The sequence below is a fragment of the Leucoraja erinacea genome, chromosome 7, assembly GCF_028641065.1.
Source record: "Leucoraja erinacea ecotype New England chromosome 7, Leri_hhj_1, whole genome shotgun sequence".
Classification (NCBI taxonomy): domain Eukaryota; kingdom Metazoa; phylum Chordata; class Chondrichthyes; order Rajiformes; family Rajidae; genus Leucoraja; species Leucoraja erinaceus.
Genome location: NC_073383.1, coordinates 21012720 through 21156898, shown reverse-complemented (window position 1 = coordinate 21156898; position 144179 = coordinate 21012720). Strand labels below are relative to the sequence as shown.

The 144179-nt window shown below is 43.4% G+C and overlaps 1 protein-coding gene, 3 non-coding genes and 1 pseudogene across 6 annotated transcripts; 2 read left to right on the top strand and 3 right to left on the bottom strand.

Moving 5' to 3' along the window:
• The first annotated feature begins 55404 nt into the window (after nucleotides 1-55404).
• On the top strand, nucleotides 55405-136893 carry hnrnpa3 (heterogeneous nuclear ribonucleoprotein A3). Of its 3 annotated transcripts, XM_055637908.1 has the most exons (12): nucleotides 55405-55409; nucleotides 128624-128707; nucleotides 130108-130230; nucleotides 131195-131341; nucleotides 131420-131630; nucleotides 132690-132782; nucleotides 132860-132973; nucleotides 134079-134150; nucleotides 135596-135760; nucleotides 135837-135956; nucleotides 136375-136419; nucleotides 136538-136893. In XM_055637908.1, exons 2-12 carry the CDS (start codon nucleotides 128702-128704, stop codon nucleotides 136549-136551), a joined length of 1110 nt encoding a protein of 369 aa, XP_055493883.1. In that variant the 5' UTR covers nucleotides 55405-55409; nucleotides 128624-128701; the 3' UTR covers nucleotides 136552-136893. The 3 variants fall into 3 exon arrangements, with proteins under 3 accessions (XP_055493883.1, XP_055493882.1, XP_055493884.1); XM_055637907.1 differs by lacking the exon at nucleotides 55405-55409 and having other exon boundaries at nucleotides 136375-136450; XM_055637909.1 differs by lacking the exons at nucleotides 55405-55409; nucleotides 135596-135760 and having other exon boundaries at nucleotides 136375-136450.
• trnaa-cgc (transfer RNA alanine (anticodon CGC)) lies at nucleotides 67151-67222 on the bottom strand. Its single transcript has one exon. It is a non-coding gene; the product is annotated as a tRNA-Ala (tRNA).
• On the top strand, nucleotides 70945-71016 carry trnaa-cgc (transfer RNA alanine (anticodon CGC)). Its single transcript has one exon. It is a non-coding gene; the product is annotated as a tRNA-Ala (tRNA).
• Nucleotides 84827-90599, bottom strand: LOC129699133 (uncharacterized; annotated as a pseudogene).
• On the bottom strand, nucleotides 97712-97783 carry trnaa-cgc (transfer RNA alanine (anticodon CGC)). Its single transcript has one exon. It is a non-coding gene; the product is annotated as a tRNA-Ala (tRNA).
• Nucleotides 136894-144179: the final 7286 nt, after the last annotated feature.

The following is a 144179-nucleotide window of genomic DNA, read 5'->3' as shown; positions in this document are numbered from 1 at the left end:
ATGCCTGACCAAGTACGATTCCGCCCATCGTGTTTCAGGGCAGCACGTCAATCAAATGACTGTTGACAGACACAAATTGCTGGAGTAACTCAGCAGGTCAGTCAATATCTCTGGAGAAAAGGAATAGGCGATATTTCGGGTCGGAACCCTTCTTCAGACTGAAAGAAAGGGAAGGCAAGAACAAAACAGGGCCGGCAATCGATGACCTGAGGAAGGGTGGCGTCCATAATGGGCCATTGTTGGCTAGAGAATATGTGCTAACAAGAGGGATATAAGGATGCAAACAGTCAAATTAGTAGGATGACTATGGGGGGGGGGGGGGGGGGGGGGGGGGGGGGGGGGGGGGGGGGGGGGAGGGGGAAGGTAGGGGGGGGGGTGGAAAGGAATGCAGGAGTTATGTGAAATTAGCAAAATCAACATTCATACCGTTAGGTTATAAGCTGCCCAAGCACAATATAAGGTGCTGTTTCTCCAATGTGCATGTGGCCTTACTCTGAAGCCAATACCATGGTCTACACTCTACAGGACCCTGGATCAATTGTGCCTCCCTCTGGTTGGTCACTGAAGGGTAGGGTTATAAACTTCAACAACTTTCATCTTTTCCTGCAAGTTAAGCAAAACATCGTAAAAAGAGAAGATAACTCTCAGACAACCACTACTACATTTATTTGGAGCCAAGTGCATTTAAGTTCCAGAGATGCAAAAAATGACGGCACGTTGGAAAGTTTCCATACTTGTTCTTTGAAGCTGTTTGCACTTGGGAGGCCGCTGCAGAGTTCAGTATAGAATAATCACTTGAGATTTTACTAATAATGCTGTTTTTAATTGGTTCCAGCATCCAATTTAGACTGCACCTTTGCAAAATTTTCAGAAAGTGATTATGGCTGACTTCATCAAATGATGGCTGGCCCCAATTTACCTCTATCATTTGTATTACCGGACAATGTGTACTAATTTACTACCATATCCCATAAGACCATCCTAAAGTGCAATCCAAAATAACTGAACAAATGGCAGGGATCTGCAATTTTTTTTTAATGAGGCTTTAAGGAATTTGCTTGTAGGACAATTTCAAAACTAAACCAACTTTTGGGGGGGGGCAGGGATAGATTAATAGAAATCTTTTGTTTAACAGGTGTGGGTTGTGCAGTTAGAAACAAGTCAAGTTAAATCCCATGCAGTGTTTTTATAGGAAATAAGAGTAACTGCAATTACTAGCTCACACTTGGGATCTGACTATCGACAATGCCTATGTAAATTGCTAGTCATACGGATTTACACAAATAGCTCAAAAATTAGTGTTGTACTTCAAGTCCTGTAGAAACGCTGCTTTTAAATATAATTAAACATAATTAAGCATGGTCCTGTAATGTTAGTCATTGACCCTGACTGCGAAATATATATTTTAATGTAGGCGCGAGGAACTGCAGGTGCTTGTTTACAAAAAGAGACACAAAGTGCTGGAGTAACTGCTGGGCAGCAGTGCTGTAAATAGTGGAGCTGCTGCCAGAGACTCTGGTTTGATACTGACCTCAGGTGCTGGCTGTGTGGACCCTGTGACTGCATGGGTTTCCTCTGGATGCACCAGGTTTCCTCCCACGTCCCAAAACCCATGTGCGGGTTTGTAGGTTAATTGGCCTCTGGAAACTTGCCCCTGTGTTTCGGTGAATGGTTCAGATAGTGGGATAACATAGAACTAGTTTGAGATGGTGATCAATGGATGGCGTGGACTCGGTGGGTAGAAGTGGCTGTGTTCTTGCTGTTACTTTGTCCACTCCTGTCTCCACTGCTGCCTCCTCCACCTCAATCTCCCCCGCAGTCAGTAACATCCTCTAAGATGGAGTATGTCGGCAACTGCAGGGGAGAAGGAGAAAGAGGAGGCGAGGGTATAGGGGGGGGAGAAGCCGAGTGGACACAGTGACGGGAGTAGGAGGAGATGGTGGAGGTGGAGATGGGAATGGACAAAGCAAAGACAACAGGGAGAAGCGGCAGCTGGTGAGAGGGGAGGGAGCCCCACAGTGACCGAGCGTGCCCTGTCACTGGTGACGGCCTGAAGAAAGCGTTGTCCCCAGGGGCCACAACATGAGCCACAACAACAACCAGGTCACCGGACCGTGCGGTGGGTGAAGAACGGCTCGCTGGTGCACCTTGCAAGTTGTAGTTGGTGCGGGAAACCGGGGCTGTAAGTGGCCAAGGAGGCGATGCGAGCCGGGGGTAGTGTGGACAAGTCTGTCCGCCATAACCAAAATACGTTATAAAGAAGTCACTTAAAACGAGCGGTTACTCTATTTTAATATCTCCTGTCAATCATCCTGCTACAAAAATAAAACCCTAAGAATGCTTTTGCCTTCATCAATAACGTTTGTACAAGTGAATGTGAGCGTGCGTTCGCAGGGCTGGGTTGTACACTTGCCTTTAATCCTTGCCATTTTTAGCACTTAATCCAGTCACATCCTGCATGCCTTGTTCTAGAATTAGAACAAGATCAATCCAAATGGTAATTAGTACTGTGCCGTAATTTATTATTTGCTGAGTAATCACACTACCTCAATTCAAATAGTAGAAATCAATTTTTATTGCAAGATTCATTAACTGTATGTTGTAGAATTTCTTAAAGTTAACGATAAATTTCTTACATTTCTTTTACATGCAATGTTTCCATCATTTTAACATTCATTTTATTTTGGACCTTCTTCAAAACTGAACGCACATGTATTATTTTGCAAATTTCCTATCAAACTGTACATTCCAAATTAAAAAACATTGAATATCTGGAACAAGTCTTAAAATGATTGAATTCTGGCAGCACAGTGGGACAGAGGTGGCCCAGTGGCACAGTGGCACAGCTGGTAGAGTTGCTGCCTCGCAGCAAGTACCTTTAGTCTACAAACCTGTATGTCTTTGGAGTGTGGGAGGAATCCAGAGCACCCGGGGAAAACCCATGCTGTCACGGGGAGAACGTATATACTCCGTACAGACAGCACCCGTAGTCAGGATCGAACACGGGTCTCTGGCGCAGCAACTGGACCACTGCGCCATCATGCCGACACCCCATGTTTTCAATATTTTCTTCCACACCTCTTTGCAAAACACTTTGATTCCTGTTGGATTTCAGCACAGTTGACCAGTCACCATGAGACCTAATCGAATTACAAAATGGGTGATTGGACAAGGTGGAAGTGGATTGGGAAGTAAGCAAGTTTGGCATAGATATGAATTCAGATATCTGTGGGACTTATATCTCATCGTCCGATAAAACTCAACATCTTTCACAGGATTGGATACATTTATTTCTCAGCAGGTTCTATTATATTATATAATCTCCAATCAAAACTAATTTTGTGGTTGCTTTGTGAATCTCTGGAATTCTTTCCCCGCAGAGTTTGTGGAGGTTAGCTAGGCTAACGGTCTCGGGATTGTTATTGAACAGCAGGATCTTGGGGTACAAGTACATGAAAAGGACACAAAGTGTTGGAGTAACTCAGAGCCAATTTGCTGCCTGATCCGTTGAGTTCCTCCAGCACTTTATGTACTTATGTGATTTTTGTTTCCAGCATCTGCAGTTTCTTATGTCCCTATTTTCTTTTGATGGTTGATGGTGTGTATGTGTGTGTGTGTGTGTGTGTGTGTGTGTGTGTGTGTGTGTGTGTGTGTGTGTGTGTGTGTGTGTGTGTGTGTGTGTGTGTGTGTGTGTGTGTGTGTGTGTGTGTGTGTGTGTGTGTGTGTGCACATGTGTGCCAGTATGCATATGTGCACATATGTGTCTGTTTGTGTGTGTGTGTGTGAGCGCTTGTGTTTGTGCAGCCCATGTGTGTGCGTGTATGCGTGTTCGTGTATGTGCATGTGTGTGTGCGTGTGTGCGTGTGTGTGTGCGTGTGTGTGTGTGTGTGTGTGTGTGTGCGTGTGTGCGTGTGCGTGTGTGTGTGTGCGTGTGCTTGTGTGTGCGTGCTTGTGTGTGTGTGTGTGTGCTTGTGTGTGCGTGTGTGTGTGCGTGTGTGTGTGTGTGTGTGTGTGCGGGTGCGTTTGTGTGTGCGTGTGCGTGTGCGTGTGCGTGTGCGTGTGCGTCTGCGTGTGCTTGCATGTGTCTATGTGTCTTTCCTCCATTGATTCCTTTTCCACTGGTTTGGGTTCTGGGGCTCTGTCCTCACTTAACTCTATTCTTCCATTCAATGAGTGGTTTTAATTTATTGTCAACCCTGTTCTGCAAGTGATTCCATTTCCATCAACACCGCCACGCACTCCAATCGTTTTGCATAGTTTAATTAAAATCTTGGCTGCTGGCAAAGGACTAACCTTCAGTGGAGGCTGTATTAGTTTCCTACTGTAGCCCGAGCAGCAACAGCTGGGAAAACTATACAAACAAGTAAAACTTCTCTCAGCCCATCACCTGTTCCAGCAGGAAATTGATAGATCCCTCATGGAATTTCAGGACCACAGTTAGTTTTGTCAAATATAACCAACACCTGTTACCTTTGACTGCACTCTTACCTCTTCTTTATTTCACATTTGTAGCCTTATTACCTTGTTTAATGTCAGATGGGCCTCTTCCATATCATATTCACTAACAAAATTCAATTTCCTTTTCCGCGTTCAACATTCCTACTCTCCACAAGCCCTTTCAAAGCTTTTAAAGCTGAGTTTAAAAACTACTTCATTTATTAGCAGTTGGTAAATTTCCTTCTCTCCCACAGGTTGGAGTTGTGGCAAAGGGCCATGTGTTATTACCGAACCACTGATGTTTCACATGTTGCTCCTGACGAGGCCAGGTAGGGTTGGATCCATGAGCTGGTCCTGAGCCGAGAGCCTGCTCCGTGACTCTGATCATCCCCTCTCCACAAGGGGAATGGCTACACATACTCTCCAATCTGGCAACAAGGGCTTAAAGACACCAAAACAAACAGATTATAACGGTCAAGGCAAATTCCTTCAGCACCTACCATCCCAATCCCTGCAGTCTTCAGTAACCTAAAACACTGTGCTTGTGAGGGAGCTCCCTGCTACTCAAAGCTCAATGCACTGAAACAAATGGCTGTGACTGTAGCTGATGCCAAATCAGTCTTGCCTGCTGCTCAATGTCATGACCTGTTTGCTTGACCAGTTAGTCTAACGTCGGTAGTGGGGAAACTGATAGAATCAGTTATTAAAGATGGGATAGCAGCACATTTGGAAAGTGGTGAAATCATTGGACAAAGTCAGCATGGATTTATGAAGGGTAAATCATGTCTGACGAATCTTATAGAATTTTTCGAGGATGTAACTTGTAGAATGGATAAGGGAGAACCAGTGGATGTGTTATATCTGGACTTTCAAAAGGCTTTCGACAAGGTCCCACATAAGAGATTAGTATACAAACGTAAAGCACACGGTATTGGGGGTTCAGTATTGATGTGGATAAAGAACTGGCTGGCAGACAGGAAGCAAAGAGTAGGAGTGAACGGGTCCTTTTCACAATGGCAGGCAGTGACTAGTGGGGTACCGCAAGGCTTAGTGCTGGGACCCCAGCTATTTACAATATATATTAATGATTTGGACGAGGGAATTGAATGCAACATCTCCAAGTTTGCGGATGACACGAAGCTGGGGGGCAGTGTTAGCTGTGAGGAGGATGCTAGGAGGCTGCAAGGTGACTTGGATATGCTGGGTGAGTGGGCAAATGCATGGCAGATGCAGTATAATGTAGATAAATGTGAGGTTATCCACTTTGGTGGCAAAAACAGGAAAGTAGATTATGATCTGAATGGTGGCCGATTAGGAAAGGGGGAGATGCAACGAGACCTGGGTGTTATGGTACACCAGTCATTAAAAGTAGGCATGCAGGTGCAGCAGGCAGTGAAGAAGGCGAATGGTATGTTAGCATTCATAGCAAAAGGATTTGAGTATAGGAGCAGGGAGGTTCTACTGCAGTTGTACAGGGTCTTGGTGAGACCACACCTGGAGTATTGCGTACAGTTTTGGACTCCTAATCTGAGGAAAGACATTCTTGCCATAGAGGGAGTACAGAGAAGGTTCACCAGACTGATTCCTGGGATGTCAGGACTTTCATATGAAGAAAGACTGGATAGACTCGGTTTGTACTCGCTAGAATTTAGAAGATTAAGGGGGGGGATCTTATAGAAACTTACAAAATTCTTAAGGGGTTGGACAGGCTAGATGCAGGAAGATGGTTCCCGATGTTGGGGAAGTCCAGAACAAGGTGTCACAGTTTAAGGATAAGGGGGAAATCCTTTAGGACCAAGATGAGGAAAACCTTTTTCACACAGAGAGTGGTGAATCTCTGGAATTCTCTCCCGCAGAAGGTAGTTGAGGCCAGTTCATTGGCTATATTTAAGAGGGAGTTAGATGTGGCCCTTGTGGCTAAAGGGATCGGGGGTATGGAGAGAAGGCAGGTACAGGATACTGAGTTGGTTGATCAGCCATGATCATATTGAATGGCGGTGCAGGCTCGAAGGGCCGAATGGCCTACTCCTGCACCTATTTTCTATGTTTCTATGTTTCTATGTTTCCAGCATGCAGTAACACATCTATCCATCCATCCCAATATGGTGCCTGGTGTGCCTGGTGTGCCTCAGTACAAATGGAACCAAGTGCATTGGTCGCCATAATGGAACCAATTCACCAAGGAGACATTGGTCAACAAAGACTTCATAACTGAGTGTTGTGGCTTCTGCCTCCCCTTTGCTCCCTCCTTCTTTAGAACCATTCCTGAAACCAAGCTCCCTGACCAAGCATTAAGTAATCTATCTACGTATTTGCTTTTCAAGCCTTGCTTTCGTTTAGGTCTGATTATGCAGTCATGAGATGGCATGGGATATTTTATGTTTAGAATTAATATGTAAAGGTAGTTTATTGTTGTTGCATTTTGTTTTTTAAGTTACAAAGTTGTCTGCAAATCCTCCTTTTATTTGCTTGTTTTCCCCTGAGTTTCAAATGCACAACCTCATACTATGTTTTCCTGATTTTGGCATTGCTATTTTTCTTAGATATTACTCTAATTCAGTCTTCCCCAGATCCTTCATGCTGCTGAACTCATTTCTTTCCTCAATCTTCCTTTCTTCTTGTAATGGTCAGCTTTGGTGTTGGTATTGGTATTGCATTGGTTTATTATTGTTATAAGTAACAAGATGAAGTGAAAAGCTTTTGTTTGCGTGCTTTCCAACTAAATCAGGTAATATTTAAGAAGACATACACATATACAACAGGGAGACCAAAGAGAAAAATACTAGCGTGCAGAATATAGTTTTTCAAGATTGTAGTGTACAAGTTCCAGAGAATCAGTACATTGCCTACCATGAGGTAGGCTGGATGTTTGGGACTATACCTTAGCTTGTGGAAGGACATTTGAGAAGACTGCTAACAGAGAGGAAGATGCTGTTCTTGAGTCTAGTGGCACGTGCTTTTGTGTCTTTTGCCTATGGGAGTGGGGAGAAGAGGGAATGACCAAAGTGAAATAAGGCCTTGATTATGTTGGCTGCTTTCCCAAGGCAGTGTGAAGTGTAGATGGAGTTGTTGGTGGGCAGCGTGGTCTGTGTGATGAACCAGGTAATATCCACAACTCTCAGAAATGTATTGCAATCTTTTTAAGCAGAGCAATTCCCAAACCAAGGTGTGATGCGACACGATAATTTGCTTTCTACGTTGCATCTGTGGAAGTTGCTAAACGTCTCACCTCGGTTATTCCCTCTTCTCCCCTCTTCCATCCAGCAAGAGGAACAGAAGTGTGAAAACGCCCACCTCCAGATTCAGGGACAGTTTCTTCCCAGCTGTTATCAGGCAACTGAACCATCCTATCACCAACTAGAGAGAGCAGTCCTGACCTCCCTTCATTGGAGACTTTTAGACTACCTTTAACCAGACTTAATCAGGACTCTATCTTGCACTAAACATTATTCCCTTTATCCTTGTATGTCCACCATGGATGGCTCGATTGTAATCATGTATAGACTTTTCGCTGACTGAATAACCACACAACAAAAACATTTTTTACTTTACCTTGGTACATGAGATAATGATAAACTAATTTTTTTTTTAAAAGAGTCGTTGGAGACATGCCAAATTTGTTTAGTCTCCTGAGGAAGTAGAGATATTGTGGTGCTTTGGTGTGGCATTAATCATTGTGTATTATGAGGCTATCTTACCTTCTCTTCCTCTGAGCTAGTGAGCCACTGCCTTTTGCCTTGCTACAGTGCCCTCCATAATGTTTGGGACAAAGACCCATAATTTGTCTCTGTACTCCACAATTTGAGATTTGTAATAGAAAAAAAAAAATCACACGTGGTTTAAGTGCACTTTTACAGATTTTAATAAAGGCCATTTTTATACATTTTGGTTTAATCATATAGATATTACAGCAGTGTTTATACATTCTCCCCCATTTCAGGGCACCATAATGTTTGAGACACAGCAATGTCATGTAAATAAAAGTAGTCATGTTCAAGTTCAAGTGAGTTTATTGTCATGTGTCCCTGTATAGGACAATGAAATTCTTGCTTTGCTTGAGCACACAGAAAATAGTAGGCATTTACTACAAAACAGATAAATATGTCCATATACCATGATATAAATATATACACACATGAATAAATAAACTGGTGTTTACTATTTTGTTGCATATCCTTTGCATACAATGACTGTTTGAAGTCTGTGATTCATGGACATCACCAGTTGCTGGGTGTCTTCTCTGGTGATGCTCTGCCAGACCTGTATTGCAGCCATCTTTAGCTTATGCTTGTTTTGGGGGCTAGTCCCTTTCAGTTTTCTCTTCAGCATATAAAAGGCATGCTCAATTGGGTTCAGATAGGGTATTGCAGCCATCTTTTACCAGCTAACTTTGAAAAAACTCCTTTGGTGCTTTAGCAGTATGTTTGGGATCATTGTATTGCTGTAGAATGAACCGCCAGCCATTGAGTTTTGAGGCATTTGTTTGAACTTGAGCAGATGTGTCCATGCATATAAAAGGCATTATGCTACTACCATCAGCATTGGTATCAACAGATAGGGGACCCGTGGGTCCCAGCATTGGGAGGGCTTGGCCACCTCTCCACCATAATATTACCATGTTCTAGTATGGGTTTGAAAAAGGTACTGGTTTCCAGAGGGCTAGTATAGACATTGTGGGCCGAATGAATTCTTGGGCTGGCAGCCAACTGTTGCAACGATTTTAAAAGCCAAGCCACGGCAAACAATTGGGCAGCAGCCACCCGACAACTAAAATTCATTTTGTGAACACAAACCTGTTAAAAAGGTGAGGCAATCAATTGGGCAGCAACCACCCTACAGCCGCATCGAGGGGACTCACCGTGGAGTAGACTGCGTTCAGTGTTATTCACAGCTCAGATAGCCGTGACCATCTTGCTTCCTCGGTTTGGCTGAGATTGAGTGAGGGACTACACTTCTGGGTTTTATAGTCCCGCCCCCCTGCCGCCAGTGGGGGCAGCAGAGAGAATGGGGAATTTTTTTTAAACATTAATATCTCTCTAATTTTTCATCAATGGGGAAAAATCGTCTGGTCCCGGAAGGCGGAGGGAGGCTCTGAGCGAGGTGGCCAAAAATGACAGCCGTAGGTGGCGGCGTTCTCTCGGAAATCACACCACAGCGAGCCAAAAGCGGTCAAGATCAGACTTTTAGTAATATAGATGAAGATAAGTGAGCCAATATCTTCAGCAGCCATACATGCCCAGGCCATAACACCCCCACCACCGTGTTTCACAGACTGTGATTGCTCTGTTATGTACTTTTTGGCAAACTATAACCCAGCCATCCTATTTTTGCGGCTAACCAATGGTTTGCATCTTGCAGTTTAGCCTCTGTATTTCTGTTCATGAAGTCTTCTGTGGACAGTGGTCATTGACAAATCCACACCTGAAGAGTGTTTCTGATCTGTCAGACAGGTGTTTGGGGATTTTTCTTTATTATAGAGACAATTCTTCTGTCATCAGCTGTGGAGGTCTTCCTTGGCCTGCCAGTCCCTTTGCAATTCGTTCACCAGTGCTCTCTTTCTTCTTAATGATGTTCCAAACAGTTGATTTTGGTAATCCTAAGGTTTGGCTGATGTTTTATTCGTGTTTCTCAGTCTCATAATGGCTTATTTGCCTTTCATTGGCACAACTTTGGTCCACATGTTGATGAACAGTAATAAAAGTTCCCAAAGGTGATGGAAAGACTGGAGGAAAGACTAGGTGCTGAGAGCTCTCTTATACCTGCATTCAGGAGGCAATTAAACACACCTGAGCAATTACAAACACCTGTGAAGCTATTTGTCCCAAACATTATGGTGCCCTGAAATGGGGAGGACTATGTATAAACACAGCTGTAATCTCTACATGGTGAAACCAAAATGTATAAAAATACCCTTTAATAAAATCTGACAATGTGCACTTTAACCACATGTGATTTTTTTTTTTCTATTACAAATCTCAAATTGTGAATGTACAGAGGCAAATAAATAAATTATGGGACTTTGTCCCAAACATTATTGAGGGCACTCTGAGACAGCTGCCCTGCCAGCAGCGTGTTTGTTATTTCTACTTTTATGGGGTTTTTTTTCCTGTGTCTATTGTCAGTTTGGGTGTCTTTTGGTATGTCTTATGTAGGGGGTGGGGGGAGAGGAAAGGGGAAACCTCTTTCGACCGCCTCCTCCACAGAGAGGCAACTTTTTTCCATGTCGCCTCCCTCGCGGCCTAACATCATGGATTGGAGCGGCCTTTCCTGGAGTCGGGCCTGGAGCATCAGCAGCAGGCGGACCGTGGACTTTCCAATGCGGAGCGGGCGAACCATTGCGAGGAGTCTCAGGAGAGGAGTGCTCCGAATGCTGACCTTCTGTCATTGACATCGTGGGGCTGTGGTCTGCGGAGCTCCTAGCAGTGGGCGTGGGCTTAAAATCCGGAGCCTGGGATCCCTCGCTGGGGATCGCCGAAGAAGAGCTCCAAACGCCGACCCGCGGCCGATAACATCCTGAAGCCGCGGTCTGCGGAGCTTCTAGCCCCAGGCAGGGTGTGGACTTACCATCCGGAGCCTGGGATCCCTAGCCAGGGATCGCTGGAGAAGAGCTCCGACCACCGGCCTGCGCCTATAACATCTTGAAGTCACAGACTCCGGTGGGAAAGTGAAGATTCGGGACCACCAAGCTGCGGAGTGTGTTTCACCGTTCCGACATTGGGGTTTAGATCATCCCGACGAGAGGGCCTGTACATCGAGGGCCGTCTGTAGTGGCGACTATGGAGGGTTTTATGGCCCTGACCACGGGCTGAACTTTGTTGCCCTCCACCACAGTGAAGAATGCTGTGGTGGATGTTTGTGTTATATTTTATTGTTTATTCTTTTTAAGTGTATCACTGCTGGCAAATTAATGTGCATGTGATGGACTTTGTCTTTGACTGTATATAACTCTCAATTCCCAAATATTTATAATTTATAAAGGTGGTTAGCATGAAACAGGATGATTAAGCACAGGAAACAGTTATTGATACCAAAAATAGTTTACTTATTTATTTCCCTCTTGTTATAAAATCTGTGCTATTACTGAGATTGTACTGAATATATTTACAGAGATTGCAAATAATAAGAAAATACTAAGATGTGTGTTTTACAGTCATTTTTTCCACTTCTTGCTGTGTGATCTTTTGTACTACCAGTTTGCTTTCACTGATCTTTTGGTCATACTGATGAATGAATGTAAGTTTATCAGCCAAGTATTCACATACAAGGAATTTGCCTTGGTGCTCCGCCCACAAGTGGCAACATGACATACAGTGACAATTAGGAATGGCATATAAAACATTAAACATTAATAATAAAACATTTATGCATTACATGTTATCAATACACATCTAGCAATTATTTGGGCAGGTGGGTCACATGATCACTTTTTGCACCAATGACTTGTGTATCACTTGTGTACCAATAGCCAAGTGTTTTATTGTCATATGTCCCAAACAGAAATGAAATTCTTACTTGCACCAGCACAACAGAAAATGTAAACATAGTATGTAAACAATATCATAAATGAGAAATAATGTTCAATATATATGTGTGTGTGTGTGTGCGTGTGTGTGTATGTGTGTGTGTGTTAATATATATATATATATTAAACATGTACATACATACACATAAAAACAAACAAAGTATAATCATGCAAAAAGATGAACCAATGCCCCCAAATCTATGTGGTCCAGAGCTTATTTGGAGAGTGTAGTGCTTAATAGCCTGATGGCTGTAGGATGTGGTAGGATTTTTAAAAAATTACAGGATACTTGGCTGAGATACACGAATCATTGTTAGACATGCCAGAGGTGTCGGAAAACCGGAGGGTAGCTAATGTCGTACTTCTATTTAAGAAGCCTGCAAAGAAATACCTGGGAACTTTAGACTATCTGTGATATGAAAGTTATTGGAGATGATTCTGAGGTATAATATATATACACACTTGGAAAGACTTTGGTTGATCAGCGATATTCAATATGGTTTTGTGCATGGGAGACAGTGTCCCGTAAATTTGATTTGTTTGAAGAAGTAACCAAGAAGGTTGATAACAGCAGGGCCATAGAGGTTGTCCATATGGTTTTCAACAAAGGCCTTTGATAAGGTTCCACATAGTCGGCTGTTCTGGAGAGTTAGATCTCCTGGGATCCACGGAGAGATCCTAATTGGATACAAAAATTGATAGGGTAAATTAACATTATTTTTTCCCAGATAAGGGAAGACAGGAACTAGAGGGCATAGATTTAAGGTGAGAGGGGAAAGGTTTAATAAGAACCTGGGGGTCAACTTTCTTGCACATTGGGTAGTGAGTATATGGAACGGCTGCCAGATAAAGTAGTTGAGACAGGTAAAATAACAACAGTTAAAAGACAGGTACATGGATAGAAGTTTAGAGGGGTATGGGCCAAGCACACATAACTGGGCATGGCAACCGTGTCGAGTTGGGTTTAAGGACCTGTTTCCGAGTGGTATACCTCAGAGAATGTATATTTTCTGTGCACAGAAATACTCATTGACACTTAGTAAACCCTTCTCTTTGCTCTTGAAAGTATTCAGGTATGCCTGGGATAAGTTCCAATGATGGGATAAGTTCCGTTCAGCACCTGTAGCTCACAAAGGTGATGAAATGGTAGAAATAAGATTGTAACTTGGGATAGAGATATGGTTCTTGATCAAGGATATCACTTTGTCAGCAGGAAGGATTGGAATGCATTTAATGATTTGCTGTTAGTGTTAAAACGTTAGAACATCTCAGATAGAATGGAGCAGCTGGTAGTCTCAAATTATTACCATCCTCATTCGCTGGTTTACATTAGCAGCGCAACTAGAATGGAAATGTTTTTTTCGTATCATTGAAGTGATTTTTGTTTGACATCCAGCGTATGTTTGGAAAATTATGCCCTAATTGTGATAGCTGTGCACTCAGCAATTACCAGAAGCGCAACATTATTAGGGTCGGTACAGTGACTGGTTTACAGCACCAGAGACCCAGGTTTGATCCTGCCCACCCACGGTCGGTGCTGTCTATACAGAGCGCGTATGTTCTCCCTGTGACCAGGTGGGGTGACCGAGAAGCTTGGTAAATGAAGGGTGGAGGATGTATGGAACGAATTGCTGGAGGAGATTGCGACAGGGACTATCGCGGCGTTTAAGAAGCAGATATGTACATGGATAGTGTTCAAGAAGGAACTGCAGATGCTGGAAGGTCGAAGGTACACAAAATTGCTGGATAAACTCAGCGGGTGCAGCAGCATCTATGGAGCAAAGAAAATAGGCGACGTTTCGGGCCGAAATGTCTGAAGAAGGGTTTCGGCCCGAAACATCACCTATTTTCTTCGCTCCATAGATGCTGCTGCACCCGCTAAGTTTCTCCAGCAATTTTGTGTACCTACGTACATGGATAGGACAGGTTTGGAGCAATATGGGACAAATGCAGGCAAGTGGGACTAGTGTAACCAGTCCTGAGTCTAAAATATTGGTTGCCAGGAGACAAAGGGGGCCCACTTCATCAGGGGCCCACTTGATATAGGGGACCCACTTCATCAGGGGCCCACTTGCCATCGGGCAAGCTGACACCCTGGTCAGTCCGCCACTGGGTGTAACTGGGACATGTTGGTCGGTGTGGGCCAGTTGGGACGAAGAGCCTGTTTCCACACTGTATGACCATGAGGGTCAGCATGAGGGTCGGCGGCCGAATGTTTCCATGCTGTGACTTTCAAATATCACTGCCTTCGACAGCCGTTCAAGTCATGCATTTTGCTAAAATAAAACCCTCAGCGTCTCTGGGTTGTGACTAGATGTCTGTATCTAGCACGTTATAGCAGTTCTACAGTGTCTCGAGAAACTAGCTCGCTGGGCAAGGAGGGCTGGGCAATAATTGCACATGTCTCCCACGCCTTTTGGCCAGAACCCTTCGCGTTTGACTTGTGCAGAGCCCCTGATCAGCAAGGCCACCAGTGGGCGGCTGTGCGGCGGCCACTCACTTGCAGCCACCGCTGAAATGGTGAGAGATCCCCTCCTAGTGGTGCTTTACGAGACTTCTCATCCAAGAAATGATACAGCCCACAGTGGGCTGGGGGAAGCTTGGAAAATGCAGGGGTGGTAGGGGAGAGGATTTGCTTTGATTTTAATCTTAACATTTAATATGTAAGTCCTAATTTTAAGTAACAAACAAGGAGGCATGCACTCCACAGCAAGGGAAATAATTAATAACATGAGAATTGACTGGATACAACCGCGAAATGCCAATTCCAAAATGTAAATGCGATTGAATTTTGCACGAATCCATTTTATTCCCACAAAAGATGCCGCAATAATTGCTGCTCCTTTGCCAAAGGCTATTTACATATGTAACAGAAGCAATTAATCTGGCGTGTCACGTTGCGAAACAAAATAAAAGAAATGAGAAGAATGTTGATTCGGGACGAGCGAGAGCGAGAACGAGAGCGATGCTGTTGGACGGTTTCCAAACAGTTGCATAAAATGGTGCGGAACATTGGCCGGCCGGCCGGCACTATCTGATCATGGAACAAGCCGTCACAACGTCGCCTCCGGGGGCTACAAAGGACGCAAACAAAACCACCAAAGTTTACCTGCCCAGAATAGATGCTCCGGTGGGAAGTCTCCGGCCACTTTGTGATGCTCCTCGGCTCACATGTTACCTGGCACTTTGATCTCCCTCCGAATAGAAGGCAAAGCGAGTGAATGCAGATTATCAATGGGATTTTAAGTGAAGCTCCTCTACTCTCTCCCTACACAAGACTTCATCAACACACAACACACACCATCGCCACATAATCCCAAATCAAACCCAGTCCGTCTCGTTAGACTTTCAATTTAGGCGCTGAAACAAGCCCTGAGCCTGTGCCGACCAGCGATCACCCAGTACATCCTACATACAAGGGGCCATTTACAATTTTTATCGAAGCCAATTAACCTACAAACCTGTACTTCTTTGGAGTGTGGGTGGAAACCGGAGCACCCGGAGAAACCCCACGCGGTCACGGGGACAACATACAAACTCCGTATAGACAGAATAGAGCTCTAGTCTCTGGCGCTGTAAGGCAGCAACTCTACCGCTGTACCACCGTGCAAGCACAAAAGGAAGATACATGGTTCTGGAGTGATGATCGGTTTGAAGAACGGTACAGACCCGAAACATCGCCTATCCGTGTTCTTCGGAGATGCTGTCTGACCCGCTGCGTTACCCCAGCACATTGTGGGGAGGTTTTATTTGTAAACCTGCATCTGCATTTCCTTAATGCTGGGGTAACTCAGCGGGACAGGCAGTATATCTGTTCATCCATTCCTTCTCTCCAGAGATGCTGCCAGTCCCGCTGAGTTACTCCAGCATGTTCTGTCTATCTTCGGTTTAAGGCAGCATCTGCAGCATCTCTGCATTTCCTTGTTGTCGCCAGTCTCAAGAGCAATTGCCACACTGGCCCCGCCAGGAAAACGCCGGTGATGTGGCTTTTAGAAGATCACACCAGTATTTCTGGCTCATGCCTTACATTGTGCAGGGGGGAACTGCAGATGCTGGTTTACACTGAAGGTAGACAGAAAATGCTGGAATAGCTCAGCGGGACCGGCAGCATCTCTAGAGAGCCGTCATCCATTTCTTCTCTCCAGAGATGCTGCCTGTCCCGTTGATGTTACTCCAGCTTTTTTGTGTGACATTCCCTGCTGACGAGAAATAAGAAAGCAAGCATCACAAATAAATATATTGAGATAGGTTCCCTACATTTGTGGGCTTGGGTTGTAGAAAGGCCTGTGTGTTTTAGTTCAGGGATCTGTCGTCTATTGAACAATATAGGAGATATGGCTGTAAGCAGGAAATAAATATGTTTTAATTCATGAAGAGGAAACAGATGCTGGGGATTTGTGCAAATCTTGGAGAGAAGGAGAAAGTCAATATTTGACTTTAGAGAGACATATACACAATCGCCAAGCACTGTGTGTAGTGTGTATTACAGTAGAGAGTGACACAAGTTTACCCAACGACAGGCAAACTCCAGAATCGGCCCGAATTAGTGAGTCTAAATCGGGCAGAGCAGTAAACTGCCGGCTGCTTCCGATGTGTTACATTTACTGTTAATCTTGCCTGTTTCGAAATAATAAAATGTAATTGACGAGGGTATTGGAATGAAAACCTATCATTTTACACTAACCAAAGTAACGCCTTAGTATTATTGGTATAAGCCCCTATATCCGACAGATAATAAATTCTGCAAATGCCTTCACATTTCGTGGCTGTAAACGTGCCTCCTAATCCGGGATGATTCATCGATCGTGAGGTTATCACTTAGAGGCACGTGATACACATCGGATCCTCGCGTACATAGCTGGGAACAGCCATGGATTCACATAAATGTGGCTTTGCCTTGTGTGTTAAATAAACCCTCGCCTTAAATGCAAACCAATGTAGCACTTCGTCCGCTGGAAGTGAACTTGAATTAAGATCACCCCCCCTCACCAAAGCATACACAGTTTTAACTATTCAAAGCCATCCCAGGAAAATTGACAAATGACATGTCCATGACTACTCCCAGATGCAGTGTTTTAAAATCTAAAATATACTTTATTTAGATCAAAAAATATATACAAAACTGGTAGACATAAAATGTTTGGTTGCGTTTGGTGGTATTGACAGAAATATACTTATACCCGGCACCTTGACTACTCAGGGTGATGACCCTTCCCTCTACTATCCCCTGCCCCCCAGTGTCCAGCGGCGGATAGACCCCCAACTGTGGTCCTCCCCGAGTTATTAGCGAGACGGCGTGCTCATGGCTCCCCGCTTGTGCCAGCCGGGTACCTTTGTGAATAGTGACAAAAAAACACAAAGGAGAGTGAAGTGTTTGTTAAACAAAAGGTAGACAAACAATGCTGTAGAGACTCAGCGGGTGCGGCAGCATCTATGGAGAGAAGGAATAGGCGATGTTTCGGGTCGAGACCCTTCTTCAAACAATGCCAGGCTGTTGTCACATGCAGTGCGGTTGCACCAGGAGATTGTCCCTACCACCCTCCCTGGCTGGCTTTTGAGAGGGCGCGCACGGTATCTCTCTGCTATTCTGCAGATATTAGGTCTAAGCATTGAACATCAGCCGGGGGTGTAAGAACACCGGGTAAAAGAGCGTGCGCCCAACAGTGTCTGGTAGGAGCCTGTGCTTGCTGAGTCGGTCCTCTCTGCCCCCATCCATCATGCGGCGAGCGGCGGCAGTGGCGGGCAGGTGCTGAGTTCTACTCCAGAGAGCGGCGCTCCCTCCCTCTGGACTCCCCCCCTCCGCAAGCAATGAACAGCTGGCCTCTGGCCCAGCGGCATTTAACATCTCATTCTGGGTCCAACGCCAAACCCCCACCTCCACCATTGACTTTACCGCTTACACTCCCTGCTGGATCAAATATGAACGTAACACATATCTAGAGATATGTCCCCAACAGTGTGGCTTTGCGTGGTTTAGTTTAGGGATCTGTCATTTGTTGGGCAGTGTGGGAGACACCACTGCGTCTAGGAAATCGTTTTTATTAAATTAATTTAGAGGGAGGGGGGGTGGGGGAAATGTAGGATTGTAGGTAAAAATGAACTCCCCAGCATGGAAGGAATTTACCGGAGTCGCTGCCTCAAAAAGGCATCCAGCATCATCAGAGACCCACACCACCCTAACCTCACACTCATTTCATCCCTGCCAGGTTCAGGAACAGCTACTTCCCTACAGCCACCAGGCTATTAAACACTACAACCTCCAATAAGATCTGAACTACATAGACTTGGGGACATTGGTTTTCTCTTTTTGCACTTTTATTTTTTTAATGTGTACGTATATGTGTGTGTGTGTGTGTGTGTGTGTGTGTGTGTGTGTGTGTGTGTGTGTGTGTGTGTGTGTGTGTGTGTGTGTGTGTGTGTGTGTGTGTGTGTGTGTGTGTGTGTGTGTGTGTGTGTGTGTGTGTGTGTGTGTGTGTGTGTGTATGTACATGTGTGTGTGTGTGTGTGTGTCTATATGTGTGTGCACGTGTTTGTGTGTGTATATACATGCATGTGTGTGTGTGTGTGTGTGTGTTTAGATGTGTGTATGTGTGTGTGTGTGTGTGTGTGTGTGTGTACATGTGTGTGTGTGTGTGTGTGTGTGTGTGTGTGTGTGTGTGTGTGTGTGTGTGTGTGTGTGTGTGTGTGTGTGTGTGTGTGTGTGTGTGTGTGTGTGTGTGTGTGTGTGTGTGTGTGTGTGTGTGTGTGTGTGTGTGTGTGTGTGTGTGTGTGTGTGTGTGTGTGTGGGTGTGTGGATGTGTACACACACTGGACGTTTTTCTCGTGTATTACATTGTTTACAGTGTATTATGTTTAAACAATGCCATTGTTCTTTCTGCGACATATGACATCTTGACTTGAGGTATGGTGGAAGATTTTTCAAAATGGGAATGGTGGGGATTAATGAAAACCCTGGAGAGAGAGGGATACGCTTTTGGCTTTAGAGAGACACATGCACACACCCACCAAACACTAAGTGTAACATGGATTAAATTGGTATCGTCCGGGTCAACACACGATAAAGATCCCAGAGTACATCCCGTGAAAAATAGTCTGAACAAAAGAAAGCGCTGCAACACAAAGTACTGGAATAACTCAGCGGGTCAAGGCAGCATCTCTGGAGGACATGGATAGGTGAAATTTCGGATTGAAACACCAGTCCTGTCCATAAAATAGACACGACATGCTGTGGGAACTCAGTTAACCCGCTGAGTTTTACTCCAGCATTTTCCAGTCTATCTTGGGTGTGAACCAGCATCTGCAACCCCTTCCTACACATTCCTCCCATGTCCACGTTCTCCAGAGATATTGCCTGACCCGCTGAGTCACTCCAGCACTTTGTGGGGTTTTTGCTCAAGATTCCAGCATCTGCAGTTGCTTATGTCTATTTTTTTCAGCGTTATCATCCCCCCGTGAGTTTCTGACGTGACAGAAGTTTTGCACGGTTTGCACAGTGCGCCGGAACACAGAGCCTACGAAGATTCGCCAATAAACATCTAAACCTGGACGCTCAGGCTGCCACAGAAATCGAGCGGACAAGACGGTGCAAACAACACAACAAAGAGACGGAACGTTCCATAGAGGCATTTAAGCAAACTGTATTCAGCTTCGGGCATTAAAGTCAGTCAAATTTGCATTAAATGTCAGAAGCAAGATTATATTATTTCGAACGATGACTCTTAATTTACAGACTTGAAAAACAACTTAGATTCGTGTTTTGTACGGGCAAAAAGGAATGGGACTTGCACTGCAGATAGCAATTCATATTCCGCCCCCATTTCTTCACACAAATTCGCTTTACCGTTCTATTTTCTAAAATGTGTCGTTCAAACGTGGCAGCTGCTACATTAAGGGGGATGATTTTATATTTTCAGAAGAAATCCTATTTGATTTCTAGCAACAGCATTCGTTTCAAACTTTGTTTTTGCAGTTGCCGTGGAGAGTGAGCAGGAGCCGTTTTTCCATCAGAAGTATCCCAAAGACACAGCGGAAATAGACCCTTCGGCCCAACTTGCCCATGCTGGTCAACATGCCCCGTTTACGCTCGTCCGGTCTGCCCGCGTTTGGCTCACATCTCTCAAAACCTTTTTACTCCAGCATTTTGTGTTTACCAGCGGTGTAAGTGTTGGTGTAAACCAGCATCTGCAGTTCCTTCCTACACTTTTTCCTAAGCATGTCTAGCGTGCCGAGTCTTTGTATTGCTGCTGTAATGTAGCCATGGTATCCTTGGTTTCGGAGCAGAGGAAACAGATGCTGAAATCCTCGCCTCCTGTATGCCTGAGATTGGGAATATGTGTCACGCCTTTCTGCAACCAAACCATCCCAAAAGAGGAAGCGCTGTATAGTCATATTTTAAGATTCATATTTCTTTCTTAATAATCTCTATGTACACGGTCTCTTGTGGTTGCTTTGAGGATTTTCTTTCGCGTTGTTTTGCCCCTACGCTTGTAGGTAAAATGGCCTTGTAATGGCCTTTTATAGTTTCGGCCATTATATTCGATCAAAGATCATATTAATTGGGAATCGAGTATTGTGATATTGCAGAGACAAGGCACTGTAGATGCTGGAATATTTAGCAAAACACAGCATTCTGGAGCAACTCCGAGGGTCAGGCAGTATCTGCGGGGGAATGGATAGGAGACTGTTTGGGTATTCGATTGACAAAGGCGAAAGGTGAAAAATTGCCAAAAAGATTGCAGGTTAAGGAGTAAAATGCAAAGCCAGAGGGAAATATGGGTGGAAGGAGAAGGGATGGATTAGCGGGAGAAATAGGTGCACACTGTGGTGGGTGGAAAGGGAGAGGGGTGTGGGGGATTGTTATTTACTACAAATCGGAGAATTCAACGTTCATGGCATTGCAATTGAATTGGTACAAGATTATATATTTATATATCATCAAGTTTTTAATTCAATGATTCTATGATACTTTATTGTCACATGTACCAGGATACAGTGAGATTCTTTGTTCTTGCATACAAATGCACAAAGTACACAACAGAGTCCCCACGTTTCTGGCGGCACAGAGTTACCAATGTACTGATTGGGGTCATGTTGGTCCCTCTTCATTCTCGGCGTCCTCACAAAAGCAACATTTGTGAAGGGAAATAGACAAGGTGAGGTTTCGGATCAACACCTTTCAGATGAGTCCCGACTCGAAAGGTCATCTGCCCATTCCCTCCACCTATGCTGCCCGGCCCCCTTGAGTTCCTCCAGCACTTATATGGAACTAACTGCCAGAAGAGGCAGTTGAGGCAGACACTATCACCATGGTTAAAAAACATTTGGACAGGTAGATTGAAAGAATGGGTTTAGAGGGATATGGGCCAACCGCAGGCAGGTGGGGCTAGTGTAGAAGGGGCATGTTGATCAGTGTGGACAGGTTGAGCCTGCTTCAACACTCTATGACTTTGCATTTTTGCTCAAGATTCCAGCATCTTCAGTCTCATGTGTCTCCTTTCGACAGTTCTGCCTGGGGGGAGAGGCTGAGGTTGAGTTGAGGCTCCCAAAGGATATAATGTAGATATGTTCTGCTGTTGGATTAAGTCGTGTGCTACTGGGCGCCCTGACTAACCTTGTTAACGTTAGATAGCACTGTTGGCACACAATGTTTACCTGACTAAACAGTACAGGACTAGCAATTGGAAGTACGATACAATACGATACAATAGAACTTTATTCATCCCGGAGGGAAATTGGTCTGCCAACAGTCATAACACACAATAAGGTGCACAAAAACATGAAATTAAATTTAATTTAAAAGTGAATTTTTATTATTGAATTCAGTCCTTATACTGAAAACACTTTGTTACGGTATTAACGTAAGTGTATACTTTCCTATATCAATGTCATAAAAAATGAACACAGACCTCAGAACAACAAGTTGTGTTAAAATTAACAAACTTAAGACAGAATTGTAAGAGTATACAGCGGCACTGTGGCGCAGCGGTAGAGTGGCTGCTTTGCAACACTTGCAGCACCAGAGACCCGGGTTCGATCCCGACTACGGGTGCTGTCTGTACGGAGTTTGTATGTTCTCCCTGTGGGTTGTCTCCGAGATCTTCGGTTTCCTCCCATACTCCAAAGCAAAGATACCTACAAGTTTGTAGGTTCATTGGCTTGGTGTAACTATCAATTGTCCCCCAGTGTGTGTATGATAGTGATCACTGGTTGGTGCAGCCAAAAAGACCTACAAACCTTGTTTTTTTTGGTCAAATCTATACTTAAATGTATAATGAATCTCTATTGAGATGCAGAATCTTAACGGGCATTAAAATTATTAAGAATATCCAGAGAATTTTGTTGTTTGCGTTTTGCTGGCTGTAGGAGCCATTCATGCTTAGTCTAGTCTTCTTCTTTTCGTGTCCATCTTGTTACAAATGTCATCTTCCATCCTGAAAAGGACGCAAGCTTCCGGCGACAATCAGTGGAAGCCATCACTTGTAGCAATAGATGATGGTGGTAGCAGAATTAGCTCAGGATCCTTCCAGTTTCCAGCCCCGCGACATGGACGCTTCTGCTATGGGGCCTTAGTCTAGTTACTGTTGGCATAATTTATTATTTTGTCTGCATACTTCTAGCCGTATTGTTTTGTATGCTTAAGGGTGGGATTTTGATACATAGATGGGCATAACTTACATTGAACTAAGTGAAACGACAGGGAGTGGTCACATCAGATGGGAGCTGGCACGGGAAGAGAAAACACTGTTTTTACCAGTTCAGATAGTAAGAACGGAAAGCTACAATTTGTATAAAACACTTCTTTGTATTTACAACAACTTCAATTAAAATCAATGAAACTGGAAATAATGACTGGAAGATTCGTTTTTATTGTCGAATGCGTAAACTCCACTCGTCCCATCCAATGTAGAAAAGGCAGTTTCAAGTTGGACTTTGGAAAGAAAATAAATTGCCATTACACTGGCAGGTCTGTGGATTTACTGCCTCAGAGGGTGGTGGAGCTCAGTTCTCTGGATACTTTCAAGAGAGAGCTAGATTGGGCTCTTAAAGATAATGGAGTCAGGGAATATGGGGAGAAGCAGGAACGGGGTACTGATTGGGGATGTTCAGCCATGATCACATTGAATGGCGGTGCTGGCTCGAAGGACCGAATGACCTACTCCTGCACCTATCTAAAAGCCTCTTAAATACCATTATCATAGTTAACTCCACCATTGCCTCTGGGAGTACATTCCAGGCACCCAACACTCTCTGTGTAAAATACTAGCCCCGCACATCCCCCTTAAACTTTGCCATTCTAACCTTAAAACTATGCCCTCTAGACTTTGATATTTCCACCTTAGGGAAAAAAAAAAAGTTCTGAATGTCTATACGATCTATGCCAGATGTGCATTACTCTATCAGTATGTTCAGTGTGGACTAGAGAGATAGTCATACGGAAAGGAAACAAGCCCTTTGGTCCAACTTGGCCACACTGACCAACATGTCCGATTTACACTAGTCCCACCTGCCTGCGTTTGGCCAATATCTCCCTAAACTTGTCTTATCCATGTACCAGTCCAAATATTTCTTAAACGTTGCAATAGTACCTGTCCCAACTACCTCCTCCGGCAGCTCGTTCAATACACCCACCACCTTTTCCGTGAAAAAGTTTCCCCTCGGGTTCCTTTTAAATCTTTCCCCCTCATCTCAAACCTGTGTCCTCTCACTAAACTTGTTCATTTTCAGAAGCTGGACGCATCTGCCACATTTGTTATGCATAATGTCAGTAAAACCTAATAATAGATTTTGAAGACAAGTAGTATGTCATCTGTATGCAGGTCAGGTGACTTTCTACAGATTAAGCAATACAATCAATTACTGCCCTTTGGGTGGAAGTAATTGCTTCCCTGCTCTTTAGGTTTCTGGTAATTACTGTGTAAAATGTCTTTTTTTTTAAAGTTATATTTTCTGCTGGATGTTAATCAGTACTTCTCATGGGCAGTGGGTGGGTTTAATAGCTCTATAACCATTCAGAAAGATCATTTTAATTTTTCTGCCAAATGTAAGCAGCACTAACGCTGCTTTCAATCGCAGGCACAACATGCTTAGATGTGTGACTAGTCAAGTGCAGGTCACTTGTCATAATTAAAAGGCAGCCGAGAGCTAGACTGGTATTTAATGAGATCCAAGTATAAGAGAAGGTATTCCTTTAGCTCCCTAATGACCAAGTTCTGGAATTCACTCCAAAATCTCGCTGCCTCCATTGTACTCCAGAAAACCTGGCTCTGTCGAGCTGTTTCTCACTTTCCCCATTATCTCTTCCAATCCATGCTTAGGCAACAGTCAGAAAGTAGTGTGTTCATGTCTAACACTGGACATGAATGTAAAAATCTACGCTGAAGGTAGACACAAAAAGGTGGAGTAACTCAGCGGACAGGTAGCCTCTCTGGAGAGAAAAAATCTAGGTTCACAACCTTGGATTACACACGCAGTCTCTTTATTGCAGCGTTAACTGAGGCCTCTTGAACATTTTCAGATGGGCATACAATTCCTGCTGTCCTAACGTAGGATAGATATCCTCGATGGTCCTATCCTTACAATAGTGAAAAACCTGGACAGAGTGGATGTGGAGAAGACATTTGCACTAGTGGGAGTGTCTAGGACCAGAGGCCGTAGCCTCAGAATAAAAGGATGGACCTTTAGAAAGGAGATGAGGAGGAATTTATTTAGTCAGAGGGTGGTGAATCTGAGGAATTTATTGCCAGAGGAGTCTGCGGAGGTCGTCAATGGATATGTTTAAGGCCGAGATCGATAAATAATGTTTAAGGCCGAGATCGATAAATTCTAGATTAGTACAAGTATCAGGGGTTATGGAGAGAAGGCAGCAGAATGGGGTTGAGAGGGAAAGATAGATCAGTCATGATTGAATGGCAGAGTAGAATGGCCTAATTCTGCTCCTAAAACTTATGAACTTACGAATGTTCCACATTTAACACGGGATCGATATTGTATGCAAATCTAGTCGCCCTATTACAGGAAGGATGTGACTTTGGCAAGGATGCAGAAGAGGTTTACCAGGCTACTGGTAAGATTAGAAGATATTAGCTATAAGGAGAGGTTGGACAAAGTTGGATTGTTTTCTCCAGAGCATCAGAGGCTGAGGGAAAACCTGTTAGAAGTTTTTTTTAATTATGAGAGGCATTGATAGGATCGACAGTCAGAATGTCTTCCCCAGGGTTGAAATGTCAGGCACAAAGTGGCACAGTGGTGCAGCAGTAGAGTTGCTGCATAAGTTCACGAGGTTAATTCCCGGATTGGCAGGACTGTCATATGATGAAAGAATGGAGCGACTGGGCTTGTATTCACTGGAATTTAGAAGGATGAGAGGGCATTTTATAGAAAAGTATAAAATTATTAAGGATTTGGACATGCTAGATGCTGGAAACATGTTCCCGATGTTGGGGGAAGTCCAGAACCAGGGGCCACAGTTTAAGAATAAGGGATAAGCCATTTAGAACTGAGATAAGGAAAAATCTTTTCACACAGAGAGCTGCGAATTTGTGGAATTCAGATTCAGATTCAATTTTAATTGTCATTGTCAGTGTACAGTACAGAGACAACAAAATGCATTCACAGAGACAACGAAATGCATTAATGCAGAATTCTCTGCCTCATTGGAGACCGATTCACTGGATGCATTCAAAAGAGAGTTAGATAGAGCTTTTAGGGGTAGCGGAATCAAGTGGTATGGGGAGAAGGCAGGAACGGGGTACTGATTGTGGATGATCAGCCATGATCACATTGAATGGCTGTGCTGGCCTGAAGGGCCGAATGGCCTACTCCTGCACCTATTGTCTATGTATCTATGTACCTTACAGAGCCAGAGACCCGGGTTCGATCCTGACCGAGAGTTTGGTACAGAGTTTGTCATTGTGACCGCGTGGATTTTCCCCAGGTCTTCAGGTTTTCTCCCAGGTTTGTAGATTAATTAGCATTAGTAAAAATTGTAACTTGCCCCTAGTGTGTGGGATAGTACTCGTGTACGGAGTGATCGCTGGTCGGCATGGACTTGGTAGGCCGATGGGCCTGTTTCCATACTGTATCTCTAAACTAAACTAAACTGAAGTACGTAGCTTTAAGGTGAGAGAGACAACGTTTAAAGGAGATGTTCAAAGGAAAATAGAAAAAGCCTTGGATAGAGTGGATGTGGAGAGGATTTCACCAGTGGGAGAGTCTAAGACTAGAGGCTACAGCCTCAGAATTAAAGGACATTCTTTTAGGAAGGAGATGAGGAGATATTTTTTTAGTCAGAGGGTGGTGAATCTGTTGCCATAGAAGGCTGTGGAGGCCAAGTCAGTGGATATTCATAAGACAGAGCTAGATAGATTCTTGATCAGTACAGGTTAAGGGGTCAAGACAGAAGAATAGGGTTAGGAGGGAGAGATAGATCAGCCATGGTTGAATGGTGGAGTAGACCTGAATGGTCAAATGGCCTAATTCTTCTCCGATCACTTAAGACCTTATGACCTTAGGCAGGGCAAGGTTTTTAACCAGTGATGGGTGCCTGAAATGAGCTGCCAGGGGTAGAGGTGGAGGCAGATATGGTGGTGGCATTTAAGAGACTTTTGGATAGGAACATGCAAATGCAGAGAATATAGGGATATGGATCATGTGCAGGCAGAGGAGATTAGTTTAACATAGCATCGTGTTCGGCACAGATATTGTAGCCAAAAAGCCTGTTCAAAGTAAAAGTCAATGTCAATTTTATTCATCACATGCACCCGAAGGTGCAGTGAAATGAATTTGCCAGCAGCGATACACTTAAAAAGAACACACAATACACAATAAGATTTTACACAAACATCCACCACAGCGTTCTTCACTGTGGTGGAAGGCAACAAAGTTCAGCCAGTCCTCCTGCTTTGTTCACTCGTGGTCGGGGCCATAAACCCTCCGTAGTCGCCGCTACAGACAGCCCGATATATAGACCCTCTCGTCAGGATGATCAAAACTCTGACGTCGGGACGGTCGAACACACTCCGCGGCTTGGAGGTCCCGAATCGGCACATTCCGACTGGAGACCGCGGCTTCAGCATGTTATAGGCCACAGGTCGGTGGTCGGAGTTCTTCTCTGGTGATCCCGTGGCTAGAAGCTCTGCAGACCACAGCCCCATGATGCCAAAGTCACCAGGCCAGCAATCGGAGCACTCCTCTCTGGCGACCCCAGGCAAGGGTTCGCCCGCTCCGCGTTGGAAAAGTCCACGCTGCGCCTGCTGCTGATGCTCTGGGCCCGACTCCGGGAAAGGCCTCTCCAATCCAAGCTGTTAGGCCACAAAGGAGGCGACATGGAAAAAGTCGCCTCTCCGTCGAAGGGGCGTCCGAAAGCGGTTCCCCCTTTTCCCCCCCACCACCCCCCACACAAGACATACCAAGAGACACCTAAACTAACATTAGACACACCAAAAAAACCCCCCAAAAAGTCGAAATAAGAACACGCTGTTGGCAGGGCAGCCGACTCGCAGCGCCCCCACCGACCTTGTACTGTAAGTACTGTTCTTCGTTCTAATGTCAGTTAAACACACTTACTGTTCACAGGTTGCCTGAGATAATGCCAACTTTACAATGCTGATTATATTTCAAAAGTAAAATTGCTATAATGTGTTTAACGATGTTCTGAGGTTGAGCAAGATGTTGCCTAAACACAAGATTTTCTTTGTCTTATCTTAAATGGTTCATAGGCATTTTTTATAAACATCACTTGTGAAGCAGTGATTTTACCATGTGTAAGATATTATTACTCATAAGGTTTTTTTATAAAGCTGCCTCTTTTGCATTTCATACAGCCATTAAATAGTCTTAGAGAAAGGGATTGTGCCGCTCACAGTAAGACAGGACTTCATCAATATTTCTTGTAATAGAATTGTTTGATTATGAAAATCTAAGGTTGCAAACAATCAAGAGCCAAGAGAGTCAAGAATGTTTTATTGTCATATTTCCAGAAACGGGACAATGAAATTCTTACTTGCAGCAGCACAACAGATATGTAAACATAATAAATACTCTGTAAGCACCATAATAAACAAAAAAGAAGTTTAGTATACTAAAAAAAATGAATAATGAAAGTGTAAAGACTAACCAATGCCCCTAAGTCTATGCTGTTCGGAGCTTAGTTGGTGTTTGGCATGTTTAATAACCTGATGGTTGTTGGGAAGAAGCTGCTCCTGAACCTGGACGTTACAGTTTTCAGGCTCCTATACCTTCTTCCCGATAGCAGGAGAAGTGAGAGTGTGGCCAGGCTGGTGTTGGTGTATGATAATGCTGGCTGCCTTTTTGATGCAGCGACTACTGTAGATCCCTTCGACAGTGGGGAGGTGAGTACTCATGATGGGATCAGAAACATCCAAATTTCACTGAAGATGGACACAAAGTGCTGGAGTAACTCAACGGGTCAGGCAGCATTTCTGGGGGAAAGGAATGGGTGCTGTTTCAGGTTGGGATCCTTCTTCAGACTGAAAGTAGAGGGGAGGGAACTGGAGGTAAGAAATCCTACAAATGTTCGCATTGACTGTGGTCATTTCAAAGTTTCAAGGTTTCAAGCTTTAAAGGTCACATTGTCACACGTACCAATTAAGGTAGTGAAATTCAGATTACCATACAGCCATACTAAAAAAAGCAACAAGACACACAACTACATAACAGTTAACATAAACATCCACCACAGTGGATCTCCCACGTTCCTCACTGTGATAGAAGGCAATAAAGTCCAATCTCCTTCCTCTTTATTCTCCCGCGGTCGGGGCAGACGATCCATCTGCAGCTGGCGGTCGAAGCCCCCGTTGGGGCAGTCAAAACACCTGCGGCGATGTCGGTCCCTACCAGATGCTAAAGCCTCACAGGCTCCCACTGTTGGAGCTCCAGAGCCAACCCTCCGACAGGGATCGCAAGCTCCGTGATGTTAAGTCCGCAGGCTCCCGCGATGGAGCTCCCGGTCGGTCTCCATCAAAGGCCGGCAACTCCACGATGTTAGGCCGCAGTGCTGACGGAGATACGATACGGAAAAAATCGCATTTCAGTCAAGGTAAGAGATTAGAATAAGTTTCCACCAACTCCCCCCCACCCCCACCACACAAAACAAGCTAAAGAACACAGAAGGAAGGGACAGACAGACTGTGGGCGTGGCAGCCATTGCTGGTAATTGTGTACAACCATGCACCAAGAATGGACGACTTTAATATATTTTGATCGGTTGTGGTTTAACTGCACCATTATCCATTAACACGTACAAACTCAGTTACTCAATAACGAATGTTTTTTGCATGAAATGCCAGCAAACGAACATAAAGCCTACAATTGAAGAGCATTTCTATATTTGTGAATGCAACGAGAGGAGATATGAAATCTGTAAAAAGAGTTTCATTTATTTGAGGGGAGAAAGGGCACCAGCTTGCAGTACTCAGTTGGAAATATAATTAGTGATATGCCCAGTATATTAGTCATTGCAAATAGTTTTTCTTCTCAGACCAAGCATTGTGTATATTGAGCACCTGGAATGGATCCATGATTAGTTTCTTAGGTATTACTTCTATAGGGTTATTCATAACACTATCATTAGTTGGGGGGGTTTGTATGAAGCAGAACAGACCAGGGTTACTTGTTGAATAGTCGACTTTAAGCTTTTCCAGCAAACCTTGAAGCTGATTTCTCCTAGTCTGGCACCTTGCTGAGAACAGAATGCTCTCATCGGGTTACATTTAAACTGTTTGCTTTGTTTCTTAAGTAATTAAGGGCTGGTTTGTAGACTTTAAGTTCTCTACTGTTTAGTGACCACATCTTCAAAATGTTTAGTGATCCAGAGCCTATCGGTACTATACACTTGAATGAATCTCAGCAGAATAAAGACACCAAGACTCAAGTTTATTTGAGAAATCAGATCATTTTCCAGGCTTGCAAATTAAGTGTAAATGAACAGTAAGGTCAATACACATAAGTGTTTCAGAAGCTAAGGGAGGGATTGGCTTTCTGATTCTGTAAACCTTAGCCAGGTTTGTTAAAGATTAACAGTTGGAAAATTGGAAGACATATTTATTGAAAGGTACCGCATGGAAACAGACCCTTCAGCCCACCGACTCCATGCTGACCATTGATCACCCGTTCACACTAGGTCTATGTTATCCCACTTTCATATCCACTCCCTACCCACTCAGGGTGATTTACAGGAGCAAATTAACCTGCAAACCTGCACATCTTCGGGATGTGGGAGAAAACCAGAGCACATGGAAGAAACCTATGTAGTCACAGGGAGAATGTGCAAATTCTTTAGTATGACTTTTGAACAAATGTATCTGTCAATTCTTGATTTAACCCTCATCCCTCTTTGCATAAACTCACTTGGTTCTGCATTGGTTCATCAGCGTGTTGGCCCATAGATTGTTATGAATGAAGGAGAGAATTAAAAGGTTAAATTCTGTAGTCAAGTCAAGTCACATTTATTTATATAGCACATTTAAAAAACAACTCTTGTTGGCCAAAGTGCTTTACATTTGTTATAAGAGTAGCACAACAAAACAAACTACATACATGAGAAATACATGTAGCCCTCACTCAGAGGACGTCAGGAAAGGCTTGGGAGTATAGATAAGTCTTTAGTCTTGACTTAAAAGAGTCGATGGAGGAGGCAGTTCTGATGGGAAAGGGGATGCTGTTCCGCAGTCTAGGGGCTGCAACCGCAAAGGCACGGTCGCCCCTGAGCTTATGCCTAGACCGCGGGATATTCAGCAAACCCAAGTCGGCCGACCTGAAGGACCTGGAGGTGGAGTGGTGGGTGAGAAGACGTTTTATGTAGGTGGGGGCAAGCCCATTGAGGGCTTTGTAGACATGGAGGAGGATCTTGAAGTTTATACGGAACCGCACAGGGAGCCACCTCTTTGATTCCATTCATTACTGACAGAAGCTCCAGGGAAATTCCTAATCTACACTGCAAAGGAGCATTTTGGTACAGAGGATCCCAAAGATGGCATGGAAATAATTTTAAAATAGTTGCTGAAATAAAAGCATTTTAACAGATTTAATTTAAAGTCATTCTCTAAAAGTAAAATGAATGCAGGGACAATGTACACATGGAGCATTATTATAACATGCATTGACCGAAAAACAGAAAGAATTATATATACTCAGCAAGTCGAGTAAAATGAGGGAATAGAAACAAAGTTAATGATCTTATCTACAGGAGGAAAGGTGCAAAAGCAGGCACGTTCAAGAGAATTGGGAGTGGTGGGGAAAGTGGTGCAACGCTAGAGTTGCTGCCTTACAGCGCCAGAGACCCAGGTTCGATCCTGACTACAGTTGCTGTCTGTATGGAGTTTGTAGTCTTCCCCCTGTGACCGCATGGGTTTTCTACAGGTGCTCCGGTTTCCTCTCACACTCTAAAGACATACAGGTTTGTAGGTTAATTGGCTTTGGCAAAATTGTAAATTGTCCCTAGTGTGTAGGATAGTGCCAGTGTACAAGGTGGTTGCTGGTCAGCACGGACTCTGTGGGTCAAAGGGCCTATTTCCGTGCTGTATCTCTGAAGTCTAAAGTCTGAAATGAAGGAAGATCTGTGATGAAAGACCTTCTGCTATACTTATAGAATCATAGATTTGTACAGCATGGAAACAGGTAATTCAGTCCAATTTGTCCATGTTGACCGAGTAGCCTATCTGTTAGCATTTGCCAATGTTTGGTCCATTACCCACCAACTCTTACATATGCATTGAACTGTCCAAATGTCTTTTAAATGTTGTCAATGTACCCACCTCAACCGCTTCCTCTACAGCTTGTTCCATGTACCCATCTCCGTGTGAAGAACTTGCCCCACAGGTCCCCTTTAAATCTTTCCCGTCTCACCTTACACCTAGGCTTCTGTGGATGTAGCGCAGTCTGACAAGGAACATCTTTCTGATCATGGACTCATCTACCATCACCCTGCTTCAGGACATCAAAGACCTTTATCATCTTGGTCATTCCATCTGCTTCCCTCTCCCTTCAGGCAAAAGCTTGAAAGCATGTACCACCAGATTCAGTAACCTCTGCCCCGCTGTTGTGAGTACTGAATGCTGCTTCTCCCTCCATATGCTCGGGTGTAGTCCTGATCTTCCAACTTACTTCATTGCACACCTTGGGCTTTTTCTCTGTAAAGGGCCTGTCCCACGAGCATGCGACTCCATGCGGCAAGCGCGACCTAACGTGGTCGCTTGAGCCGTACAGCCTCGAGGTGCCGGTCCCACTTCGTATGGAGTTGTGCGGAGCTGTATGGAGTTGTGCGGAGCTGGTCCCGACATCGCGCGGGGCTCCGAAAAACTGACCGTGTTCAAAAATTCTACGCGGCAACGGCCTGCCGACCCGCAGCCGCCTCGACACCATACACACCGCCTCGATGGGCATACGCAGCGTCTCGATGCCGTACGCACGTCTTGACGCCGTACATCACGCATGAACTTCCCGCGGACTTCGCTCAAACTTCACGTCACTCACACGACCTCCGCGCGGCCCCCGCTTCTGGTTTGGTCACGCTCGCCACATGCAGGCGCATGCTGGTGGGACCAGCCCTGTACAGCGATCACTCGACCTCCGTGCAGCCCCCGCTTCCGGTTTGGTCGCGCTTGCCGCATGCAGATTAGCATGCTCATGGGACAGGCCCTTAACCAATAGTGTTATAATACTGTAAGACTGTAGTGAAGAGTAAGAGAACTTTGCAATACTTCTGCTGTCAAAGGGGGAGGAAAAAAACAATAGCAGAAGGGAAGAAGCTGTTGTTACGTTTGAACATCTGAGCTGCCACGTTCTTGTATCTTCTCCCTGAAGGTAGAAGAGAGAAAAAGAAATGGCCACTGTGGCAGGCATCCTTGCCAAGACTGAGGCAATGCACCATGAATATGGACTGGATGAAAGGAAATGAGGAACCTCTTTGAACAGGGTTGTGTTCACAGCTCTCTGCAGATTCAGGGCTAAGCAGTTGCTATACCAAGCTGAGATGCATCCCGTTAGAACACTTTATACCGTGCCACCGCAGGTGGGGGGGGGGGGGGGGGGGGGGTAGATAGACAGGTGGTTGGCCTAAGGCCAGGGATGAAAAGACAGAAGGATTAAAGAGTTACAGATTGTGGTCAGAGGAAGGGATGTCAGTGGAAGGGAAGGAAATAGGTTTGAGTTTACGTAGGGTACAAATGAGAGAGGAAGGATGAGGGGCGGGGGGGGGGGGGGGGGTTGTTGGGGGAGGGTTTATGGGGGCAGACTCTGATTATCATTGGCCTTTTGCTGTCTTGAGGGTGGTCAGTTGCCAGTTAAATATTAATTAATAGATGGTGGGTCACCAACCAGGAACGTTTGGGCTGGCAGGGCAGCTGAAACTAGTAAGTATCTGCAAACGAGGGCAAGGCAAGATGAGGTGAAGGAGGTGAAGGAGATCCAGAGAGAGACTTTGATGAGAGTGGCAACAGGGTGCAGAGTGGGGTTGACCAGTTGTTTGCCCTGATATAGCGTAGGCATAGTATTGTGTTGGAGCTACAAATCATCAAGCGAAATGTAGTAAACATGACAACATCCTTGCCATTTAGGGATGGCACAGTGGCGCAGCGGTAGAATTACTGCCTTACAGCGCTGGAGACCTGGGTTCAATACTAACAATGGGTACTGTCCATACAGGGTTTGCACATTCTCCCTGTGACTGCATGGGTTTTCTCTGGGTGCTCCAGTTTCCTCCCACACTCCAACGACATGTAGGTTTGTAGCTTAATTGGCTTCAGTAAAATTACCCTAGTTTGTCGGACAGAACTAGTGTGCGGATGATCATTGATCAGTACAGACTCGGTGGGCCAGAGGGCCTGTTTCCACACTGTATCTCTAAACTAAGTTTCGAGCATTGGAGTTGGACCTAGGAGATACCTCTGCCTAATGGGCGTCCCACTTAGCCGACTTTTTAGGCGACTACAGGAGACTATGCAGTCGCCACATGGTCACCACATGTTCGTGTGGGAGTCGCCTTCATGGTCGTGAGTAGTTCCCGCATTCTCGGAACTATCGCGGCTTTATTCTGGTCGCCGTTGTAAAAATTAAGCGGTGACCAGAATGAAGCCGCCATGGAGAGTAGCGAGAATTCTCATGCCATGGGTGCAGTGGTAGTGGGTCGCCAGGAGGTCGTAGGTTGTCGTAGGTTCTCGTAGGTTGTCGCCAGTGCTGACCCATGAATTTCATTGGTTCATTGGGGGAAAAAAACGTAAAGAGTAGTTATCAGAACCAAGGATAACCGACCGGTAATGTTAATGTTCGCCGAGCTTCACAGCCGTGTATCTCTGGCTTCTTAAAATTTGTCTCCACTCCTTCTCCCCCCTTCTCCCTGTTCTCCCCCCTTCTCCCCCCTCTCCCTTCCTCTCTTTTAAAGGACTTAAGTGACCCTTCCTGTACACTGTGCTTTCACCGTCTTAATTACAGCGCCAATCTTCCTGTTCATCGTGGGCTGTGCCTGTATCACATTGGCTTTGCATCGTGTGAATTTCACTCTCCCCGCTTGCCCTGTCCCCCGCCTGCATAACTGGCTGGTGAAGGAAGGATGTGTGTGTGTGTTCCACTCTGACAGTCGACGTTCCAGTTGCCGGTTTTTCAGCGACCTGCTACGAATTGACAGTCGCCGGCAGTCGCCTGAAAAATTGCCTAAGTGGGACAGGCTCATAAAGTGTCACCTAGTCTGCAGTACACAAGCTTTGTTACAAGATTAGCACTGGCTTCCATAGGATAGATCGAAGAAAGCAATTTCTGTTAGTGAATTGGGGTACAATGGGAATGGATTAAAATGCTTGGGGAAGAAATTCAAGAAGAATCTGAGAAACGTTTTTTTTTACTCAGGGTGTGGTTAAAATGTGGAGTTCACTGCACCAAGGTACAGTGAAAAGCTTTTGTTCACCTGCTTTCCAATCAAATCATGTACTGTAATACTTTACATGAAAATGATCAAGCCAAACACAAGTACAAAAAGTAGAGCAAAGAGAGAGGTACCATAGAAACATAGAAACATAGAAACTAGGTGCAGGAGTAGAGGCCATTCGTCCCTTCGAGCTAGCACCGCCATTCAAATATGATCATGGCTGATCATCCGACTCAGTATCCCGTACCTGCCTTCTCTCCATACCCTCTGATCCCCTTAGCCACAAGGGCCACATCTAACTCCCTCTTAAATATAGCATTTTGAAGGAAGTCCAGAACAAGGGGTCACAGTTTAAGGATAAGGGGGGAAGTCTTTTAGGACCGAGATGAGAAAAACATTTTTCACACAGAGAGTGGTGAATCTCTGGAACTCTCTGCCACAGAAGGTAGTTGAGGCCAGTTCATTGGCTATATTTAAGATGGAGTTAGATGTGGCCCTTGTGGCTAAAGGGATCAGGGGGTATAGAGAGAAGGCAGGTACAGGATACTGAGTTGGATGATCAGCCATGATCATATTGAATGGCGATGCAGGCTCGAAGGGCCAAATGGCCTACTCCTGCACCTATTTTCTATGTTTCTATGTTTCTATGAATACAAAAGTTAGTCCTTGGCCTGAAACGTTAACTCTACATCTCTTTCAAAGTCAGGGCCTGAACGGGCCCTACATGAAATGTTGCCCATCCATGTGCTCCAGAGATGCTGCCTGACTCGCTGAGACAGTCCAGCTGCTCCTTGTGTCCGCATTCGCCTTCCCTGCTAAGTCATTCAAGTATTTGTTTTGTTTATTTCAGATTTCCAGCGTTTGCAATATTTTGATTTTCAAAATTGTTATGCAGATCGAAAAAGGGAAATATATTTCAGAGAACCTACTGCAAATTTCAGATTAATTTAAATCATCGTACTGGTTCCACTGTTCGCATCCTTGTATATCCTGTCGTTAGCACAGCTTCCCCATCTTTAAGAGCTCTATCTAACTCTCTCTTGAAAGCATCCAGAGAATCGGCCTCCACTGTCTTCTGAGGCAGAGAATTCCACAGATTCACAACTCTCTGGGTGAAAAAGGTTTCCCTCATCTCCGTCTAAATGCCCTACTACTTATTCTTAAACCGTGGCCCCTGGTTCTGCACTCCCCCACATCGGGAACATGTTTCCTGCCTCTTGAGTGTCCAATCCCTTAATAATCTTATATGTTTCAATAAGATTCCCTCTCTTCCTTCCAAATTCCAGTGTATACAAGCCCAGTTGCTCCATTCTATCAACATATGACAGTCCAACCATCCCGGGAATTAACCTTGTGAACCTACGTTGCACTTCCTCAATAGGAAGAATGTACTTCCTCAACTTTGGAGACCAAAACTGCACACAATACTCCAGGTGTGGTCTCACCAGGGCCCTGTACAATTGCAGAAGGATTTCTTTGCTCCAATACTCAACTCCTCTTGTTATGAAGGCCAATATTCCATTAACTTTCTTCACTGTGCAAAGTGATCCGGGTGCAGTGCTTTCCTTGCTCACTCCAAAGACGTGCAGGTACATAGGTTAATTGGCTATGGTAAAGATTGTAAATTGTCCCTCGTGAATAGGATGCACGGGGTGATCGGCATGGACTCAGTGGGCTGAAGGGCCTGTTGCTGGGCCAATGAACTAAATTGGAAGGTGGAATTTAGTGTCAGTAAATGCAAGGTGAGGCATTTTGATAATATGAAGAACAACTTTAATTATGCTCACACTCAATGTTGTTTCAAGAAGGGAGATTTGAAGGAACGCTTTATAGAATATTAATAACAATTCTCTTGGTTGATAATGCTACAAATAAGCTCATGGAATTCAACATATTATCATAACTTGTGTGAAATGTAAAAACACATGTTGCTGTGAACTGTTTCATGTCTTTCCATGCTGTCAGTAAGAGTACTCGGCAATAGGAATCTGAGGGGTAACTTTTTCCACACAAAGGGTATGGAACAAGCTACCAGAGGTGGTAGTTGAGGCAGGAAATGTTGGCAGGGACCAACATTTAAGAAATGTTTAGACAGGTACATGGATAGGACAGGTTTGGAGGGATATGGACCAAAAAGTGGGGCCAGTGTAGCTGGGAAGTGTTGGCCAGTGTGGGTAAGTTGAGCCGAAGGGCCTATTTCCACACTCTATCACTATGACACTATGACTCGACGATATACAGCATTAGACTAAAGGAGGATTTGGAGGTAATGCATTGGATATTTCCCTGCACGCTACCTGTTTCTGAAGAAAGATGAGAAAGACTGGATTTCATTAGCACATTGCAGATTTGGGGGCATTATGGGAGGTGTTTAAATTGTTTAAAAGAAATAATATGTTAGATAGTAGCAGATTACTTTCAATAGTTAAGGAAATCTAGAACAAGGAGACATTAATAACAGAGCCTACTACATGGCCAGCATCACAACTTTGCCCAGCCTGCCCTCACCTTGTATGCAAACATGTCCATTTCCTCCAGGGATCATTTCATAGTAGTTAGAAGCACAAATCTTTCTGCTACCTTTTCAATCATGAAATTTTATTTTAGTTTTTGATTTACAGATGCAGTGTGGAAATAGACCCTTTGCCCACCGAGCCACATCGATAAACGATCACCCCATACACTAGCACTATCCTACACTCTAGTGACAATTTGCAGAAGCCAATTAACCTACAAATCTGCACGTCTTTGAAGAGTGGGAAGAAGTCGGGGCACCCAGAGTAAGCCCACACGGTCACAGGGAGAACGTACAAACTCCTCACAGACAGCACCTGTAGCTAGGATCGAACCCTGGTCTCTGGCGCTGTGAGGCAGCAACTCTACCGCTGTGCCACTGTGCCATCCTTGTGCCAGGCAGATGCAAAGTTGGGAGAAAGATGAGCTATGTGAGCCCAGGTCAGTTGCAATGAGATCTGCATAAGTTTGTAGTACGAACATCCCTGTACATCAACAATATAATAATGAAAAATGATGGAGGACCGACCTTGGGTGTTGCACTGTGAGGCAGCAGCTCTATCACTGCGCCATTGTGCTGCTGACCCCTCAGTCAGGGATATGTTGGCGAACTATAGCACACTGTTGTTTCAAAGGCTCTTAAATATTCAATATTTAATATTCTGAACTGCTAATATGTGGCCTAATTGCTGCAACCAGAATGTATTTATTTTATTCCCCATTTGTGGAAAACTTGGCAAAATGTGAAGGTATAGGAGTCTAAAAAACATGAGGTCCAGGTTCAAGAACAGCTTCTTCCCAACACCCATCAGGCCTTGGAACACGACTAAACACTAATTAAACGATAAAATGATGGACTGTCTTGTTTGGGCTTTTTTGCAGTGGTATTAGGGGTTATTAATTTATTGAATCCCTGCCTATTAAATGTTATCTAATGAATATTATGTTTACAGCCCTTTTATGCTGCGGTAAGTAAGCATTTCATTGTTCTGCTGTCAGTACGAAGGACAATTAAACACTCTTGACCCTTGGATGTTGACTCCCTTGATCCTTCTGCAGATCGTATGCCCTCTGGCCGATTGGACGATTGGACAGATGAAGCTCCCAGAATAACATGAGGTAAAAAAATTCTGGACCTTCAACCCAGTGAAGAGGATGAAATAGTGTCCACATCGGGTTGATGTTTATTCTTGAGGGATTTTCGCAACTCTCCTCGTCCTGCTTGCCAGTTTTTATTTCAAAATATATTTTATTCATAGATATTTCAAATATATAGGATAGTAAGTTTATGCAGTATGTCACTATATGCAATACGAGGCAAATTATATTCATTCTGTACAGTATATGATTAACTTACAAGATTAACTTTATATCACATGGCATGATAAACATTTCTTTATAAACTTGTTATGCCTAGCATTCGGATGATTTTTTTTCCCATAGGTTTCAGTCCTCAAACTGTGACCTTATTTGATGGAGCCTTTGCAACAACTGAACAAATTGTTTTACAAGTCCCCAGGTAAGTATCATATGCATGTTGTCCTAATCCAACCACACTGCTGTTCCAGCTAAGAAAACGCCTCTACTTCTTCAGAAGGCTAAGGAAATCCAGCAGGTATCCAACGCCTCCATTACATGGATTGGAAAAGTTGAGAAGGATAAGAGCCAAACGCAGGGAGATGGGGAAACGTAGAAACAAAGAACTGCAGATGCTGGTATATACCAAAGATTGACACAAAGTGCTGGAGTAAGTCAGCGGGTCAGGCAGATCTCTGGAGAAAAAGGATAGGTGACATTTCGGGTCGAGACCCTTCTTCAGACTGTGTGTCTAAAGAAGGATTCAGACCCAAAACGTCGCCCATTCTTTTCCCCAGAGATGCTGTTTGACCTGCGGAGTTACTCCAGCACTTTGTGTCGATCTTGCAGGTAAATGGGACTAGCTTAGATAGGGCATCTTTGTTGGCATGGATGAGTTGGGCTGAAGAGCTTGCTTCTGTGCTATAAGACTCTATGACTCTTCCCAATATTTACAAGTGCACTATACAACATTATCCTACCTGAGTGCTGATGTTACTCTGCTCATGAGAACAATAAATTACAAAGAGTTCTGAACATAGCCCACCATGGACAGTAGAGATACAGCGTGGAAAAGGGGCCCTTCAGCCCATCGAATCTGCGCCGACCAATGATCACCTGTACACTAGTTCTATCTGGAGTGTGGTGGCAGCAGCTCGCCTGCAGTCTGTCTGTCTTTTTTTAATTTTTGCCCCGTTAGATGTATGTATTTGGTTTTAATTGTTATTATTTTTTAGCTGTGTATATGTGGGGGGGTGGGGTGGGGGAAACCGTTTAATCTCTTCCCTGTACGGGGACCCGACATTTTCCCTGTCGATCTCCGATGTCGTTGGGCCTAACATCGTGGAGCCGGCGGCGACCTCCAACCGGGACCAACCTGAGGGCTCCAGTCGCGGAGACTGCGGACTCGCCACCACGGAGCTGGCCGACTTTGGAACGGGGAGAGCTGTGGTGGCGCACGGCTGCAAACCGACTTCGGAGCTTCGGAGGCTCCGGCCGCAGGCCCGGTGGACAGGAACATCGGGAGCTCGCAGGTCACTGGTGGGAGACCGCTTTTCGGAGCTCCCGCAATAGCAGCTTCTCCCGCCAGAATCGCGGCCTAACATTGCCCGGCTCAGCTTCAACTGCCGCGGGACTTACCATCACCCGCCAGGGGCTTTAACATCGCGAGCCCCTGCTGCCTCGACGCTGCAGTTAGACTGCTGGACCGCGGGAGGAGAACAAAGGGAAGAGATAAGACTTTTCCTTCCATCACAGTGAGGAGGTGTTGGAGATTCACGGTGATGGATGTTTGCGTAAATTGTGTTAAGTGTGTGTCTTGGTTTTTTTGTAATGTCATGTCTGCAGGAATGCAATTTCGTTCAAACCTTCTGTTTGAATGACAATAAAAGGCATTATATTCTATTCTATTTTATTCTTACACACTAGGGACAGTTTACAGATGCCAATCAACCTACAAACCTGCGCATCTTTGGAATATGGGAGGAAACCGGAGCATCCAGAGGAAACCCACATGGTCATAGGGAGAACATGCAAACTCCAGACAGACAGCACCCATAGTCAGGATCGAACCTGGGTCTCTGGCGCTGAATGGCAGCAAGTCCACCTTTGCACCACTAAGCCACCTGTGCTATCGGACTCTAGTGCAGACTTCTTATGTGCTGAAAACATATTTGCTGATCTCCCAGTCTACCTTGTTGTGGCCATTGCATTGGTTTTATATCTGCGCTTGCTGTTGCTTTGACACTTTACATTCTGCATTCTCTTTATTTTCTCCTTTGCACTACCTGATGTACTCGGGTATGGTGGATTTGCATGGACAGCATGCAAAACAATATTTTAAAAATATCTCGATACAGGTAACAATAATAAAGATATACATACTCATACTAATACCAAGCTTCAGTGGTTCCCGCAGCACACACTCTTGGACCTTGGGAATGCGTCAATCTGCAATATTCATGCTGGAAAGACCTCTGCACTGGAAGACCTGCAAGTTTGGCAGACCAAAGGGCATCTTTTACTAGGTTAATAGTTAATGTTTATCTTGGCATCTGTCCCTGAGAACAACCATTGCCGCACAGAGTCCTATGTTATGCAGCAGTTCACAGTGAGCCTTGACAGGGATCACTGCATCTCTTTCCAGACTTTTTTTGGTGGAGATTCCCAAAGGGATGGAGAATGGCCTCACTCCATTGCAAGTTCCTGGAGAATGGGGTGCGGTGGCGCTGAGAGTCTGTCCGCTTGTGGGGGTTATGATGGGAAGGACATGGCACTGTGGTGGTACTTGTTTGGGAGTGCTGGTGAAGCAAGGTGCCAATCACATGGATTAGTCCTTCCTCTCGACTATCATTACAACTGTTCCCATCCAAACAATTGTTGGGTAGACCATCGGATTATCAACTTGAATCTAACTGATGGTGCAGAGACATTGTGGGATCAGGGCTGAGAAGAATTCGGTCTAGCTTTGTTAGGTGTTTCACTGTGAGAGTTTGATTCCATTTTATGCTGATGATTCCACCACAATATACTGATGTTGGAGGAACTGGCAAATGCAAATGTCAAGATCAAAGAAAAGCTTTGTCATTGCATGATACCTATTTGTCCTGGACATTATCTATTACTTAAGATAGACACAAAATGCTGGAGTAACTCTGCAGGTCAGGCCACATCTCTGGAGAAAAGGAATAGGTGATGTTTTGGGTCGGAACCCGTCCACAGACCCAAAATGTCACCTGTGTTGGATGGAACTGTAGATACCGTTTAAACTGAAGATAGACACAAAATGCTAGAGTAACTATAACTCCCTGTCCCATTCCTATCCTGACCTTTCTGTCCTGGGCCTCCTCCACTGTAAGATTGATGCCGTGCAAATTGGAGGAACAGCACCTCATATTTTGCTTGGGTGGTGTACAACACAGCGGTATGAACATTGACTTCCCTAACTTCAAGTAACCTTAGCTTTCCATCTCTCTCCGTCCCTCCCCCACCCTAGTTCTCTGACTAGTTTCACTCTCCTCCTGATTAATTTTAGTTTGTATGCCTCGTTGTCAACTTCCCCAAAGCCATCAATGAACCTGTACATTTCCTTGATCATCTTTTGCTTTGATCTGTCTTTTTCACACCTCACATTCTGTTTGTACCCTTCTGTATCTCCAGGTTCTCTCTCCCCTGACTTATCTAAAGAAGGGTCTCGGCCCAAAATGTCACCCATTCCTCTCCAGAGATGCAGCATTTTGTGTCTATCTTCGAAATCTCACCTATTGCTCTTCTCCAGACATGCTGCCTGACCCGCTGAGTTCCTCCAGCATTTTGTGTCTTTCTTCAGTATAAACCAGCATCTGCAGTTCCTTCCTACACAAATTGCCTACTGCTTATCAGTTGTAGGCTGGGTGTTGACTCAGTTTCGAGTTGAGGTACAGCGTAGAAACAGCCTCTTTTCCCTCACTGAGTCCATTCTAACCATCGATCCCTCGTACGCTATTTCAATGTTATCCCAATTACACACAAGGGGCAATTTACAGAGGCCAATTAACCTCCAAACCTGCATGTCTTTGGAATGTGGGAGAAAACGCACACGGTCACAGGGAGAACGTACAAACTCCTCACAGACAGCATCTGAGGTCAGGATGGTTATGGGCCGGCAGAGGCTGTTTTATTCCTACAAGAATGGTGAATGAGACTGTAGTAACAAGGAACTGCAGATGCTGGTTTATCAAAGGAAGACACAACGTGCTGGAGTAACTCAGCAGATAAGGCAGTATCCCAAGAGCAAAGGGATAGGTAACGTTTCGGGTCGGGAACCTTCTTCAGACTGACACGGACAGGTGACATTCAGGGTCAGGATCCTGCTTCAGACCTTCTAAAGACTGAAGAAGGGTTCCATTCTGAAACGTTGCCAATCCATGTTCTCCAGGGACGTAGCCTGACCCGCTGGGTTACACCAGTCTAACTGCGTAAGAATGTGAATGAGACGGCACAGTACCACACGGTTAGCAAGCAGCCACACATTTGACCATACAACCGAACTTGGAAGAAGTATTTAAACATAATCGAAATGAAGTCTTAATAATTTAGCATTTTTCACACCACGAGCCCAGCATGACCTCTCGGAGCCACCGCAGAGGAATGCCAAGGGTACCACAAGCACCGTGGAACACCTGGCTCCATTACTAAATGATATAGTTAGATAAGTGTTGTCTCATGCTGATACAATGGGTGTTGCAAATCACCTTGTGTACCACCGTGCGGTTCTGCACATTTTGTTTTCACTGTACACCATGTTCTATTGTGTATCGCCATGTGAAATCAGAGCCTCATACTTTTGTTTGTTGGGCTGTGAACATAGCTGACACGCCAAGTCGAGTGGCAGCAAAGGGTTCATTTACAATTTGAACCTGAGGCAATGTGATTAGTGTTAGCAGCTGAATGGCAATGTTAAAATGCTATGGGAAATGAAAACATTTGGTCCTACTGTTTGACTTGAGAAAGAATTGACTATCGGCAGCTTTATTCTTTGTACCTGTAGTGTATTATTATTTATCACTCTAATTGCCTGCTGACTGCAGATAGTTGGTGTCTGAAGGCATAAGGTCAACTAAAGGCAAATACCAATACCAATACTGCAGCATAGAAACAGGCCCTTCGGCCCACTCCAGCCATGCTGACCACTATGCCTGCCTATACTAAACCCCCTTACTGTGCCTTACTCATTCAAGCACCTCTTCACATTACTCTTAAATGCTATTACTTTTCCCGAGTTGCCGAGGGTTTGTCGTCTTTATCAATAAGCGAGTTCGAAAAATGCAAGGGATCATGGAATTTGTCAAAGGTCACTCGCTATAAAGAAAAAGCGAACAAAATGCTGGCAGTATAAACTGTGTACAAATTCTTATCCTTATTCATGATTTATGTGTCAAAATATATATAGAGGAACGGGGGTGCCAAGTAGCGGGTGAGCGGGGTGTAACAGTGAGAGAGATGGGGCAGATGCGAGTGGGAAACAGGGGGGTGGAGACTGGATCGGTGGAGAGACATTCTCGGCAGCTGCGCGCACACAGACCCGCGCCTCATCCGCAGCCAGGATCGAATCCAGGTCCCCGACGCCGCAAGCGCTGCAGAACCGCCACTAAACCATCCCCGTCCTGTCATCCCCGGACTGACGGGACAGCGGCCTGGAGCAGCGGCCCACAGGCCCACAGCCAGCACGGAGATGAAGCGCCAATCACAGCTCACCTCTGCCTGGACAAGGAGAGAGGCGCAGCCGACGGCCCCCGGCTGCCCCCAGACAGGGACGGGACGCCAGGTAGGGGATAGGGACGGCCCAGCAGCAACTAAACAGCGCCCGCAGAGTGGAGACCTGGGCTCGACCCCAACCACGACCATGGACCCCAACCTCGCTCACGCACCAAAGAATAAAGCAATAAAATGACAAAATGATCTTAGGGTTTAACAAAGGAACAATGAATACAACTAATTCATAGATTCAAAGCTGGAAAAAACGGGTGAAATATGTACGCAGCTCCACTGCTTCCAGCAATGTTTAGCCAGAGTGACCTTTGACCTGGGCATGCATAGTCGGAACACCAAAATTGTTTATTGATTGATTAATTGATTGATTGGTTGATCGATTGAAAGATACAGCAGGCCCATTGGCCCAAGACCAATTGATTGACCATTGATCTGCCTTTCACACTAGATCTATGTTCCTCTTTCACATCCACTCCCTACACACACGGGGGGCAATTTACAGAGGCTACTTTACCTACAAACCCACGTCTTTGGGATGTGGAAGGAACCGGAGCCCTGGGCCCTCCAGGACAAGGGGTCACAGTTTAAGGATAAAGGGGAAATCCTTTAGGACCGAGATGAGAAAAACATTTTTCACACAGAGAGTGGTGAATCTGTGGAATTCTCTGCCACAGAAGGTAGTTGAGGCCAGTTCATTGGCTATATTTAAGAGGGAGTTAGATGTGGCCCTTGTGGCTAAAGGGATCAGTGGGTATGGAGAGAAGGCAGGTACAGGATACTGAGTTGGATGATCAGCCATGATCATATTGAATGGCGGTGCAGGCTCGAAGGGCCGAATGGCCTACTCCTGCACCTATTTTCTATGTATCTATGTTTCTATGTAAACCCATGTGGTCACAGGGAGAACGTGTAAACTCCACACAGACAGCACCCGAGATCAGATCGAACCTCGGTTTATCTACTAACTAGCTGCGCCACTGTGGGGCATATACATTCTACATGCATGTGATGAGGAGAGAGTATATAAGAGGAGGTAAAGTTAATTAAGATCCAAAAAGGAAACTAATATTTTATTGTGGAGGACTTGGCTGAGGTGCCAAATGAATACTTTACAGAACTCTTTATCAAGAAAGAAAATGATGCTGGGTTCTCATCAAACAATGATGCAGCTGAGATTCTGGATGGGCTAAATATTAATGATATGGAGGTTCCTTTAGACTTTAGACTGTAGAGATACAGCATGGAAACAGGCCTTTCAGCCTACCAAGTCTGCGCTGATCAGTGATCACCACACAATAACACTATCCTACATACTTGGAACAATTTACAATTCTACTGAAGCCAATTACCCGACAAACTTGTACATCTTTGGAGTGTGGGAGGAAACCGGAGGACCCGGAGAAATCCCATGCGGTCACAGGAGAACGTCCAAACTGAACCAACAACACCCATTTTCAGGATCGAACCTTGGTCTCTGGTGCTGTAAGGCAGCAACTCTACCGAAAGCTGCAGAAATAATAACCAGCGAAGGAATAGCAGTCAGTGGGGCAAATGTGGATTGGTTAGAGAAAACCTGCACAGGTTTGCTGAAGGCTAATTATTTTCAACTAAATTGACAGGATTTTTTAATGAAATAATAGAGAGGGAAACGTGACCCAATGTTGTTCATGTGGATTTTCAAAGCACGTTTGATAAGGTGCCGCATAATAGACTTGTCATCGTGGATTAAAGGTGCTACTTCTGCATGGACTGAAAATTGGCCAAGTTACAGGAAACGGAGTAATAGCGCCGAGATTGAATTAGATTAATTTATTGACATATACACCAGGGTGCAATGAAAATCCTTGTTCACATGAAGCCAGCAGATTAAACAGTATATCTACAGCAAAGTTAAATTCAACAATAAATACGTGCAAACTAGCAGTACAGCGTGAAGTTCTAGTATAAATTACCTAGAACTAGTGTGAACAGGTGATTGATGGTTAGCATGGAGTTGGTGGGCCAAAGGGCCTGTTTCCATGCTGTATTTCCACAGCAATATATTAATATATTAGAAACACATAAAATTATAAAAGGACTGGACAAGCTAGATGCAGGAAAAATGTTTCCAATGTTGGGCGAGTCCAGAACCAGGGGCCACAGTCTTAGATTAAAGGGGAGGTCATTTAAGACTGAGGTGAGAAAAAACATTTTCACCCAGAGAGTTGTGAATTTATGGAATTCCCTGCCACAGAGGGCAGTGGAGGCCAAGTCACTGGATGGATTTAAAAGAGAGTTAGATAGAGCTCTAGGGGCTAGTGGAGTCAAGGGATATGGGGAGAAGGCAGGCATGGGTTATTGATAGGGGACAATCAGCCATGATCACAATGAATGGGGTTGCTGGCTCGAAGGGCCGAATGGCCTCCTCCTGCATCTATGTTTCTATGTTTCTATGTAAACTGATAGTAATAATCTTCAAGCAGATTTGGACAGCCGGTGGAATGCACGGATGGATTGCACGGTATATTTAATACTGAGAAACACAAAGAGCTATGGTTTGGCTGGAAAATTGACAAGCGGCCACTGTTGTAAAGGGGAAACACAAGATCTAGGATACATGGGCAAGGTTCATTGAAAGTAACAGGACGGGTTGAGAATGTGATTAAGGAAGCATTTCAGCCCTGGACTTCATAAATAAAAGGGGCATAAAATTGAAGAAGGAAAAAATAATCAAAATAAATCCTTATGAAATTGGCACAGCAGCCACCAGAGTTTTGTGTCCAGTTAGGCTTAGTTCAGTTTAGTTTAGTTTCGAGATACAGCCCCTTCGGCCCACCGAGTCCAAAGTAACCAGCGATCCCGGCAAACTAACATTATCCTACACACTAAGGTCAATTTACAATTTTTACCAAAGCCAATTAACCTACAAACCTGCATGTCTTTGCAGTGTGGGAGGAAACCGGAGCACCTGGGAAAAACCCACATGGTCATGGGTAGAACGTACAAAATTCATGCAGACAGTACCCGTAGTCAGGATCAAACCCAGGTCTCTGGAGCTATAAGGCAGCAAGTCTACTGCTGTGCCACCATGCCGCCATTTTAGGTTCTGAGCCTACACATTACAAAAGGTGCAAGGATTTTGGAAGGAAAGAATTATCTAGGTGATAGACACAAAGTGCTGGAGTAACTCAACAGGTCAGGCAACATCTCCGGAGAAAAAGGATGGGTGACATTTCGGGTCAGGATCTTCTTCAGACCCTGGTGATTTATCAAAGTGATTCCGGGGTTGATGTATTAGTTGTGGATTATGTTATTGGAAAACCTGGGCTTGTTTCCTTGGAATGGGTGAGATTGTGAGGAAATCTGGTTGAGATGTTTAAAACAGGAACATTTTGACTGAACATGTAATAGACAATAGACAATAGACAATAGTGCAGGAGTAGGCCATTCAGCCCTTCAAGCCAGCACCGCCATTCAATGTGATCATGGTTGATCATCCCCAATCAGTACCCCATTCCTGCCTTCTCCCCATAACCCCTGACTCCGCTATTTTTAAGAGCCCTATCCAGCTCTCTCTTGAAAGCATCCAGAGAACCTGCCTCTACCACCCTCTGAGGCAGAGAATTCCACAGCATCACACTCTCTGAGAGAAAAATTGTTTTCCTCGTCTCCGTTCTAAATGGCTTACTCCTTAATCTTAAACTGTGGCCCCTGGTTCTGGACTCCCCCAACATCGGGCACATGTTTCCTGCCTCTAGCGTGTCCAAGCCCTTAACAATCTTATATGTTTCAATGAGAAACCCTCTCATCCTTCTAAACTCCGGAGTGTACAAGCCCAGCTGCTCCATTCTCTCAGTAAGGAATCTGTTCCTTTGGTGCTGTGGTCAAAATCTAGGGAAGATAGAATAAAGGTAATTGGGAAGGAACCAAGATTGAAGATTTATTTTACACAGTGAGTAGTTCGGATCTGGAATAAACTGCCAAGGGTGAGAATAGGGCCATCCGCGAGTCACGGCGCCAGGCGGAAGAGAACTCGGCCCGAGCCAGCTGCCTGCCCCTTTTCCGGGGTTACATCGGTGCCCGGGTGATACTAGAAAGGGATTACGCGCTGTCCACGGGCACCTTGTGGGTTTTCCGGGTTCGTTGGGCAACGAGAGGAGTTGAATGTATCCTGGACAAGGATTGTAATATAGTTGTTTAGTAGTTTACTTGGTATATCTGTTTTGTCTTCTACTATGGTGGTGGGTTCTGTTTTGTTTTATTGTGTTGTAAATATTATTTTAATATTTGAATAAATATTTTTGAATTTTAAAAAAAGGTGAGAGCGGAGGCAGATTCTGTGATATCTATAATAAACAAACTGGATAAGTAAATTATTTGGAGGTCCATGGGCAGAGGACAGGGAAGTGGGAGGGACAAGACGGCTTACTCTTGCATCCTGTGATGTAATCTTGGAACATGCGTAGTTTCCACAGAAATGTGTCATTGATGGTGACATGGTGGTACAGCGGTAGAGTTGCTGCCCTACAGAGCAAGAGATCCAGGTTTGATCCTAACTACAGGTGATGTCATTGTGGAGTTTGCACGATCTCCCAGTGACCGCGTGGCTTTCTCCAGGTGCTTCAATTTACTCCCACACTCCGATGACGTACAGGTTTGTAGGTTAATTGGCTTCTGATAATTGTGTGAGATAGGGCAGGTGTAGGTGGTGATCGGTGCGGTCTCAGTGGGCTGAAGAGCCTGCTTCCACGCTGCATCTCTAAAGTCTAAACTGAGTAGAAAACAAATGAGGACTATTATGAACCCAACATGATTGGAGGGAAATGATCATTCTGACTTTATTTTCTGGGTTTAAAATGGCCACCTAGACGTGGCATGGGGGCAGGAATCATCTCAGAGACCTCGCTGCTCATATCAACATGTTCTTGCGCATAAATCTACCACGTGGTGGCTGAAGGTGCACAGCAAGGTGGAAACAGCCTCAAGGAAACTCCTGGTAAATTATTTATCCAACAACTATTTGAGCATTAAAGTTCTGGCCTTTGCTCAGTGCCCTGGCACTGACATGTGGCCAATTGGCCAATCTTGATAGATTGAAAGATGCAGCATGAATACAGGCCGTTCGACCTGCTGAGTCCACTGTGACTGTCGATCGCCTCTTCACACCAGTTCTACGTTATCCCACATTTGTACCCACGCCCTAAACTCACTAGTGGCCAATTAACCCTCACATATCTTTAGGACGCAGTAGAAAACTGGAACACCCAGAGGAATTCCACACATACAGCATCTAAGGCAGTGGTTCCCAACGTGGGGCGTACGCCCCACAGGGGGGCAATTTGATTTTTAAGGGGGGCAATTGAGCGCGACTGGGTCCAAATTTTCGATTTTTATTTTTTGGGATTTTCCACCAGGTAAACATATGTGGTTTATGTTTCAGATGTTATTTTGAGTAAATAATTTTTTGGGGGTAAAAAAGGTGTTTATTGTGTAGTTATTACATAATCACCGTGCCATCGCTCTTCATGCACGAAGCGCGCGAGGTCATGGGAGAACCTTATTTATTGAATTGGATTTAGAAATGCGATTCAAAGAGCTTTTGCTAAGTTACCCTTATAATATCTATTTCCTCCGTTTTCTCTCAAGGGAAAGCAAGGGGGGGGGGGGGAGCATCAGGATTTTAGAGGTGATTAGGTGGGGCATGGCCAAAAAAAGGTTGGGAACCACTGATCTAAGGTCAGGATCAAACCTGGGTCTCTGATGCTGTGAGGCAGTAGCTCTACCAGCAACGCCACTCTGCCACCCTGCGCCTTACTGCTGATCATCCCATCCCTGGACACTCTGCTCTGGAAACATGTATGAATATTAATGTAAAAATGGAAACTGAGCTTACACCGGCAAATAACTTGTAGACAATCACATTCAAAGTTGAATATTGGCCACGACTTTGGAAGGTAGCTGGTTCTCTTGATACTACACCTCAAAGAAAAAAACAAAGATTATAAGATCCAAAGTGTTAGATTAACTCAGCGGGTCAGGCAGCATCTCTGGAGAACATGGATAGGTGACGTTTCATAGAGTGCTGGAGTAACTCAGCAGGTCAGGCAGCATCTCTGCAGAACATGGATAAGTGACGTTTCACATAGTGCTGGAGTAACTCAGCGGGTCAGGCAGCATCTGTGGAGAACATGGATAGGTGACGTTTCACATAGTGCTGGAGTAACTCAGCATCTCTCGCTGCAGAACATGGATAGGTGACGTTTCACAGAGTGCTGGAGTAACTCAGCAGGTCAGGCAACATCGCTGCAGAACATGGATAGGTGATGTTTCACATAGTGCTGTAACATGGATAGGTGATGCCTCTTCCCTCTTTATCTCACACTTTTTGTCATTTTACTTTAGCCTTTATCTAGCCTGCCAATCGAACCCCGCCCCCCTCCCCGACACCACTCACCAGTATCCACCTATCACTCGTCAAGCTTGTTCCACCTCCACCGCTTTTCCAGATTTCTCCGCCCTACTACAGTCGGTCTGCAGAAGGGTCCCGACCCAAAACGTCACATATCCATGTCCGTCAGAGATGCTGCCTGACCCATTGAGTTACTCCAACACTTTGAATCTTTTTTTGTAACTCAGCATCTGCATTCTCCTGTTTCTCCAAGAATGGAAGATCCTCAGAAGAAGCAGGTTCTTGGCATTTCATTTATTAATGTTTGCCCATGCCAAGGACAACTATTAATTCTTAAATGGATCTACTCTTGAAATGATTTCACTGTAAATGAAACAACTGTTATAAAATTACTAAGTAGAAACAACAGGCAGGCTAACAAGTGAATTGGTATTTCCACTATTTATTATGTTCTATTTTGCAACTGAGCAGGCAAGAATAAAAATACACACTTGGCCATATGTGCTTTATTGATTGTAAGTTTATTAATGGGGTTTTAAGCAGTGATACTGCCATGCTCACATCAATCTGATGGCTTTACACACACAGCAGAGCAATAATAACAATTACAGCTGCCTTCTTAACGTGTCATGCTGTCTACTGCTCTCTGCCTTACAGTAATCCAGTCATGATATTAAATCAATGAAAGTCAAAGGTCAAAGAAAAATCCCTTCCCTTTTGTAAGGAGGATGTATGTGTAAGGCAACTGCATGTCTTCAGTGAGCTCACCAGCACTTGAAGAAGGTAATGTTCATTTTTCCGACAATCTGACAATAGCAGAATGAATTCAGATGAATTTTAGTTCAGCTTAGTTTAGTTGAGAGCTGCAATGTGGAAACAGGCCCTTCGGCCCACCGAGTCCATGCCGGCCATCGATCACCCGCACACTAGTTCTATGTTATCCCCGTTTCGCATCCTATGCACTAGGCGCAATTCACAGAGGCCAATTAACCTACAAACCTGCATGTGTTTGGAATGTGGGAGGAAACCGGAGCAGCCGGAGAAAACCCATGTGGTCACAGGGAGAATGTGCAAACTCCATAAGGACGCTTAAAATGTGGATTGCAAGTATGTGTTGGACACCGCTCATCTTGAGGAAATGCGATTCCTCCTAATGGATAAATCAGGCCAATTCATAACGAGTTGGTCTCCATTCGTCGTTTTTTTTGGAATCATATGGTGCAACACAATTGTAAAAAATAACTGTTTCAGGACTGGACGAGGGTTGGTCAAGATTATAAATAATGATCTCCTTTTCTTTTTTCTTTTATTTTCTTTTCTCTATTTTCTCTCTCAACTTTCTTCATTTACTCGTTTTCTTTCTTCACACACTATATATTTCACATCTTTCTATCCTTTACTATCTAACTTCTTTTTCTTATTCTAATCTTTTAAAAATAATAAAATAAAATAATTAAAAAAAATAAAATTAAAATAAAAACTCTATAAGGACAGCACCCGTAGTCAGGATCAAACCCAGTACTCTGGCGCTGTGAGGCAGCAACTCTACTGTGCTGCCCCTGTTAACTCTATTAATGGTAGAATGGACAATATTTGCCCTGGAGTAGAATAGGCACAAGCGTGCACAGGACTGTGAGAAATAGAGTGAAAGATGGTGAATTACTAGCGCCACCCTAGGGCCCAGGCTGTTATATACACCCAGAGTGTATTTGGAAATGAAGATCAATCAGCACAATTCAGCATTTTTCATTACACTGCATGCTCAACCTTCTACAATAATACACCAGAAAGTGCTGCCCATGCTGACATTATGCAAAGATTTACAATTCCGCACAGCAAAGTGTTGATATATTTTATATTATCAAGCCTGCAAGAACGATCCAATTAAGAGGAAGGCTGCAGCTAGCTCATTATGTATCCACTAAAGTGCAGCCTTGGCAATCTATTACCGTCCCCGTTTTCCAATGTAGACAGGCAGATAAACAAAAATTCCACCTAAATCGTCACCCTTAGATCACACAATGGAGGAATCTTTGATTCTGCAATCATTCTAGATGATATATGAAAAGAACACACGTGCTTCCATTATTCATGTAGAAATAATTCCTGCTCACTTTCTGAATGACATAGTAAATCTTCGCACCTTATAAAAACATAGCGCCATTGGGGCTGTTTGGAATAAGCTTGCAAACATCCAGTAAGTTTCAAAATCAAGCTGAAAAGAACATACTGATGTAGAGCTATGAAAATGTTCATATCCACACAACCACTGCCATTAATTCAGAACTATTTAATTGAAAATGTAATTATTGATTGGATTATGTTATTAATAGTTGATACTACTGAAAACCAATTCATAACTGGTATTAATAACTGGTATTAATAACGGATATATATCATTAATAACTGAATTACTAACATGGAATGTGCTGCAACAATCTGATGGTTAAGACTTCACAGAGGATAGGCAAGAACAATTTTCTTACAAATATACTTGGTCTGGCGTAATTATTTCTGTACAATCCTTATCAAGGTGCTTATCGAACGTCACACCACAAAAGGAGATCTTTTCGTTTCTTCGGAGTCAATTTACCATGAAACTACAATTGATTTAACCCTAGATCCCAAATATACCCACTTAACCATTCAACTATTATTTTTGCAAATACTTTTTAATTCAAATATTCCGTTATAATTTATACATTCAAAAATTGAGTACATTTAATTTGTGTCCTCTCAGGAGGATCTTTTGATAGTTCAGTCAGAAAATGATTTAATTAAGACATTTTCATGATAAAGATAAATAAGATAATTTCAATTTCAAATGATTATTGTCATGTTTTGATTGTGATCAGAAGGTGACATTGACAGAAGAGACTTTAAACAAATATACTAAGCAAGTATTATGCATGATATGAAAAATATTATCCATTCATGTGAATACAAGTCTCACAATGAATCTTTGGCATAAATAAATATCAACAATTGTCTATGGAGAATGCTTCTTCATAATTATGTTTGTGGGACCAATGTAAATTGACCATTATAAAACTGTTGTTTTACTTCAGAGGAAACCATGGGAAATACAAGTAATCCTGGGGTTACAATATGTTCTAATGTGATGCCTTTGCATATGAAGAGAGTGCAAGTTAATTGGACATTTAATTATTTTCTCACACCTACTTATAAATAATCAGCGGATGATGTAATATTGTACTGGTCGGAACTCGGGTTTGCTTTCGGTTTCCAAGTTAGATTAAGAAGTTATTTCAGTTTCAGGTACAGCAAATAAACGGTGCAATGAATGCAGATGGAGACTGGTATAGGGATGAACGGCAAAGAAAAACTTGTACTCTTATACTTATGTATGGTTGTCCTTATGTATAATATGATTTAGTGTAGGAAAGAACTGCAGATGCTGATTTAAATCGGGTAGAATAAAATGCTGGAGTAACTCAGCTGGACGGGCAGCATCTCTGGAGAAAGAATGGGTGACATCACCCATTCCTTCTCTCTAGAGATGCTGCCTGTCCCACTGAGTTACTCCAGCATTTTGTGTCTACGTATGATTTTAGTGAAATGTTTGCAAATCAACCAATTTCACAGTATCCAGATGCATGTAACAATAAAATACCATTGACCCATTGATATGAACCAGAACAATGCGATTCTTATTGAAGTTCGTGCTTCAAACTCAAATCATGTCAATCACCATATTCCTTTACTTATTTCCTCAGTGAAGTACTGTGGATCCAAACAGTCAGAAGTGCCGGATTTGGACGAGATGTTAAACAGAGGTCCTTTCTCCCCTCTGATGTATCTTTCTGATGTCCAGGCAAGTATTTGTCCCTCAATCAACACCCCAACAGCAGCCAGTTTGCTGTGTGTAAGTTACCCATCACATTTCCCTCCACTGCTGTAGATCATTCAGGACTCTTTTTCTCTCTTTCACAAAGTTCCCGCAACTCACCTCAATGTTTTAGAAACCCAAGCTTCATATTTTAATCACTTCTAGTATTATCTTAAAAATGCAAAATGTTCAACATTTTTAGCAGGTCAAGTGGTGGGTATATGGATCGAGCTGCTAAACCAGGTTGTTGAGGCAGGTTCAATAACAACAATTAAAATACATGGATATGAAAGGTTTATAGGGACATAGGCCAGCTTAGATGAGGTATCTTGGTTGGCATGGTTGAGCTGCTGAAGGGCTTGTGGGGAGACCACTGAGAATGAAGAGGGACTAACAAGACTAACAGTACTTTTTGTAACTGTCGGCACCAGAAACATGGCAACTCTTTTGTATACTTTGTGCATTGTTTGCAAAAAACAAAGAATTTCACTATACCTAGGTACATGTGACAATAAAATATGATTCTAAATAAAAATATGACAATAAAATAGAATTTTATTGAATTTTATTGAAAATCCATGGAATTAAAATTGACCGGTGATGAAAATATCTGAGCTTCAACCACCATGTACACACTCAGGTGTTTACAAAATTCGCTCCTGACTTGCTGGGTCATTTTCTGGGGCTCTATCACTTTGCACAACTGGTGGAAATAATTTGATCAGAGTCAAGACTGTTTTATTGTCATATATACCGAAACAGAAGGTCCAAGGCGGCACAGTGGCACAGTACTGGAGTTGTGACCTTATAGCGGCAAAGACCTGGGTTTGATCCTGACTACGGGTGATGTCTGTACGGAGTTTGTACGCTCTCCCTGTGACCGCATGGGTTTTCTCCAGGTGCTCCAGTTTTCTCCCACACACCAAAGACATACAGGTTTGCTTTGGTAAATTTGTAAATTGTCCCTGATGTGTAGGATAGTACAAGTACATGGGGATCGCTGGTTGGTGTGGACTCGATGGGCCGAAGGGCCGAAGGGCCTGGTCCCGTGCTGTATCTCAAAAGTCTAAAGTCTAACGAAGTCTAAAGAACAATGAAGTTCTTACTTGCAGCAACAGGACAACAATTTGTAAACACAGTACTCAAGTGAATCATATTATAAACAAACAAACTAAAAAAAAGTTCATTAAATAAAAAACCTAATATAGTGCTGAAACGAAAAAAAAGCCCAAAATCCAAGTGCAACCCAGGCAGTTCGTAGTTCGGAGTTTAGTTGGAGTTTGAGATGTTCAATAGCCTGATGGGGAGAAGTTGTTCCTGAACCTGGACGTTACAGTTTTCAGATTCCTACACTTTCTTCCCCATGGCAGAAGTGAAATAAGAATACAGCCAGGATGGTGTTGGTCCTTTATGATGCCGGCTGCCTTTTTGAGGAAGTGCCTCCTGTAGATCCCTTCGATGGTGGGGAGGTCAGCACCCTTGATAGACTGGGCAGTGTAATCTCCTTCATTCCTGGGCATTTGAGTTGCAGAACCAGGCTGTGATGCAACGTCAATATGCTCTCTATATCTGCTCTCTAACCAGTCTATATGCTCTCTACTGCACACCTGTAGAAGTTGAAGAGAGTATTAGTTGACATACCGAATCAGTAGAATTCATCCTTCTACCTCTGCAGTTCCTCTTAATAGCATGAAAAGTTTCATCAAATCACCATTTAGTCTTTTAAGATCCAGGGAATATCTGAACAAATTGTGTATCTTCACCCGGCAACTTAACCCTGGTCTGGATATGATTTTGATAAAACTGTTTTGTTTTATCCTTTCATCAATTTATCCTTCTTGTGAACCCATCCCCAGAATAGTTACTATCCAAAGTTATGTGTAATTGCAGTAAAATTTCAACACCCTTGTTTCCTGGTCCTCCAAGATATAAATTCAATGATACTTTCAATGATACTTCATTGTCACAAGTACCTAGGTAGAGTGACACGCTTTGTTTTGCATACAACCCGGTAAATCTATATAGCAAACCTCACCAAGGCAGTACATAAGTGCCGCCACGTTTTGGCGCCAATAAATCTGCAGAAGCTCACCTCACCTTAAACCTATGTCCTCTGGTTATCGATTCCCCTACTCTGGGCAAGAGACTTTCTGCTTTAACCTGATCAACCTGTCTCTCAGGCCCCTGAGTGCTGGCAACATCCTCGTAAATATTCTCTGCACCCATTCCAGCTTGACAACATCATTTGAATGACACGGTGTCCAGAACCGAACACAATGTTCTAAATGTGGCCTCACCATAGTCTTATACAACTACAACATGAACTTCCAACTTCTATTCTCAGTATTCTGACTGATGAAGGCCAATGTGTGCTGAAAGCCTTTTTGACCACCCTATCTACCTGTGAGTGGCCCATTGAGTGTATCTTTAGTGGTTGAACAAATATAGAGAGTGTGGTAAGATCTGGGCGATTGGTAATTCAATTTCCAACTCGGTGTGACCACTGTGAAAGTTTCCTGAACATCACTGTGCAAATTGCTTGTGTTAAATATCATTAAAGTCCACCAGCCAACCCAGAAAAGTCCTTTTCTTATTATGTGTCTCTTTGACAAATGAGTTATAATAACCGGTCCTGCTATTGACTGTGAAAAGAGCCATACGTGTCATGTTCCATAACGCCATTCAGCTCAGATCATGACAAGACAATAAGTTCAAACCACCTCGAAACAGCAGCGTGTATAATGAAAGAAAACATGAATTTTAAATCACAGTGCAAGGCTGCAGTGTTTAATTTTAACAGATTTGTAAACTGCTCATGATGCAACAAATAGAGACAATTTATCACAATTTTTCCTACCATTATGGTTGCGACTTTTATAAGATCAGAGTTTAATAAAATTCTTGAAAATTATATTTCCCAAACCCAAGTCTGATTTCAAGCCTGCAACCCCGTCCCATCAGCAACTTTGTGGTGAGTCTGTACTGTACCGTTTCTATCTGCTCCAGTCCCTGGCAGAGCACAAAGTTGCTGTTCCTCTCTACCAACCATATTGTCCCTGGTGAAAGTGAACCACAAGCCAGGCATTGTCGAATGTAATGAGGCCCAGGAGATAAAATGGCACCAGCTTCACGTTTTGAGCTGGAACAAAGTATTACCTCTGGTGTTCAGGTATTACCTGAAGGGGGGACATCATTGAAACTTACATATAGTGAAAGGCCTGGATAGAGTGAATGTGGAGAGGATGTTGCCACGAGTGGGAGAGTCGAGGACCAGAGGCCATAGCCTCAGAATAAAAGGACATACCTTTAGAAAGAGGATGAGGATGAATTTCCTTAATCAGAAGGTGTTGAATCTGTGGAATTAATTGCCACAGATGGCTGTGCCAAGTCTATGGACATTTTTCAGGAGGGATTGACACATGCTTGATGAGTTAGGGTGTCAGGGGATATGGGGAGAAGACAGGAAAATGGGGTTGAGAGGGAAAAATAGATCAGACATGATGGAATGGTGGAGTAGACGTGATAGGCCGAATAGCCTAATTCTGCTCCTAGAGCACGATCTTGCAAACGTATTACATTCCCAACAGCCTATATGTTGAGTTTACTACGATAAAGCCATTTGTAATGTTGCTTCATGTTCCTACATCATTGAACAATGTGGTAATGTAATCCTGCTGTGTAATCCTCACAGGAGAACATTTTTTACATATTCAGTACCGTACTAAATATGAATGAAAACTACTTGAGGCTAATTTTATCTTTATGTAATGGCGCAAGATGAATAATAACAAATGTCGTGTGCTGATTTCAAAAGTTGGCACATGTATAAAATGGGCTATCAACTCACTGTCACCTATGTTGCACCATTGCACTAAGTAAAGACCTATTCCCTTAGTATGATGTAGAAACATTCATAGATCTGAACTTCAATAAAATATGCTGCCTAAATAATGCAAAATATGTGTTTTATGGCATGAATTATTAATATCATTGCCTACCAGCATAATATTAAATTGTTACATGAATTTAAAGTTGTTCCATGCTGTATAATTGCTCAATATCCTGCTGCCAACATATATTTTAATTCATGTAAAAATGTGAATAAGCTTCACTTTTTATAGCTGTTGGAATGTGTACATTAGACCGCAATAGACAAAAGGTTACCAGTGTTAATTAATTTTGTTGCTTCCACTTCAATAAGTCTGTTATTCATAACTGAATTTCTCCATTCATATTCACATATTGTATATCTTGATGTAAAATGCGGGCAGGCCTTGTGGCTAATTGGGATAAAACAATTTCTAAGTCTACCAGTGTGTAGGAAGTGGATGCAAAAGAGAGATAATATGGAACTAGTGTGAACAAGTGATTGATTCCAGAAGACGCGTTTGATCCACTATGACCCATCAAAGCCGATCTCTCTGGCCGCTGATGCATCACTGTATGGTCTTGGAGCTGTAATCTCACAAACGGCGCCGAACGGCAGGGAAGGCCAATCGCGTTCACTTCCAAAACGCTGACAACCGACGAGAAAAACTCGAATCAAGTGGAGAAAGAAACACTGGCAATGATGTTTGGTGTCCGGAAGTTCCACCAGTATTTGAGTGGGCGACATTTCCTGCTCATCACCGACCACAAGCCGCTGCTGACTATTTTCAGTCCGGAGAAAAGTTTGCCTGTCATGACGTTGCAGCATCTACAACGTTGGGCCCAGATCATGATGGGATATGATTGCCACATCATTTACCACGTCAATGCCGAAGCATTGTCTCGTCTACCGATTGGACCCGACCTGTTCGATAAAGAGGAGGCAATTATGGTAATTGAGAAGGACGTGAACTTGCTCAACACGCTGGTCATCGCCGATTTCCCCGTCTCTGCAAGGACGGTCGCCAACTACATGAGCACAGACCCCATTTTGTCGAAGGTATGACATTTTCTCACTCAGGGGTGGCCGAACAGTCCTAAGCTGGACAAGGAATTCCGCTCATTCCAGAATGCGCAAACGCAAATCTCCTCAAAGGATGGCATTCTGCTCCGCGATTGTCGAGTGATCATTCCGACAGAACTGCGATCGCAAATTCTGAAAATGTTGCATAAGACACACATTGGAATTGTGCGAAGGAAAGCGCTCGTCCGCATGCATGTGTGGTGGCCGAATATCGAGAGCGATATAGACGACGACTGCAAGGACTGCACACCATGTGCCGAAACAGCGCCGAATCTGCCGGAAATGACCTCCGCATGGCCCCTCCCCGACCAACCATGGCAGCGAATCCACATAGATTTTGCCGGACCGTTCCTGGAGGACATGTGGCTGGTCGTCATGGATGCCCATTCGAAATGGCCACGTTATACAAATGAATAAGTATCCAACCACCAAAACAACCACTTCTGTGCTCGGCGATATGTTTGCCATTTGGGGATTGCCCTTAACAATCGTAAGCGACAATGGACCCCAATTTGCCTCGCAAATGTTCGGTGACTGGTGCAAACAACACGCAATCGTGCATCTGACATCAGCACCTTTTCATCCACCCTGAGATGGTGAGGCAGAGCGGCTCGTCAGCGTTTTCAAGCAGGCCATGAAACGTGCTGTAGGAATTTAAAATAAATCTAGACAATTGGCATTGCGCGATTTCTTACAGCAATACCGAACCGTTCCAAACTGCACTACCGGTCGAACTCCAGCGGAGATGATGCTCGGACGTCAAGTGCGCTCTCCCCTATCAGTTTTTAACCGGACCCGTAACTTTTATATGGCGCGCACTCAGCCAATGAAGTCGAACAAGTTCAAATTCAACATTGGCGACTACGTATATTACCGCAATTATACAGCCAAGCAAAGTAAATGGTGCGCTGACAGGATCATGGCTCGCATTGGAACCAAAATGTACACCGTCCAAGGGCGAAAAGGACAATGCCGATGGCATGTTGACCAATTAAGAAGCCGCGTTCCTCCAGGGAAGACTGCACAGAACCTGACCAGAACCAAGCAGTCGGACACCCCCGTGCCGAATCGTGTGGATACTGGAGTGCCCGACTTTGACGAAGTTCCTCCAGACGAACTCTCCGTCGATCTGCCTGTGGTCCTTCATCGATCGACACGTTGCAATCGTGGTATTCCCCCAAGGCGACTCATTCAGGAATAGAGACGTTCAAACTGGAAAGGGGGTGTGTTTAAGAGGGAACTGCAGATGCTGGAGAATCGAAGGTTACACAAAAAAGCTGGAGAAACTCAGCGGGTGCAGCAGCATCCATGGAGCGAAGGAAATAGGCAACGTTTCGGGCCGAAACCCTTCTTCAGACGGGGGTGTGTGATGTTTGGTGGACAGTGTGAGGTGGGAGGACCCGTTGCTCCTCCCGTGCAGCAGGTGGCGCTACACAGGACAAAGGGAGATGTTTTGTATATAGTTTTTCCTGTCTGTAGACAGTGTGAGTGTGCAGCCACTTTGAGTTGTCACTGCCAGCATTGAGTAATATAATAAAGACTTCTGTTGTACCTTGAAGACTTCGTATTATGCAGACATACAAAAAGTACACAAAAGGCTAGGATTTGCCTATTTTCGTGCTGTATCTCTGACCGAAAAAACTAAAAATTAAATATAATTAAGTGGCATGCAAGGGTATTAGTTAACAGCAACCCTACCAACAGTAAATTGTAGGAAAACAGTAAACAGTGCAATAGTACCAGCTCCTCCAGCAGCTTGTTCCATACACCTACCACCCTTTGTGTAAAGAAAGTCACCCCTCAGGTTCCTATTAAATCCTTCCCCTCTCATATTAAACCTATGTCCTCTAGTTCTTGATTCCATGACTCTGGCCAAACAATTCTGTGCGTTTACCCGATCTATTCATCTCATTATTTTGTACAATTCTATAATATCACCCCTCATCCTCCTGTGCTCCTCGAGTCCTGGCAACTTCCTCGTAAATATTCTTTGCACCCTCTCCAGCTTGATAACATCCTTCCTATAATAGGGTGACCAAAACTGAACATAATACTCTAAATATGGCCCAATATAACTGTAACATAACCTCCCAATGTCTATACTCAATACGTTAACAAATAATGGCCGTTGTGCCAAAAGCCTTTTTGAATACCCTATCCACCTGTGGTGCTACTTTCAAGTATATGTTGTGTCCAGTGAAAAGGAAATTTAATCATGTTAATGAAAGGCTTAACACACATGAAGCAGTACTTCATAAGACTGATTATTGTTGAGTGGGGTAAGTATTGGGCCTAACCTGCTCAGGATTCCTCGTCCACTATCCACCATCTCTCTCCTTGCAGCAAATGAAAAGAAAAGTGAAAGTTCTAGCAGAGGAGTCACGTGATGTCGTGCGTTCCTGTGACTCCACGATCATCATGATCCTTTATCCCCCATCTGCTCCAAAGTCCACAGCCCATTCCACCCACCATCCAGGCGTCATACAAGGAAGGCCTGAAGTCTATATTGTCACTGAGCGACTTGCATGGTGCTTGGGTAGCAGCTTCTTACAGTAAGATGGAGACACAAGGACCTGCAGATGCTGGAATCACGAGCAAAACTCAAAGGGTTGGAGTGACTCAGCAGGTCAGGCAGCATCTGTGGAGGGAATGGAGAGGCGATGTTTCCTGTCGGGATCCTTCTTCAGATTTCGGATTTTTGCAGTGATGTGTCTGAGCCCACCACAAGCCCATGCTGATATCTATCCACCTGATCCCCCCAGAAAAAACCTGCAACATTTCAAAGTATTGTTTAGTTTAGTTTATTGTCACACATTCCGAGGTACAGTGAAAAGCTTTTGTTGCACGCTAACCAGTCAGTGCAAAGATAATACATGATTACAATTGAGCCATCCACAGTGTACAGATACATGATGAAGGGAATAACATGAATAAAGTTTAGTGCAAGATAAAGCCAGTAAAGTCCAATCAAAGATAGCCCAAGGGTCTCCAATGAGGTAGATAGCAGCTCAGGATTCCTCTCTAATTGGTGGTAGGATGGTTCACTTGCCTGGTGACAGCTGGGAAGAAAGTGTTAAGTTTTGCAAAAACACAAGCAACATTCTTTTTCATTGGAATGTCGGTGTTAAAGAATGCTGTTAACTGTTTTATTCTTTTGGGTATTACTGGCAATGTATACATTTAATGTTCATCTCATTGCACTGAAACAAAGTGATTTGTTCAGCCACTTTACTGTGGTTGTGGAGCCACAGACAGGCCAGACCAGGTAAAACAGCAGAAGGTTGTGACTGAGCAACATGTGTTTTAACAACAATTCGGTAATTTCATGCTCACTCATACTAACACTTGTTTTATATTCCAGATTTATATTTTTCACTGAATTCAAGTCTTTATTTTCTGTTGGTCGTTTCGAGTTCATGACTCCAGGTTAGCAGTCAACATTCCTGGATTAATAGCCCAGCAACACAATCAACAAACTAGGCTGCTAAATTGCAGAAAAAACTGGTCCACTAGTAGGAAATACTTCCAGGTCACAATCGTGTGAAGACCAAAGCAACTCTAATCTTTCTTAACAATGTGTATTAAGTGCCCCCTGCTGCCTGACTGTGAAATGTTCATGGTTTTGCTTTTGCTTGTGTCTGATGGATTGTTAATTTGGTGCTAAATCCCAGATAGATTTATTGATGTTGGTCAAATTTATTTTGCTTGTGACCCATTGACAAGTCTGTTCTCACTTCAACTGATGTCTAAAACCTTACAACATGAACCACTACTCTCTAACCAACCATACCACTCACCCAAAAATGGCATTTAACATCTATTACTTTATTTCTTCTTATATGTTATTATTGCATGATTTAAAAATGCCGATACTTTTATAACAAATAAATTGCAAGAATGTGAATGATCTTGTTTTCCAGCCTGATCACAACTTGAGGTTTATCAGACCCCAAATCTTCTGCATGGTGCCCTAAACTGGCCTAAAATGGAACCTCAACCCTAAATGTAACAACACATACCTCCAGATTCAGAGACAGTTTCTTCCCAGGTTTTATCAGGCAACTGAACTATCCTATCAACAAATAGAGAGTGGCCCTGAGCGACAATCTACCTTAGCGAAGACCCTTAGACTATCTTTCAATGGACTTTTCTGGACTTTATCTTGCACTAAACATTATTCTCTTGATCATGTATCTGTACACTCTGGATGGCTTAATTATAATCAAGTATTGTCTTTCCACTGACTGGTTAGCACACAACAAAAAGGTTTTCACTATAACTCGGTGCACGTGACAATAAACTAAACTAAACTGTGTTTTCTGAGGTTTAGATTGCTTTTGGCACTGGTAAATGTCACAGGGATCAGCATTTTGAATTTCAGAATGTTTGTCTTGGCAATGGTCTCCTCGCGTTACTCCACTGAAGATGAGAGGTGGAGGTGGTTGAATCAGGTAATTGCAAGGCAAATGTGAACACCTCTAATCCCACAAAATAATCTTTCTTATTCCAAATAAATAATCTTTCTTATTTGGTTTAAATATATAGTTATTGCAGGAAGTGGCAGTGGTTTGGAACCCAAAATAAGGTGTTCCAATTGGATCCTAGTATTATTAGTAACAATGCTTCATATTAATGATCAATATATAGTATCATAAGTGAAAGGAGCGAAATTAAGCCATTCGGTCCATATATAAATATATATGTATATATATATTAACGTGTTTTATATATCTATATAATATTAAAACTGTGTGGCTGCCGGCTGGCTCATTAAATTTCGTCGTGTTTATGTACACATTTTTAATAAAATCCTTCTCCCCCCCACCCCCACACTCATTTTGTCGCCTCCTGCTGGCCAGCGACCATAATGGCTGCTGGTGCCCGCATCTCGCCTCAAAGACGCCATTTAAAAACAGCCGCACTGCTGATTCCTGAGCCACTTGAGTTGGAGGACCACGTCTCCCGTGGGGGCTACGGGTAGGGAACGGCTGCGTTGGGGGAGCAGACCCAACGGGTCTGCACTAGGTCTAGTATAAGATTCAGATTCAGATTCAATTTAATTGTCATTGTCAGTGTACAGTACAGAGACACGAAATGCATTTAGCATCTCCCTTGAAGAGCGACATAGCAACGATTTAATAAAAAAAAAAAAAAATAAGTGTGTGTTTTCTGACTTGTGGCTGCCAGAGGCCTTTGATTCGGTGTTGCTACACAGTCATACCCAGACCCAGAAACGACGACTTTTATTCCATTTCGGTAGAAAGATTTCACTTTTGCCCAGGTCCAAGTATCCACTCAGCATCATTAATAAGTTCTCGTCGGTGTTGCCGTTGTACACATTTTTCTTGCGGTAATAAAGGGATCCTTCTCCAGGACCCCCACCCCCAACTCACTCATTTTGTCGCCTCCTGCTGGCCAGCGACCATAATGGCACTGCTGGTGCCCGCATCTCGCCTCAAAGACGCCATTTAAAAACAGCCGCACTGCTGATTCCTGAGCCACTTGAGTTGGAGGACCACGTCTCCCGTGGGGGCTACGGGTAGGGAACGGCTGCGTTGGGGGAGCAGACCCAACGGGTCTGCACTAGGTCTAGTATAAATGTGTGTGTGTGTGTGTGTGTGTGTGTATGTGTGTGAGTGCGCGCATGTGCACGTGTGTGTGTGCGTGCGTACGTGTGTGTGTGTGTGTATGTGTGTGTGTGTGTGTGTGTGTGTGTGTGTGTGTGTGTGTGTGTGTGTGTGTGTGTGTGTGTGTGTGTGTGTGTGTGTGTGTGTGTGTGTGTGTGTGTGCATATATATATATATATATATTCATTTATTTAACATTGTATTCAGAAACACTCATGACACAATTTATCTTGTTTTCTAATAGTCTATTAGCGTTTACCTTTTCAGTTTATGTGCCAAAGGCTGTGTTTCCTGGTTTGAATCTTGGGAACTGAGGAGCTTTTGAACAAAAGGAAAAAAAAACAGACAAAGGTTTCCCTGAAGGATTCGGTGTGAAAACAGCAAACAGTGAGACACAGTGACCTTCCAGCAGGCTCTTGAGGAAGTGGAACAGGAAAGGAACGGGAAGCTAATTTCTCACCCAGCTCACCACGGCCCAAATGAGGTCACTGTCCCTCAGCCCATGGCGGAAGCAGTCACCGTCATTCTGCACTTCTGGCACTGGATCTTCATAGACAATGTCTAATGGGAGTTTCCATCCGACTGGGGAGTGTGGAAATATTAAGCACACAATAATCAAATTAGAGACCTGCATAACATGAAAGATACATCCTGTATTAAGAAATTATGAATAGGAAAGAAACAGTGAATTTGCAGGGTTCCACAGCAACACCATCCCTTTCTTAAAAGACAAATTCTTAAAGTGGTTTCATGAAATTCAATTCACGCCACCAATCGGTGCCGACCAGTGATCACCCGTACACTAGCACCATCCTACACACCACGGACAATTTACAATTTTACCAAAGCCGATTAACCTACAAACCTGTATGTCTTTGGCGTGTGGGAGAAAACTGGATACCCGGGGGAAACCCACGCGGAGAACGTACAAACTGCATGCAGATAGCACCCTCAGTCAGGATCGAACCCGGTTCTCCAGTGCTGTAATACAGCAACTCTACTGCGGTGCCACTTTGCCGTCCTTGTCCCAGGAGGAAGCAAAGCTGGGAGAAGGATGGGCCTGTCCCACTTAGGCGACTTTTTAGGCGACTGCAGGTGACTATGCAGTCGCCACATGGTCGCCACATGTTGCCAGGTGGTTGCTGGGGAGCGGGCCTTCATGGTCGTGAGGAGATCCCGCATTCTGGGAACTAGTCGCGGCCTCATTATGGTCGGCCTCATTACGGCTAGAATGAAGCCGCCATGGAGAGTAGCGAGAATTCTCGTGCTGTAGGTGGGCCGCCAGGAGATCAAAGGTTCTCGGTTCTCGTAGGTTGTAGCCGGTGCTGACCGGTGAATTTCATTGGCTCATTGGGGAAAAAAACGTAAGCAGCAGTTTTCAGAACCAAGGATAACCGACTGGTAATGCTAATGTCCGCCGAGCTTCACAGACGTGTATCTCTTGCTTCTTAAAAGTAGTCTCCACTCCTTCTCCCCCCTTCTCCCCCTTCCCTCCCTCTTTTAAAGGACTTACCGTACACTGTGCTTTTTAGCTTCTTAATTACAACGCCAACCTTCCTGTTCATCGCGGTGTGTGTCTGTAACACATTGGCTTTGCACCGTGTGAATTTCACTCAGACAGAACTGAGTGCCTCCCGCCTGCATAGCGGGCTGGTGAAGGAAGCGATGTGTGTGTGTGTTCCACTCTGACAGTCGCCATTCCAGTTGCCAGTTTTTCAGGCGACTGCTGGAAACTTGACAGTCACCGTCAGTTGCCTGAAAAATTGCCTAAGTGTGATAGGCCCATTAGATGACTTTTTGGATGATGAAGGATTTGGCGTCAATCTCAGTTTAACACCATGTTCATGGTGGATTCAAATGATTTCAACCCGAGATCTGCCTGCTGAACCATTTGTCAAGTAGGATTACATCTTTAGACTTTAGAAATACACCATGGCCCTTCAGCCCACCGAGTCCCTGCCAATCAGCGATCACCCCGTACACTAAAACTATCCTATACACCAGGGACAATTTACAATTTAAAATTGTGCAAGATTTACTATTGTGGGAGGAAACCGGAGCACCCAACTTATGTGGCCACAGAACGTATAAACTCTGCACCAACAGCATCCCTTGTCAGGATGAACCATTGCCCCACTGTGCCGCCCAAAGTAAAACCTGTGGAGATGCAGGGGATTGAACCCAGGACCTCATACATGCGAAGCATGCGCTCTACCACTGAGCTACATCCCCTCCTGTTATGACACACAATACATTACGATTTAAGTCCTATTTGAAGCCGTAAAATGAGTAGAAATTAAATCTTAGCAATGTCTAACAAATACTTATGGGCTTCATTGGAGTAGTGTAGAAGCCCAAAGATAGAGAGGCCATAGTTTAAGTGGGAATTGCCCAGAATCTGATATTCTGAAAACAAAAACCGCACAAAACCATCAACTGATTTTAGAAAGAAGTGCTCAACCAAGCATTGAGTGTTTGACAGCACTGGCCTAAACTCAATAGAGTTTAGAATGATGAGGAGCGACCTCATTGAAACTTACTGAATGGTGCAACACCTGGATAGAGTGGATGTAGAGAGGATGGTTCCACTATGTGGGAGTGTCTAGGACCAGAGGCCATAACGTCAGAATAAAAGGACGTATTGTTAGAAAGGAGATGACGAGGAATTTCTTTACTCAGAGGATGATGAATGTGTGGAATTACGCTACAGAGGTTGTGGATGTTTTTTTTTTTGTAGCTGAGATGACGGTGTTCTTGGAACAGAGAGTTAATCTTTGGAACTCTCTGCCACAGAGGGTTGTGGATTGGCTATAGTCAAGAGGGAGTTAGTTTTTAAGGGGATTAGGGGATATGTAGAGAAGGCTGGGATACTGATTGATGATCAGTTCTTGATTGGCGGTGCAGGCTCGAAGGGCCGAATGGCCTACTCCTGCACCTAATTTCTATGTTTTTATGTTTCTATGTAAAGGTGTCAAGGATTATGGGGAAAAGGCAGAAGAATAGGGTTGAGAGGGAAAGATAGATCAGCCATGATTGAATGGCGGAGTAGACGATGGGTTGAATGGCCTAATTCTACTCCGACAACTTGTGAACTTATGAAGCCAAGATTTGTTTATGCAAAGAAAATTGCAACAAACCTTTTAAAGTGTCTGAAGAAGGCTCCCGACCCGAAACCTTGCCTACCTATGTCCTCTTGAGTTGATGCCTGACCCGCAGAGTTACTCCAGCACTTTATGTTTTATGCAAGATTCCAGCATTTGCAGTTCCTTGTGTCACCAAGTATTCCAGTCTTCGGGTTTTATATCAGCATCAAAGGGAAAAATATATTGAGGGTTTCGGCCCGAAACGTTGCCTATTTCCTTCGCTCCATAGATGCTACCGCACCGGCTGAGTTTCTCCAGCACTTTTGTCTACCTTCGATTTTCCAGCATCTGCAGTACCTTCTTGATCAAAATATATTTAATATTCTCTGTCAACAAATCTGACACTTGAAGTGCATTGGTTACAATTATTTTCCAATTTTGTTGATTTAAATTCAAAATTTCTCAAATATGGCACTCTATCAAATTAAGATCAATAGCCTATAATTATGTACTTCTTGTATGAAGCATTTTAAAAGAAAATTATGGAAGAAATGTAAACTGAAAGAAGTTCAGAGTGAACAGTGGGGTTAGAAATTTGAAATCATACTTTGTACCATTTCAAAGCCCACTAGGCTTCTTTGAAAACATATTTTTGGGGGAGGTTTCAAACATTATTGCACAATTGTTTTAATCAGATTTGAATTTGAAAGAAAATGTCTCAAACTATCCACAAAGAAAAACCCAGGATACAAAATACATCCATTTCAGGGCCTTTATTTCTTTTAGACAAAAGTACAACCTGTGGAAATGTCAGGGAATGAACCTGGGACCTCATACATGCAAAGCATACACTCTACCACTGAACAACATCCCCTCTTATTATAACATACAGTACATTATGGTTTAAGTGTTATTCAAAGACCAAGATCAGTCAAAATTAAATCTTAGCAATGTCTGAAAAATACTTTTGGGCTTCATTGGAGCAGTGTCGGAGGCTAAAGATAGAGAGGCCAGAGTGGAAACTGACCAGATATCACTGCAAAGATGTTCACTGCAATGATTTCCAGTCTAAAGCGATGTTTAATGGTTACAACTCTCACACCACCACGCCCCCCCCTCCCCCACCAGCCCCCTGCTGACAAACCAACCACCAGTCCACCCAGCAATCCAACTATTGCCCCAAACCCCTGAGGCAACTGCAACTGTTCATTTCTTTATATCTTTCATCTGGAGAGCCTTTGAATAAATTTGATGAAACCTATAGCAAATGGCTCCAAACACTCCAAACTAAATTCTTGGTCACAAAACGTAATGCAATAAGATCAAGGGAGCTCTGCTGAATAAACACATTATCTTAATCCTAAACCTACACAACATATTATTAATCAAATACTACTTAACATTGTGTTCCACCTTGGGTATTAAATATTTGTTTACATGTAATGTATAACCTTAATGTTTCTCGTACAATAAAAGCATTAAGTTGTACAAACAGGAAAAGATAATGTCACTGTCCCTTCAATTTGCACTTGTAAACAAAACAGCTCAGTGCTTCAAAGTTCTTTATTTAATCTCTGTCGTCTGCACAGCAGTGATTGAGGTCAGCAATTGTTTGGTTGGAGTGCAAGGTTGTTCTTATATTGATAGCACCAGCATGAACCCAGAGCTGTTTGAAAACTGTGCAAGGACTGCAATCCCAAGTTATTCTGCCATCTCCCATATCACTCCCTCGCAGGTAGCAGTTAAATTTTAGTGGTGGCGGGGAACCAATTGTCTTGTCAGCTTTCCGCCAACGTTAAAGAGATTAAGGACAAAGTAGGAAACCTTGTTAAAGCAATCGTACTTCAGCCGAAGCAAAGCTGACTGTAATGGAAACCTGCTCTGATTCCCTTTGTTGTATTCAGATGACATCTCACCTGATAAAAATGGTATCATGCATCCACTCAAAGTTTACATTGGCAAAATCTCCTGAAGTCACAGAATACCTAAAATGAAAAGATGAAATAAACATTTCCAAACAGCCCTGTCTGTGTGATAAACCAGGGAGCTTTTTGCCTATATTAATGATAAAACATGCATGATTTTTAACTAATGTGGGCAACTGTCGAAAATAGACTTCAAGATGCTATCCTGTGTCTGTTAGGTAAGACAAATTAATTTCTGCCATTCATTATTTTTATCTCCCTGTAGCAAACACTAGAGCCTAACTAGTGTTCTGGAAAGCTGCATCATTATACACAGCGAGTTAACATTCACCAACAATACTGGTGACTTTCTATACATCAACACAATCCAGTCCTATTAAAAATATCTTTCTACACCAAACAAGCTAATCGTTAAACATTCGACTCCAGCAAATTTGCAAGAATGTGAAGAGTGGGATAGCCTGGTGGTACAAGTAGGTAAGCTAGTTGGGCAGCAAGGTGGTGCAGCTGTAGAGTTGCTGCCTCAAAGCTTCAGAGATCTAGGTTTGATCCTGACTATGGGTGCTGCCTGTCAGGAGTTTGCACATTCTTCCTATGACTATGTGGGATTTCTCCGGGTGCTCCGGTGTCTACCCACATTCCAAAGATGTGCAGGTTTGTAGGTTAATTGGCTTCTGTAAATTGCCTCTAGTGTGTAATTCATCAGTTCATAAATTACTGGAGCAAAATTAGGCCATTCAGCCCATCGAGCCTACTCCGCCATTCAATCATGGCTGATTTATCTTTCCCTCTCAAACCCATTCTCCTGCCTTCTCCACATAACCCCCGACACCCTTACTAATCGAGAATCTGTCAATCTCCACCTTAAAAATATTCATTAACTTGGCCTCCACAGCCGTCTGTAGCAACAAATTTCACAGATTCACCACCCTCTGACTAAGTAGGAGGGGATGTAGCTCAGTGGTAGAGCGCATGCTTCGCATGTATGAGGTCCCGGGTTCAATCCCCGGCATCTCCACTGGTTTTGCAAAGAGTAGGAGTAAACGTGTCCTTTTCACAATGGCAGGCAGTGACTAGTGGGGTACCGCAAGGCTCAGTGCTGGGACCCCAGCTATTTACAATATATATTAATGATCTGGATGAGGGAATTGAAGGCAATATCTCCAAGTTTGCGGATGACACTAAGCTGGGGGGCAGTGTTAGCTGTGAGGAGGATGCTAGGAGACTGCAAGGTGACTTGGATAGGCTGGGTGAGTGGGCAAATGTTTGGCAGATGCAGTATAATGTGGATAAATGTGAGGTTATCCATTTTGGCGGCAAAAACAGGAAAGGAGACTATTATCTAAATGGTGGCTGACTAGGAAAAGGGGAGATGCAGCGAGACCTGGGTGTCATGGTACACCAGTCTTTGAAAGTAGGCATGCAGGTGCAGCAGGCAGTGAAGAAGGCGAATGGTATGTTAGCATTCATAGCAAAAGGATTTGAGTATAGGAGCAGGGAGGTTCTACTGCAGTTGTACAGGGTCTTGGTGAGACCACACCTGGAGTATTGCGTACAGTTTTGGTCTCCTAATCTGAGGAATTACAGAGTTGACATAGAGGGAAAAGCTTTTCCCAGACTGAGAGGGAGGGAAGATGTCAAAAGAAGGGGACATGACACTCTCTAGAGAATTAAGGGACTGAAGTTTAGGGGTAACATGAGGGGGAACTTCTTTACTCAGAGAGTGGTAGCTGTGTGGAATGAGCTTCCAGTGAAGGTGGTGGAGGGGTCAGGTTAAGTTTTTAAATCATTTAAAAATAAGATGGAAGAACTTTTTGGATGGGACAGGGAGTGGAGAGTCTCTGGAACTCTGAGCCGCAGAGGTAGTCAAGGCCACTCAGGGGCTAGATTTAAGAGGGAGTTAGTGTCGGCACTTGTGGCTAGAAGGATCGAGATGGTATGGAGTTTCCGGCAGTAATTGTTATATGAGTTGGATGATCATAAATGACATTTGAATGGCGGTGCATTCGAAGGGCCGAATGGCCTACAGCACCTAGAATGTTTCTATGTTTCATGACTGAGAAATTCCTCCTCATCTCTTTTCTAAAGGTACTGTCTTATGAAGAAAGACTGGGTAGACTTGGTTTATACTCTCTAGAATAGTGTAGGAGATTGATGAGGGGATCTGATAGAAACTTACAAATATTATATCTTAAGTGGTTGGTGCCAAAGTCAGGGGCTAGATGCAGGAAGATTGTTCCCGATGTTGGGGAAGTCCAGAACAAGGGGTCACAGTTTAAGGATCAGGGGGAAATCTTTTAGGAACCGAGATGAGAAAAACCTTTTTTCACACAGAGAGTGGTGAGTCTCTGGAACTCTCTGCCGCAGAGGATAGTCGAGGCCAGTTCATTGGCTATATTTAAGAGGGAGTTAGGTGTGGCCCTTGTGGCTAAGGGGATCAGGGGGTATGGAGAGAAGGCAGGTACAGGATACTGAGTTGGATGATCAGCCCTGATCATATTGAATGGCGGTGCAGGCTCGAAGGGCCGAATGGCCTACTCCTGCACCTAATTTCTATGTTTGTATAGGTTTTTTAAGTAAATTTGAAATTCCTTTTCATCTCTTTTCTAAAGGTACCCGTCCTTTTACCTCCGTGACTATGGGGCTAGCGCCGTGGTCCTGGTAACCGGATGTGAAGGCTCAGTGGGCAGCCTAATGCTGCGAACTAGTGTACGGGTGATTGATGCGTCGCGAGCGCTGGACCCGACTGATGGATGGTGTTTCCGGGATTCGCGGGTCTTGGGAAACAATATTCTGTGCCAAAGTCAGGGGCTCAATACAACTTACAGGAATGTCTTTTTTTGCCATTTCTGGCAAATGTGGGAGTGGAATGGGGAATCCTCCATCCTCCTCTTAGACGTTGAGAGGCCAGTGATAACACGGCCACATTTACCACACAATTAGAACGCTCATATAGAACCATGCAGCATGGAGAGAGCGGTCCTGAGCTACTATCTACCTCATTGGAGATCCTCGGACTATCTTTAATCGCACTTTACTGGACTTTATCTTGCACTAAACGTTATTCCCTTAGCAAGCAAGAAAAGCTTTTCACCGTACCTCATTACACACGATGATAAACTAAAGTAAACTTCAAAAAAACGTCAGCCCACTAAGCCTGTGCTAACAATCTAGGATAATTAATACTAGTTCTATACTGATCCCAAATCATTCTCCCCCCATTCCCATCAGCCCTCTCCATTAACTACCACACTGTGACTGATCATTCTACCAACTGGCAGATCTTTGTATTATGAGGGAGTGTGGGCGGGGGGGGGGGGGGGGTTGGGGGGGGAGGGGGGGGGGATTTAGAATGGCTGAATGAAAACCACTTTGTCACAAGGAGAACATTTAAACCTCACATGGAGAGGAGCAGAGCTGGGAGGCAGCAGCTCTACCAGTTGCTTCACAGAACCATCCTCATATTTTTTTTATTGTGGAGTGGTGTATAAAGACTAGAGGAGCAAGGTTAGGTTGGGAAAACAAATAAAATGAGTAGCTAAGAATCATAACAGATTGGTTACTGTTGAGTGCCCTGCGGTGTATTATTCCCCGAATTTCAAGTCTACGTTTTATTGTTATTTTATGGACATTTGAATGATTTTAAGCCTCAGAAACACACAGGTTTGGGTTGGTGAAATTAAAAATCAAGAGTCAAGAATGTCGAGAATGTTTTAATTGTCATATGTGCCGAAAGGGAACAATGAAATTCTGAGGCAACACAACAGATTTGTGAACCCAGTAGTCAATAGATAATATAATGAACAAATATAAATCAATAAATCATATGCCCAAGAAGGAACTGCAGATGCTGGAAGATCGAAGGTACACAAAAATGCTGCAGAAACTCAGCGGGTGCAGCAGCATCTATGGAGCGAAGGAAATAGACCTATTAGGGAGCGGTCTCTGAGGGAGCGGTCTCTGAGGAAAACAGACAGGGGAGGAAACTCAGCGGGTGCAGCAGCATCTATGGAGCGAAGGAAATAGGTCTATTTCCTTCGCTCCATAGATGCTGCTGCACCCGCTGAGTTTCTCCAGCATTTTTGTGTACCTTAAATCATTAAATCATATTGGACAAAAAAAACTAAGCCCAAACTCCCTAATGCAATCAAGGCAGTTCATAGTTCGGAGTTTGGTTCGTGTTCATAGCGTTCAATAGACTGATATTTGTTGGTAAAAAGCCGTTCCTGAATTACAATTTCCAGGCTCCTATGCCTTCTTCCCGATGGCAGGACTGAAATGAGAGTGTAGCCAGGGTGGTGTGAGTGATGATGATGCTAGCTTTTTGAGGCAGTGCCTTCATTGATCCCAATGGTGGAGCGCTCAATGCTGGGCGGTTCACCACTTAATGTAACAATAACCAACAACCAGATGTGCTCTCTACGTGTAGCTTCAAAAGATTATTTGTCACATTTTCAACTTCTAAGGAAAATCAGAAACCCTAACCTACACAGGTCCAGAATCCGCCGGACCTCTTTGAAACCCCTGTTGGAGGGGCAAATGGAAGTGCCAGGGGAGGGGGTGGTTTGTGTGGGAAGGGACGAATCCATGGCGGTCAGAAAGCAGTGAAGATGTGGCCCCCGTTGGACTGTTTTATGTGAAGGGTGGAAGATGAGGACAAGGGGGACTCTGGAGAGTGGGGGGATGGGGAGTGAGAGCAGCACCTCCTCATATTTCCCCTGTTTCTTGAAGAATGAGGACATCTCCGTTGGTACACCCCCCCAGCGGTATTCGCCCAAATCCACCTCCGTCTCGGTTCTTCCAATGAACATTGACTTCTCCAATTTCCCGCCCTGGTTTGGTTTGTGGATCCCGTCCCCCAGCATCACGAAGGCTTGCACGCTTCGCCCACCCTCCGCTCCGCCATAACCAACCAGATCTCCCGAGTCCCCGTTTTCACAGCACCTCCCCTTCCCCCAGCTCTCCCTCAGCCCACTGTCTCTCAGCCTGTCTTCCTTTCATCTTCCCGCCCCCCCCCACCCCCCACCCTCACATCAGTCTGAAGAAGGGTCTCAACCCGAAACGTCGCCTATTTCCTTCGCACCATAGATGCCGCCTCACCCGCTGAGTTTCTCCAGCATTTTTGTCTACTTTTTATACCCCTGAAGGAGTTTTATATGCCTTCACTTTAATGGTGTATCTATTGTCAAACGATGATGGTTGGCTTCTCTGGTGGGAACACCAGTACATAAATAAAGGTGAGAGGACTAGATCCACAAGCTAAGTGCTGATACTGCACTGCATGTAACCCAGACTTAAGAAACATGGGTCCTGGATGTTCCAGCAAAGCACCCTAAAGATCCATCCCCATAAAATCTAGTTTCCCGCTCTGCCCCACACTCTGCCCCCCTCTGAATCCCACCTTGACCATGACTTATCCTTTTACCACACTTCTCCTGATTAGAAGGTCTTCTAAGTAGTCAGTAAAAGTGCAGTGAGACTGAAGCTGCCATGCAGTTCACATCATGTCTATGGGTTTCACTTAAAAAGGAAAGTCGATCGTAAGAAGATTTGTTTACTGACTATTCTTAAAGCTACAGAGGGCATGGAAAGAAACAAATACACTTCCCACAAATGTTAAGACGAGCCTTCAGTTTTGAAACATTAAACATATGCATAAGAATCATCAATTTCCCAAACAACTTCGACCTTGAGCGACGGATCAGAAGCCAGTTTGTTTTAAACACCACAATTTGGATGAGCAGCATCTGTAATGATATCGTCTAAAGTTCAAAAAGACCAGTTCAATAGTTCCTTCTCTTGAATCTGCAACAAACCAGCTAACTCTCCCCTTGCTCAGTTGAATGAAGGTCCAACGGCACGCAGGAGGCTCAACGTAGTCCAGAAGAAGGAAGTGGCGTGATCAGCATCATATTCACCAACTTGAACCTTCATTGCCACCGCCAACTCGGCACGATGACTGCAGTGTAGAAAGGAGATGAGGACAAATTACTTTAGCCACAGGGTGAATCTGTGGAATTCATTGCCACAGGTAGCTGTGGAGGCCAAGACATTGGGTATTTTTAAAGTAGAGATTGAAGTTCTTGATGAGTAACAGTGTCAAAGGTTACGGGGAGAAGGCAGGAGAATAGGGTGAGAGGGAAAGAAAGATCAGCCATTATTGAATAGCGGAGCAGACTTGATGGACCAAATGGCCAAATGCTCCTATGTCTTAAGGTCTTGTGGTGTGTAATTAACTCAAGTTGCTCATCTGGATTCCTCCAACACTAGCTCCCAAATGCAGATCTATGGTACCTAGATGGACAAGAGCTCCACGATGTTAGGCCGCACCTCCGTCAAGGAAAAAGATACAAAGTTTCCCCCACCCCCCCACATAATACAGCACTAAAGATACACTAAAACATACATTTAACAATAAATTAAAAACAACAATAGAAGAAAAGGACAAGACAGACTGTTAGCGAGGCTGCCATGCGAAATGTGGCCTAACCAAAGTCCTATAGAGCTGCATCATTACTTCCAGAATGCCCCTAGCAATGAAGGCAAGCATACCGTGCACCTTCTTAACCACCCGATCTACTTGTACTGCCACCTTCAGTGAGCTATGAACTTGGACTCCAAGATCTCTCTGCACAAGTAATACTTCTTAGGATCTTGCCATTAACTGTATACTCTCTCATAGTCATAGAGTCATAGAGTGATATAGTGTGGAAACAGGCCCTTCGGCCCAACTTGCCCACACCAGCCAATAATGACCCAGCTACACCAGTCCCACTTGCCTGCGCTTGGTCCATATCCCTACGAAACCTGTCCTATCCATGTACCTATCCATGTACCTGTCTAACTATTTCTTAAACGATAGGATAGTCCCAGCCTCAACTACCTCCTCTGGCAGCTTGTTCCATACACCAACCACTCTTTGTGTGAAAAAGTTCCCTATTCACCTTAAACCTATGTCCTCTAGTCCTCGATTCCCCTACTCTGGGCAAGAGACTCTATGCATCTACCCGATCTATTCCTCTCATGATTTTGTACACCTCTATAAGATCCCCCTCATCCTCCTGCGCTCCTTCTTCTTCTTTCGTGTGGCGTGCACAGCCTAAAGTTGGTGGACAACTTGTTATATTTGATCTTCCGTTTGTGCACGTCGAGTTGATTGCATTAGTCGAAACAGGGCGGACCACGTGAAGGTTGCAATCTTCCACCCCCTCCTGCGCTTCATGGAATAGAGGCGCAGCCTACTCAACCTCTCCTTATAGCTCACACTCTAGTCCTGGCAACATCCTCATAAATCTTTCTGAACCCTTTCAAGCTCTCCTTGCATTCAACCTCCCAAAGTGCAACAGCTTACACTTACTTCACCTTAAAACCCCCAGTGGATTACGTTGCTGGCACGGCAGCAATCACTGCTAACTATTCTTTACAGATGGCCAAGGAATTCTGAAACTGCCAGCGATGCCCGCAGTCCATGAATCAACTGGATGTAATGCTGAGGCTCTAGAAGATGCTGGTCAGGCCACATTTGGAGTACAGTGAGCAAATGTGGGCCCCATAACTGAGGAAGGGTGTGCTGGCTCTGGAGAGGGTCCAGAGGGGATTTACAAGAATGATTCCAGGAATGAGTGGGTTAGCATATGATGAGCATTTGACAGCACTGGGCCTCTACTCGCTGGAGTTTAGAGGGTTGAGAGGGGACATCATTGAACCTTACAGAATAATGTAAGGCATAGATAGAGTGGATGTGGAAAGGATATTTCGACTGGTGGGAGAGTCTAGGACCAGAGGTCATAGTCTCAGAATTAAAGGGTGCTCTTTTAGAAAGGAGGTGAGGAGGAACTTCTTTAGTCAGAGGGTAGTTAATCTGTGGAACTCATTGCCACAGGGGCCAAGTCAGTGGATATTTTTATGGCAGAGATGGACAAATTCTTGATTAGAATGGGTGTCATAGGTTATGGGGTGAAGGCAGGAAAATGGGATTAGGAAGCAGAGATCAGGCATGATTGAATGGGAGAGTGGATCAATGGGCCGAATGGCCTGATTCTACTCCTATAACTTTGCTTACAGTACATGCAAACTTGTGAACTTCTGAATTAAAAACATTGCAGATATTTAAAATGGCAGCAGCAACATCAGTCTGCTGTCATTTTTGCAACATTGAAATGGAATGAAGGGTACACTTTAACTGTATTAGCTTGTGAGTTAAACTCTCCCCTATCAAACTATTCCTCTGCATTATTAAATCAGCAACATTAACTATTAAACCATAACCACATTTTTCAGCTGCATTAGCATACATTTCAAGCAAGATTCTATTTCCTTTCAAGATGACAGAAATGCTTTGCAAAATCTTCTTGAAATGTCCCTGAATCCCACATATTTCAGGTTATGTTTGGCAAGCCTTGAGAATATAATGCGTGGATGTTAATCCACACGGACTCTTAAAACATTCTGGTGAAAGTCCGATGTCAGCTATTTTATTTGATGCATAAACCTGTTTGTCTGTAAGTCCTGTAGCTCCACTGAAATCTCACACTTCTCGGAACAAATTCCGCACATTTTCCTACAAATTGCACACATTCCCTGGGAAACAACTTACATCTGCCTCCAAACAGCCGAACATGCAAAAGCCCCACATCTTTTCCACAAATGCTTCCTGTCTTCTTGGGTTGATGCATCTGTCTCGTTCTTACAAGTGCCAGCAGCACAGATGTATTACATTTAAACATAGTGTCACAGCTCAGGGTGTAAAATTGATCAATAGCATCTGGGCAAATCAAAAGGCTAAGAGTGAACAAGGAGATTGTGGTAAAGACCGTGTCGAATGTATGTTCCACTGCACAAAGTACTTTGCCCTATTTGATCCGCCGTTAAATAATAGTTAAAATTACTTTGAAACACACAGCAGGCTTAATTCGGATATTTGTTTCTCTTCAGCATTTGAAATCATTCGTTTGGGCAGATTAGCTTAGTTTAGTTTAGAAATACAGCATGGAAACAGGTCCTTTGACCCACTGAGTCCACACCGACCAACAATCACCCGTAGACTAGGTCCATCCTACACACGAGGGACAATTTACAAAAGCCAATTTACCTACAAATCCGCACGTCTTTGGAATGTAGGAGGAAACCGGAGCATCCGGAGAAAACCCACGTGGTAACAGGGAGAACATGCAAACTCCATACAGACAGCACCCGTAGTCAGAATCAAACCCGGGTCTCTGGCGCTGTAAGGCAGCAACTCTATCGCTGCGCCACTGTGTCGCACATGCTGCAGATGTTGCATCCTTTATTGTCTGAACTCATCTGGGGATTCCATCAGATAATAATTACAACAGTGTGACCAGTGGATGTAACAATGGTCATGTCTTATAGAAATTGGTTACCGTGGTCCGATCCTGTGCAACAGTACTCCCCAAACACCCTGAGCAACACTGCTCAATGCAAATGCTACATCGCATAACACAACAGAGAACCAGAGGAACATCACTCCACACACAGTCTATAGACAATCACTCCATGAATATCTATAGACATCACTCCACACACAACATATGAAACCTGGTCTCCATGGTCTCCCTGGACCAGTCTCTCCAGGAAAAGGCTATAGAACATCAGTCCACATCCCAATAATGAAAGACCTGGATAGAGTGGACATGAAGAGGATGTTTCCACTAGTGGGAGAGTCTAGGACCAGAGGGCATAGCCTCAGAGTAAAAGGATGTACCTTTAGAATGGAGATGAGGAGGAGTTTCTTTACCCAGAGGGTGGTGAATCTGTGGAATTCATAACCACAGGTGGCTGTGGAGGCCAAGTCATTGGATATTTTTATGGCGGAGATTGACAGGTTCTCAATGAGTAATGGTGTCAAAGGTTACAGGGAGAAGGCAAGAGAATGGGGTTGAGAGGGAGCGATAGATGCCAGGAATGAATGGCAGAGTAGACTCAATACGCTACCCCAGATTGTGCGGGGAGTGATGTTCTGCAGACTGTGTGTGGTGTGGCGTTTACCAGACTGCTGCGTGTGAAGTGATTTTCTACTCAATAAGTGCTGAATGCTAATCCTTAGACTGCATATGGTGTGATGTTCCACAATCTCCATGCAGAGTGATGCTCCACTGTCCCTACCTCGAATGATAGTCCTCAGACTGTGCCTGTTGTGGTACTCTACCGACCTCATGTTGGGTGATGTGCCACAGACTGTATCTGCAGTAATATTCCATAGACATTATGTGGAGGAATGTCGAGATACAGCACAGAAACAGGTCCTTCAGCCCACCAAGACCTTGCCGACCAGCGATCACCCAGTACATTAGTGCTATCCTGCACACCAGGGACAATTTACAATCTTTACCGAAGCCAATTAACCTACAAACTTGTACGCATTTGGAGTGTGGGAGGAAACTAGAGCTCCTGGAGAAAACCACGTGGTCACAGGGAGAATGTAAAAGTCCATACAGCCAGCACCCGTAGCCAGGATCGAACCGGGGTCTCTGGCGCTGTAAGGCAATAACTCTACCTTGCCGCCCTGTGTGGGCTGTTTTCTGCATTCCATATGTGTGGAGTGATGTTCCGCAGACTCCCTGTTTAGTGACGCTCCAGAGACTGCATGTGGAGTGATGTTCCCAGACCTTAAGTGGATGGATGTTTCCCAGACTCCATGCGGACTGATGTTGCACACATTCCCTCTTTAGTGATGTCCCTCAGGCTGTGTGTGTAGTGAAATTTCACAGACCATACGTGGAGTATCTCAAAATCAAGAAAACTGCAGATGCTGCGAATCTAAAATAAAATCAGAAAACACGCACCTTGTAAAGCACAGACCATGGGAATGGAACCAGAACTAAAATTTGAGGTTAAAGATCTTTTGTCAGAAGAGTGAAGGAGCTTGATGGTGGAGTGGGGCTCTGGAGGCCCTGCAGCAGCCTGGGATTGGATCGGGGACCGCACCAAGTAGCCGAGAGCGGACGCGGCCTGCAGTGGCACGGAGCGATGGGCCAGCAGTGGAGGACACCAACAACTTCACTTGGCCAGGCCGGCCCTGCAATGTTGCCAGGACAACGGGCCTTTATGGCTAAGTTAAGAACTCTACTTATAACAACTTAGACTTGATCCATGAAAAATGGTGGCACAAGATGGTGACTCTTGTATACTATTCCTGTACACTTGTACTTAACTATGATCGTGTTTATATATAGTAATATTTTGACTGAACTGTATGTAAAAAAGGAATTTCACTGGTTTGACACGTTAAAACAAGGTTTTTTCCTTTAATTATCCATCGGGCTTCCAGGTGACAGGTTATGATGATGTTGTTATTCATACTTTTCCCTTTTCTGGAAAGCTGCCTGACCTAACCCACTCACCAGCTTTACTCATTCATTCTGCTTCCCACCACCTATATCTGGTCAACCTGAGGTGTACCTTCAGCAGCAGACTGGTTCCACAAAGATGCAGTGCAGAATGCCACAGGAGATCCTTCTTCCCTGTGGCTATCAAACTGTACAACTCCTCCCCCTTCAGTCGTGGGGTAGACTGACTCCCCCCCCCCCCCCCCCCCCCCCAAATCTTTGCCCATCCCAATCCTTTCCACTCGTCACTCTAGTTTCATGTTTCATGTATTTCGTGTTTCATGACAGTTGGCAGATCAATTTCCCTCCTGGGATAAATATAGTTACTATCGTATCGTATTGTATCATATCATATCGCATTGTATCGTATCGTACAAGGCATTACCCTGCAGTTGTACAGGGTCTTGATGAGACCACACCTGGAGTATTGCATACAGTCATGGTCTCCTAATCTGAGGAAAGACATTCTTGCCATAGAGGGAGTACAGAGAAGGTTCGTTCACCAGACTGATTCCTGGGATGGCAGGACTTTCATATGAAGAAAGACTGGATACACTCGGCTTGTACTCGCTAGAATTTAGAAGATTGAGGGGGGATCTTATAGAAACTTACAAAATTCTTAGGGGGTTGGACAGGCTAGATGCAGGAAGATTGTTCCCGATGTTGGGGAAATCCAGAACAAGGGGTCACAGTTTAAGGATAAGGGGCAAGTCTTTTAGGACCGAGATGAGAAAAACATTTTTTACACAGAGAGTGGTGAATCTGTGGAATTCTCTGCCACAGAGGGTAGTTCAGGCCAGTTCATAGACTATATTTAAGAGGGAGTTAGATGTGGCCCTTGTGGCTAAAGGGATCAGGGGGTATGGAGAGAAGGCAGGTACAGGATACTGAGTTGGATGATCAGCCATGATCATATTGAATGGCAGTGCACGCTCGAAGGGCCGAATGGCCTACTCCTGCACCTATTTTCTATGTTTCTATGTTTCTATTAATCAGAGGTCTGATGGAATGCTCCCCATTTGCCTGTATGAGTGCAGCCCAAACACCCTCAAGAGAAAGCTTCCCACTTGCTTTATACCTCAGCAAGCATCCAAAACATTCTTTACCTCCTCCCTTGGCACATAGTTATGGAAGTGTCTGCCATCCAGAGGAAGGGTTCCAACCTGAAACGTCACCTATTCCTTTTCTCCAGAGATGCTGTCTGCATTTTGTGCCTAACTTGTGTGCCATCTACAAATACACTGCACTGACTCGCCCAGGCTATTCTGACATTTGTCTTTGTGAATACAAGTTACATAATGTTTGAGTGAAAACGTGACGTCATTTCATGACGTGTCCATCAACCAGAGTGATATAGGAGACAGACACACAATATTAATCGTCTAGGAACTATGAAGCACTATTTGTGCAAAACACCAGGATGTGGTGAATATGAAAGCAATCTCGAGAGGATTTGACTGTTCGAGTAATAGAATCATAAAGCACAGAACAGGCCCTTCTGCAAAACTTATCCATACCAACCAAGATGCCCGATCTAAGCTAGTCCCATTTGCCTGCATTTGGCCCATATTCCTCTAAACCTTTCCTATCCATGTATGTGTCCAAGCATAGACAAAGATACAGAAGACCTAGCTGCTTATGTAGACTTTAGAGATACCGTGTGGAAACAGGTCGTTCAACCCACTGAGTCCATAACGACCAGTGATCACCCCATACACTAGGACCATTCTACAAACTTGGAACCATTTACATTATACAGAAGTCAATTAACCTACAACCCTGTGCGGCTTTTGGAGTGTGGGAGGAAGTTGTACAGAGAATGTAATATGTTAACATAATTTTCGGAACCTGTAAAAAGGTACCACTGTATTGTACTTACTTCTAATAAATAAAAAAAAATTAAAAATGTTAAAACCTTGTGCGGCTTTTGTAGTGTGGGAGGAAATCAGAGCACCTGGAGAAAATCCACACGGCCACAGGGAGAATGTACAAACTCCGTATAGAGAGCAACCATAGTCAGGATTGAACCTAGATCCCTGGTGCTGTAGGGCAGCAACTTTACCGCTAGAGTATGTCATGATTTCTGAACTCAACATCCTAAAGCAAAACTCGAAAGATGGGAGAGATCTCCAAGACAATTCCAGTAACTCCATTTACATTATATTGAAAAAGTTGTGGATACGTTTTTAGCATGAAATGGCAGCCCTTTGAAGAGATTAGAGGTAAAATACAGAGGGTCACAGACCACGCCTTTCAAAATAAAGATCTGTTATTGCCATGCATGAACCTCCAAAAGAAGTCTCAGCAGATAGTGGTTCAGATTTTTGATGTTGTTTTGGTTTGAACAATATGGAAGTGGAATCTCATGTAGATAGGGTGGTAAAGAAAGCTTTTGGTGTGTTGGCCTTTATAAATCAGAGCATTGAGTATAGAAGTTGGGATGTAATGTTAAAATTGTACAAGGCATTGGTGAGGCCAATTCTGGAGTATGGTGTACAATTTTGGTCGCCTAATTATAGGAAGGACGTCAACAAAATCGAGAGAGTACAGAGGAGATTTTCTAGAATGTTGCCTGGGTTTCAGCAACTAAGTTACAGAGAAAGGTTGAACAAGTTAGGGCTTTATTCTTTGGAGCGCAGAAGGTTAAGGGGGACTTGATAGAGGTCTTTAAAATGATGAGAGGGATAGACAGAGTTGACGTGGATAAGCTTTTCCCACTGAGAGTAGGGAAGATTCAAACAAGGGGACATGACGAGAATTAAGGGACAGAAGTTTAGGGGTAACATGAGGGGGAACTTCTTTACTCAGAGAGTGGTGGCTGTGTGGAATGAGCTTCCAGTGAAGGTGGTGGTGGCAGGTTCGTTTTTATCATTTAAAAATAAATTGGATAGTTATATGGATGAGAAAGGAATGGAGGGTTATGGTCTGAGCGCAGGTATATGGGACTAGGGGAGAATACGTGTTCGGCACGGACTAGAAGGGTCGAGATGGCCTGTTTCCGTGCTGTAATTGTTATATGGTTATATGGTTATATGTGGAGCAATGGAATAAAACACCGCTTTACCTCTCCTTACCTCCCAGCATCGTCAGGATCCAGTTTGCAGGATAAAGGAAGTACTGAAGAGAAAATTCACAAAAGTCAATAGAACTTCAGTGAGGAAAGATTGAATAGGAATCTTAGAGTGTATGGAACGGGCTGCCGGGGGAGGTAGTTGAGACAGTGCTATCTCAACATTTAAGAAACATTTAGACAGGTACATGAATAGGACAGGTTTAGAGGGATATGGGCCAAACACAGAGGGGTGAGACTAGTGTAGATAGGACATGATGGCAGGTGTGAGCAAGTTGGGCCAAATGGCCTGTTTCCACACAGTATGACTCTATGACTATTAATTATTTGTATTTGTGCATGTGGTGATATTGCAATCATTTAAATGTGTTTGAGTGATATTTGTAATATTTGTAATATTTTTTAAATGTTTTACTTGTTTCATTTCGAATAGTTTTTAAAAGATTCAGAATGTCAGGGACATGAACCAAGTTTTTCTGGGCCAGCCACATGACGGCATTATGTTGCACAGTGCAATTCTGATAAAAGATAGACACAAAATGCTGGAGTAACTCAGCGGGTCAGGCAGCATCTCTGTCATAAAGGAATTGCTGACGTTTCTGACCCTTCAGATTAACAGACATCACCTATTCCTTTTCTCCAGAGATGCTGCCTGACCTGCTGAGCTACTACAGCAGTTTGAAACATTTTTGAATGCTTTGAAAGATTGAATTGATTGAAAGGCACAGCATGGAAACAGGCCTATCGGCCCATCATGTCCACGCTTCACTCACTAGTTTATGCTATCCCATTCTCGCATCCACTCCCAACACACTGATGACAATTTACAGAGACCAATTAACCTACAAACCTGCACATCTTTGGAATGTGGGAGGAAACCGGAGCACCCGGAGGAAACCCATTGGTCATAAGGGGAAAGTGCAAACCCCACACAAGCAGCACACAAGATCAGGATCAAACCTGGAACTCTTACGCTGTGAGGCAGCAGTTCTAGCAGCTGCACCAGTGTGCCGCCCATTCAGAATGCTGCCGAATATCAGAGGCTGGCTGGATAAACCAGGTGTGTTTTAAGCTCGCCACCACATAGGGCCTTTGCATTAGCAAGCGTAGCAGCCCTGGAGTACAAGTCGCTGCTGTAGTAAGTACAGAATTTATTTTTGCAGGTCAGCAAAATGGGAATGATGGGAAGCACAGGTGGTCTGCTGTGGGTCTTAAGTTTCAGGGCAATAAAGTGTTATAGACCACAATTGCAAGACGGCATGTTTAAGAACAGACCATGCATTCACAGTCCATGCGTGTTTCCAAGATTCGCCTCTTTATAAATTCAAAGCAGGTTTTCAACTGATAAGCTCCCTGTATGGCAACAAAATTAATAACTGGTATCCAAATTCCAATATTTCCTCTCACACAGTTCAGTGGATGACTTGTTCTTCACCAGGAAAATCTTATGAATTTAAAATAAATATTAGAGATTTCCTGCACAAATTGCATCTTGCTGCACATCTGCAGCAGCAAAATTAAGCGAACCCAAGGAATGATTATTTTTAATTAGCCAGATCATAGAGTAATGGAGTGTGTTGTTTGACAGATGGTAATGGGATTACTTTCTCTCAAAAAGCTGTGCAGTTAAAAAATTTACAGATTCACGAATAAACACAAAACGGAAGATTTAATCAGGGCTAAACAAAAAGGTAAGCAACATCAACAATCCCCATTGATTTAATTTCCTCCTTAAACTACCAAAGTTCTTGTAATAATATCAATTTGAACTAATATTAAGAGTGCTTAGCGTTTTTGTAAGCGGAAATCTAGCTATGTTATCTATTTGAATACTGTGAGCTAACATATCTCTCAGTGTGCCATATAGAACAGAGATGCCTGCAGCATTAGTTTTTTATTGGTTTCTCCTTAAAGCAGAGAAAATCAAACAGTCTGGCTAGATCATTATGATAAATTATAGTCCATCATTAAATTGTCTAAACTATGCACTGATATTGTGTGGTGATTCTGTTGAATGTATCACTAATACATAATAAGGCCGGCCTATTTCAGTACATACTGTATATGGATAAACAAAGCACGAACGCACATAAAGTATGATATACAATAGCATATTATTTCATCTTTTATGGTCTTTCATGTACAAACTGTACATTATATTTTATTGGACAAATGTTCTTGGTGGCATCAAAGCATACTCGGAGCAGTCTTAGAGCAATTTCAGGATATATATTCTATGGTGTGAAGAATAATGCCCAAGAGCACCTATTTCTCTCTTTTGTTTCTTAGCAATCTCACGATTTCAAGAATTTCTGGGTCACAGTTTTTTTTACGAGGATGTTGCCTGGACCCAAGTGTCTGAGCTATAGGGAGAGATTGGGCAGGCTAGGACTTTATTCCTTGGAGCGCAGGAGGCTGAGGTGTGATCTTATAGAGATGTATAATATCATGAGAGTGAATGCAGTCTTTTACCCAGGGTAAGGAAATCAAAATCCAGAGGGCATAGGTTTAAAGTACGAGGGGAAAGATTTAATAGGAACCTGAGACATAGATAGGACAGGTTTGGAGGGATATGGACCAAGTGCTGGCAGGCTGGGACATTGTTGGCCGGTATGGGCAAGTTGGGCCAAATGGCCTGTTTCCACACTGTTTCACTCTATGACTCTGACTAAGGGTCAACGTTTTCACACGGAAGGTGTGGATATATGGATTGAGCTGCCAGAAGAGGTAGCTGAGCCAGGTGCAATAACAACATTTAAAATACATTTGGACATGTACTTGGATAGGGAAGGTTTAGAGGGATATGTGCCAAATGCGGGAAGGTGGAACTAGTGTAGACAGAGTATCGGCACGGGCAAGTTGATCAGAGGACCTGTTTCCATGCTGTATGACTCTGTTTGCTTTGGGATGTTACTGGGTTACAGCACTTTCTTCTTTTCTCTTCTGCAAAAAAGGAAATGGGATTGCTGGCTGCAGCAAAATTAAAGCAGAGGTCACCATTGGAAGGATTACAGCAGCATCCTCATAAGGTCATAAGTGATAGAAGTAGAATTAGGCCATTTGGCTCATCGTCTACTCCACCATTCAATCATGGCTGGTCTATCTCTCCCACCTAATCCCATTCTCCTGCCTTTTCCCCATAACCTCTGACACATGTACGAATCAAGTATCTATCTATCTCTGCCTTAAAAATATCCACAGACTTGGCCTCCATAGCCTGCGGCAAAGAATTCCACAGATTCACTACCCTCTGACAAAATAAATTCCTCCTTATCGCCTTCCAAAAAGAACGCCCTTTAATTCTGTGGCTATGATCTTTAGTCCTAGACTCTCCCAGTAGTGGAAACATCCTGAGTGCCAAAACTTAATGATGGCAGGTTCCAGAGCATTTGTGAACATGCCATAAGCCAGCCCAGACAGTAAGAAGTATTTATGAAATACTTTTAATTGAGAAATTTGTCCTTCATCAAATACATTCTTGTGTGGGGAGAAGATAGGAGAATGGGGTTGAGAGGAAAAGATAGATCAGACATCATTAAATGGAGGAGTAGACTGGATGGGCCGAATGGCCTAATTCTGCTTCTATGATTATGAACATGGGATCCCTGGAACTGTAAACTTTCATTTTGGTGCGGGGACTGTAATTTGCCATTAATTCAATACTTTTAATAGACCGAGAATCTTTCACAAAAATGAGCACCCTTCATGTTGATGTAAAAATCAGAGCCAAATTCATTCCCTCTCTTTCCTTTCAGAATCATCGTACTCAAGATAACATTTCAATGGCACTAATCTTGAAACCATTGGTGACCATGTTGCCGATCTTCCTTTCTTCTCCAAGCATGTTGCTGCTTCCGAGACCCATGCTTCTCAATCCCACCCGCCACACTTGAATCTTTCATGTCAGACTTCTTCTCTGCCACAGTGCTGAAGATGCTCCAGTGGAAACCGCAACCAACATAAGTTCACAAGTGCACAAGTTCTAAGAGTAGAATTAGACCATCAAGTCTACTCTCCCATTCAATCACGGCTGATCTACCATTCCCTCAACCCCATTCTCCTGCCTTCTCCCCATAACCCCTGACACTCTTACTAATCAAAAATTTGGCAACCTCCACCTTAGAAATATCCACTGACGGCTTCAACAGCCAGTCTGTGGCAATGAAGCTACATCCTCTGAATTTATTGAGCTCTTCCCATTCTTGCATTAATTCCCGGTATGTTTCCCATATATCCTTAGCTCTTTGCAGTGGTAAATTAGCTTTACCAGATGGTGAGACTTTGGGATGTGAGAGGTCACAGGGAGAGTGTTTCAGGTCATTGATGTTTTAGCAGAACAAGGAAAGGTTTGGGAGGTAAGCTTGTTTTATGCTGTGGAGAAGTGAGAGGTTGAAGGAAACAATGGGAATGCCTGTGATGGGGTGGACATCAAGAGACACCCAGCTGTCTGAGGGAGCAGGTGCAGGTTTGCTGACTATAACTGGTCATACTGAGTGAGATGTAAACTGAGGGAAATGAATGAGGACACGAGACGTAAAAAAAGGCTGAAGAAGTGAGATGCAGAACAGGGTATTCAGTTTCTCTTGGTCTTTACCCGACCATAGATATTATCTGTGTTGTCTCCACCGCTTTCCCTTCTCAATAAATTAAAACACACGTCTTCTAACTTTTCCTTGCAAACAGAACCCCCGGGTTCTGATGAAAAATGTCCAACCTGAAGCATTACCTCTGCTTCTCTTATAGAGCCATGGAATCATACAACGTGGAAACAGGTCTTTCAGCTCAATTTGCCCATGCCGACCAATATCTTCTTAATTCTTAAGCACTTTGCTCCTCTAGGGAGCATAGGCCATTGACAAATGTCCTCCACCTCACTCGGTTGTTGGCAGTTCTTTCCAGATCTCCCCAATAGAGCCCACTCTCAGACATTTCTGTCTGGCCACCTCTTCTCCAGCTGTTCCTGGGGAGACCTCTGTTCCTTTTTCCTTGGGGGTTCCATTTCAGGGCTTGCCGGGTGATGCTTGTGGCAGGTTTCCTGAGGGGGTGTCCAATCCAACTCAATTTTCTCCTTCAAATTTGTAAGTCAATGGGCTCCTGGCTTGTTCTTTTCCACAGGTCCACATTGCTTACTTTGTCTCTCCACCAGATGTTAAGTATTCTCCTAAGGCAGGTGTTAATGAATGTCTGCAGCCTGTTTGTAGTGTGTTTTGTTGTTTTCCATGTCTCTGATCCATACAGCATCACCTGTTTCAAGTTTGAGTTAAAGATGCGTAGTTTGGTGTTGATTGCGATGTGCTTTGAGCTCCAGATCTTCCTGAGCATGTTAAACACCACCCTAGCCTTATTGATTCTACTTATTATGTCTGCCTCTGCTCCTCCAGTGATGTCCACAACACTGCCTAGGCATGTGAATGTTTCTACCTCCTCTGGAGCAGTGCGGTGCATAAGGATAAGGTTGCTGGTTTTGGAGTGGATCCTCATCACCTGTGTCTTTACTGTATTGGGTGTAAGGCCAAGTTTTGTTGCAGCTTCTGAGAGTCTGTCCGCCTTCTCCTGCATTTGTATCTGTATGTGTGAAAGATGAGCTATGTCGTCTGCAAAGTCAAGATCATCTAGCTGCTCCCACATTGTCCACTGAATTCCATTTCTTTTCCCTTCAGTTGTTTCCGTCATAATCAAGTTAATTGCCAGGAGGAACAGGAATGTTAACAATAGACATCCCTGCTTGATGCCCGTCCTGACACTAAAGCTCTGAGAGAGCTGGCCTGCATGCATAACTTTGCATGAGGTTCCATCATACGAGTCCTTGATCTTGGTGGGAATTCCATAGTGATCCATTAGGTGCCATAGTGTTGCCCTGTCTAAGCTGTCAAACGCTTTCTCAAAGTCGTTGAAGTTGATGTACAGGGACGTGTTCCATTCAATAGACTGCTCAATGATGATGCGTAATGTTGCTATGTTGTCTGTGCATGAGCGATCCTTCCTGAATACTACTTGCTGGTCCCATAGCCTCTCGTCTAGAGCTTCCTGAAGACAGTTGAGGATGACCCGTTTGAGAATTTTACTGGGTACAGAAAGAAGAGTGATCCCTCGGTAGTTGTCGCATTTTCTTAGGTCATCGTTTTTTGGCAGTTTTACGATGTATCCCTCTGCCCACTCTGTGCCGACCAATATGCCCCATCTACATTAGTCCCACCTGCCTGCATTTGGCCCATATTCCTCTGATGCTATCCTTTAAATGTACCTGTCCAAATGTTTCTCAACATCCCTCCCCCACCTGATCGCCCTACTAGTTTCACTGTCATCCTGCTTAGTTTCACTGTTTGTATCCACTCTTTATCACCTTCTCCACACCCAACAATAGACCATTGTGGGCTCCACCTTTCATTGATTAATGTTGCTGGCCTTGATTTGTTATTTTCATACTTTTCATACCTTTGTTTTGTACATTTTCATACCTCTAGTTTCCCTCTCCCCTGATTCTCAGTCTGAAGAAGGGTCTTGACTCGAAACGTCACCTATTCCTTTTCTGCAGAGATGCTGCCTGACCCGTTGTGTTACTCCAGCTTGTCTTCAGGACTTGACTCCAGGAGTCGAGGGAGTAGGTATAGGGATAGGTGTTGCATCTCCTGTGGTTGCAGGGGAAAGTACCTGGGATGAAGTAGTGTGGGCTGGAAGGGATGGGTTCATCAGGGAATTGTGGAGGGAATGAGACTGTTTGGTATTTTGCTACTGAAACTTTGATCTATGCTGTTGTCACGCCAACTATTGACCAATCCACAGCTTAGCTTCCAATATTAATTCCACATTATCAGCAAATCAAACAAGACTCTGCCAGTGCTCTGTCTAACACCAAAGCGTCCAACAAAGAAGTTCGTTTTGGCTTTGGCTTAAAGCCAAACGCGTAAAATCGTAGGATGATGTTTAAATGACTTCATGGCTGTGCTGCTTTTACCTGTAGCATTGCACTGGGATCTGTGTGTGCTTCCCCCTGTACCAATAGCTCTTTTCTCCTCTGTCAGCTGTTGCCATGGGTTACCTAGCTCCAGTTTTCACATGGTTCTTCAAGGTGAAAGGTTAACTGTGTTTCCCTTTCCACAGATGCTGCCTGACCTGCCAAGTGTTTCCATCATTCTTATAGCTTTTACTGCAGGATTTGCAGCATCCGTAGTATTTTTTCCCACTAGCTCCCCGATTCTGGAGTTCCCGCTTTGAACTGGCCGGCTCCTTTCTCTCTCCCTTTAGTATCCTCCTCAAAGCTAACTTCTTTGTCAACCAATTTTTTTTTGCCACCCTTCCTGGTGCTTCCTTTTTTGATGGTTGACTATTTTTTAAATTATTATACATAGTCATAGAATCATATAGTGTGGTAACAGGCCCTTAGGCCGAACTTGCCCACATTGACCAGCATGCCGCATCTACACTAGTCCCACCTGCCTGCTTTTGGCCCATAGTCATCTAAACATGTCTTATCCATGAACCTGTCCAAATGTTTCTTAAACATTGTGATAGTACCTGCTTTACCTAATTACCTCTGTGAAGTAGCTGGATGTATTTTCCTACATTACATGTGCTGCAAATTCTCATGGAGAAGGCATCTATAAAAAACACCTCCAGGCTGTAACTCTTTATTTCAACAAAGTTCATGCTTTTAAAGAATAAATTGTGGTTCGGTAAATTATTTCTGTCACAATGTAATGGAATACGTAAATGGAAACTATTACTGTAAATTGATTGTGCCTTAAGATCTGTATTTTTTCAAAGTAGGGAGCTTCCACCATCTTGTGGAGAGTCGGTGCTATGACACAACTAAAGAGCAGCTTTGTGGAGAAAGGAACTGCAGATGCTGGTATCTTTCAAAGTGCAGAAGTAACTCAATTGGGTCAGGCAGCATCTTTGGAGAAAAAGAATGGCTAACATTTTGGGTCGGGACCCTTCTTCAGACTGAAAATGGCCTAAAAAGCAGCTTAGTTCATTAGATATGAAGTATAGTGGTATTTGTGCATGAGGAGACAATTGGCTTCCCCAGCAAGAACAACAAGGGGTGGCGCGGTGGTGCAGTGGTAGAGTTGCTGACTTACAGTGCCGGAGACCTGGGTTCGATCCTAACCATGGCTGTATGGAGTTTGTACATTCTCCCTGCGACCATGTGGGTTTTCTCCAGGTGCTCTAGTTTCCTCCCACGCTCCAAAGAGGTAGAGGTTTATTGGTTACTTGGCTTTGGTAAAAATTGTAAATGTTCCTATTGTGTTAGATAGTGTTAGACAGTGTTAGACAATTTACAGACTGCAATTACAGAGCAAGGGCTGATGGGAGAGTGAACTGGGGTAATATCTCCAGTGCCTTCAAGGTCAGCTGCAGGAGGGGACACAAAGATGGCCAGGTGAGGACAGGGACGTCGATTCACGGGAACCACTACAGTCCATCGACCGTGCGGGCTGATCAGGCTTTTTATTTACCAAGAATAATTTAATCAATTATTAAAATAATATTTAAATACAACATAAAACGAAACAAAACCCAACATCATAATACAAAATTTTAAAAAATCTTACATATTATATAACTATTTCCCCATCCTTATTGAGGGTACCCTCCACCCCACGCGATGCCCAACGGTCCCGGAAATCCCCCATGGAGCCCGTGGACAGGGCGTAGTCCCTTTCCAAAACCACCCGGACGCAGACATAACCCCGGACATGGGGCAGGCAGCCAGCTCGGGCAGAGCCCTCTTCCACCTGGTGCTGTGACTTGCAGATGGCCAGCTTGGCCAGGCCTAGGAGCAACCCAACCAGGACATCTTCGGTCCTACGCTCTCCCCTATGCACAGGGTGTCCAAAGATGAGGATGGTGGGTGAGAAGTTCAGCCAGAAGGCAAGGAGCAGCCCCTTTAGATATTGGAACAGGGGCTGCAGCCTCACACACTCCATGTGCACGTGGTACACAGACTCGTCCAGGAGGAGGTGGAGCCCGTACAGGAGACGCTTCCCTGCATCTCGGAGGAAGATGAAGGTTGTCGAGGAAAGGCGGGACCGGCTCCCGAGAAGGATTACGGCGCCTGGGTCCGATGAGTACATCCGGCTGAGATGGGGTTTGCTAAAGGCTGACCAGGCTTTGGACCTTGGAAATGGTGGCAAAATATTGTAGTAGCTGCATTTATAATTAATGCAAAAATAATTTCACTTGCAGTTGCATTTGTGACTGATAAAGCACTATTGAACCATTGAACATGGATAGGAGAGGTTTGGAGATATATGGACGAAATGCAGGCAACTGGGACTATTTTAGATGGAGCGTCTTGGTCAACATGGGCAACGTGGGCCGAAAGCCTGTTCAGTGCTGTAAAACTCTCTGATATGCAGAGAGTGTCCTTTCCAATCTCAGTATCCCCTGCACTAGGTCAGCTCTTGCTGCACTAGGTCAGCTACATTGGACAGGCCATGTCATTCACACTCTCATCCAAGCTCCATCATAAACTGAAGAAAATATTCAACAGTGTTCTCAAAATCTCCTAGAAGAATTATAACATTCCCGCTGACTCTTGATTCTTTGGGCCATGACTGTTCATAGTGGAGGAGGCACATGCACAATGGTATTAAGCACCTCAGGTCCATGCACCAAGATCACACACAGACCCTGAGACAGTATACGTAGGAATGCACCTCCTCACAAACCAGCAATTATTTATTATTGTCAGACATCGTAATGTAGCTCTATGCAACTTTAGACAAAGATGCCCACGCCAAAATAATTCAAGTTGGATCATAATTTAAGTTTGAATTATAGGTATCAGGGGCTTTGGGGAGAAGGCAGGAGAATGGGGTTGAGGGGGAAAGATAGATCAGCCATGATTGAATGGCAGAGTAGACTTGATGGGCCAAATGGCCTAATTCTGCTCCTAAAACCTATGAACCTATAACTTTCGGCTTTTTTCTCTGTCACTATGCGACTCTCTTTCTCCTCTGCTCATTACATTGATTTCCTTCCTTAGGTACAAGTTCTCAGTTGTTTATTTTCTATTGGCGCTTTGGCCTTTGGTTATGCAGGACTGTTAGCAGTCTATTTAATTTCAGAGGCATCCGTAGCAAACTTTATCCCATCTCAGACATGTGCATTATTAGCAGCAAAACTGCTACTTTGAAATGTATCTGTCCCCGGGTGAGTGTTTATTGGTGTGGGGCAGACTTTCTCAAATGGCATTAGAACTATTGCGTTTCATACAGATTGCACATTAGCGACAGCTGACCTTATCTTATGTCGTTGCACAGGATCATGACATTTGCTGGAGCTAAATGCCATCCCTGTACGTTGTCTGACGTGAAATGTAAAGAAAATCTTACACGGACACGTACTTAAAACACGTGTCTGAAGAAGAGTCTCGACCCAAAATGTCACCCATTCCTTCTCTCCAGAGATGCTGCCTGTCCTGCTGATTTCCTCCAGCAATTTGTATCTACCTTGTTAAACATTGGTGTTCAGGCTACATGGTAAACTTATGTGGACACTCATAGGTAGATGGATGTAAAGGATAGAAAATTCCTTCTATTGATTTGAAAGACTAAAATAAGTTTTAAGTAGTGTTTTTGCAAAGACTGTGAAAGGGAAATGACGTCCTAAAACTAATGAAAGATGACCCAATTGCCTTGAAGCATGGTATAGGTGTGTGCAAATGGCACAGAACATCAAGATTAACAGCACATATCTTTCCACTGATGTGATGTAGACATCCGTTGCACAAGGACAGTTTGCAATGAGTTAGTTTGTTTAGTCTAGTCTATTGACACGTGTACCAAGGTACAGAGAAAAGCATTTGCTGTGTGCTAAACAGTCAGCAGAAACACTATCCATGATTACAATCGGGCCATCCACAGTGTACAGTGTACAGGAGACCCTCACACTACCTTTGATCAGACTTGATTGGACTTTATCTTGCACTAAACGTCATTCACGTTATTCCCTTGATCATGTATCTGTACACTGTGGATGGCTCGATTGTAATCACGTATTGTCTTTCCACTGACTGGTTAGTATGCAACAAAAGCATTTAATTGTGGAACAGTTTGAATGTGGAGTTAAAGCAATGTCCAAATATGAACCAGTTCAAAATGACATACAAAAAACTTTTTTTCACAAGGTACAGGGATGAAGGGGATGGTTGACAAACAGGGGTCAATGTTTATTTATTATTTTATTTATTATTTATTTAAGTTTTTTGGTTACTTCATACATATTACTTGTATGTGTATATCAGTTGTATGTATATATATGTCTGTATGCATCTCTAAAAATTGTCTGGGGTATTATTATTATTATTAATTAATTGATTATTAAATATGGAAGAAGGGTTTAGGGAGAAGGGGTGAGATTAAATAAGTTATCCTTCTTCTCACTCCTTTTCGAGCTTGTAAAGAAAAAGTGTTGGACATTTAAATTTTGCTTTATGCTTTTCATTGCTTTGCAAATATTGCCTGGAATGTCCAATTGTTTGACTACTTCGATTTTGTTGTTGTTATTTATTCCTATTTATGTCTTTACTTGTTCGGAACAAATAAGCAAATAAATAAAAATAAATAAATAAATTGTACCTAGGTACAAGTGACAATAAACAAAACTAATTTCTCCACTTATTTGTTGGAGTAGAGGTTCAAAAATGTGGAGCGATTTTTAACGTGTGATTGCTCATCCTTTTCAGTTCAGTTTTGTTTATTGCCACGTGTACTGAGGTACAGTCAAAAGTTTTTCTGGGAACAATATGCAGAGAGTCGCCTGCCTTGGGCTCCATGGATTCCAGTCCAATATTCTGTCCAACTCTGTCCAATGTTCACAACACCATCTTCTTGAGGTACCAGCTGACCAAGCTTGGCAGGAGGTAGCAACCACATTTAACACGGTGTCTTTACTTACATGTTCTGAGAAGAGTTGCTTGAGAAGATGGGATAATGGACTGGGGTGATGCCTCAAGCTTAATGAACCTGGCAATGTAACAAGGGATGCAATGATTGAGGCTCAAAACTCAGAGGAGTGGGCATAGGGATACAAAGGTAAGGCCTCTGCTGAGGACTGACCGTTCTGCATTAGTGATGGGGAGGTCGGGGTATGGGATGAAGATAGTAATAATCTAACAGAGGTTAGAATACTCGTTGAAGTGTGGGCATAGGATTAAAAAAGTCTGGACTCTAAAGAAGGGTCCCAAACTGAAAGGTCGCCTATGTATGTCCTCCATAGATGCTGCCAGACCCGTTGAGTTACTCCAGCACTTTATGTCCATTTCTGGTGATGTAAGAATACCTTAGAAACATAGAAATGTAGAAAATAGGCGCAGGAAGAGGCCATTTGGCCCTTCGAGCCTGCACCGCCATTCATTGTGATCATGGCAGATCATCCTCAATCAGTAACCCGTGCCTGCCTTCTCCCCATATCCCTTTATTTCCACTAGCCCCTAGAGCTCTATCTAACTCTTTTAAATTCATCCAGTGCATTGGCCTCTACTGCCTTCTGTGGCAGAGAATTCCACAAATTTACAACACTCTGGGTGTAAATGCGTTTATCGCTCCACAATGGTACTTTTCTAGCAGTATTTTCTTGACAAGTCAAGTCAAGTGAGTTTATTGTCATGTGTCCCAGATAGGACAATGAAATTCTCGCTTGCTGCAGCACAACAGAATATTGTAGGCATAAATACAGATCAGATCAGATCAGTGTGACCATATACCATAGAATATACTGTATATATAAACACACATAAATAAACAGATAAAGTGTTATAGTTCAGAGTTTGTTTGAAGTTGTGTTTAATAGTCTGATGGCTGTGGGGAAGACCCTGTTCCTGAACCTGGATGTTGCAGATTTCAGGCTCCTGTACCTTCTACCTGATGGCAGTGGAGAGATGAGTGTGTGGCCAGGATGGTGTGGGTTCTTGATGATGCTGGCAGCCTTTTTGAGACAGCGCCTGCGATAGATCCCCTCGATGGTAGGGAGGTCAGAGCCGATAATGGACCGGGCAATGTTTACAACTTTTTGCAGCCTTTTCCGCTCCTGGACGGTCAGGTTGCCGTACCAAGCCACAATGCAACCGGTCAGCATGATCTATACTGTGCACCTGTAGAAGTTCGAGAGAGTCCTCCTTGACATACCGACTCTCCGTAATCTCAGGAAGTAGAGGCGCTGATGTGCTTTCTTTATGATTGCATCAGTGTTCTGGGACCAGGAGAGATCTTCGGAAATATGCACGCCCGGAAATTTGAAGTTCTTGACACTTTCCACCCGTTGAGCAACATAACGTTGAATAAAACCAGTGGAGATGCCGGGGATTGAACCCGGGACCTCATACATGCGAACCATGCACTCTACCACTGAGCTACATCCCCTCCTTATTGCATCAAAAGCCAGAAAGATATCTCAAGATTCCCATTGCAACATACTACCTGCCATCCTACTCCACATTTGCCACCTACCCATGTCAAGTCAACAACCTGCCTGCTCTTTCATTGCATAACTTGAAAACCACACTTACTGTACATTATGACAAATATAACCATAAAGGTATATAACCTCAATACAATTTGCAATTAAAAACACTCTTACGCTTGGATATTTCAAGTCATTTAATGTGATGAATTGGTGGAGTGTATAAAAACTCTACAAATTACAGGTTAATATTTTGAAATAAAATCCATAATTCAGTGGTCCTGACACCAGCAGCGTGCAAGAGCTGTGTACATTAGGAACTGAAGAGAGGGAGCGAGCTGATCACCTGCTACAATCTTTCGTCTGAGACACAAGAAACTGCAGATGCTGTATTCCTAAGCAAGAACACAAAGGGAAATAATGGTAAGGTTCTTTATTTGTCACGTATGCAACTGCACAGTGAAATCCTTTTTGCATATATTACACATGTTTGGGCATCATTTCCAAAATCCAAAGTCTGGTCAGCCTGCAAGCTCGATGTACTGGAGCTGTTCCCACGAAGTGACGCCCCTCTCCTCGTCTGGCCATCTTTGTGTCAGGGAAGCCCCTCCTGCACCTGACCTTGAAGGCGCTGGAGGCATTACCCCGGTTCACCCTCATACTGGCCCTTGCTCCTCGCATCCGATGTCTCCAGCTCCCTCCTGGTTCCGACGTCCAACGAGCATTCAGGCGGGCCCCATCGATGCCAAGCCTTCCGGCGGGCCCCGTCAACCGACGAGCCTTCGGGCAGGTTCCCAGTCCCGCCGACCGATGAACCTTCCATCGGGCTCCGTCGACTGATGAGACTTCGGACGGGCCCTGCGGTCTGATGTGCCTTCAGGTAGGTTCCTAATCCCGCCAACCGCCGAGCCTTCGGATCATTGATTTGGTAAAGTAACTCTGCGGGTCAGGCAGCATCTCTGGAGAACATCAACAGGCAATGTTTCAGGTCGGGACCCTTCTTAAGACTCCCTTTGGTCGTTCTACCAAAATTACATTTATTAATATCATCATGATTCCAATTTCAAGTTTGGTGCCTTCAAAATGTATTATTCCTTTTGCTGCTGCCTCATGAAAAAACTCAATTAGATTAGTCAAACACGTGCTTTAATAAACCCATTATTTTAGAGAGATATATCCAATTGAAAATAACTAGTGGAATACAATACAATACAATACAATTTTATTGTCATTTGAACCTCAAAAGAAGTTCAAATGAAATTTGGTTTCTGCAGACATACAACAAGAAAAGAATCAAGACACACAGCCAACACAGTTTACACAAACATCCATCACAGTGAATCTCCTTCTCACTGTGATGGAAGGCAAAGTCTTATCTCTCCCCTGTGTTTGATTTCTTCTCCCGATGTTAAAGCCCCCGGCGGGCGATGGTAAGTCCCGCGGTTATTAAAGCTGCGCCGGGCGATGCAAGGCCCCGCTCCAGGTCATTTTCAAGCCCGCAACTTGGGCGGGAGAAGTTGCTGTTGCGGGAGCTCCGAAAAGCAGTCTCCCACCAGGGACCTGCGAGCTCCCGATGTCAGCGTCCACCGGACCAGCGGCTGGAACCTCCAAGCTCCGGAGTCGGGTCACAGCCGCGCACCAGCGCAGCTCTCCAAGCTCCGAAGCCGGCCAGCCCCAAGATGGTGAGTCCGCAGCTCTTTGACTAATAATGATATTTTACTAATATGCTCAGAATGGGCTCTGAGGCTCCACAATCATGGTTAGAAGGTAGTAGATATCAACACTGCATGCTACAATTGGTATAATCTCTTCAATCAAAATTGGACAAAACCTTATAATTTGCCCCTTTGGAATCGCCAAGAACTACAATATTCCTACAGCACCTCCAAAAACAATGTAGCAAAAAAACAATATCACCAGGCACTTTAACAATTAGGGACAGGCCATCTCGACCCTTCTAGTCCGTGCCGAACAAAACTTGACACCAACCATAACCCTCCATTCCCTTCCCATCCACAAATTTATTTTTAACGAACCTCTTGGAGAACACAGCTTAGGAAGTTCTTGTAAACTGAATTGTTTTTGTTAATTAATAAGAACATTTGGAGAATTAGGCTTTGAAAGGTCCCCTGTCAGTATTATTCAACACAGTGGGTATAATGCAAGATGGAAATCATGACATGGCCATCACCTTAACAGAACTAATTGCATTGTCGAGTTTTGGGCATTGCATCAGTACTTGCTGCTTTCCTTACTGTAATACAGAAATGGAGGACAGAAAATAAAGGAAGATTAAATTATTTTTAAAAAGCATTGCAATGAAATGAAGTTGAGTCACAAAATGCAATTCAAATTAATTTTTCCCACAATAGAAAATGTAAGACAATTCAATTCAAAGGTCCCAAATTGTTGTTGCATCCTGAATAGGTTTCTCACAATTCTATTACAGTTCCTCTCTTAATATTATATATGCCATTATCAAAACAATCACAAGTTTAACATAATGGTTTAAAATGCTGAGAGGATAGATAAGCAGATAACATAATCCTGAAGGACCTTGTGGGACATAGGAAATTATGACCAAGAATTTCCTGGAACATTTTGATGTAACCATAGTGTACCTCCAAGGATTACAATTTTACACTACATTTTGACAGAAATAACAATTGGTGCACAAAACTATCCCATTTTATAGAAACTGTGCTACTCAGTATAATGGTTGAATGAATGAATGAATGAATGAATGAATGTATGAATATGTTTATTGGCCAAGTATGTACACATACCAGGAATTTGCCTTGGTGCCCCGCTCACGAGTAACAACACGACATACAGTAAACCATTAGGAATAAAACATAAAACATTAAAACATTAAGAATAAAACATTATAGTTTAAACATGTGAATGAAATAAAATACCGGAGCAAAAGGAGACTACAGACTTTTGGTTATTAAGTAGAGCTACTGTTCATGAAAAAAAGCTGTTTTTATGTCTGGCTGTGGCGGCTTTGACAATCCGGAGTCGCCTTCCAGAGGCAAGTGATTCAAAGAGTTTGTGGCCAGGGTGAGAGGGGTCAGAGATTATCTTACCCGCTCGCTTCCTGGCCCTTGCAGTGTACAGTTTGTCAATGGGGGGAAGGTTAGAAACATAGAAACATAGAAACAGAGAAAATAGGTGCAGGAGTAGGCCATTCGGCCTTTCGAGCCTGCACCGCCATTCAATATGATCAAGGCTGATCAGCCAACTCAGTATCCTGTACCTGCCTTCTCTCCATACCCCCTGATACCTTTAGCCACAAGGGCCACATCTAGCTCCCTCTTAAATATAGCCTATTAACTGGCCTCAACTACCTTCTGTGGCCAGAGAATTCCAGAGATTCACCACTCTCTGCGTGAAAAAGGTTGCAGCCAATAACCTTCTCAGTTGATCGAATGATTCGCTGCAGCCTCTGGATGTCGTGCTTGTCGTGCTGAGTCAAACCAGACAATGATGGAGAAGGTGAGGACACACTAGAATTGGACCATCAATGCCTGTGGCAGATTGTGTTTCCTCAGCTGCCACAGGAAGTACATCCTCTGTTAGGCTTTTTTGACTGTGGAGTTGATGGTGGCCCCCTATTTAAGCTCCTTGGAGATTATGGTTCCAAGGAACTTAAAGGACTCCACAGATGTAACTGTGGTGTTGTTGATGGTGAATGGGGAGGGGGAGCTCTCCTAAAGTCCACTATCAATTCCGCTGTCGTAAGAGCATTAAGCTCCAGGTTGTAACAAAGGTACCAGGACACCAGATGTGTCACTTCCTGTCTGTAGGCAGATTCCTCCCCTTCCTGGATCAGTCCAATCAGGGTTGTGTCTTCCGCAAATTTGAGAAGCTTGACAGAGGTGTCTGTGGAGGTGCAGTCGTTGGTGTAGAGAGAGTAAAGGAGACGGGCGAGTACGCAGCCTTGCGGTGCTCCTATGCTGAGGATCTGCGGGTCCGAGATGTGCTTTCCCAGCCTCACTTGCTGCTTCCTGTCTGTCAGGAATTTGGTGATCCACTGACAGAGGGGTTCAGGCACAGTCAACTGGGAGAGTTTGGAGTGCAGTAGCTCTGGCACAATGATGTTGAATGCAGAGCTAAACTCAATAAACAGGATCCTCGCATAGGTCCCCTGGCAGTCTAGGTGCTGTAGGATGAAGTGTAGGCCTAGGTTGACAGCCTCATCCACTGATCTATTGGCCCGATATGCAAACTGCAGAGGGTCCAGCAGGGGGTTTGTGATATTTTTCAGCTGGGCCAGCACATGGATATTAGAAAAATATCATCTAAAATATCATATCCCTCTATTCCCTGCACTTCCATGTGATTATCTAAAAGCCCCTTAAACTTCACTATCCTATCTGCCTCCACCACCACCCCTGACAATGCTTCCCAGGCCCCCACCACTTTCTGTGTAAAAACACTTGCATTACAGTTTTCAGCTCTCACCTGATAACTATGGCTTCTAGTGTTGGATATTTCCACCCTGGGAAAAAAGGTTCTACCCTATTGATGCGTCTCATAATTTTATGTGCTTCTATCAGGTCTCCCCTCAATGTCCGGCATTTCAGAGAAACCAATCCAAGCCTGTCCAACCTCTGCCTGCAACTGAAACCCTCTAATCCAGGCAGCAATTTAACTAACCTCCTGCATCCTCTCCAAAGCCTCCACATCTTTCCTGTAATGGGGTGACAGAACTGCGAACAATAGTCCAACAGCTGTTTAGCCAAAGTCCTATGGAGCTGCATCATGACTGCCTGACTCTTATACTCAATGCCTCTAGAATGAAGGCAAGCATATCATCTGCCTTCTTTACTACCTTATCCCCTTGTGCTGCCAACTTCAGTGAGATATGAACTTGGATTCCAAGATCCCTCTGCACGTCAATGCTGTAAAGGGTCTTGCCATTAACTGTAAATGTTTCTCCCCTTACATTCAACCTCCCAATGTGCAATACCTCACACTAGCTCAGATTTAACTCCATCTGCCATTTCTCCGCCCATTTCTGCAGCTAATCAACTATATCCTTCTGTATCTTCAGACAGCCTTCTTCACTGTCTGCAACTCCTCCAAATTTGGTGTTGTCTGCAAATTTACTCACCAACCAGAATATCTACCTTCCACCACAACTCACTGTCATTAATGAATTAGCCTAACTAGTCTTTTATACAGTTGCCTCATAACCTCCCTGGAATCATTTTGGTAAAACTCTTCTGCACCCTCTGAAAGTGAGAAAGTCTAGGACCAGAGGCCATAGCCTCAGATAAAAATAACGTATCTGTAGTAAGGAGATGAGGAGGAATGTATTTAGTCAGAGGGTGGTGAATCTGTGGAATTCATTGCCACAGACAGCAGTGGAGGCCAACCCAATGGATATTTTTAAGGCTGAGATTGATTGGTAAGGGTGTCAGGGATTATGGGGAGAAGACAGGAGAATGTGGTTGAGAGGGAAATATGGTTCAGCCATGATAGAATGGTGGAGTAGGCTTGGTGGGCCAAATGGCCTAATTTTGCTCCTATGAACATGAAAAACCTTTATATCTTTCCTAGTGCAGCACTCAGAAAGCACAAAATGCTTCAGTCGTGGCCCAACCCAATATTCTACAACGGCTCATTGTGACTTCCTTGATTTTGTATGTCTCCTTACAAAGCTAAGGAACCCATTTAACCAGTTTTTCAAGCTGCCCTGTCACGAAAAGTAACCCATGGAGTCAGTCATTCCCCCAATACAGACACCTGATGGCCGATGGTTTCTATACCAGCCACTAGGTGTCTCCTCATGGCTGTAATACTCCATCCCAGAGCTCCTGGCAATTTTCACTCTTAAATTTCATGCGATCCACCCATCTATTAACCTGTCGAGGAAGGAACTGCAGATGCTGGTTTATATCAAGGATAGACACAACATGCTGGAGCAACTCAGTGGGTCAGGCAGCATCTCTGGAGAAAAGGAATAGGTGACGTTTTGGGTCGGAACCCTCCTTCAGACTATACCTGTTTATATCTTCTTGAAGTCTATCACCAACCATCACCATCCACCTTATTCTCCATACTTCCAAATTTGGCGACATCAGTAAATGTTGGAAATTGCCCCTCAATACCATAATTCAAGACATTAATAAATAATAAGAAAAGTAGCGGTCCTGGCATTTCCATGAACAGCTCTCCTGTCTGGGTGACAGCCTTTCATTATTAAACCCCTTTTTCACGGGGCGATTTGACGCAAGAGTTAACCAGAGTTGAACATCGTGGGAACCTCTTGCGATAACCGTACGGCATTCGTGGACCACCGTGGCGCTAACGGCAGGTACTCGTGTAACTTGGTGACTCGGGAGAAAATTTAAACAAGCTTGAATTTCGCCAAGAGTGACTTGTACACTTGTGGTTGAACATTGCAACATTATATGCACGTAGTGGCCAGTGCGATATCCGTACTGACTCTTGCGTGTGTACCGTGGGAACTCCTGCGAACGGTGAACCCGGAAGCTGGACAGGGGGGACAGAAGGTGAGTAAAAATTGTCTTCTGTGGGATTTAATTTAAAAAATAAAGATTTGCATCCGCATATGGACATCAACTTATTCAAACAAGAAAATAACTATAATCTTTAAAAGGGACTTTACTGAAAGGTCCCGCATTTTTATGGTCCGTGAGAAATTTTTCACGTGTACTTCTTTGAGAGATACAGCTCGGAGTCCTCGCCGACCAGCGATCGATGCCTTTCCGAAGCAGGGTCCGGAACGCTACCAATCAATGTTCTCCAGAGACCCGTGTAAAGGAGTGAACTGCACATGCTGGTTTAAAACGAAGACAGACACAAAAAGCTGGAGTAACTCAGCGAGTCAAGCAGCATCTCTGGAGAAAAATAGGTGATGTTTCGGGACGAGACACATCTTCAGACTCAATTCCGATTAGGATGTCTGAAGAAGGGTTCCGATTCGAATCGCCACCTATACTTTTTCTCCAGAGATGCTGCCTGACCCGCTGACTTACTCCAGCTTTTTATATTTTTCTTCCCAGATCTGACTTACCTGCTGAGTTACACCAACATTTTGTGGCCGTGTTCACTATGAACATTGAATTATTTAATTTTAGGTAACTTACACACTCTCTCTCTCCCCCGCCCCCCTCCCCCATGCAGTAATTGTCGGTTAACCAGTCCAAGGTTTGCAACGATGGTTCCCTCTTGGGATCACACTACCCATAGCCAGCAATTGGCCTACCAGGGAACCAAATATAGACATAAAGTGCTGGAGTGATTCAGTTGGTCAGGCAGCACCTCTGGAGGAAAGGGTTAGGCGACATTTCGGGTCGGGACCCCTCTTCAAAATACCCTGCTGAGGTCATCTGTTGTTGGCCCTGATTTGTCCCGGTCTTTTCTTGCTTCCAGTTCCCCCCTACAATCATCCCGAAGAAGGGTCCCGACCAAAAATGGAATCTATTCCTTTTCTCCAGAGATGCTGCTTGGCCCGCTGAGTTACTCCAGCATTTTGTGTCTAACTTGCTGATTCAGACAGTTTTTTATTTACTCTGAAACACACGTTGGAAATTTAAACTTGGGCGCAACTAACATCGTCTTACCGTGGGAATTCTTTAACTCAGCGGGCAGGCAGCAGTTAATTGTTGCTCCCTTCAGTTTCCCAGGGGGTCGGGACGGGACTGGAGTTGGGAGGGAAAGGTGGGGGAGTCGAGGGAGAGGAGGGGGAGACAGATGGGGGTGTCTTCATTTACTGGCGGCGGGTGTCTGTCACTGAAACAGGCAGGTGAGATTTCACATCCACCTTGTGTGTGCCTCTCTCTCTCTCCTTCCCTCCCTCTCACACAGGCTGAGAGACTCTGCCTCAGTAACTGTGCTCACTCCATCTGTGTCTCCCACATACACAGTAAAACTCTGCTTTGTGTGTGTATATACCAATTCAACCAAGGGAGGATATTTATAGTGTGTGAAAATAAAAGTGACATCATTTGTGCCACGTGATGATTTAATTACACTTGACAGTTTACAATGTCATTCAAGATTTAACGGGAAAGCTCGGGAGACGGACAAGTCACTCGCACAAATAACAGAAATGCCGAGTACCGTGGGAACTCTTTGTCTACCCCCCCCCCGTTATATCGTGTGATATCGTGCTAGACCACGACCACTTCACTCTGGCTACATCTTGCGTCGTCGCCCCGTGAAAAGGCCTATTACTCGATTTCCCACTCCAAAGCCAATATTCGTCTATTCTTCATTCTACTGCCTCTTTTATTCCATGGCTTTTAATATCGATGACAAGCCTGTCATGTGACACTTTATCGAACACTTTTTAGACGTTCATGCACATCACATCATCTCTCTCTGTTACGATCAGAAAACTCTATTGAGTTAGTTGGACACAATATGACTTTAACAAACCTATGCTGGCTTTCTTTAATCAAACCACAATTATCCAGATGACTGCTAATTCTGCCATAGGGTCATGGAGTCAAATAGTCTTTCAGTAGCAATGTTACAACATTTTGAGATTTTAAAACTCAAGTCTGCAATTTACCCATCATATAAAGCATAAAAATAAGTTTAATTTGTTACCTAATTCACTTTCATATCTTCAGTATTAAAAAAGTTATGGCCATTTTCATACTTGGAAATCAGCATCTTGTTCCTTATTGCTTTTCCATTGACTTAACACAAAAGCTGTGATCGTGGACAGTCAAAAGCCCATAACTTTCTTAAAAATTAAGAGAACTAAAATAAATTTTCAGTTATTATAGATTGAAGCATTCTGAAACAAATATGAAACAATCTTACTTGGATGACCTGAAATTAAAGCATATAATTAGTTAATTTAGGTGGACTAATTGATTTGTCCACCTAAATGCACTGGACGTTTTTAATACCTACTCTTTATCAACTCTTACTGTATGCCTTCCAAAGTCTCATCTACATCTACATCCTTGTTTACTACAACTCCAGCATAGTAAAGGTTAACATAATGTTACATGTAAAGGTAGAAACAAGGAACTGCTGATGCTAGTTTACACAAAGGGAACACAGTGTTGGAGTAACTCAGCTGGTGAGGCAGCATTTCTGGAAAACATGGATAGGGGACTTTTCAAAACGGGACCCTACCAAGTCCTCTCTCTGGTCTCAGCCAAGTCCTCTCCTCCATGGATACATTTCCTTTTTAGTTTCTGATCAATTCCATTCCATTATTGTCACGTGTACCGAGGTACAGTGAAAAGCTTTTGTTGCATGCTAACCATTCAGCGGCAAGACAATACATGACTACATGAAGCCATTCACAGTGTACGAATCCACAGTGTACAGATACATGATAACGTGAATGAAGCGAATAATGTTTATTGCAAGACAAAGCCAGTAAAGCCCGATCAAAGATAGTCCAAGGGTCTCCAATGAGGTGGATAGTAGTTCAGGACTGCTCTCTAGTTGCGGTAGGATGGTTCACTTACCTGATAACAGCTGGGAAGAAACTGGGAAAGATCTCTTGTCCTGCAACCTGTTTCCTATTCAAGTTACTAGCGTATTCACCTATACTTAAAAGTACTAGTCTTGATTGTTCGTGAGTGTATTGTGGTAATCCTTTGAATAAATGCCACATTAACACACATCTAATGCTTTACCTTTCAACAAGTTTCTTATGTGATAAAGACTGTGGTGAAATAGAGTCCGGAGGGCCCTAATAGAAACATAGAAACATGGAAAACTGGATGCAGAAGTAGGCCATTCAGCCCTTCAAGCCAGCACCACCATTCAATATGATCATGGCTGATCATCTAAAATCAAGTTCAAGTTCAAGTGAGTTTATTGTCATGTGTCCCTGTATAGGACAATGAAATTCTTGCTTTGCTTAAGCACACAGAAAATAGTAGGCATTTACTACAAAACAGATAAATGTGTCCATATACCATAATATAAATATATACACGCATGAATAAATAAACTGCTAAAGTGCAATTAGCAGAAAGTGGTTATTAATAATCAGAGTTTTGTCCGAGCCAGGTTTAATAGCCTGATGGCTGTGGGGAAGTAGCTATTCCTGAACCTGGTTCTTGCAGTCTTCAGGCTCCTGTACCTTCTACCTGAAGGTAGCAGGGAGATGAGTGTGTGGCCAGGATGGTGTGGGTCTGTGATGATACTGCCAGCCTTTTTGAGGCAGCGACTGCGATAAATCCCCTCGATGGAAGGAAGATCAGAGCCGATGATGAACTGGGCAGTGTTTACTACTTTTTGTAGTCTTTTCCTCTCCAGGGCGCTCAAATTGCTGAACCAAGCCACGATGCAACCGGTCAGCATGCTCTCTACTGTGCACCTGTAGAAGTTAGAGAGAGTCTTCCTTGACAAACCGACTCTCCGTAATCTTCTCAGGAAGTAGAGGCGCTGATGAGCTTTTTGGATAATTGCGTTAGTGTTCTCGGACCAGGAAAGATCTTCAGAGATGTGCACGCCCAGGAATTTGAAGTTCTTGACCCTTTCAACCATCGACCCGTTGATATAAATGGGGCTGTGGATCCCCCTCCTACTCCTTCCAAAGTCCACAATCAGTTCCTTGGTTTTGCTGGTGTTGAGGGCCAGGTTATTGCGCTGGCACCATATGGACAGTTGCTCAATCTCCATTCTATATTCTGACTCATCCCCATCAGTGATACGCCCCACAATAGTGGTGTCGTCAGCGAACTTGATGATGGAGTTCGCACTGTGGTTGGCTACGCAGTCATGGGTATAGAGTGAGTACAGCAGGGGGCTGAGCACGCAGCCTTGAGGTGCTCCCGTGCTGATTGTTATCGAGGCTGACACATTTCCACCAATACGAACAGACTGTGGTCTGTGGATGAGGAAGTCGAGGATCCAGTTGCAGAGGGATGCGCAGAGACCCAGTTCTGCGAGTTTGGTAACCAGTTTGGAGGGGATGATTGTGTTGAATGCCGAGCTGTAATCGATGAATAACAGCCTGACATATGAGTTTTTGTTGTGCAAGTGGTCCAGAGTGGAGTGGAGGGCCAGCGAGATCGCTTCCACTGTTGATCTGTTGTGGCGGTAAGCGAACTGCAGTGGGTCCAGGTTTTTGTCGAGGTAGGAGTTGATTTGCTCCATGATCAGCCTCTCAAAGCACTTCATCACCACCGGCGTTAGTGCCACTGGTCGATAGTCATTGAGGCACGTCACCTTACTCTTCTTGGGCACCGGTATAATTGATGCCCTTTTAAAGCAGGTGGGGACCTCAGACCTCAGAAGTGAGAGGTTGAAAATGTCCGTAAAAACTCCCGCCAGTTGGTCCGCACAGGTTTTTAGAACACGACCGGGTATACCATCAGGACCAGGTGCTTTTCGGGGGTTCATCCCTCTGAAGGATTTCCTGACGTCGGCCTCTGTGACTGAGACTGAAATGCCATCACAGCGAATGGGGGATCGGGAAGGCACATCAGTATTCTCCCTGTCAAAGCGTGCGTAAAACGCATTGAGCTCGTCAGGGAGTGATGTTTTACCGACATTCGAGCTGCCTCCTGGTTTCGCCTTGTAGGAGGTGATTGCATTCAGGCCCCGCCACAGCTGCCGAACATCTGTCTCATCCTCCAGTTTGGAGCAGAAGTCCCTTTTGGCCTTTTTGATGGCCTTACCAAGGTCGTATCTGGTCTTCATGTAGGCCACTGTATCATTGGAGGTGAATGCCCTGTGTCTGGACTTCAGGAGACTGTGGATCTCAAAGTTCATCCAAGGTTTCTGATTGGGAAACACTCGGAAGGTTTTTGTAGGGATGCAGTCCTCCACACATTTCTTTATGAAGTCTGTAACGACTGTGGCATATTCGTTCAAGTCCGTTGCCGAGTCCTTGAACAGTCCAGCCTACAGACTCCAAACAGTCCCGGAGTTGTTCTTCTGCTCCCCCCCCCCCCCCCTCCCCGACCAGCTATGTGCTGTCCTCACTTCTGGGGGTGCGCTCTTCAATTGCTGCCAGGAAGAAGCAGCACCGCGGTATGGTCGGACTTACCGAAGTGAGGGTGAGGGATAGAACGATAGGCATTCTTGATGGTGATGTAGCAGTGGTCGAGGGTGTTAGGTCCTCTGGTGCAGCAGGAGCCATGTTGGTGGAAGTTGGGGAGTGATTTCTTGAGGTTCGCCTTATTGAAGTCCCCAGCAATGGTGGTAAATGCCTCGGGGTAAGACGTCTGGTGTTTGTTGACCACGGCGTGCAGCTCCTCCAGCGCCAGACGGACGTCTGCCTGGGGTGGGATGTAGACCGCGGTCAGGATAACGGAGGCGAATTCTCTTGGGAGGTAGAAGGGACGGCACTTCACCGCCAGATGTTCGAGGTGTGGAGAGCAGAATCAGTACCCCGTTCCTGCTTTTTCTCCATATCCCTTGATTCCTTTAGCCCAAAGAGCTAAATCTAACTCTCTCTTGATCTATTCTATTCTAACCTTTGCATTTAACCATAGATGCACAAACAATGCATTAAACTTCAATAACAAAGGACATTGATAGACTCCAAGACCATGTCTTAAAAATAGACTCAAAGTCCTGGAGTAACTCAGCGGGTCTGGCAGTATCTCTGGAGAAAAAGGATAGGTGACGTTTCGGGTCGAGATCTTTCTTCAGACTAATATGTCTTAAGCTCAGCTGCTGGATGATCATCAACTCGGTGAAAGATGTTCTTTGGTCTGCCCGACACTATTGATCTCCCAGCAGAGTGAGATGTCCGTCAGGGAATGTTGCCGAATGGGCCATTCCAGACTACAAGAGCATTGTACGACAATGCATTTCGACAATGCATTTCATTGTCTCTGCATGACGACAATGCATTTCGTTGTCTCTGTACTGTACACTGACAATGACAATTAAAATTGAATCTGAATCTGAATCTGAATGTGCTGAGGGACTCGATGAAGTTTGGTGCAGCCAACGCCAAGGCTCTGTGGGGAAGGATCACAATCTAGGGTCCTTCCGCTGTGAAACATTGGGGAGGCAGGGTCCGGTGGAGCCACCCCTCAAGCAAGGGAAAGGATATCAACCCTGATTGGGGCCAGATGGGTGGCAAGGGTGCTTGGTATAATAGCTTGCAAACACTACCAAATATAACTCTGATGAATGGATAAACAGTGGGAATGTCAGAAGAGTTTTTGCACTATTCTTGTTTTGTATATTTTTAAAATTCTGATTAAAATTTATTTTCAGGAAAAAAAATCTTAAAAGATCTTCTCAGTAGCAGCGTGACTAGGGTTAATTCTGAAGAAATTGGGGAAGGTTGGCTGAGTTATTTTCTTCACCAGTGACTGGATTTTCACACTGATTTCTTAATTAAAAGTATACATTGATGCATGGAAGTTGTTATGGATTTAAAATCTCATTATCAGGTTAATTTTAAAATAAATGTTCTGGAACCCCTCTATGCAGTACATGTGAAATTCATTAGTCACAGTCTGTGCTTCATTCTTTGTAACAATACATTTATATATTTAATCTCTGACTAGAATGGATTACATGACAATCAACCTTCCTTCAACATGACAAGACCTATTATCTCTGGTTCAATAGTAAATAGGAACTGCAGATAGACACAAAAATCTGGAGTAACTCAGCAGGTCAGGCAGCATCTCTGGAGAAAAGCAATAGGTGACATTTCGAGTCGAGACTCTTCTTCAGTCCCAGGAACTGCAGATGTTGGTTTATACAAAACAGACACAAAATGCTGGAGTAACTCAGCGGGTCAGGCAGCATCTCTGGAGAAAAGGGATAGGTGATGTTCCTGGTAGGGTCTGAAGCCTGAAGAACGGTCCAAACTCCAATCATCACCTATCCATTTTAGCTACCTGCCTCATTGGGATACTCCAGCATTTTGTGACTACATTTCATCAAGTCCAGTCCATTAGGTTGTTGTAAAACAAACTGGTTGACCACTGTTCATCAGCAAAGGCAACTTGCTCATCTCTTTCTCAACTGCACATAACTCCTAACTGACACGTGGTACGGCCAAGAAAGACTTGAATTGTGAGCATTGTTCAGAAAATATACTAAACATCAAAACATCCAAATGGGCAGTCTAGAGATTGGATTAACAATCCAGAGATATGTGTTTAACAATGTTCATGGTTAATAACTAATCTTAGTGACAATGACCACTAAACTATTAAACTGCTATAGTAACCAATCTGGATTCATTAATGTTTAAGAAGGAACTGCAGATGCTGGAGAATCGAAGGTACACAAAAAAGCTGGAGAAACTCAGCGGGTGCAGCAGCATCTATGGAGCGAAGGAAATAGGCAACGTTTCGGGCCGAAACGTTGCCTATTTCCTTCGCTCCAAAGATGCTGTTGCACCCGCTGAGTTTCTCCAGCTTTTTTGTGTACCCTGGAGTCATTAATGTCCGCTGGAGAGGATGTCTGCGATCCAATAGTTGGTGTGGGCTGTGCAAGAACCCAGATCTTCCAGAAGTACACAAAGTGCTGGAGTAACTCAGCAGGACAGGCCGCATCTCTGAAGAACATGGATAGGTGGTGTTTCGGGTCAGGATTCTTCTTCAGACTTGTTTTGGGTCGAGACCGTTTCTCAGACTCACCACTTCTAGATCTACCAATGTGGTTAACCTTCAAATTGCTCTAGAAAGCCACCAAGATCAACGGCAATCGATATGGTAACTAATTCTGGCCATGCCAGTGCTGTTCAGATCTAAAACAAATTGTAAAGTTACATTGGCCACAACCCAGTTGTGATGAAGCTCACCTTTAATCATTAAACTCTAATATCTTGTGTCCACATTCTCTCCGACAGAGCAGCCAAGTAAAAGCATGACCTGGTGTCCTCACATAGTCATATTGTTTGGTCAACAACGCAGAGACCTACATCACCATTACTTACTATAAACTATCTCATAGGAGGCCCAGAACCTGTAGTGTACCGTCACGCTGGCATGGACCTGGGAGTTTTCAGAACTAAATAACCTCCTGATCATAGTATGGAAAGAAGGAACTGCGGATGCTGGTTTATAAAACAAGACACAAAGTGCTGGAGTAATTCATGGGGTCAAGAAGCATCTCTGGAGAACATGGATAAGTGATATTTCACGTTGGGATCCTTCTTCAGACTCTTCAGTCTGAAAAAGGGTCCCGACCTGAAACGTTACCTATCCATGTTCTCCAGAGATGCTGCCTGACCCTCTGAGTTACTCCAGCACTTTGTGACTCCTGTGATTATCTTTTACTGCAACCTCTCATGACTGAGTGCACATCCACGTTAAATGTTGCACAATTCTGAGGGGGAAATAATTGTTCAGAATACAATTGAGTGAGGTACCGAGTGACACCACTGATGGCACTGACCAAGGTCTAAAAGAGGTAGTGACCATTCTGGATCTGTATCAAGTGGTAAAGAAATCAACACATGGATCATACTTTTAATTTAATTCTCACAAACCCATTTGTCCATTAAAGGTGTTACCGTTTACATAATTACTTAAAACACTATGTCCCCCAGTGTAAACTCACCACACATCCTACTACGTAGCATGTACCTAACAGTGACAAAGAGAGGATCTGTAGATGTATGCGTTTGGCCCATATCCTCTAAACCTGTCCGAGTCGTCAAGAGTGTTTTATTGTCATATGTCAATCGGCATGGTGGCCGATTGGGAAAGGGGGAGATGCAGCGAGACCTGGGTGTCATGGTACACCAGTCATTGAAGGTAGGCATGCAGGTGCAGCAGGCAGTAAAGAAAGCGAATGGTATGTTAGCTTTCATTGCAAAAGGATTGAGTATAGGAGCAGGGAGGTTCTACTGCAGTTGTACAGGGTCTTGGTGAGACCACACCTGGAGTATTGCGTACAGTTTTGGTCTCCAAATCTGAGGAAGGACATTATTGCCATAGAGGGAGTGCAGAGACGGTTCACCAGACTGATTCCTGGGATGGCGGGACTGTCTTATGAAGAAAGACTGGATAGACTTGGTTTATACTCTCTAGAATTTAGGAGATTGAGAGGGGATCTTATAGAAACTTACAAAATTCTTAAGGGGTTGGACAGGCTAGATGCAGGAAGATTGTTCCTGATGTTAGGGAAGTCCAGGACAAGGGGTCACAGCTTAAGGATAAGGGGGAAATCCTTTAAAACCGAGATGAGAAGAACTTTTTTCACACAGAGAATGGTGAATCTCTGGAACTCTCTGCCACAGAGGGTAGTTGAGGCCAGTTCATTGGCTATATTTAATAGGGAGTTAGATGTGGCCCTTGTGGCTAAGGGAATCAGGGGGTATGGAGAGAAGGCAGGTACGGGATACTGAGTTGGATGATCAGCCATGATCATATTGAATGGCGGTGCAGGCTCGAAGGGCCGAATGGCCTACTCCTGCACCTAATTTCTATGTTTCTATGTTTCTATATGTCCCAGATAGAACAATGAAATTATTACTTGCTGCAGAGCAACAGAATATGCAAACATAGTATGATATGACAAACGAGAGAGAGAGAGAAAAGAAACGTTCAGTGTGTATATCTACTAATACTCGCAACATACCTATACATATATGTGGTTACCCTCCACTGCGTTATCTCTTCAAGATATGCCATCCACTGCGTTATCTCTTCAAGATATGCCATTTTTTGTGTAACCTTCGATTCTCCAGCATCTGCAGTTCCCTCTTAAACACTATATATATGTGTGTGTGTGTGTGTGTGTGTGTGTGTGTGTGTGTGTGTGTGTGTGTGTGTGTGTGTGTGTGTGTGTGTGGTGTGTGTGTGTGTGTGTGTGTGTGTGTGTGTGTGTGTGTGTGTGTGTGTGTGTGTGTGAGTGTGTGTGTATGTGTATAGGCATATATATGTGTGTGTGTGTGTGTGTATATATATATATATATACATATATATATATATATATATAGGCATATATATATGTGTGCGTGTGTATATATATAATTATTTTTTTGAGGCAGCAACTCCAATAAAACCCTTCGATGATGGTGAGGACAGAGCCGGTGATGGACTGGGCAGTGTTCACAAGTTTTTGCAGTCTTTTCCGCTCCCGGACGTTCAAGTTGCCGAACCAGGCAATGGTGCAACCAGTCAATATGCTCTCTACTGTGCACATGTAGAAGTTCAAGAGAATCCTCTTTGTCATACCGAATCTCCGTAATCTTTTCAGGAAGTAGAGGCGCTGATGTGCTTTCCTTATAATTGCATCAGTATGCTGGGTCCAGGGAAGATCTTCGGAAATATGCACGTCCAGGAATTTGAAGTTTTTGACTCTCTCCACCATCGTCCCATTGATATAAACAGGACTGTGGGTCCTCATCCTTCCTCTTCCAAAGTCCACAATCAGTTCCTTGGTTTTACTGGTATCGAGAGCCAGGTTGTTGTGCTGGCTCCATTTGGTCAGTCGGTCGATCTTACTCCTATACTCTGACTCAACGCCATTTGTAATTTGTCCCATAACAGTAGTGCCTTCGGCGAACTTGACAATGGAGTTCGCACTATGCCTGGCTACACAATCATGAGTATAGAGTGAGTAGAGCAGGGGGCTGAGCACGCAGCCTTGAGGTGCTCCCATACTGATTGTTAATGAGGGTGAAGGTAGACAACAATGCTGGAGAAACTCAGCGGGTGAGACAACATCTATGGAGCGAAGGAATAGATGACGTTTTGGGTCGAGACCCTTCTTCAGACTGATGTGGGGGTGGGGGGGGGGAAGAATAAAGAAAGTGACGGAGACAGTAGGCTGTGGGAGAGCTGGGAAGAGGAGGGGAAGGAGGGAGAACGCAAGGACAATTGGAGAAGTCAATGTTCATACCGCTGGGGTGTAAACGACCCAAGCAAAATATGAGGTGCTGCTCCTCCAATTTGCGGGGGAAAAATAAGGGTGGAGTATTTCTGCCAATTCAAACAGACTTTTGAAGGGAAGTCGAGGATGGTTCAGTTGCCTGATAATAGTTGCGAAGACACTGTCCCTGAATCTGGTAATGTCTGCCTCGCCAACAGTCTGTCTGTTCCTTCCTTCTTTGTTGTTTTAATAGTATGTGTTAAATGTATGTTTTTAGTGTTCTTTAGCTTGTTTTATGTGCGGGGGGTGTGAAGCTTTTTTACATCTCTTACCTCGACGGAGATGCGATTTCCTTATCGTATCTCCGTCCACACTGCGGTCTAACATCATGGAGTTGATGGCCTTTGCTGGAGACCGACTTCGGGAGTTCCGACTGCCGGATCCTGCAGTCTTTAACATCGTGGAGCTCGCGGTCTCTGGTTAGAGACCGACTTCTGGAGCTCCAACCCGCAGGAGCTTCGACCTCCCCAACATGGGAGCTTCGATCGCCCCAACATGGGAGCTTCGACCTCCCCAACATGGGAGCTTCGACCGCCCCAACGTGCGGGCTTTGATCTCCCCAACATGGGAGCTTCGACCTCCCCAACATGGGGGCTTCGACCTCCCCAACATGGGAGCTTCGACCTCCCCAACATGGGAGCTTCGATCGCCCCAACGTGCGGGCTTTGACTGCCAGCTGCAGGAGCTTCTGTACGACAGAACAAGGTTAGACTTTATTGCCTTCCGTCACAGTGAGGAATGTGGGGAATCCGCTGTGGTGGATGGTTATGTTAACCTTTATGGCTTTATGTGTCTTGTTATTTTGTTTTAGTACGGCTGTAAGGTAATTCGGTTATCACTGTACCTTAATTGGTACACGTGACAATAAAAGACCTTTGGAAACCTTTGAGTTTTCACTCTTCTATGCCTGATGGGAGAGGTGAGAAAAAGACGTCAGTGAGTTTGCAGAAGCTGTCACAGACTTCATTGCAACAATCATCCCCATGGTAAGGTTTAGCATCTTTCATAACCAAAAACCCTGGGAGGACAGGTCCATTCGTGTTGTTTTGAATGCTCGCATCGCTGCTTACAACTCCGGCCTGGCATCCGCCAGGTAATATGGATAGCTACAAGGCAGAGTCCTACCGACTGCGAAGGGCGGTGAAGGACGCAAAAAGAAGGTACAGGGACAGGATGGAGCAGCAGGACACCAGACGCCTTTGGCAGGAGCTACGGACTATAACTAACTACCAGAGCAGCCCCCCCTAAACCGGAAGTGCCAGCACCTCCTTAGCTGATGACCTGAACTCTTTTTACGCACGATTTGAGACGGGCAACATCACCCCTTGCTTGCCGGCTAACGACAACACCGCCAGCGTGCTGGCTAGCGAGGCTGGAGGGAGGTCCACCGCTGGGGATGTACACACATTCTCATTGTCCGAGCACGACGTGAGGAGGGCTCTGACGCGTGTGAACACGAGGAAATCTGTAGGCCCAGATGGTATATCTGAGCGAGTACTAAAACATTGTGCTAATCAGCTAGCTCCAATGTTCACCACAATATTCAACCTCTCCCTGGCCAAGTCCATGGTCCGTGCCTGCTTCGAGAAATCCACCATTGTACCAGTGTCTAAGAATGCCTCTCCAGCCTGCTTGAATGACTACCGACCGGTGGCCCTCACCTCGGTGGTCTTGAAATGCTTCGAGAGGCTGATCAAGAACTACATCTGCGCCTTCCTCCCTCGCACCATGGACCCGCTGCAGTTCACATACCGTCCGAACAGATCTACGGACGATGCGGCCTCCCAGATTTTGCACACCGCTCTTCTCACCTTGACAGCCAGAAGGGTAGCAATGTTACAAAATTTTGAGATTTTAAAAATCAAGTCTGCAATTTATTCCATCAGATAAAGCATAACAATAAGTTTAATTTGACACCAAATTCACTTTCATATCTCAAGTATTAAAAAAGTTTTGGCCATTTTCATACTCGGAAATTAGCATCTTGTTCCCTATTGATTTTCAATGGACATAACAAAAAAGCTGTGATCTTGGATAGTCAAAAGCCCATTTCTTAAGGAAAGATTAACATTTTTAAATAGCCTAAGTGTCCAAAGATTATTCACAAATAATTCACAATATAACATGATTTTTATATCTAATTTACATTAATTTATAGGCCAAATGGAAGGAATTTAGTGTTCAATTGCTGTAAATAAATGCCCATTTAAATCGGCTTTCTAGTGGGTTCATGTGAACGCGCTGGTTTAGAACGTTGACATCGCGCTGGATTAGTGCCCTCAAATGCCGAGAAAAATACTGCGGGATATAAAAAGCCCAAAATGAACTACTCGCTATAGATAACTTGATATATAGGGTTATATATATGCCCCATTTAATGTAAAAATAAGGTACATACCTTTAATTGTTTGCTTTATAAAACCCTGGGGCTGCGAGAGGTTGCGGAATGAGACAGTAATTTTAAAATTATTATAACTATATTATCGAGGCCTATAAAACTAATAATACCTTTTGCGACCGGGTCTTGCAGCGATTTTTCGTTAATGATTTACTAGGCTGAACATCTGCGATTAGTACAGCCTAGTAAAAATCGCGTTTTAAACCCGCCCCCTCCAAACAGCGCCAAAATCGCGGACCTGGCTGTGGGCAGATTCCCAATGACGATTCAGGTAGGTTTTGTAACATACCTAAGAAGGGGGCTATGTGAGGATGCTGTTCATTGATTTCAGTTCAGCTTTCAACACCATAGTCCCCACCAGACTTGCTGAGAAGCTGCTAGAACTGGGACTGAACACTCCCCTGTGTGCCTGGGTCCTGGACTTTCTCAACGCCAGGCCCCAGGTGGTCAAGATGGGGAGACGGACCTCCAACCACCTCACCCTGAACACATGATCCCCCAGGGTTGTGTCCTCAGCCCCCTACTGTACTCCCTGTACACACATGACTGTGTGGCCAGGTCCCCCCCCTTTACAGGCCCTATACACCAGGAGGTGCAGATCCAGAGCCAGCAAGATCATGAAGGACCCCTACCACCCCAGCAAAGGACAGTTCCAACTGCTATAGTCAGGCAAGCGCCTCTGCTGTCACGTTGTGAAAACAGAGAGGATGAGACGAAGTTTCTTCCCACAAGCCATCAGGACTGTAAACTCTGATCTCACCAGGGCGTAATTACTGTTGTGGCTTTTTTAAAAAAAATGTAAATACTGGTTCTGTTCTGTTGTTCTGTTGTTTTTTCACAACCCTGTAGGCATTGCCACTTTCATTTCACTGTACATCTTGTATGTGTAGGTGAAAATAAAGTTGACTTGACTTGACTTGACTTGACTTGACTTGACTTGGCTTGACTTGACTTGACTTGACTTGACTTAAAGGAGTGGCCAGGATGTGACTCATCCATGATTATGCTGGCAAGGCAGGTTTTGTATAAATGGAGTCAATGGAAGGAATGGTCTGGGATGCATCCATAACTCTGCAATTTCTGGTGGTCTTGGATGGAACTGTGTCCCAAACCATTCTGGGATGCATCCCGATAAAATGCTTTCTACGCTGCATCTGTCGAAGTTGGTGAGAGTTGTTTGGGACATGCCGAAATTTCTGAGCCTTCAAAGGAAGTAGAGGCATTGTTGTGCTTTCTGAGTTAGATATCAGAAACTGAATCATTCTCTCTGAAGACTAGTAAAACCTACTAGTCTTCAATGTTGGATCGATTCATATTTTAAAATAAGGGAAAAGAAGTTTAAAAGTACAATTTAATTTTCTTAAAGGACCAATATACAAAGAGTGGCATAGCATGCATGTCAATCCCAGGTGCACTGTGTAATAGAGACAGTCGTACAGCATGGAAATAGGCTCTTCGGTCCAACTCGTCCATGCTGACCAAGATGCCTCATTAGTTCTGTATAAGCAATTCAGTTTTTAATTTTTAGGAGTCTTTTCACTTGGGTTTGAAAGCATGTAAAACTATTTTTATTGCCATTAGTTACACAGGGTTCAATTTATAAAATGTTAATAAATATATAGCTTTATATTACGCTTTGAGATCCAACTTTACAACCTTATTTGTTATTGCACACCATCTACCCAGACTGCACATTTCTAATCTCTGTGTCATTTCTGAAAAATCTTGTGATGAAAATGGAGGAAGGGTGGAGTTCACCGCAGATCAGCACAAACAGCAGCCAGGCGGAACATGTCCAAAGTATCGCCTGGCAACTGAACACAACATTTCTAATCTGGTTGAACAGGTTTGTTTACTTCACTGGTTTGACTTTCAATCTCATTCCTGAACTGACCTTGTGTACTAGTAATCAGTTGTAAAAGTTATATTCTTATTTATTTCATTGGCTGCTTTGCAGTTGTCTGGTCTCAACGTTCTTCAACAACTGTAGATTAACATCGTTCCTGTTATATTTTTCACCATCAACACATGTTGGCAATATTGCTAAATGTTTAAGAAGGAACTGCAGATGCTGGAAAATCGAAGGTAGAGAAAAATGCTGGAGAAACTCAGCAGGTGAGGCAGCATCTATGGAGTGAAGGAAATAGTTAACATTTTGGGTCAAAATCCTTCTTCAACCTGGAAATAGACAACGTTTCGGGTCGAAACCCTTCTTTAGACTGGACATATGCTGTTATCGGGCTACTGAACCATTCTATCAACAACTAGTGAGTGGTCCTGAGCTACTATCTACCTCATTGGAAACCTGCGGACTATCTTCAATCGGACTTTACTGGACTTTATCTTGTGCTAAAGGATATTGCCATAGATGCTGCCTCACCCACTGAGTTTCTCCAGCATTTTTGTCTACAGAATGTCAAGATACAAGATACATTTATTTGTCACATTGTAATTCTCGATTGTCTCGATTGTCTCGATTGTAATTATATTTTGTCTTTCCGCTGACTGGTTAGCATGTAACAAAAGCTTTTCCCTGTACCTCGGTGCACGTAAAACAATAAACTGAACAAAACGTCCACTGATCTCATCTTTTGTTACTAAATTATCCCATTACCAACTCTTTTTGCCAGGCACCACGTTCTTTTCTGCCTATTTATCATTACTGGACTGTCCTCCATCTTATTAGGGACCTTTACTATGACACCATCCCATCCCCACAACCACTGCATCCCACCACCCCACCCAACTTTGTTTCCTTGCTCTGTACTTTCTCATCAACTGTTAAATCCCTAACTTCTTCCATTTCTGATGGAAGATGATCAGGCTGAGAGGAGACCACTGGTATGTTAAATTTTAATAACCAACTCATATACGTTCAAGCCATTTATATATATCACAAACAGCAGAGGTCACAGCACAGATTCCTGCGGAACTCTACTGCTCACAGACCTGCAGCCTGAATATTGTCCTTCCACCACAACCCGCTGTCTTCTATCAATAAGACAGTTGACATGTAGACAACATCCACCATCCTATCCTCATTGATCATCTTTGTCACCTCCTCAAAAAATTGTTAATAAAACACGACATGCCATGTACAAAGCCATGCTGACTGTCCCTAATCAACCCATTCTATTCCAAATGGGAGTAAGAGTCCTCTCCAAAAGTTTCCCTACCACTGACATAAGGCTCACTGACCTTAAATTCCCTGGATTCTCTCTACTTCTCTTCATGATTAAAGGAACAGCAATCAGGCTATGAGAAGGCAGGAGAATGGGGTTAGGAGAGAGAGATTGATCAGCAATGATTAAATGGCAGAGTAGACTTGATGGGCCAAATGGCCTAAATCTACTCCTATTATTTATGGCATGACCTCACCTATCTCAGCTGTTGCCTCTCTCCATAGCCTGGGATAAATCCCCTCGGGTGGCATTTCGAGTCGGGAACCTTCTTCAAACATTGACTATCCATGACCTCCAGAAATACTCCCTGACCCTGGCACTTTCTGTTATTTTGTGGTAAACCAACTTGTTTTCAAGGTTGTGGGGATGGGATGGTGTCATAGTAAAGGTCCCTAATAAGTTGCTTGTTTCTACTTTCTGGGACTTTACAAACATGGTTAAGTGTGCTTTAACATCAAAAGCAAGCTCTGCATTTCCCTAAGCAAGGAAAACACAAAATGCTGGAGTAACTTAACGGGTCAAACAACATCTATGAACGGAATAGTTAGGCAACAGTTCAGTTCAGTCTCCATTTTCCATGTGAGACTTTTTTTTAAATTTCAAAATAGTCTTTATTCAGGTAAAAAATATATACAACACGTGAACCGTGCAAAAAATTCATCCGACATTTTCGGAGGCTATACAAACTGTTCAATACAGTGTTTATACATTTCACAAATCTGTCCGCCACCCGTGCCACTCATTTTTTTATGTGAGACGCCTTAAAACAGGTCATCTGCTGACTGACGTCTGAAAATGGACCTTGAGACAGATCTTTCTTTTAAACCTTACACACACAAATTGTTCATAGCTTATCAGGAGATTAGCTCTTCTTTCACAATGATCAAATGCACATTTAACAATTTAACACCTTTAACCTTCCAACTGACATTTAATGAAAAGATAATTATATCAGCACTTTTGAAGCAAATACTGGCAATTACTATATCTTTGTTGTTAGGATTTACTTGAAACAGTAGAAGCCCAACGGTTGCATGGTTACAAGGGGGCAGTTGTTTAAAATTAAGGTGTTGTGGAACTTTTACTTCCAAATAGCAATGAATCTTTGGATTTTTTTTACCAGAGGGAGTTGTGGGGGCTGTATCATTGGGTAAGTTTAAAGAGCCACTTTTTAAATCAGGGATTTAAGGACTATGGGGAACTGGTGCAGAAGGGAGGTTGAAGTCTGAGGCAGGTCAGTCATGTTCACATTGATGTTATCTCCCCTAGTCTTACATTATTTTCAGACATGACACCTCACACCCTCCTCAATCTACTTTGCGTAACCCCCTTGTTAGAAATTCCTTTAAGATGGTTGAGTGCTTCAAGTTTCTAGGAGTGAAATATTACCAGCAACGTATCCTGGTTCAACCACAATGATGTCACAGCCAAGAAAGCACACCAACGCCTTTACTTCCTCAAAAGGCTACTTGCTATTAAAGGTTGTACAGTGCCCTCCATAATGTTTGGGACAAAGACCCATCAGTTATTTATTTGCCTCTGTACTCCACAATTTGAGATTTGTAATAGAAAAAAAAACCCATGTGGTTAAAGTGCACATTGTCACATTTTATTAAAGGGTATTTTTATACATTTTGGTTTCACCATATAGAAATGACAGCTGTGTTTATACATAGTCCCCCCCCCCCAATTTTCAGGGCATCATAATGTTTGGGACACATGGCTTCGCAGGTATATGTAATTGTTCAGGTGTGTTTAAATGCCTCCTTCATGCAGGTAGAAGAGAGCTCTCAGCACCTAGTCTTTCCATCACCTTTGGCAACTTTTATTGCTGTTTATCAATGTGAGGACCAAAGTTGTGCCAATGTCAAAGAAGCCATTATGAGACTGAGAAACAAGAATAAAACAGTTAGAGACATCAGCCAAATCTGAGGCTTACCAAAGTCAACTGTTTGGAACATCATTAAGAAGAAAGAGAGCACTGGTGAGCAGACAAAGAGCCCACGTATAACAAAGAGTAGAGATGTGAATGCAAATGAGGCCTGTGACAAACTAGGCTGTTAACAGTAGATTTTGGATGAGATTGTGTTTACAGGGGTAACATTATTGTTATGCAAGCAGAAGATTTACAGGAGATTTAGATTATGCAAAATAGAATAGAGGCAAAGTGACTAGAAAGTTTAATACTGGATAGGTAAAGGGTGGAAGATGATATTAAAATATTTCTGCTTAACAACGACATGCCAAAGGATATCTGGTAGATAAAAATGCTGGAGAAACTCAGCGGGTGAGGCAGCATCGATGGAGCGAAGGAAAAGGTGACGTTTCGGGTCGAGACCCTTCTTCAGACCAAGGATCCTATAGATAGATGCACCAAGATAGATGCAATGGGCTGACATGTAGTACGCAACGGAGGGGAACGTGGGCCTTTTTTTTCATCCATTTCCGTAACTCGACCCGACCCGACCCGACTCGCAGTGTAATCAATGTTGTGGGGGAACAGTTTGTGTTAATAAATTAAAATTCTGAAAATGAGGAGAAGATTTTTACCAAATAACTTTTATTTTTACGAGGATGTTTCCATAACCGGGTTCCGTCTCCGCACTAGTATCCTATGGGACCTTTGGTGCGGAGATGGAAGCCGGTTACGGAAATGGGGCCAAGAATTACCCATGAATCTGCTTATGACCGTACTACGTCTTTTTCGTCGAGTGATCTATCTTGCTTGCTATAGGATCTTTGCTTCAGACTGATGTGGGGGTGGTGGGGGTGGGAAGAAGAAAGGAAGATGCGGAGAGAGTGGGCTGTGGGAGAGCTGGGAAGGGGAGAGGAAAATGGGAGAAAGCAAGGACCAAGGATAAAATTCCCTGAATAGCAAGAATTTTTTTTAATTTTATTTTTATTTTTTTTTTAATTTTATTTTTAAATTACAATACTACACAACACATATATCTTAATACATTTTTTGTACCGCTTCATTTTTTTTTGAGCTTTAAGAAAAAGGTAGAAGTAAGGAAAGTAAAGAAAGTGCGCGAGAGTCGTGAAGTGCAAGAGTGTTGGGAAAAAAAAGCCCCTTAGAAAAGAACTTAGAGAAGGAAGTAAAGTGAGAAAATAGATCCTAGAAAAGAAAGAAAGAGAAAATAGGAACAATCGCTCTATTATAACATTAAACTCCGCAGAAAGGGGACTACCAACCAAGTCTGTTTTTGTTGTTTTACCTCCCGTTACCAGGTCCTGATACCACTTATTTATTTATTTGTTTATTTAAATTACTATTGCACCTCATACTTGTAATAGGTCCAGAAACATAGACCACGTCTTTTGGAATTGGTCTGCTTTACCTGCTAAGAGGAATCTCATCTCTAATAGCAAGAATTTCCTTCCTCAAATTTCCTCAGGCAGCATCTCTGGAGGGAATGGACAGGCAATGTCTCAGGTCAGGGTCCTTCTTCAGATCAGTGTTGGTACTTCCTTGAAAGCTTTGTTGATGAGGCATTCCATCAAATGACTTTGGCAGTCTACTCAGGGAGCCACTCAACCTGATCCATGGTATCATATAACAGCAGGGTTCTGATGGCATATCATGCAAACCAGTGACTGATTAATTTATGATCCAGAGATGCTGTCTGATCCGCTGAGTAACTCCTGCATTTTGTGTCTATGAAGGTTCTTTAGGACAGTGGCTTGGTATCGGTGAACATATAGCATCACAAAGTTCAGGATTTTCTTAAATTTCAAAAATAAATTTTATTCAGAATAAAAAATATATGCAAAGCAGAAACCCCTGTTGATTAAAACTCCTTGGACATTTTATATGTCCCAGATAGAACAATGAAATTCGTACTTGCTGCAGCACAACAGAATATGTAATATAATAAATAATATGATAAACAAAAGGAAAACAAAAGTTCAATGTGTAGGAGAGAACACTCGATCACTGTTAAACGGCAATGAAGAACGCATATCGCTCTGTTCCCTGGGGGGGTCTGGGTCTCTCTGATCATTGTCTAGTTCACCTTATTCCGACCTACAGGCAGAAGCTAAAAGCCTGTGGTCAGAACAACGAAAAGGTGGACAAGCGAGGTCATTGAGAACCTACGATCCTGCTTTGACTGCACAGATTAGAATGGGTTCAGGGAAGCAACCACAAGCCTCGATGAGTATACAGACACTGTATCATCATATGTCAGCTTTTGCGAGGACAGTTGCATTCCAACTAAGACCCGGACATGGTTCAACAACAACAAGCCCTGGTTCACTGCAGAACTCAGACAGCTCCGACGGTCTAAAGAGGAGGCCTACAGGAGCGGGGATGCAGACCTCTACAGGCAGGCCAAGTACAAGCTGAGAAGAGGAATCAGAGCTGCCAAGGAAAGGTACTCTGAGAAGTTGAGGAGCAAGTTCTCAGCTAGTGACTCTTCTTCAGTTTGGAAGGGCTTGCAAGAAATTACCAGCTACAAGAGGAAAGCCCCCCCGCTCTTTGGACAATCGTCAGCTGACCAACGACCTGAATGAGTTTTACTGCAGGTTTGAAAATCAGAAACGTAACCCTGGTACCCTCCCCAACCAACACAGCCAGACAACACAGGTCTACAAAGAAGGGACCCTGCACACCAAAGATCTTAGCTGCACACTCTCCTTCCCATTCACCACTTCACACCTCAGTAAGGCAAGACTCCAGTATGAAAAGACTGTCACTTCACACCCACTCACAGCCTGACCTCAGTCTGCAAAGAATGGGCCTTTCTACACCCTCCAATCACCACTTCACACACAATCACCCACACTCTCTGTGCTGCACAACATAACTTATCAAATATCAACAATAAAAATAAAGGAGGTGGAGAGGCTTTTCAAAGGACAAAAAAGCCGGAAATCTCCAGGACCTGACAATGTTTCCCCCTCTACTCTTAAGCTCTGTGCCAAACAGCTGGCACCTGTCTATACAGACATTTTTAACCAGTCCCTGCAAACATGTACTGACCCTGCCTGCTTCAAAGTCTCCACTATTGTCCCTGTACCCAAAAAGGCAAGGATTACTTGTCTTATTGCCTACAGGCCTGTCGCACTGACCTCTGTAGTCATGAAGATACTCGAAAGGCTTGTGCTGGCCAAGCTGAAAAATAGCACAAATCCCCTGCTGGACCCTCTGCAGTTTGCATATCGGGCCAATATATCTGTGGATGATGCAGTCAACCTGGGCCTGCACTTCATCCTACAGCACCTAGACCGCCAGGGGACCTATGCGAGGATCCTGTTTGTTGATTTTAGCTCTGCATTCAATACCATTGTGCCAGAGCTACTACACTCCAAACTTTCCGAGTTGACTGTGCCTGAACCCCTCTGTCGGTGGATCACCAGCTTCCTGACAGACAGGAAGCAGCATGTGAGGCTGGGAAAGCACATCTCGAATCCGCAAACGCTCAGCATAGGAGCACCACAAGGCTGCGTACTCTCTCCTCTCTACTCTCTCTACACCAACGACCGCACCTCCACAGACACCTCTGTCAAGCTTCTCAAGTTTGCGGATGACACAACCCTGATTGGACTGATCCAGGATGGGGAGGAATCTGCCTACAGACAGGAAGTGTCACAGCTGGCGTCCTGATGCTGTAGCAACAACCTAGAGCTCAATGCTCTTAAGACAGTGGGATTGGTTGTAGACTTTAGGAGAGCTCCCCCTCCCCTCACCCCACTCACCATCAACAACACCACAGTCACATATGTGGAGTCTTTTAAGTTCCTGGGAACCATCATCTCCAAGGACCTTAAGTGGGGGGCAACCATCGACTCCACAGTCAAAACAGCACAACAGAGATGTACTTCCTACGGCAGCTGAGGAAGCACAATCTGCCACAGGCAATGATGGTCCAATTCTACACGGCCATCGTAGAGTCTGTTCTCACCTTCTCCATCATGGTCTGGTTTGGCTCAGCCACCAAGCACGACACCTGGAGGCTGCAGCGAATCGTCCGATCAGCAGAGAAGGTTATTGGCTGCAACCTTCCCTCCATTGATGAACTGTATACTGCAAGGGCCAGGAAGCGAGCAGGCAAGATCATCTCTGACCCCTCTCACCCTGACCACAAACTCTTTGAATCACTTCCCTCTGAAAGGCAACTCCGGATTGTCAAAGCTGCCACAGCCAGACATAAAAACAGTTTTTATCCACGAATAGTTGCTCTACTCAATAGCCAAAAATCTGTAGCCTCCCTTTGCTCTGGTATTTTGTTGGTTCACATGCTTAATCAATGGTGTTTTATCATTAATGTTTTATTATTATTAATGTTTAGTGTTTTCTGAGTCATTCGTAACTGTCACTGTATGTCATGTTGTTACTTGTGGGCGGAGCACCAAGGCAAATTCCATGTATGTGATTACTTGGCCAATAAACTTACTTACTTACTTACTTTATTGTCATATGTATTGAAACGGAACAATGTAATTCTTGCCTGTAGCAGCAGCACAAAAGACGTGGACACACAGTACGCAACAGATATAATAAGCATTTAAAAAAAGTTAATACATTAAAAAAAAATATTGTGTAAAAACATAACAACGCCCAAAGTCCCTTGGGCAATGCAGGAAGTTCATAGTTCAGAGTTGTGTTGGAATGTTTATAGTTCGATAGCCTGATAGCTTTTGGGAACAAGCTGATGTTAGTTTTCAGACTCCTATACCTTCTTCTTCCCCATGGCAGCAGTGGAATGAGAGCATTGCCGGGGTGGTGTGGGTATTGTGCAAATTGTGAAGCCAAAGAAAGCCTAAGGTGGAAGGGGACAGGGGAAAATAATCAATGGGTCAAGGTTGGAGAGGAGGGGAGAATCACGGATGAACTTGGAGGTTGTTGGCTACTTGACAGGTCACATTTGCATGTTAGCTGTGACCTTGCCCTCGAGATGCTGTAGGGCAAAGATCATAGATCATTGAGCCGAGCCACGCCCCCGCCACCGAGAACGCAATGACGTAGTAGCGGCTGCGTGGCGACGTGAAAACCAAAGATCGTATAGCAAGTCAAAACGGGGACAGCAACAGTCAAAGATGCTATAGGACCTTTGGCAACAGTGGGCGGAGTCTGGTGATTGACGTGGACATGGGGCGGAGTGTCCGCGGGCGAGGCTCATGTGATTGACGTGACTAGTGGGCGGGGTCGGAATGACTGGCGTGGACGCGGGGCGGGGTTTGGAGGTGCTTGTGGCTGTGGACAGGAGGCGATGCCAGTGTGATTGACGAGAGCGAGGGGCGGGGCTTGTTGGCACAGGGCGGGGTTTGGGTGATTGACGTGAAGGTAGGGGCGGGGTCAGAGCGAGGACGTGCATGTTGGGGCGAGGTGATGGCGAGTGACGTAATGTGGGCGGGGTCCATGTGATTGGCAGGGCGGGGCGGGGCTGGGCGGGGCTGCAGTGCTGCAGCCGCTGTCCGGACACCATAAGGTTGACTGTTTAAGCGCCGCCGGGTCCCGTAGACGATCATCCCGCAGAATGGAGGTAAGTGTTCGTTGTCCGGGCCACGGCACCTCACGGTTCAGCACCAATTCTGTCTCTGCTCGTCCATTTGGTTTTGTGGTTTATTTGTAAGAGAGCAGTTTGCTGTGAAGGTGCCGGTGGCCGTAATATGAAGGCCTGGCCGCTGCTTTAAGATGGCGGTGAGCTCAGTGATGGCCGGCGTGAGAGAGAAAGCCCGCCCGGCCGGCCGTCGAGCGGGAAGCAACGAGCCGCTCGGTGTCGTCCTCCCGCTGTTGTGTTGCTGCCGTCTCTGGTGCCGGCGGCTCACTGCAGAGCCGCAGTACTTCAAGGTTGCAATGTGCAGGAGATTGACTCGGCGCCCTTAAGACTGGACGAGCGGAGTAAAAAACATTGCATTAACTTGCCGAGCTTTCTTTACCGCAGCGGCCACCGAGACTTGGATTGCATAAAATGAAGAGGGACATGGAAACACAACTTGAGATCAACAACCAAAGCCATATATTTAAACTGTCTGAAAGTGGATCAGGCGCCTTTATTCACACACAAATAGTGGGGCATAGTGGTGGAGGTAGAGATTAAAACAAACTGTATTGCTCCACGGTAGACATAAATGCTGGAGAAGCTCAGCGGATGAGGCAGCATCTATGGAGCGAAGTAAACGGGCAACCCTTCTTCAGACTATTGCTCCAATCTGCAGGGCTATGGACCAAATGCTGAAATGTGCTCTTCACTGTTGTTTTTAACCGTGGGTTAAATGGCCTGTACCTCGTTTTAAAATCTGCAGATTACCTGCGGCCGCTACCGCTTGTTGGTTCAAGAGAGTCAATAGTGTTTTGTCATTTATCCCGAAACGGAATAATGAAATTCTTACTTACAGCAGCACAACAGATACGTAAACATTGTACTCCAAATGCCATCAAAACAACATAAAAGCAAACAAACAATATTAGTGCAAAGTCAAAAACCGCCCCTCGAATCGATGTAGTTCTGACCTTATTTGGAGGTTGGAGTTCTTGCGTTGATCTACCTCGTTATCCTGGACTTGCTAGTGAAGAATTTGCATTAATAATACATTTTAGCAAATGTCTTTTCATTGCTGCCTACATTAATGAACATCTTTTGTTCATGTTTTGTTTTGAAAATTAATCTTGGTTTCTCCCTGTTGATATCTAATATTGATTCCCTGGTTAAAAATTAAAGGGTAAAGTAGAAAGCGTCTGCAAATTTTGAATTTGTGCCTGGAAATGTGGGCAAACTGCAATTTTAGTCATGCTAATTTTTATATTTATTTGAAATGGTTGTACTGAAAAGCTACGCTGATCTTAGACTTGGCCAAAAGCGGTTGAGATTCTAGCCAACCCTTTCATTCTTTAGCATTCATAAGTGGTGTAGATTTAACATACTGCGTCCTTGTTTTGTAGGATCAAGAACTAAAAGAACCAGAGCAGGTCCGCAAACTGTTCATCGGTGGATTGAGTTTTGAAACGAATGAAGAGAGTTTAAGGGAGCATTTTGAGCAATGGGGACAGTTAACAGATTGTGTGGTAAGATCAATTAGGCTCATTTTGCACAAGGCTTTCTTATTTATATAAATTAATGGTTAGAATGTAATCCTTTCTATCAATTTCTCGAATGGTTTTGTATTTGCTTGTCATCTATACATCATAATCTATACTCAATGTAAAATTGTAACCTGCCTTGCTTTTTTGATTGCTCTTGACCCGAGCAAGGCTTCAATCTATGGTACATGATACATTCTGTGAAAACCGTGAGAAGAGTGAGGGTGGATGATCGTTCCTGCATCACGGCAGTCTTAGGTGCTTTCATAAGTGTCAAAAAGAAGTTAAGAACCAACATCAAAGTCTGGATGTGGACTGACTTGGATCATATGGCAGTCTTTTGTGTGTATGGAGTAAAGAAAGCTGTTTTTCATCAAAGTAAAGTTGGGAACATTTGCCACCCAATGTAAAATGTTAATGTAGTCCTGTTGGTTAAACGCTCATTTATTGTAACTGAAGCTGGCTTGATGACATTTACTCATGGCCAGATGTTTGGGGCAGGAGTGACATGAGGGGTACTTCCCCAAAAAATGTCATGCTACTGATCATTGTTTTGTGTTATGAAATGCTTACGAATTGACTGGTCATCTTTCTTTCCCCATTTCTGGGTAGTTCTGGGCTACAACCAATCAGATGGTACTGCTGAAATCCTGCCCTATGCTCAACAAAGGGTCTTTGACCTATCATCTGTGCAATTCCACAGATGCTGTGTTTTACAGTATTTACTTGTTCATTTCAGATATCTAACACCTGCAGTTTTTGGATTTCATTATTTTTGCTGTATCCTGTGCCTTTTTACTTTTAGGATGTTTCTGAGGTATTGGCGATTGTCAGTTATGTACTTCACAGTGTGTAAATACATGTTTCCATTTCACAAGAGTGGGAAACTAGTCATGAAATATCGAGGACCATTTCTGCCTTTCATGGATTGCTTTCTTTCTGCTTTTAGGTGATGAGAGAACCACAAGCAAAGCGTTCAAGGGGATTTGGGTTTGTGACTTACTCCAATGTATTGGAAGTGGATGCTGCCATGGCTGCTCGACCACACAAGGTCGATGGCCGTGTTGTAGAACCAAAAAGAGCAGTGTCAAGAGAGGCAAGTTTTAATTTTTTTTTCCTGACACACATGGCACTTGAAAATCGAGAACAGAACTAAACTGTAACTCTTTTTCAGGAGTCTACAAAACCTGGTGCTCATTTAACAGTGAAGAAAATATTTGTTGGTGGCATCAAAGAAGATACTGAAGAATACCATCTAAGAGATTACTTTGAAAAGTATGGCAAAATTGAAAATATTGAAGTTATGACAGATCGTGGAAGTGGGAAAAAACGAGGGTTTGCGTTTGTCACATTTGATGATCACGACTCAGTTGACAAAATTGTTGGTGTGTATTTTTTTTAAAAACGTATCCTCTTGATGTGAGTGGGGAATGTGGCCTGCCTATTTCTACTAAACTAATAAATTAGAATATGAATATATTGAGGACAGGAGTATTACAATAACATAATTTGTGAAGCAGCAGTTGAGATTAATGGGATGGTAGTAACTTGAGTTTATGGGATAAGTTAGATGAACGTGTTGTCCTGTGGGAAAACCTGGGTGTTATTGTGAACAAATCGGAAGATAAGAATACAATATTGCAGTTTGCAAATAACTTTTTATTTGATGCAATAATGGAGCAGACTTCAGGTTAGCAAAAACAAGTAAAACATGGGAAGTAATTCTGTTCGAGTGGGACAATGTGCAGATGCAGTATGTTCAAAATGGGATGGGTGGGGAGCAGTGAAAGAAACACTGCATTTTTAGAGATCCTATAAACATGACTGGGTTTAAAATGAATGGGTTATATATATATATTTTAATTTGGGGGCATTGAATTCATAGTTAAATCTTTTGCAGATTACGCTTTGAGCCATGTCAAGTATTGTGGAGAATTCTTAGCATCGCATTTTGATTAGGGTACCGTTGCTTTGGAATAAATGCAGCAGACGTTTACTGGGGTTCTGTGGAGATATTGGAGAAGCTGGGTTTGCACTCAAATTGATGTTTAAAATAGTCAACGCTAGACTTCTGGAAAATGGGTTGGTAATTAGAGGTTGTGGATTTAAAGTATTTGGCGCAAGAAAATATTTGGGAAAGTAATCCACTCGTGCAGAGTTGTAAAATCTGGAGTATACTGCTGGGATTGATTAAAATGTATTCTCTCGAACCTTTGGGAGGCAACTAGGCAAAGTGTGACGAGGACAACATTTCAGTTAATGCAGGGAAACTAGAGGTTACCAGTAAGTTGGGAAGCCATTTTAAATCTCCTTCATTGACACACGGAACTGATATGCTCCTGTGATATTGAGTTGCATGTAGTGATTCAATGTGTCAGATCGTGTCATTAACAAATTTTTTTACATGGAATTTGGAAAGGATACTAATTAAACTTTTATTTTAGTCCAGAAGTACCATACTATAAATGGCCATAACTGCGAAGTGAGGAAAGCACTTTCACGACAAGAGATGCAGGGACTGGGCTCTGGTCAAAGAGGTACGTGGAGGAAATAAAAACCAAGGTGAAAAGTGTAGAATGATTCTTTAGTTAACTGTTTCATCTGTTTTTCTAAGGACGCAGTTCTAGTGGTGGCAGCAGCCCTGGTAATTTCATGAACCGTGCAGGAAGTTTTGGCAGTGGAAATGGAGGAGGAAATTATAATCGAGGTGGAAATTTCAGTGGCAGAGGTAAAATGTGTTTTCTAATAGTGTGGTTAAGAAATTTGGGCTATGGTCGAATCAAAAGGTGGAGAGGATTGTCCTTTGGCCTGACATGTCCATCCTAACCATGCTAATCCCATTTTCCAACATTCTCCATAGCTTTCAATGCTATGGGGATTCAGATGCTTGCCCAATGCTTAAAGGTTCCTGCATTTAATAGCATGTTACAGATTTCACCACCCCTGGGTGAAAATTCTTCTTGGAGTCGTATAGTACAGAAATGGGCATTTTGACGCAACTCATCCATGCTGACCAAGATGCCTAATATAAACTAGTACCATTTGCCCATGTTTGACCCATATCCCTCTAAACCTTTTCTATCCTTGTACCTGGTGTATCAGCCCAGTGAGGTTTTCGGCTCTAATGGGTACAGACCCAATTTATACTTTAGTAAGAACCAATCTACTTAAATTGCAACCTTAATAAAATATCTGTATTATCTCCAGCACTCGCAACCTGAGAACCTACAATTTATAATCGATCACTTTCCATGTTAACTTATTGCTCCTACCCCCTTGTCCCAGCTTTTTGTCTGACGGACACAAAAATCCATATTAGTTACATACATTTCTCCTTTATCAATATCAAAATTAAATTGGATTTTTCAAAAACAACTTTTAAAAAGCCTCATCTTATTATGAATTTCTAAGTGACCTCAATTAACTTTTTACTGAGACAAAGGGACTGCAGATGCAGATGATGAAATCTTGAGTAAAAGCAATGCTTGTGGTCTGAAGGAGAATCCTTCCCTGAAACGTCATCTTGTCTATTTCTCTCCACAGATGTTACCTGGCCTGCTGAGTTCCCCCAGCACTTCATTGCTCAAATTTTGAGAGTGGCTGATGTCAAGCTAAATTGCTCTCTAGCACGGATTTTCCTCTTCACCCCTGACTTGTCCCGTACCCAGTTCTTTCTTCATTAGTAGTGATACATTGCCCATTTTCCCATGCACTAAAGCTCAGTTATCAAATATTGTACAATTTTGACAGTTTTGGGTGGGAGTGTCTGTAGTGAAGATCATAAAGATAATCTGTGAAATTGTGTACAGCTTATTACTGTCTTTTCCTCATAGGGGTAGGAAACTATGGAGATGGCAGGGATGATTATGGAAGTGGTGGCGGTGGATATAATGGATTTGGTGATGGTAAGTTGATGTTTAAAATGCTGATATTTAAGATTCTGCATAAACTTTCAATTTCAAAATCTTACTGCTTTCTCTTGGGACAGTTATGAATTCTACTTTGTAAATGCTTTGCATTTTCACTTAGTTTTAGTTTGCATTTATTTTTTTGAAATAAATGCTTAACTGTAGTAGCAAAGCTATCAAATCAAGTTTACATTACAGTCCATCTGTCTCTCACCATGCTGCAGACTCTGCCATCAAGGGCCAGATTTTGTTCAATTCAGTTATCTCATGGCTAAAGGTATTACATGTGTAAACAACGAGCTTGACTGACGTACTGAAAGAATTGTGATCTGAATCCTTTCCCAACCTATTCCAGTATCGTACCAATATGCACATTTTTCAGTTCTGCTCTTTGAATTAGTTATACTTTGTTTTTACAATCTGCTGGATAAAACATTTATTAGCTGGAAGGCCAATAGTTGCTAAAAAGGTAAAGGTAAGTTGCTTGACCGTTTCTAAAGTCTGGTGTAAAGATTCCCATGGACTCTTGAGTAAGGATTTCCAGGATTTATTCCGATTTACATTGAAGAAATGCCAGTATTGCCAACTAGATTGCAAGTGTGTGATTGCGGCTTTTGAATTTCATGATAGACAAGAGTTTGAGGTACTTGGCTGGTGGAGAGTGGAATCTACTATCAATTATCAGGCCCAACAACTTTCAGCTTCTTAATGATCTTGCCTACATCTTAAATAAGATGTTTGTAGTGTTCAATTTCATTTTGAGTTAACAAAACTGTCCCCCTTGCAGCAAGTTGTTTCCTATGTTCTGACTCCACAACTGCACCTTCACATTTGATAATTTATTGTCAATCCTACATTGTTGCTGGATCAGTCTGGGAATTCGCTATCTAATGTCATAGGTGATGCACCTTAGCATTGACTCTGTTTCAATGAGCCCACCCTATTCTGCACAAGCAAAGCAAAGTACTTGAGGTTTGCTCCGACCACATGCAAGGTTTTGCGTTTTTAAGACTTCCTGCCATGTCGATTGAAGTACCTTAAGGAACAGTTTAATTTGGTAGAGTAAAACTGAAGTATGTGATGTGTTTGCTATTATTGATGTAACATTCTTCACAGGGTTTCAAAATGGCTTCCACCACCTCCACCTAATATTCCCGGAAGGCAAGCATTTTCTTTAGATTAAAAACAATTATTATAATTAATGCTGCTGAGGACTAATTATGTTCCTGACTGGTTGGGAATGTTCTGAAAGTAGCATTAGCAAGGGGATATTTAAACTTGTGCAATTGTAGCCACTGTGCAATTAATTCACTCTTTGGAAAGGACGGTTGGGTATGACCGGGAAGAACCAATCCCTAGGTGTAAAGATGGTGCAGAAAGGCTAGGTGAAGGAGAACATCAGTTTGTGGGTTTTAATACAAATACCTACTAATGTTCTTCAGGTGGCAATTTTGGAGATGGCCATGGTTACTGTGGTAGAGGAGGAGGAGGAGGATATGGCGGTGGTGGCCCAGGTTTTGGTGACCAAGGAGGTGGTGGTGGTGGAGGAGGATATGGTGGTGGTGGTGGCTACGACAACTACAATGAAAGTGGAAACTTTGGTGGAGGTAAGTTTTTGACATATAGATTGAAAGATAGAATACATTCAAGTGAATTAACATGTCGTCTTTTGATTTTTCTTAGGTAATTTTGGTGGTGGTGGAGGTGGGAACTACAATGACTTTGGAAACTATTCTAACCAATCCGCAAATTACGGACCCATGAGGAATAGCAATTATGGGCGTAATTCTGCTCCCTATGGTGGTGCGTACGAGTATTAGACACCTTAAATTTGAAGCAATTATATTAATTCTCAGTCAGTTTTTCTTGTTAGGAATACGAACAAGGAAAGCTGCTTCACGCAATTTTTTCTTAAGCACTGAAAGGAAATCAAAGTTGTTTAAAATGAAAATGACAATTTGTCATTCTAGCTTTTAGTGTTTTGTAGCATTATATGTTGCATGTATGTGTGGGAAAGAGTTGAGGCAACTTATTTTGCATAACCTACTGGGGAAAATGCAGCATGCTATTTAACAATTTACCATAATGACTAGACATTTTCCTTAGTATTCCAGAATTTGGGATGGGAAAGGGAAGAAATATTTTGAACTGAAAAGGTAAAAATCCGTTATACTATATTTGTGTTTGTACATGCCAAGATGTTTTTAATTTTCTTTTCAAGGTGGTTATACCTCTGGTGGTGGAAGTGGTGGAAGTGGTGGCTATGGTAGGAGATACTGAACACATTTTACCGAAAGGTAAACTTGAATACCAATTCCATGAAAGTGTAGTATCCACAATGCTCGGTGCAATGAATAACTGTCTTATCCTGTATCATTCAACAGGCAACATTTCTTAGCAGGAGAGGATGAGCCAGGAGTTGTCAGGAAAGCTGCAGGTTACTTTGAGACAGAATATCGACCAAGTTCATTGTAAAGGCTGCCCACAGGAAGAGCGATGGTCCGGTAGTCAGAGAAGTCACTGCAGCATTAACATTTCTTGTTCAGGACTGTTTCCTGTAGAAAGATTGCAAAAAGTGCAGTTGTTTGTTGCAATATAGTTGCTGTTGGATGTAAATTCTGAGGTTTTTTTAAACTGTGTTCTAGCAATGTCTTTATTTTCCTCATTACTATAGCTGTTGAGCCATGTATTTTGTGGTGGCCAAATTGGGAATAAAAAGGATAAGAATTTTTTAACTAAATGATCTGTGTAGTCAGTTTTTCCTTGATTGTAAATCAAGACAGGTGCTCTTTAATTTTTAGCAGTGTCAATACGAAAGGTTACTGGAAATTTTAGCCAAAATCTACTAAACTTTACGGGCAAAGTGATGTGTTAATATGATCTTGAAATTTCAAATCAATTGAGCCACCCTATCTGTGCTATTGGTGTTCTTTTATAAAGAAGAAGGCTGGCTAATAAATACTTTGTAATTTTAAATAATGTAATAAACAATGTGCTGAAAATTGCAGTTCAAAATATTTCCTAATTGGGAGGTATTTGTCTGATACAGTTAGGTTTTTTTATTCACATTAACAAGACAAACTATACATGAATTTGAATCATTGGTGGAACACAAGTCCACAAATAACTTGTGTAGTTTTTGATTATCAGACACAAATGTAAATTACTTCTTGGATGCAAAGTTTTTTTGTTTTCTTTTTAAAAAGTCAGATAGGACACTTTTCTTTAACAGCAATGTAAAATCTGCCTGCCTTTGCCTAATAATGCAGGAAATTCCTATGGAAGCATGGGGTACAGTTATTGTATCCCATGGAATTAAGAAATGGTGCTGCATTGTTGTAATAAATTTTGAGTGAGTTGCATTAAATGGCAAGAATATTTTTATTCTTGTATTTCATACCATACGCATTTCCTTGCTGCTTGTGATCTCTCAATACCTAAGCTATTTTACGTTTATTTATAATATTTGAAAGTTCCGTTTAAAATCTTGATTCTTTTCTCCAACTTGTATTCTGGCATGTGTGCAATAGTCCAAGATTGATAATGTTTGTAATAATTACCATTATTGAAAAGAATAATGGGGCTAAATTTCAAAAACGCTCTCCTTGTATTGATTCTGTTGGTACGGTAGGCTGGTGTTTCCAGTATATAATTTTACTGTCATTTGTTTTGGTGGAACTGTTTCTGCTTTGACATTCAATGGAAAACTAAGTAGTTTTTAAATGCACTAACATAAATGAGCGAATTGTGTGATTTTGATCACTGGATTATTGGGCAGAGGGTGTCAGAAGACAACTTTCAAATTTAATATACCAAAATAAATAGGACTGAGAGTGAACAGAATTGCATGCATTTCAGTTATTTTCATATTAAACCTGTAAATGATCACTTCCAGAACTGAATTTCCCAAGCTACAGATGCAAACTTTTTGTTAGAGGACTGAAAAAGCTATGAATATCTGCAGTCAAGCTACATTAGCACAGTGAAACATGGCGGTGCACTAAGACAGGACCACTGCAACCATATTGAAATTGGACATGTCAGCATAATTAAAGAATAACGAGGCAGGACAAGAGCCACATCTCCAAGGAAGGAAAAGCAGAACCATGTGCTGTTAGGCAGCTTGGTCTTGGCCTGAATGACAGCTGAAGTGTGGAAGAGAGCCTAGCAAGAGCCTCCAACCTATGGAACCATCTCAGCAATAGCTACTAAAAGAGACATCAGGGCAGCGTACATACTTGTAATAGGATTAGCAGGCAGACCTGAGGAAAGTGCTGAGTGTAGGTAAGGTTTGACTTTTATCCTACGTGTTTAATAACCTGAAAAAAATCATTATTTTGGATTAAATCGAGAGAATAACTGATCTGCTTAATTTACAGATTGGCTAAGAAGTCATCATCCATTTTTACTGTGACAAGTTGCTTACCGTGATAATGCTCAATTTCAAGAAGGGTAAGATTGGTGAAAAATGTATGGTAGTTTAACTATCGTAATTTTTTTCTTTCCACAAATTGATGCCAACGTATGATACCTTCTGCAACCAGGTATAGTTATGAATTAATACGAAAACATGATATAACTGGCAAATCTCACATTTAGTTCACATGGCTTTGCAGACGGATCTTACTCTAAACACATCATGAACCATTAACAAACAGTGTTGTCCAGTCAGCCTGCATCATGTTGGCAAAGCATGTAGAGTGTTGCATAATTTTTAAGTTACAGGGGAGTTCATTAAACTAGAACAGAGGATGGGATTAGTTCTTGCAGGATTTGCATGCTTATTACTGGATCTTCTGATATTAAAACTGCATTTAATAAAGGTTTGTGATCTTGTCTTGTTAATGCTATACTACTGAATGTTCTGCCCTCACTTCTGGTGGCCCCTCATTTCATCTGAGCTTCCAAATTCTAAATATGTTATTAAAATGTGAACATTGTAGGAAAAAAAGAAAAGAAAACAAAATACTGCCTCTCCAACATTGTAGAGGTAGTTTGAAAATGTATTTTTTTAATATTTAATTGAGGTGAAAAACATGTACAGCAATCCTTTACATAACTTTTCAGCCTCCAATTACTATTATTTTCAGCTGCAGCCCGATGTCACGCATGTAATTCAGAACACTCCACATTAATGAGATACAATGATGGTCTTGACGGAGAAAAGCCACCTCTGATTGAAAATAGTGATTATAAATCATTTAGTGTGGCCTGAATACTAGATTAATCGCCTGATTGGTTGTTCCTTTAACAGGGTGGGGATTTGATATGTAAGACGGAACTGCAGATGCTGGTTTAAACCGAAGATAGACACAAAGCTGGACTAACTCAGCAGGCAGCATCTCTGGAGAGAAGGAATGGGTGACGTTTCGCGTCGAGACCCTTCTTCAGACTTTACCATTTGATATAGTTTGGCAATGTTAAACAAATTTGAACAACTAAAATGAAAACCAAGTGCACATCTACTAGATACTTTAAGAACAGATGTTACTCCTCTTAACCCATTTCACCTGAAGCATGTACTCTCAAGACTCAATTTTTTCAGTATATTTTAAAAATAGCCACCCTTCAATGATACGTATTGGTAATGTGCATTGCTTTTTGACAAAATAAAATAAATTTTGTAACTGATAGTCACATTAGCATATGCCAGAAGCATTTTGTGGCTTGAAGTAGATGTTTAGGTTCACACATTAGAGGCGCACACACAAATGTTGTACAGAACCCTTTTAAACTTGACCAAGATTATAATTTGGATCTTTTGCATCACTTGAGCATATAATGTTTTTTCAATTTCCTGAACATGCCAACTGCTGAAATAACTTCTTGCACTTTGCTAAGACAATGAGATATAACTTGAATCAATATCCTTCTGATATATAAATTATATCAAATGTTTTTTTTAATTGTCAATGAGGGTTAGAACATAGTTGGTAAATTGGTTGGATCACTCCACTTCACAGTCTCCGGTTAAAATGAAGCTCCTACAGTTCATGAGTGTTCTCATTGGAAGTGATTAAAAACTTTTTTTTTTGAGTTCTTGATGATATAATCATCATTATTTTGACACTGATGGGTGGAAGGAAGTTTTTTTTTAAGCAGCTGAATACTTTCTCGGCCTAGGCCATTTGTGAGGAACATTTGTAACAATGACCTGTCATTCACAACCGGTGCGTGCCGGGGTGCAGATCATGCAGCTAGTCGAGGTTGAAAAATGTTATAACTAAAGAAAACAAGCCATTGTTGTGAATAGAAAGACTACTTGGTCCCTTAAGCTTGTCCCATGAACCACCTTAATCATGTAAGGTACCTTCAACAAGGAAATCATGCTTGCATTGCAGCATTAAATATTGTAGCAATATACTGACAATATAAAATGCAAGTTAAATTGTGCTAAACAGCATACTTTTTGATGTATGTAAAACTCAGTTTGGATTTCATTTACCTCTAATGAATTGTTTAACTATATTTTTTAATTTTTGCAATATTAAGGATCTTTTGTAGCATTTGTGTAGTTTGGTTATGGTATTGTTACCCTTGCCCTGCACCACCACCCATTCTTTCCCCCCCCCCCCCCCCACACACACACACACCACCACCTGACCATTCCCCATTCTCCTGTGTTTTAACAATCTTAACTGTTTTAAAATATACTTGAGCTGCCTGATTGGAAGACTTGGACTTGCACGTATGAAGCACAACATCTAATGAACATGGTCAACTGAAGAGGCCAAATGAGTGTCGGATGAAAACTATAATAAAGGCTGAAAGTTGACCATTGTTACTGACATGTAACTAATTTTAAATGTAGAAGTGTTATAGCCTTTTTGTATCTGTCAACATGCTGCTGGGTACATCTTACAATGCACATCTGAATATTTGTGTTTACTAGAAGAACAAAATGTAAATGTGTTTATTGTCACAAGTTAAAATGCTTTTGGCTTTGCTACAAACTTAACTTCACGACAGAAACAGCAATGTTGTACGTGAGTGGAATAACCATTCCATGGATGCAGAGGAAAGTCGATCTATCAACTCACTAGGCTCCGTCCGGTGGGACAGGTTTGGTAAGGGCCCTCTGTAGGACATATTGCATTCCATCTGCAGAACATGTTGCCAGACTAGTCCGAGCACTTGGAACTTTAGCACTTGAATTATGTTAACTACATACCAAGAGAAAGTATGCATTGTCAAATCTTGTTCATGATTTTGCTGTTCTTATGATGAGTATCCATTCTAATATATCTGATGTCTATTTCTGCTCTGAGCTTGTGCTTCATTGGGAACTGCAAAATGTAAGCAGTAGTATTCATTACTGTTTCTGGCACTGATATATGCTGTTTGATAAGATCATTACTGATCCAGACATATTTTCCCTCTTCCTAAAGCTTGCTTTCTCAGCAATGAACAATCCATCCTCATCCCCCATTCCCTTTTGGTGGTTTATAAAAAAATACTGAGTACATAACCACGCCCACAGTCTTTTGGAATAAAAATGTCCAAATATTATAAGCCATCTAAGGAAAATGTATTGTATCCCAAGTGGCCAATCATATGTCTTTATCACCCACTTGCAAATCTCCCAACACTACTGCATATCAAGTGGGTATAGGACCAAACCATAACCTGATACCCAAACAAAAAAAAGTGCTGGTATAAGGTCTGAAGAAGGATCCCAACCTGAAATGTTGCCTATCCATCTTCTACAGAAATGCTGCCTCACTCGCAGTGTTACCTATCCGTATACCCATGTCTTGTACAATAGCAACACTTGATCTTCAACCTTGCACAATATGGTCAACGTGATATTTGTTTCCTGATGCTGCTATGTGTTTGTAATTTACTTTCCTTTTTTTGGGCAAAATTTAAGGTCAATCTTCTCTTTCCCTTTTGTGGATAATTGTCTCTTCCCTGTTCCACCAAGCTTTGCATCCCAGCAGCAGTCGGTTATATTGCAGGTGACGTGATGTAATGCACAGCAACTCAAACTGGGGGTAGACACAAAATGCTGGAGTAACTCAGCGGGTGAGGCAGCATCTCTAGACAGAAGGAATGGGCGATGTTTCGGGTCGAGACAATTCTTTATAGACTGAATCTCAAACTGGGTATTTTTCTGGAGAGCTTTTTTTTAGTTCTAAATCTACATTGCCCTCCATAATGTTTGGGACAATGACCCATCATTTATTTATTTGCCTCTACTCCACAATTTGAGATTTGTAATGGGGAAAAAAACATGTGGTTAAAATGCACATTGTCAGATTTAAAGGCCATTTTTAAACATTTGGTTTCAACATTTAGAGATGACAGCAGTGTTTATACATAGTTGTCTTCAGACTCCTCTTCCCCCCCCCCCCCCCCCCCCCCCCCCCCCCCCCCCATTTCAGAATGTCATAATGTTTGGGACACATGGCTTCATAGCTGTCTGTAATTGCCTCCTTAATACAATTATAAGAGAGCTCTCAGCACCTAATGTTTCTTCCAGTCTTTCCATCACCTTTGGAAACTTATTGCTGTTTATCAACATGAGGAGCAAAGTTGTGCCAATGAAAGTCAAAGAAGCCATTATGGGACAGAGAAACGAGAATAAAGCGGTTACAGACATCAGCCAAACCTTAGGCTTACCAAAATCAACTGCTTGGAACATCATTAAGAAGAAAGCACTGGTGAACGTACTAATTGCAAAGGGACAGACAGGCCAAGGATGACCTCCACAGCTGATAACAGAAGAATTCTCTAATAAAGAAAGAACCCCAAACACCTGTCCGATAGATCAGAAACGCTCTTCGGGAGTTTACCATGTGTTTTTTGTATTACAAATCTCAAATTGTGGAGTACACAGTCAAATAAATAAATTATGGGTATTTGGTACAAACATGGAGGGCACTAGTTGAAGTTTGGATCTGTAAAAATGAGCACCTATCGAGTTCTATTGGCCTAGGGCATTTCATTATACTGCAGGAGATTTAAATCTTGGGAGCATTAAGTTTTACAACCAAATTAGAACAAACTTAATTTTGTATTCATGTGTATTCATCTAAATTTGTCTACTATTGCTGGATTAACTTAATTAGATGCAGATGCTTTATACCGATGATAACCACACAATCTGAGAGCGAGTCAGGCAACATCTCTGGGGAAAAGGAATTGGTGATGTTTCGGGTCTTTGGTCTCCAGAAACAATGGGTCTGCCAGGGCAGTTCTACTTATAGATTTGGTTAAAAGCTTGTGCAGGTTTGAGAACTGATCAGATTGAAGACGGGAGGGCAAACAGCGGAAGTGATAAGTTATACATGGGCCACCACCAGGCGGCGAACCTCCACCGAACCCAAACTTGTCCATTTTAAATAAACCAATTCCATTGTTGTCTGGTTGCTTATAGTTATCATTGATAGGGTTGAAATCTTCAAATCACATTTATTACGATTGAAAATATTGGACTTGGAGTGGCCATCATCTAAATATCGCTTTTCCTCCCAATTATTGTATTGAACTATTCAAATTCCCCCAAAAATCGCCGTGTTCAAACTGATCATTTGTACACTGATCTTCAAGTATCAAGCAGCTGAATTTGATCGTACATAAATAATAGAAAACGTGGTCTTGAGGTACCCTCCAAAATAAGCAGAGTAAAAGATTGAAATTATTATTATAAAGAGCACCATGACACGTGCAGGAAAAAAATCGGTAAGAAAGCTAGTGTTTTTAAATATATATATATCTAGGGCGACTGAAAGGATAAGGAATCAAATCCTGTAATGTGGGACATTAACAGAATCACACAAGGTTTATTGAAAGTGGGTTAACATGCATGAATTGATATTTTGTAGACTGCAAGAGCAACAAAAGTCATGATATCCTTTTAAGTACAAATCAGTAGTGTCTAGTTCTGAGCACCACACTTTAGGACAGGAGTGTAATTTGAACTACTTCGATATCTAATGTTGAATATCTAAAGGTAATGGATGATTGCTTCATTGTAATCCAGAAACCATATTGTGGTTCTGCCAAATTATCCGCGAGAAAATG

Bases quoted from the DNA above. Each gene is read 5' to 3' on its own strand.
- hnrnpa3 (XM_055637908.1), top strand. The intron at 131,342-131,419 runs GCAAGTTTTAAT...ACTCTTTTTCAG, and splicing joins AAAGAGCAGTGTCAAGAGAG to GAGTCTACAAAACCTGGTGC. The intron at 131,631-132,689 runs GTGTGTATTTTT...CTTTTATTTTAG, and splicing joins CTCAGTTGACAAAATTGTTG to TCCAGAAGTACCATACTATA.